The sequence below is a fragment of the Rhinolophus sinicus genome, chromosome 16 (assembly GCF_057876585.1).
Source record: "Rhinolophus sinicus isolate RSI-liver-muscle chromosome 16, RSI-T2T, whole genome shotgun sequence".
NCBI lineage: Eukaryota > Metazoa > Chordata > Mammalia > Chiroptera > Rhinolophidae > Rhinolophus > Rhinolophus sinicus.
In genome coordinates this window covers 116,106,415-116,231,584 of record NC_142516.1, presented here as the reverse complement: position 1 = coordinate 116,231,584, position 125,170 = coordinate 116,106,415, and the positions used below count along the sequence as shown (strand labels likewise).

The 125,170-nt window shown below is 38.0% G+C and overlaps 3 protein-coding genes and 1 long non-coding RNA gene across 13 annotated transcripts; 2 read left to right on the top strand and 2 right to left on the bottom strand.

Moving 5' to 3' along the window:
- Positions 1 to 5,512: 5,512 nt before the first annotated feature.
- On the top strand, positions 5,513 to 41,560 carry CENPU (centromere protein U). Its single transcript, XM_074329845.2, has 13 exons — positions 5,513 to 5,704; positions 8,808 to 8,856; positions 9,818 to 9,935; positions 12,731 to 12,836; positions 18,792 to 18,852; positions 19,462 to 19,548; positions 22,493 to 22,553; positions 23,707 to 23,815; positions 33,314 to 33,392; positions 34,307 to 34,354; positions 35,477 to 35,538; positions 37,750 to 37,906; positions 39,866 to 41,560. The coding sequence occupies exons 1-13, from the start codon at positions 5,664 to 5,666 to the stop codon at positions 39,977 to 39,979; spliced, it is 1,092 nt and encodes a 363-aa protein (XP_074185946.1). The 5' UTR covers positions 5,513 to 5,663; the 3' UTR covers positions 39,980 to 41,560.
- PRIMPOL (primase and DNA directed polymerase) lies at positions 40,388 to 71,805 on the bottom strand. Of its 6 annotated transcripts, none has more exons than XR_012495551.2 (14): positions 71,261 to 71,793; positions 66,499 to 66,737; positions 64,315 to 64,412; positions 63,268 to 63,397; positions 57,796 to 57,943; positions 53,670 to 53,957; positions 50,732 to 50,891; positions 48,642 to 48,730; positions 46,789 to 46,878; positions 46,601 to 46,709; positions 42,267 to 42,349; positions 42,136 to 42,182; positions 41,422 to 41,638; positions 40,388 to 40,724 (listed from the first exon to the last, which is right to left on the bottom strand). XR_012495551.2 is itself a non-coding variant. In XM_074329843.2 (14 exons), exons 1-14 carry the CDS (start codon positions 71,653 to 71,655, stop codon positions 40,479 to 40,481), a joined length of 1,842 nt encoding a protein of 613 aa, XP_074185944.2. In that variant the 5' UTR covers positions 71,656 to 71,805; the 3' UTR covers positions 40,388 to 40,478. The 6 variants fall into 6 exon arrangements, 5 of the variants coding, with proteins under 5 accessions (XP_074185944.2, XP_019591753.3, XP_074185945.2 ...); XM_074329843.2 differs by having other exon boundaries at positions 41,591 to 41,638; positions 46,789 to 46,875; positions 71,586 to 71,805; XM_019736194.3 differs by having other exon boundaries at positions 41,591 to 41,638; positions 71,586 to 71,804.
- A 114-nt stretch (positions 71,806 to 71,919) lies between these two features.
- On the top strand, positions 71,920 to 91,878 carry CASP3 (caspase 3). 5 transcript variants are annotated; one of them, XM_074329847.2, is made up of 7 exons: positions 71,920 to 72,021; positions 81,875 to 81,942; positions 84,072 to 84,196; positions 87,482 to 87,610; positions 88,262 to 88,437; positions 88,726 to 88,843; positions 90,021 to 91,878. In XM_074329847.2, exons 1-7 carry the CDS (start codon positions 72,001 to 72,003, stop codon positions 90,248 to 90,250), a joined length of 867 nt encoding a protein of 288 aa, XP_074185948.2. In that variant the 5' UTR covers positions 71,920 to 72,000; the 3' UTR covers positions 90,251 to 91,878. The 5 variants fall into 5 exon arrangements, with proteins under 5 accessions (XP_074185948.2, XP_074185949.2, XP_088649377.1 ...); XM_074329848.2 differs by having other exon boundaries at positions 71,962 to 72,021; positions 84,076 to 84,196; XM_074329846.2 differs by having other exon boundaries at positions 71,984 to 72,198.
- Positions 82,969 to 119,190, bottom strand: LOC148755097 (uncharacterized). The gene is made up of 3 exons (XR_016019369.1): positions 119,084 to 119,190; positions 117,248 to 117,360; positions 82,969 to 83,101 (listed from the first exon to the last, which is right to left on the bottom strand). It is a non-coding gene; the product is annotated as an uncharacterized LOC148755097 (long non-coding RNA).
- Between the last annotated feature and the right edge of the window lie 5,980 nt (positions 119,191 to 125,170).

The window sequence follows — 125,170 nt, the reverse complement described above, 5'->3', positions numbered from 1 at the left end:
GCCCAGCTGAGTCGTCAGCGGGCCCTACATTTGGGAGAAATCCCAGGGCTGCCCCAGGCAGCCTCAGCTGCCACATCTGGCCAGTGCTTTCTCCTGTCATCTATCAAATCTGTCCACTGCCCTCCGTCGCTTATTCCTACTGCCCTTTCAGGGCACTGGCTAGCTCTTGCTGGGACAGGTGCACCAGCCTCTTAATTGACCTCCTTGTCTCCTATATTGGTCTCTAGGAACTCACTCACTTTTCCTCAACTCTGCTGCAAGAATTGTTTTTTCTAAGTCACTAGTCTTATCACATGATTCCCCTACTTAATTATTTAGAGGTTTCCCGTTGCCGCCAAGTCTGAACTGCTTAATGTAATTAAGAGGAGGGCTTCTCAAACTCTATTGTGCATCGCATCTCCTGGGGATCTTAAAATTTGGGTTCTGATTCAATAATTCTGGAATCAGGCCTGAAATCTGCATTTCGAATAAACTCCCAGGTAATGCCAATGTTGCAAGGAGCTGGAAGATCCATGCTTGTCTCCCCAGCCTCATCCTGGGCCACCTCCCAACTCTGTTCCAGCCACACTGAACTTATTCTAGCTCCCAGAATGCTTCATGCTCTTGCTTACCACTGGGCCTTTGCACATGCTCTCTCCAGGAGCATTCTCTTACCCTGGCCTGGCTGGCTCCTACTTCTTTATTTCAGTTAGATCATAGATGTCACTTCCTCTAGGAAGCCTTCTCTGATTCTCCAAGCCCAAGCCCAGGAAACAAAGTGTTGAGCATGTTTATGGCCTGGCAGTGAGGTAGAGGGGTAGGGTGGTAATGATCTTTCTTTGCTATGTTACAAGGTCAAAGGTGGGTGAGTGGGCCTATGAGGTATAGGGCAGCAGCCACAGAATGAGGGGAGCTCCTTCCTCCCAGAGAAGGTTCTAGGAAGGTTTTTGTGTCTTCCCCTGGGGGGAAGTCTGTTTGACTTGAGCTTGTCTGAAGGGTCATTAGCTCATGGTACCTTGGCTCTCACACTACTCAATCCTCAGCTTAGCCGAAAGGGTCACTAGTTGCCCAGGACTCTGAACAAGGTCAGCCTCACAACTGTGTTCTCAGACCACCCAAAAGTACTGTCAGAGTGAGTAAGGTGATTCAAAGGATGAAAACTTTTTTCAGAATTGTCTTTTCAACCACAGCTTGAGCGAGAATCATGGAGACAAATCTCTACTTTAGAGATTTTATTCCAGGACTTTTTTTTCCTCCTTCCTTAAAAAAATACTGTTCTTTGGGGGTATCCTTTCCTTTTATAGTCTCTGCTCATTTGGCCCCTTTACAAGTTTGAGTTATAAAATTACTTCCTATGCAGGTTGGAAGTCAGTTCTTCTTTGGCTAGAGCCATGCTGGCTTTTGCTAGAATGATCCTGCCAGGATTCCTGCACCAGCCTCTCCTAACCCCGCAGGGAGCAGGGAATGGAATCTGAGACACGTGATGCTGCAAGCACTGATGTGGTGGTCAGACCCATTTAGCCCTGTGATCTCAGCTTGGGGCGGAGCAGTGCCAGTTAGGTCTGGAAAAAGTAGAACATTAGTTACAGAGCAAATAAGTTTGGTAGTCGCGTAGAGCCAGGGAAATGTTGGAAAGCAGGTGGCACACGAAGGGATATCATGTCACTGCCATTTGCTACAATGGAAAAAGCTTTCTGCCCTCCAACTTTAACAGACACTGATGAGTACTTCCTTTCTGAATTTTATTTCCTCTTTTCGTAAAGAGAACATCCAAGTGAAGGTCTCCTCCTTCCTTGCCCCACCCTTGCCGCCTGGGACTTTTCCAGGTTTGTTTTGCTGCGTCATAATTACAGATGTGGAGCTGTTGGTCTGTTTAAAACAGATAAGAACTTTAGTTTCTTCCTGACGAGAACTGCCAAGTGTAGTGGGTTATTCCCATGTACCCAATAATTCGTAAGTGCTATAGGAAGTTAAAAAAGAAGGTTAGAGAATCTGAGAAATAAATCATTTTCTTTTCCACAATAGAAAACCATACTCTTTGCCTTAAGGGAAACGTACAGGAATGGATTTGATAAAGTAGGGAAGAGAATAATGCACAAGAAGGGGACAAATGAGTTGAGCAAGGTCAGTTAAGGTCTCTAGTCTTACTAACCTTGAACTGACTTTGAACCAATATTTACAACGTCTGCAAATGAGTAGTAGCTCTGGTCTCCAATTACCTTTTCAAATCGCCAGCCCCTTTTTTTATGTGCCCTCTAGTGGACACATACTGAGCAGAAAATTCAACGGAAAAGTTCATTAGAAAAACAGCAAAGATACACTATAAGAAATGATAAGCCCTCATATAAATCTAGGAGCCTCCACATTCTTCACCTCTTATCTTCATGAAAATACTGTAAGATAAATATGAGTAATAATATTTTTGTTTATATTCTCACTTAAACATCAAACTTCTCATTCTGAAATACGGAACTAATTATACATCAACCCACTCCACAGGGAAGATATATTTCCACAGAGAAGTATCCACGTCCAACCAGTCAGTTTATCCAAGGATCTAAGATGGTTTGTAGTTCTTTATTATCTGTATTTGTACTATAAAAGCAGTCGAGGTTTTTCCATTTGCCAAACATGGAAGTTAAGCATTAAGTTATTACATAACTTAAGGACCCGCTACCTAGATGTCCTCCAGCCTCCTGCAGTCACCTGCTCTCCCGTATCTCCGAGCTTCTTCTGTGGTTGCTCACCTCGTTCCAGGTACCTCCAGGGCGCAGGACCCCACTGCCTCCACTCCTGTGTTTTCAACCCCCTTCCAACATCTATGCGCTTCACCCCATCCTGAACACTCTCCCTAATCTTCACAACCCTTCTCGATGTAACAACACAAAGTTGTTGAGTTTAGCATGGCGATTACTTTGGGGGGAAGCCATGGCCAACAGTTTCTGTTTTACGATGATGCTTGTGCTGTGCTGTACTCTTTCTGCCACTGTGAGTTAACCTTTTGTAAATGTGTACGTAGCAGATCCCTAAGTTATGTAGGCTATATACATATATCCTACATCTATGTATATTTATATATAAAATAAGCCCCTCTCCTGTATAATATTTATATGTATACATTAGGAAGAGATTTATTTTATATATGTGATATATATGTATCTCCTGTTGGTTCTGTTTCTCTGGAGAACCCTAACTAATACAGGTAGGTATGTCACCAAAGCTGGTCCAGTTAGAGTAAATCTTAGGTCTTCTCCTGGGAGTGTTGGGACATAGCTACTCTCTTTCTCTGAATGGTGGAATTTAGATGTGTGACTTGGAACAGTTGTCAGGTGCCAGCTCTGAACCAGAATCCTAAGATCTAATGCAGGCACCTTCACTTACTTCCTGTAGGACTGCTCCTTAGTTTCTTCATGTGTAAAGTGGGATTATAGTGCCAACCACACAGGGTTATTGGGAAGATTAAATGGTTTAATACTAAGCACTTAGAGCAATGCCTGATCATAGTAAATGCTCAATAAATCCAAGTGATGATGATGATGATGATAGAAACCAGCCGAGGAAAAAACCTTACTTCCAAGGAGGGCAAGAAAATGGATTCAGAGCCCTGATGGCTTCTCAAACCTCTAGATCAAACTGAGCTTGACAGGTAGCTTACCTCTGGACTTGGCAGTGACATCAGCTTTTAATAAATCCCTTTATTATTTAAACCTATTTGGGGTGAGTTTTTATTTCCATCCTGAGTGCTGAATCTCTTCCTGTCTTAGCAGTTGAGTGGTTTCTTTTTTCAGACCCACAAGCACAAAAGGTTTGACTACAACCCCTTTCCCAGAAATTGGAGCTACCTATCCACTCCCTTAAGGGTGACAACTTTCAGTGGCTCCAGGAACCCTATTTCTACCCATCAGTGGGCAACTAACTACCTTCAATACCTCAAAGGTGATTTACTCTTCTATTGCAATTGCCCAGATGATCCTGGGTGGGGTGAACAGGCATTTCACTGAAGAGGAATCAGGAAGGACCTATAAACAATGGAAAGATGACCAATTTAAGGGAAATGCAAATCAAAAACAATAGGATACCATTTCAACTCACTAGTTAGGTAAAAATTTGAAAGTCTTAAAAACTCTAAGTATCAAGAAGTATGTGGCGCCAAAGGGACTTCTATATACTGCTGATAGGGTGTAAATTGTACAGTCTACAAAACAATGTGTAAAAATTGCATTATCAGGTGAAGCTGAAAATATCTTTAAATGATGAGGCGATAATATTACTACTGAGTCTATCCATAGAGAAACTCTTAGACGTGTGCCCACAAGACAAACAAATGTTTAGCGTGGCATTGTGGTAATAAGCAAAAAAGACTGAAAACAACGGCTGTATCTATACCCAGGAGAATGGATGAATAAAATGTGGTATATTTACTCAATGCCTTCCAACGACAATGAAAATGAATGAACTACAGCTGCATGCATCAAGGTGGATAAATCTAAAACTCATAGCTTTGAGTGAGGAGCAGCACTTGCAGAATATGTACCAAACATCATTTATATAAAGTTTGGAAACATGAGAATGAATACGTTATTCAGGGATACATCAGGTAGAAAAGCATGGGAATGATAAACACAAAATCAAAAGAGTGATGCTCCTTGGAAGGAATGATAATGATTTATTTCCTACTCTAATAGCGAGCACATGGGTGCTCCTTTTTACTTTTACATTATTTTATATTATTTTTATGTATAAAATGTTAGTACTTTTTCTCACTGTGGTAAAATATACATGAAATGTAGCATTTTCACCACTTTTAACTGTACAATTTAGTGCCACTACTTAAGCACATTCAGTCTTATTGTTACACAACCATCCACCACTATCCATCTCCATCATCCCAAACTCCTTTGGCGTCGTCATATTCAATAAATTATTGCAAAGTCCAATGTCACAAAGCTTTTGCCCTATGGTTTCTTAAGCTTTACAGTTTCAGATCTTAGGATTACGTTTTTGATCCATTTTAAGTTCATTTTTATTTACGATGTGATATGGATCCAACATCATTCTTTTGCAGGGTAATACATTTTTGAACAGAAAAGAATCAGAGAATATTAGCTGCAGACGGGGCCCTCCCCACTGATGAAAAGAAGTAACTGGGGTAGAGTTACTCGGTGTGCCACGCTCGCACCGTTGGTTCAGGGCAGCGGCGGACTAGAAGTCCTGCCTCTTCGGCAGTGCATTAACTAGACAACCGCACAGTTGCCTAAGCAGCAGGCGCCCCCAACCTTGGGTTTGGATCCTCCCCTTATTGGCCAGGGCCCATCCAACTTTTTGACACTGGCCCCTCCCCGTCCCCGCCCCGGTGGGCGGGACCAGGCTGCTCCAGAGCTTTGGAGCCTTTGAAAACAGGCTCAGTGCACGGGTAGGAGGTAAAACCCGGCAAATCTTTCTTGCTTCAGGGGCCGTTAGCAAACGGTTGTAAGGCGAGGACTCCAGCTCCGCTTTCGTATTTAGCCAGGCCGCATTTTCCATCGAGCTCCAGAACGGGGCGGAGCCCTGGGCCCCGGCAGTTGGAGGCCCGAGTGCAAGCGTATAAAGTACGCGTCTGCTGAGCCCGGATTGGCGGTTCGGAGCGGCGCGGGGTTTGGCGGGAAGTTTGTGGGCTCCGCCGGCTGGCAGAGCGGTCGGCTCGGATGGCTTCTGGGCGGCGGGTGCGGACCCCCGGACGCGCGAGGTAAGTGCCGGGGACCCTGAGAGCGTGGGCTGGGGACCAGCTTTACTTTCTTCCTTCCTGCCGCGGTGTTTGCCTCTGCGAGCTGTGCTGCCGAGCGAGGCCCCAGGCTGTGCCACTGCGGAACTTGCGCCCAGTGACTCAGGGCCTCAGTTTCCACGTCGGGAAAAGAGGAATAATTATAGTCTCCCAACTGCATCCGAACACCGTGAGTCTTAAAGGAGTCACAGTTTAAAACTGTGCGGGGCGGCAGGAAAGGACGTTAACGAGTGTTAGCATGACTTTGTGTGAGTATAGTTTAACGTAGACTCAAAATTTTGAAAACAAAACATCCAACAGATACGTGCTGTGTGCTGCTTGCCAGACGTTACACTGTGCGGTGTTCACACCCTGCCTAGTAGTATTCTTGTTTTCAAGACCTTGCTGTTTTTGTAACACACACACAGTCTGTAAAGCTAAACCAAATCCCGACGGGGCGGCGTGGGGGACAACGAAGCTGGCGCTTGTTATAACTAAGAAGGGCACTCCCGAAGGGGTCAAGCAATTAAAATGTTTTTAAAAAAATTATAGTTGGCATCCAATAGTATTGTATTAGTTTAAGATGTACAACAAGGTGATTCGACATTTATATACTTGGGATGTGATCACCACCGTAAGTCTGGTGACTTTTTAATCAAAAAGGTCATGCATTTAAAAATTGGTTGCAGAATTGCTCTCTAAAATGTCATTCTTCGTGGATTCATTGGCAGTGTCCCGCTGGCGGTGACTGGAGCGCATTTAAAGGCCCCGTGTGGTCCTGGCTAGAGGTGTCTGGGCTTGCTGCGTTTGATACACAAGATCATACATTGAAGATCACACATGTCCCTGGGCTGTGTCTGGGAAAACTGCCTGGAGACGGTGGCGTCTGTAGATGTGGGTGAGGGTGGAGGGCGAGCCAAGCAGAGGCAGCGGGAAAGGCTGGAGCTGGACAGAGCCGGGAGGTGGAATAAACCAAGATTACATTTCTGTGGCCGGTGGGGAAGAACCAAAGAAAGACTCCCCCAATGAAGGAAGGAGTTGGGAAAAAATACAGGGACCTTGAACCACAGCTGACGAAAATTAAATTTGATTTTATAGGCCAGTGGTTTTTGATTCATCCCATTTCTCTCTGTCTCACAAAGATAATATATGTTACATATTATGTTATATGTTATATATTATCTTTGTTAGTTATATATTATATGTAAATGTTACATATTTTATATTTAAAAATGTTGTATTTTATTTATATACAATATATATTAAATATATGTAAAACATTTTTTCACCTTTGAGATTCATGAAACCTGTTCCTCCCTCTTCCCAAAACTCACTGGTGTGCATACACCAAAATTTTTACATACGGTATCACAGAGGTTTCCGTCTTTTGGAAGCCCTACCGTGCTCCTAGCCTAAGGTAAGGAGGAAACATGACCATTTTTTTTGATCACGGATAAGGCAAGAGACAGTGGAGTTTAAGAAGTTATGCACTCTGCCTTCTAGTCCTATTTCTATTACTTGGCTGTGTGACCACTGATAAGTCACTTTACTTTTGAACCCGGAACCATAAATGCCATAAAGTAAAGTGAATACCTGTTCTACCTTCTTCAGGTCTGAGAATCAAATAAAGTGGTTCTCAAAGTGTAATTCCTTGCCCAGCAGCATCAGCAGCTTGTGAGAAACGCAAACCCTCTGACTCAGCCCCAGACCTACTCAGTCAGCGACTCTGGGAGTGGAACCTGGAATCTTGTAACGAGCCCTCAGTGATTCGGGTGCCTGACATTGGAAAACCACAGCTCTAAACAGTTTTCCCACTTTTTGTTCACTACGATGAACAGTTACGATGTTTTACATCACAGTTGTGCACATACACATATATAACAAAAGGTTTATGAAAATACTGTGTCCAGTGCAATCTTACATTTTATGTTCTCGTGTTTCCTTTTTAAATGCTGAGGAGGAAAAAATCTTAAAGGACATTCTGGGGCGGTTGATGAAATTTGGATATAGATGTGGATTAGATAATCCTATCAGTATTAAATTTCTTGATTTGGAAATTGTGCTGTGACTAGGCCCTTTCTTTGGAAAGACACGTATTTTGGGCTAAAGGTGCACAGTGTGTCCAGGTTGCCATATGCATTCGTACACGGGAAGCAAATGAGACCGTGGAAGCACTTGGTGGACCTGGGCAACGGGTGTACAGAAGGGCCTTATACTGTTCTTGGCACTTTTCTGGAAGTTTGAAATTACATCAAATAAAAAGTTACTCAAAGCAATATTGGTTCAGACACACGAAACTGATTTCGCTATCCACCAAAGGGTGTCTGCATGGCTTGTTCTCAAGCTGGGGACGTGTAGGTATTGTACTGACACCCCAGGGCCCTGGTACCCAGCGGAGCTCAGTACATGCTCACTGACAATTTCCTGCCTCTTTTATTGACAGTTTTTATTCTAGTCACTATTGTTCCATCCGTTTACTTTCAGGTTGTTGAAAACAGATATTTTTATCCTATTGCCCGGTGGAAGGGGCAAGAAGGGGTGGAAAGAGGGCCACCTGTGGATTTGAACCGATGCAGATTTTAGTGCAGGCTTCTCTCCTGCTTGGCTGTGTAGCTTTGGGCAAAAACACGTCTGTAAATGGGGTTCACTTCTACCTCAGAGGACTGTTACGTGAGAAGATGTACGGCCAAGAGCCAGGGACAGGATGGAATGGGTGTCAGGTGTACCTCCCTTCTGCTCAAATCTGCAGAAACAGTCTTTCGTTGCTACTGATTGGGACCTCAGGGACAGGATAGCTGCAGGAGTAGGAGTTTTCCACGTCCCTGAGGGAGAGAGCGCTGTGCTCTGTTTTATATAGGTGACATGGTTTGACCTATAAAAATACAATTAAATTTGTGAAATCTGGGTTCTACTTTCTAGAACGATTTTGCCATAACCTGAATTTCATTGGGTGCACACTGTTAGTGCAAGTAATGGGGAATATAATTTGGAAAGAAAATGCTTGGAAAGGGTTGCAAGTTAATGGTGTTTTCCCTAGTTATTTAAAAAATATTTCCTAACTCTTTTGTGTGATTTTGCTGTTTAATAGTGTGAAATATTCAAAGAACACTGTAGGAAGAACACGTTCCACAGAAGATGTAAGTGATCTTTTATATTTTAATGTGATTTTCTTATAATTGACAATACAGAAGAACTGACATGTTGTGGGAACCTCAGAGTTTCATAGACTATACTGGGTAAACTCAATGGTTTATTGTAGTAACAAAGTATTTTCCTCTTCCTCCCACTTTTTCCAGTATAACGGAGAAAATGACCGTTGTTAACTTTTTGAATCTTTTTTCTTGGACCTAGCTTGATTTTATTTTTATTTGGATAATTGACATTACTTACAATTGTACAACTTTCTGTATTTTGCTATTTTCATTTATAGTCATTTCTTTGTTGTAAACAACTGTTTATGATTTTATAATGTTCCACTTTGTCCACATAGTTTTAATTTAAGGTGGAGTCTTAGAATAACAATGTTAAAGGCAGGTACATTTCTTTAGCACTCTTGATAGCTAATTTCAAATTATTTTCAAGGGCTTGACCAGTTGGCATTGGCAGTTCACGTCCAGACATGGGAAGGATGTCGGAGAGTACCTACTGCTTTCAGGGAGTTCTCTCTGCTCTGTCTTGCCCTAGCTTTCTATCTCGTGTGGTCTCTCCCCACCTGTTGCCCTAACCCTAGCCTTCAGAGGGCAGCTCTTCTACTCTTGTGACATGTGAGAATGAAACAAAATTCAAATTTCAGGGTCCGTAATTAAAGTTTTATTGCAACACAGCAATGCTTGTTCTTTCTGCACCATCGCTCTGTGCTTTCACACACTGATGGCCGAGTCAAGTCAGTGCGACACAGGCCCTGTGGTCTGCAGCGCCTAATATATTTATTCTCTGGTCCTTTATAAAGAATTTTGCCAGAGGAATCTGTTCCCCCACAGTGTTAAGGATCTTCTTTAGGCAGCAGTGCTAGCAGGAGTGCCCTTGCTTAGGAAGTCGATTTTGGATGTTCTTGTTCGTTAAAGCCAAGTGAATGACTTTGAATTTATTCGCTTGTAGGAAGCTGGCCAACAGCATAAGCCTGCAGATGTGTTTGATTTTCCTGACAATTCTGAGATGTCAAGCATGGGCAGGATGAGTGAAAATGAGAAAGATGAAGAACCTTATGAAAACTTTGGTTAGTATTTAAACCTTTATGCTAAAAACTTGAAACTAGTTTAAGCAACAACATTTAGGCTAGTTACTAATACAAATATAGAAATATCTTCAAATATAAAAATCAGTTGTCTGCATATTAATACAATGTTCTGGGGAGTGCTTGATAATTTGAATTAATTTTTCTCACTTCTAAGTACATTGGAACTAAGAACTCTTAAGCATGATCAAAGTAGAACACTTCTAGTAGCATTTGTTAATAACCTGGTCATATTAGGACAGCTATTATAATATTTGTAACAAGAAGAATGTAAAATATATTTCTCACTCCATACCACCAATAAAGTCATTCAGTAAGGGACTTTAATTTAGAGAGAAGAAGAGGGGTAGTTTTCCCTTTTCTTAAACACACTGAGGCAAAGGATGCTTCAGGAGAGCCAGTGGGAGAGTTTCTCCTGCGTTCCTTTGTGTACCTGGTTGACCAGGAGTGTGAGCTGTCCAAATGGAAATGCTTCTGTCTCTGTCACTGGCCACTTCAGAGTGAATGTGATACAGAAAGTGCCAACTGCCCCCACATCTAGATCAGACATTTTTGCTGGTATATGTTTTAAGGGAATTTTGAAAATATATACCCTCTCACATGTTTTTAATTTGGTATCTAATGTTTTTCAATCTAATTTTTGGTCAAAAGAAAATATTGTACATTTTATAAGATATAAAGTAATTATTACCAGAATATATTATGACTTGATAAAAATGTTTTAATTATTTAAAAGGAATCTGAGTGTAGACGATCTGACTCTAAAAGAAATCACATAGTTTAAAAATTAGGATGTAAGTCACTTACCTTAAAACTATATTAAAATTGTAATACTCAGTATATACTGATAACAAAAGGTGAATACAAGTCATGTGTATACATTTTTTTGGCACCCCTGGTATATGAATTCATCTGTCAGTTGACATTGGGTTGCTTCTACCTTTCGACAATTGTGAATAATGCTGCTTTGAACATGGGTGTACAAATATCTGGTCAAGTTCCTGCTTTTACTTCTTTTGGGTATATATCCGTAAGTGGAATTGCTGGATCTTATGGTAATTCTGTGTTCAATTTTTTGAGGAATCACCATGCCATTTTCCACAGTGGCTGCACCGTTTTACACATTTCCACTAGCAGTGCACAAGGGTTTCAGTTTCTCCACATCCTTACTTGTTTTCTGTTTTGTTTTGTTTTTGGTAATAGCCATCCTACTGCTACTGGACAGGGAATTGGTGTCTCATTGAGGTTTTGAGTTGTATTTCCTCATGACCACTGGATGTTCAGCATCTTTTCCTGTGCTTATTGGCCATTTGTTAATCTTCTTTGAAGACATGTTTATTCAAATCCTTTACCCATTTTTAAATTGGGTTGTTTATCTTTTGTTTTTAACCCTCCCCCCCACTCCAGTTCAAGTTGTTTCTCAGTCTAGTTGTGTAGGACGCAGCTTCCTGGCCCATGCTAGTATTATGAGCCTTGCGCTCCACCAGACGGAGGCACTTGGTCGCCAGGTCAGCAGCTCACGGCAACTCTTGCCGGCTGCGGGCCACTCACGCTGGCCACTGGCCACTCATGGTAGCATATGCTAGCTCAGGTTGCTCATGGCAGCCCAGCTCCTGTAAAGCTGTTGTTCACGATCTTAGCTGTAGAGGGCGCAGCTCACTGGCCCATGTGGGAATTGAACTGGCGACCTTGGAGTTAGGAGCGCAGCGCTAACGCTGAGCCACCAACCACCTGAGCCATCAGACGGCCCCTGGTTCTTTATCATTTTATTATTGAGTTCTGAGAGTGCAGTTTGTATGACTGGTTACATATGGAAATTCAGGATTGATCTATTTCTTTTTTCCTTGTTATTCACAGTAGTAGCGAAAATAAATCCCTTTGCCTAGTTGCGGGCAATACAAAGTATATTACTAATTTTGAAATTGTGTAATTGATAATGTTCATTATTTAAGCAGCTATTTATTTGAAAATAGTTGTTTAAATGTGCACTGTCATGCTAAAATTTGGGCATGAAGAAATGGTTGTTCGGCTCTTACCCGGCATCTCCCTACAGCAATTCATCGCCACCACGACTGGCCACCTACCTCCCTAGTCCTCTCCTAAGCCCAGCCCAGCGTGCTGAGGTCGCTCCTGTTACTCCTCTTTCCTGAGCAGGTAGGAGTGTAGTCCTTCTCTCAGCATCTCTTCTATGGCTTTCCACCAGGGTCGTTCGGTCTCCTTCTCTTTTATCTTCTTCTTTATTCAAGTTAACTTTTTATGCTAGCTAGAGGCTCTCGTAATGCAGAGTCAAGTAGAGAGGACAGGAAGTGAGAGAGGACTGGAATCCCTCCCACAGGGCCGTTCATTCACATGCAGGGAGGGCCTGCCCTGGGCTAGGCACTGAGGCACTGGCGAAGCGGGAGTGTGCCAAGCCCTCCAAGCCTTGGCATTGATAGTAAATGCCATGGTCTCCTACGCAGTGCCGTGCTCCATTGGTGAGGAAAGAGAATGCCAGAGTTCCTATTTACGTTGGTCTTTTATCTAATTAAAACCTTCTCATGTAAGTACAGTGATACAGGTTATAATTGATAAATATCCATATACTTATTAGTGACATCATTTAAATTTTTCCTTATTGCGATGTGAGATCAAAAACATTTGGAAAATAGGTTGTGTGATTGATTCTGATTTTGTCAGTCATTTAAACAAGATTGCTTTGTACTCCGTTATAAAGGAACAAACTTATACTTTTCCTGGCAAACTTTTAAAGTTGCACTTTTAAAAACAATCTTTTGTAGAGCCTCCTTTACATAGCACGGCTATATATGCTGATGAAGTGGAACTCTCCAAACACTGCAGATCATTTATCCCTTCAACTCCTCAAGGAAAAGAAGCAAAAAGAAGGTACGGTTATATTTCAAGCAATTATTTATTCATGCTTAATGGGGTTTCTGAGAAGCTCTTTAACATAGAAGTTTATAAAGCTAAAGCTTTTAAAAGATGTTTTGGGCCAACTTATGTTTTTCCTTAAGAGAATTGGTACATAAAAACTTAGTCTTTCAAAAATTGACATATAATAATTAATTACAGGTACAAATTTCCAGTTATTAAAAAGAATAAGTCCCTAAAAAGAATAGGGATGTAATAACATGGTGACTGTAATTAATAATACTGTGTTGTTTATTGTATATTTGAAAGTTGCTAAGAGAGTAATCTTAAAAGTTTTCATCACAAGAAAAAAAAATTTGGTAACTGTATGTGGTGACAGATATTAACTAGACTCATTATGCTGATCATTTTGCAGTATATACAAATATCAAGTCATTACATTGTACACCTGAAACTAACATACTGTTATGTCAGTTACACCTCAATAAAAATAAAGTCTAATTTAATAACCAAAATAATATAATCGACACCTGATTATTCTAGAAAACATTGCCTGTGAAGGTGGTTTAGCTTTGAGGTTAAACAAAAAAAAAAGGAGGAAACGGTTTTATGAGCATCAAATTTTAGGTGATTTTCAGAGGTCTCTTTAATTTACTAATTATCACAAAAGACACGTTCTCTAGTACAAGGTGAGAGTAGGGAAGACAGGCTGATAATTACAAATGTGTTGTATATTTTAAATGTATTGTCCGTAAAGAGCATTGGTTTGAGTTTTACAAATTTATATGAAGGTATGGTCAAGTAAATCGTGTAAAAATGACTCCATAGAGACAACTTGAGGACAAATTCTATAATGAAGAACTTTTCAATAACTATCATACTAATTATAAATTATTAGCTAGAGCAAATCTTAGACTTAAGGATCTCTATTAAGTAATAGGTCAGTTCTAGTTATTGAATATATTGTGACAGTAGCAAAACTGCATTTTTAGAACAAATATCCCACTTGGAAATCTAAATGAGAAAGTCTCTCTGAGGTTATCTGCATGAGGGATGTTTTACGGTACTTGCAGAGACTCCAGTTTTTCTGTTACTGAATATCAACAATAAAAGCCAAATATTTGGAAAAACACACACTTCATTTTAAATCGTGGTGGATGTAAGTTTAAAGAGGAATTTTTTTTGAATAGGCAACACATTCACATGGTTTAAAAATATAAGAAGGTTTTAATAAAAAGTCTTTCTCTCTATCATCACTCAGCTCCTGCACCCACTTCTTCCCTCTCTTCCACTATTAATTTCTTATATGTCCTTTCAGAATTCTTTGTATTCATACAAAACTAAGAATACACATTTTTAACCTTATATAGAAAAGGTAATATAGCTTGCTACCTACCATTTTCACTTAATATATTTTGGAAATTTTACGCATTGATACATATGGACCTTTCTCATTCTCTGTCATGTTGCAAGCATTCCAGCATATGCGTAGTTTATTCCATCCCATATTGACGGGCATTTGGGTTTTTTCCAGTCTTCTGCTGTCCCCAAGTGCTATAGTCAGTCACTAACCTGGTGCACGTGCCATTTCATACTCGTGCCTAGATAGCTATAGGATATATTCATTACAGGAAATCCTGGGTCAAATGAAATGGTGTTAATTTATACAGTTATTGTCACATTGCCACCATAGTGATATCAAACTTGGGTTTTTGCTAAGATGATAACACTTTTGATCTATCTCAGTCTAGTTCTGCTTTGTGTTTTTCTTAAGACTGTTGAGCAGCATTTCATCCTATGTTTAAAAGCTCCTGGATTTCTTTTTCTGTACTCTTTATATCCTTCTTAATTTTTCTATTAGATGTGGTCATTTTCTTCTTGATGTCTATGACTTCATTTAAACATTAGTGAAATTAACCCTATTTATTAACCTTATTAGATTTTTTTTTTTTTTTACTAGTTTGTCCACCTATCTTTTGACAAAACACCTAATGGTGTTTTTTACCACACAGAAATATTTTTCTTTTTGTATAGATACATTGATACATTTATTAATCTTTTTCTTTTAGGGTTTAGGGATTTTGATTCATAGTTAATCATTTTCTTTCATAGAACTTATGATTTATTTTTATATTGAAATCCTTGATCCTTTTTATCCTTTTGTAAGATATAAGGTATAGACCCAACTATTTTTCTTTAAATTTTTTCAATTTTTCAATTACAGTTGACATTCAATATTTTATTAGTTTCAGGTGTACAGCATAGTGGTTAGACATTTAACTTCTAGGTTCCTTCATCTGGAAAGTGGGATAATAATACAACCTACCTTATATGATTGTTTTAAGAAGAATTTATCCTCTTAGGCTCTTAAAACAGGTTGCATATAGTAAACTTCCAAATGGTGCTTATTATTAGTGGTATTTTTTTCAACAAGAATTTATAAAGCACTAACTTGGTACCGCCCTCTGGGTTTACAATAACTCAGAATGGACATAATCCTTGTCCTCATGGAGCTTATTAATGAGGAACCACTGACAAATCATATGGGTGGGCATGATACTATAAGTAGGATTTAGGGTGGTGAGAGGTGGGGTGAGGAACATTCCATATGAGGTAAATAGCGGTGTATAAAGGTGCTGTAGTGGGAAGAAGCACGGTGAGTCTGTGGGACTAATAATCTGAGATGCCCCAGAGTAAAAAAAATGAAGAGTGTGAACACCCTTCCAGATGGTAATTGCTTTGAATGTCATTGTTGATAGAGATTGCTAGTTCTACCCCAACGTCTTCTCCCCTCCCTTAGTGATAAAATGTGTGGTTTTAGCTGAATACAGGGCTGTCAGAGTAAAGAATATATTTCCTAGCTTCTCTTGCAGCTAAGGTTTCTGTATACTTAAATTTTAGCCAAAGAAGTATCTGCAACTTGTGGAAGTGTCTTTATAGGAAGGAGTGTGCCCGTCTTTGCTCCTTCTCCTTATGGTTGGAATGGAATGTGACAGCGGAAGCTTGAGTAACCATCTTGGGCCATGGGGCAGTGTACTGAGAAAAGGAAGCAGTAAGATAGAAGGAATCTGGGTCTCTGATAATGGTGGGCCTGCTATTCCAGCCCCGAATTGTCTCAAGTTTTGTTGAGAGGGAAATAAAGTACCTTGTTTAAGCCACTTTGGGGGTGTCTTTTCTACCACTTGTGGCCATACGTAATCCTATTTAATAAACTTGGTAAGGAGTTTTGTCATCATCTTACGCAGTTGAAGAACTTTAAGCAGGGGTGACACGGGTCTGCATTTATAAATGATCGCTCTGGCTGCAGGGTGGAGCATGGATTTGAGAGGGGCGAGAATGGAATGGAGAGACCAGTGAGAGACTACTATTTAGTAGTCGGGCAGGGAGGACGACGGCAATTGTGACAGAGATGGTGATAAGGGGATGGGTTTGAGAAATAGGAAGCAAGTCACCGGGGCTTAGTGATGGGCTGGATGTAGGAGGCTGGGGAAGGGTTGCTGTCAGAGACTCCTGGTTTTCTAGCTTGTAGGGACTGATGACCGTACCATTGATTAAGGGAGGGCTTACTAGGAGAGTGAGTACCCCTTATTATGAGTCGGCCATGAACTTGTGTGGAGATGTCAAAGAGCTGTTGTGTGCGTGGGTCTGGAGCCCTGAGGAGAGGGCTGAGCTGGAGTTCCAACTGCAGTTGTAAACACATAGGTGGTGTGGCGCTGTGGGCGTGCAGAGAGCGCACAAAGAGAGGTCACAGCCTGAGAGCGGGCGAGGACCTGGCACCAACCGCAAGGAAACCCGACATCTTCTGTCCAGGTAGAGAAGGAGCTTGCGAAGGAGAGAAGAAAAGTGGCTAGAGGGGAGAGAAGAAAACTAGGCGAGTGTGTGTGTGTGTGTGTGTGTGTGTGTGTGTGTGTGTGTGTGCGTGCGCGCGCGCGCACATGCATGTGTGTGCAGTCGGGAGGATCAAAGTAGTAGAGAAGCACGTAAGGTAAGGACTGAACACGCATTGCATGTAACAGTAGGGACATTTTCGGTAATCTTGGTTTTGATGGTGTGATAAGTCCAAACAAGCCGTTGTTTGGGTAAGTTACACAGGGTTTGTTATGGATACAAAGGGAAGTTAGGGCAGAAGGGATGCACTGGGAGAGAAGCCAGCAACATTTCCCAGGACTCATGGCGGCATCAGCATCTGGGCCCCAAATCCTCGCCAGGGGTGTAAGCTCTTTGTTCCTACCTTCTCCCTCCGTCTCCTCTTTATGTGTAGGTGACTCTGTCCCCGTATTTACTCTTAGGGTTTTAGCTCTCCATGTGCCACTGCTCCCAAGTCTGTCTCTCTTACCCAGCCTTTCTCCAGAGGCCCAAGATGTCTTGCATATCGGTCATATTTCCCTAGATGCCCACAGACAGCTCAGACTCAACAAAGACAAAACGCTCAGTCCTTTTCTTCCCCATCCAGTGTCAACAAGTTCCTTCGGTGTCTCTACGTTACTGGTCCTGCTGTCATCCAGTCACGCAAGACGCCAAACGGGACCATTCCTGATATCTTCTGTTGTGACCAATCCTATTCTGGCCTGGTGCCACCTCAGGAATCCACTTTTTCCCTCTCCATACCCTGCTGCCTCCCTGCAGCTGCCATAGTTTAGGCACTAGCTACTCTCCCCTGCAGTAGTTTCCTGCCTGTTCTCCTCTGTTTACCCTCCTGCCCGCACAGCTTCCAGCGGGATCTTTCTGAAATGCAAGTCTTGCAAGAGTGAGATACCACCTTTTAGGGGCTCACCATTGCCTGTATGTGTGACCTAAAAGGCCTCTGCCAGTTTGGATCCTCAGGTAAATCATACAGAGGCAGATTTAGAATCGAAGAGGCTTATTAGTAATATCTGTGAAAGTGAAAGGTGGAAGAGCCAGGACTGGGCACAGATGGCCTCAGACTGCAATGTAAGCTCTCCCAGTTCTAGCCAACCCCTTCGGGAGCTCTGGGGAGAAGTCCTGTTAGAGGAGTCCTGGACTGGGCAGAAATGAGCAGGTGCCACGCTCTCACCATGTTTAGTTACTGGTGGAGACTCTCCAGAGTGTAGAGTCTCTCTGCTCACACTGTGCTGCAGGCTGGTGGCCGCTGTGTGGAGATCTGAGCAGACGCTGCTGTGGCTGCCTTGCCGCCTCCCTGGTCATATCAGTTGATCTCTTCCCTCGTATTACCTTCTCTTGAACAATACATTCCATCTGTACTCTGTGTCAAGTTCCTTAAATGTGCCAGCTCTTCTACATTTTTCTTCCTACCTTAAATACCCTTCCCTTTATTTTTTTGCCTGGAAAAGTGTTTTCAAAAGTAAACTCAAGTGTCATAACCGTGATGTCTTTCCTAATCCTCCCAGCCATGCATCCATGTCTTCTCTGTCTGTTGCGCTGTCATCACTCTGCGTTATCTTTGTTCTTCCTGCAAGACAGTGAACTCCTTTAAAGGAAGGCTCTTCGTTTTTAAAGTGTATTCACTGCACTTTGTATTTTGAAGTTGGTTTTAAATGTTTGTTGTGTTGAATTGAATGAAATGAAGAACTCTCATCTCTCATCAGAAGTTTAGGGTTACTCTTTCCATTTCAAAGGACAGAAGAAGGTGTCCCTTTTTATATCACCTAACGATGGGCTTAGTGCCTGTGGATTAGCTTTTAGTACAAACGATAGTCCCTAAACCTGGGAATAGCCACTTGGAGGAAGTTGCTCTTCTCAGACAGGACCGCACAATGCTGCAGGAAGGACACACTTACCAGTACTTGCCTCCCAAGGATAAACTGCTGTGGCCTGGGTGTGGGAAGACGCGGGAGGTGACCGATAATCTGGGAAGGTGGCAGTCTGCCCATGACAAGTGGGAAATCTCATTATATTGAGCTTATTTTCCTGCTGAATGAACAACTTATAGAAGACGTGAATAGAAATGAAATGTATTACAAGATATTGATGGCTTGTTCTTTGGCACAGTTCGAACACTTCTGACATTGAAGAAAGTGAAAATGAATTTGTAAAAATTAGTGCAAAAAAGGTATGTAGGAGTGTTCTCTCTTCTACTTGATTTTGTAAGATATTTCATATCCTGCCTGTTTAGATTGGATGCAAATAGAAAAAAATGCTCTGTAGCAACATTTTTCATAGAAAAAGAGTATTATGTTTTAGAAGGTACTTTTTAAATAAAAAGTGAAATATTCTATATCTGAAGTGTTCCTCATTACAGAGGTCTCATATCCAAGTAACTTGTCAATTTTAGCAGTCATGTAATGTGTTTAGATTGTGATTTACAAAGGCAGGTTGATTTGTTGAGGGTATTTATTGGAGCTTTCGTTAATCTAGGTTTCCCATCCTATCCATTGATCATGCTGTCATCTCCCTGTTATGTTCAGTCTTGAAGTTTAGAAATGAGAAATGTGGACTTGATGGTTATCTACTACCGTGCTTCCCCGAAAATAAGACCTAACCGGAAAATAACCCTAGCATGATTTTTCAGGGTGACATCCCCTGAACATAAGCCCAAATGCGTCTTTTGGAGCAAAAATTAATATAAGACTAGGTCTTATTTTCGGGGAAACGCAGTATTATAATAAGAATGTTAAACATTTGTATTTTCTAAATCAGTAATGCTGTTTTCTTAACATAGCCAAGAAGAAAACTCAAGCCTATTAGTGATGACTCTGAAAGCAATAAGGAAAGTAATATAATAACAAAAGGTAAACCAGCAGAGAAAGTAAGTATACAACAACATGGAACTGTTCTAGCTGTAGCATCTTCAGAACTTTCAGAGAAACCAGCTGAATTGGGCACTCCTAAAACGATAGGACCTCTTAGTACCAAATCCTCTGTTGAAAAAGAGACCCTGGTAACACAAAGTCAACCAGTAAGAGTGTCTGCCATCCCCTTAGAGAGAAAAAAAAGTTGATTGAAAAATGTGTAGGAGGAAAATAAAGCATTTTCTCTTTCCTCCAGTTTTTTAAGAAAAGATGTTTTATGTTTATTTTAGAATATTTAGAAGGTATGGAAAGGAAGATAAAATCACCTATAATTCCATCACCAAAGATAACCACCATGTTTTTTGGTCTATACTCTTCAGTCTTTAACTGAGCTTTTCTCACCCTAAGTGGGACCATGTTCTTGTCCAATAGTATTCTACAATAATTTAATGAGTGCATGATATTTCATTCATGAAAGTGCCATAGCTTCGTTCATCTCTTACTAGTGAATGGTTGCAATTTAAACAATTTTAAGTACTTTGATGAATTTCTAGCTAAATTTTTGCACCTTTGATTATTTCTTTAGGAAGAAAAATTGCTACAATAAGATTTCTGGGTCATATGTGTTCTGTTTTAAGATTTTGACATATAATATCTTTTGATCAAGCTCTTAAAATGTTTTATTCCAGCACCTTGATTTTGGCCCATTGAAACTACAGATTTCTGACTCCAGAACTGTTGGAGAATGAATACATTTCTGTTGTTTTTTCAGCCACCAAGTTGTGGTAATATATTACAGCAGCCAGAAGAAACTAAACCACCACCTAATGACTTTTTCTTTATAGCTACATGCTTTTTTAGTTCTATAATTTCCTTTATTAATTTTGTGTTTATTTTAGTATAGTTTCTACTGAAATTCCCTATCTAATCACTGAGACCATCGCTTCCTTTACTGTTTTGGACATATTTATGATATCTGCTTTAAAGTCTTTGTTTCCTAAATCAGATATCTGAGCTATCTCAGGGTGTTTTGTTTGAGTACTTTTCTGTCTTGACTCCAGGTCACATTTTTTGTGTAACATTTTAAATCTGGTACTTCCTAATTCTTTCTAATTGTGTATTGGACGTTGTTGTTGATAGACTGAGAGTCAGAATTCTGGGAAACTTCTGAATAATGTTGACTTTTGTTCTAATAGGTAGCTTGATTATTGGCTGATCAGCTTGAACTTGGTTTTCTTCATTAGGGTCAATTTGTGAAAAGCCTAAGGTGTTTTCCAAGCCTCTCCAACTCAGTGGGACTCAACCTCTGTATTAGTTTTCAGTTGCTGCATAACAAATCACTACAAACTATGTGACTTAAAACAACATACATTTATATCTCATAGTTTCTGAAGGCCAGAAGTCCAGGCTAGATTTCCTTAGCTGGATTCTCTGCTCAGGGTCTCACAAGGCTGAAATCAAGGTGCTAGCCAGGACTGAAACTCACGTGAGACTCAGGGTCTTGGTCTCGTCTGAGCTCATTCAAGTTATTAGTAGAATTTGACTCTTTGCTGTTGTAGGTCTGCGGTTCTTGTTTTCTCTCTGGTTGATGCTGGGGGTTACTCTCAGCTCCTAGAGGCTGCCCTTAGGTCCTAGTCCCATGGCCCTTGTATCTTCCGACCAAGCCAGAGAATCTGTCATTTGGCTACATGGAGTTAGCTACGTGGATTGGTTATCTAATGTATCCTAATCAAGGGAGCGGCTACCCCATCTTACTCACAGGTGCCACCCACACTCAAGAGGAGGAAGTCATACAAGTCACTGGGGATCATCTTAGAATTTTGCTTAGCTAAACCTCCAGTCTCTGTGTCCCTGGTGAATCTGGTCAGAGATTGGTTTATTCTAGGGCAGTGTTTCTCAGTCCTTGGTCATGATTGTCTTCCTTAAGAATCCTTTTTAAATGTTGTTTTCTCTTAGTCACCCCACCACCCCACACACAATTAAATTTTGATGCCACAAGTATACTGCATTATGTTTATACACTTGGGTCCTTTGGGGGCTTACAACCATTGTAATATCTAAGATTTTTTTTATTTTTGCATTCCTCCTAAGAATCAGTTTTTGCCCCTTTGGGACCAGTATCGCCCCATTTGAGATTGCGTGCTCTAGAGTATGGTTCTCACCTCTAAGTTACAGTCTTTCTGCTAGCTCTACTAGTTTGAATGAAGTCTCTGCATTTTCTACATCTAATTTCCCCCAGCATTGCTTGTCTGTTACTTGTGATCTTCTTAACCCTATCATGGCTGCTTCTGGTAAACTTTATGTTGTCTCACTGCACGTGTGGAGAGCACTCACTCAGTCAAAGACTTTCAGAGCACCCCCACCTGGACTTCTGTGCTCTCCTCTGAGCAGTCGTTCCAGGTGCTTCAGCAGCTGTCCTCTGGTGTCTGCCTCCTCCGGGGGAGGATTACTGTGCTTGGCTGGAACTTAAGCTTGCTGTGCTGCTGTCTGGAAGTTGTTCCCAGGAGTGGGGGTGACAGTGAGAGACATTCACAGGGTTCACTTTCTGACTTTCCTAGTCTTGTTTTGCTTGTAGTCCAATTCCTAAATAAAATTGCCAGCCCCACCCCATTTTATGGTTGTTCATGGCAGGAGAGCTCATTCAGTTGTTTTTCCATCATAGCTTTGGAAATTGAGCTGATTCCACACATTATTTTAAATAATAAAGGTTCAAGGTCTTCCAAGGCAACCATTGTTAAAAGCCAACTGAAAGTTTTATTTACTTTTTCTTTTGAGACAATTTCATTTTTCTCAGTGTTTACTTACGTTAATTTAAGTAATTTATATAATATATTAACTTAGAAGTAAATAAGAATTATAGCTAAAATATTATATTTACTAACAGTGTTTGCTAATACTGTCTTAATCCTTTTAAGAGAAGAATACTTCTTAAGTAAAATTCTTTGCTGTGTTTTTTTGTAGAAAACTCAGAAAATGTTACGTACCAAAAGAAAGAAATCAAGAAGTGAAGACACAGAATCAGGTACAGAACAGTGTTTTATGCTTTGAAAATCATTCAAGAATTTCATGTAAAAAATGCTTAATTTGTTAAAGTAACAAATTCTAAGTATATAAAACTGCCACTTTAAAAAGTTAAAAATATATGACTTTGGAGTAACTGTTTCTTTCCAACATCTATCATGAAAACTTTCAGTATACAACAAAGGTGAAAGAATTTTACAATCTTTATATACACACCACCTAGATTTTACTGTTAAATTGTATTATATTTGCTTTGTCACCTATCCATTAATCCATTTTAATTTTTCATTATATAGAATAGACTCTTTTCATACATCATGTAGTTTGTACTCTTGTATAAGGTTTTTTCATTTAGCATAACTTTTTTCAGATTCATTTGTTATTTTGAATTATTTTTATTGACACAAAAAGTTTATTGAAAAATGTTTGAGAGGAAAATAAAGCATTTTCTCTTTCCTTCAATTCTTTTAGAATAGAAGTTATATTTTTTCTTGTTATAAAAATGTTTATTTTAGAAAATTTAGAAAGAATGGAAAGGAAGATAATCACCTATAATTCCATCACCCCAAAATAACCACCATGTTTTTTTGTCTGTACTCTTTAATCCTTTTACTGAGCTTTTCTTACCCTACTGGGATTATATACTTGTGTTATCATATCTTACCATATTCTAAGTATTATATAGTATCATGCTAATGAATGAATATTTCATTCATGAATATATTGTAATTTTGTTAATATCTTACTATATATTACGACAACTGTCTAATATAGTGAGAAATCTTTATGTGTTCTAGAAGTGGCCTATTAGGTAGATTAAAATTAAGAAAATATAGTTAACAAAGAAGAGCTCGATCACCAGCAGTGTTTGGATAGCAGCAGGCTATTAAATAAAGGCACAGCAAAGTAATTAAAAGGCAGCAGTGCTTCAGGCTGCTTCAGCAGAAATGGGAGAACCAAGGAGACAGCAGTACAGAGTGATGGTGTAGACAGGTTTGAGACACTGCACTGGGATAGAGAAGTGTGTCTCCGCCCATGTGCTGCTTCAGCGGTAGCTATTTTCAGCCATTTGGTGGGATGCTTTCTGTTGAAGCCTTTCAGAAGTCAAATTATTGATCATTGGTATATTAAATTGGCTTATCTTAATGTTCTAGATACTTCCGACGGTGTACGTATTTGGTGTCTAAAAGGAAAGAAAAGCAGTGATATCATGGAGTTAGATGTTATTTTGTCTGCATTTGAGAAAACCCTCCTAGAGTATAAGTAAGTTTTTTGATGTGCTATAGGTACCTAATAAAATCCCACAGCTTTTTTATACATAGTATTTTCATTATCATTCAGTTTTACATATTTTTAAATTTCCATTATAATTTTTTCTTTAATTTCCATTATAATTTTTTAGTAGTATGTTTTTGTATGTCCAAATACATGACTTTTTAATTTATATTTTTGTATTAACCTGTCTTAAATATGTTCTGGTCAAATTGCATGAACTGGTGATACCTATTTTTTGAAATTTTGAGGCTTTCTTTATGACCTACCACATAATCTCTGGGAATCTCTAATCAGTGGGTCTATGTAGAATCTCTAATTATTGGATCTATATAGAATCAGTATTATTAATATTTGTACAATTTTTCCTGATAGTTCCATCAATTTATGCTATATACATTTAAAGACTATTTTATTAGGATATGCTTAAAATTGCTCTGTCTTGATTGAACATTTTATCCTTATTGACCCTCTCTGTTTCTAAAAATGCTTTTTGTCTTAAAATCTATTTTATCTGATAATAATATAGTATCACTAGATTTCTTTTGCTAGCATTTGCCATATTTTATATATGTTCTTTCCAACCTTTGTCTGATTTTAGACTTTCTTATAAAATCTTTAAAATCCTATATGTCCACCTTTGAGTTTCAGCTGTTGACTTTAGTGCATTTACATTTATTATAATTATCAATATATTTGGAAGGATGGATTGATAGTTTTATTGCTTGAAATATTTTGTTCTAACTTTTGATGTTTTTAATCCTTTCTTGCTTTTTAAAAAAATAGAATTTATAACTCCCCACTAATAAGAACTTTGGCAAGGTCTCTTATCTTTTGGTCTTCTCTCCCTTTCCCCCATCCCAAACCCCATCAGTTTCTAATACCTAGAGACTTTTAATTCTGGCTTAAGATAGACAGTTGTCTTTTTTAGCTTCTAAAACAGCAACAATCTTTACTCAGGTATGTATTATATTTGACCACCTTTAATTCACATATTTTTTGTAACATGCCTCTTATTTAAATGTTTCATCCAACACTTCTTAGCATGGCTGTTTATGTTGTAAAATTTCTAAATCCTAATTATTTTGATCATGACTTTGAACATGAAAGTTTAGCTGAATATAATATTCTAGGTTCTAAATCATTTCCTTAAATACTTTGTAATCACTGTTTTTGTCTTTTGCATCTAGTGTTGATTTGGAAAATATGTCCATCTAAACCTTGTTTCTTTACATGTGGTCTGATCTTTCTCTAAGCTTTTACAATGTTTTGTCTTTGATATTCTTAAATTTCATTATTTTGGGTCTGACCTTTCCAATCTAAGATTCTTCTTTAATTTCAAAAATAAAAAATATTTTTGTCTTCTCTGATTTTCTTTATTTTCTATGTTATTGTCCTTTGTTTCATTCTTCTAGATTTCCTCAATCTAGAAATTAGAAAAGTGCTAATTTACTTCTCAGATATATCCATTCTGCCATTTACCCTATCTATTGAGTTCTTTATCTGTTTTAGGTTTTATATCTAATATTTCTGTTTGGTTCTTTTTTATCTCTTATATTCAGGTTTTATGTTGTTAATATCTTCTTTAGAATATTTATCAGGCTAATTTAAAATTACTGGATTGTCTATTGTGAAATACCTGCTTCTGATAGGATTTCTGATCTAATATACTGTTGTTTTCCTTTTGAAACAGTTGTGTTCTTCCAGTGTCTTATTGCTCTAGCCTATGAGCTTTCATATTTCCCTTGGGCTGTCAGCTTCTCTGTCAGACATGGTGTGTAACAGAAGGCCAGACCTCAATTTTTGTCAGTTCCCATGAATACAGGGATGGCAGTGGCTAGGAGGCCTCAGTCACTCATCCCACAAAGTGACTGTCAGATCAGCATTTCACCCTTTGACCCGCAGAGATAAGTAGCATTAAGAGGAGATATCCTCCTTAGATTACCATTCTTCAGCCCTGGGGGTTTGTCAGGGAAGGAGAGAAAACAACTGCCCAAAGTTAGTCAGTCTCTATCTGTTTTTCTCCAGACCTCTCAAACACAGCCTAGATTTTACTTTTGATGACACAGGGACAGAGAGAGGTCTGAGTTGCTGCAGCTGTCAGAAAAGCACAGTTTCTGAGAACCAGTGTCGGGGAAGAAGCAGGAGCCAACCTTAACAGTTCTCTTCCTGCCCTGGGCCATAGCCACCACTCCTCACACCAGTTCACCCAGCCTAACCCCTGTTCCCCTTACCTCAGGGCTTTCCACAGCTTTCTCCATTTGGGTGGACAGGGGAGGAGTCCCTCTCTAGTTCTTCTGGCGATGATCTTGGGGAAAGGAACCAGCTGTCATGCTAACTCACTTTATCATCGTGGGAAGTGTATGGTATGTTTCAGAGCCAGTTTGCCATTAAAACTGGTACAGAAGTTCTCTTAACATACCCAAGACCATCTTGACTGGTTATCCTTTTCTCACTCATAAATCTCTTTGAAGGAAGAAAAGACTTATTATAGAATTACAATATTCTAGTGAAAATGTCATCTTGCCTTTTATATTAAATTCTTGATATAAAAAATGATTTAGAAGAGGTAAAGTATTTTCATGAGACGTTTAAAATTATAAAATACACTTGTGTTTTTGTCATACCAAATAATTCTGGTAGAATCACTGATCTCATTTTATTTTCTTGACAAAGTGTTCTCAACCACACGAAAAGCTTTACTTTCAAAATCAAGTTAATTATTTGAAGGTCTGCCATTTTTAATACCCTGTACCTAGTACTCACACCTGAATAGTTGTTTTGATAACAGACTTACTGATTGTAAACAGTTTTTTGATGTGTATAAGTAGGGAAGTATACCATGAAATGCAAATATTAAAAACTTAGAATATTCTAAAACTCATTCAATTAGTTATCTGTAGGGAAGTGACCAGATTTTTAAGGCACTAGAATTTGGAAGAGCTGTTTCTAGGTACTGTATATAGACCACCACCATTAAGGTTGATAGAATCCACCAATTTATCATCATAAGCCATGCAGAAAGCCAAGCCAAAACATTTTTCTAATGTTTTTTAATCTTAAAATCGTGATTTCATATTGATGTTAGAAATTCTACTTTTTAAAAATAGGGCTGATACATTTTTTTAAATTGTGATAAAATACACATAACATATAATTTACCATCTTAAGACCCTTATTGAGTATGAATTCAGTAATGTTAAGTATATTCACATTGTTGTGCAGCAGATATCTCTTTTTCTCATTGTATAGCTTTGGCACCCTTGTTGAAGATGATTTGATCATATATGTGAGGGTTTATTTCCAGGTTCTCTGTTCTCTTTCATTGGTCGAGATGTCTGTCTTTATGTTAGTACTATACTCTTGATTACTGTAGTTTTGTCATGTTTTGTAATCAGGAAATGTGAGGCCTCATCTTTGGTGTGCTGTTTCAAGATTATTTTGGCTATTTGCGGTCCTTTGATATTCCATATGAAGTTTAGGATGGTTATTTTCTACAAAGGCAAAAAATGCCACTTGGAATTTGGTAGGGATTGCATTGAATCTGTAGATAGTTTGGGGTACTAAGGACATTTTAATAGTATTAACTCTTCCAATCAATGATCATGGGATGTTTCTCCATTTATAGTACCTTTAATTTCTTTCAGCAATGTCTTATAGTTTTCAGCATATAAATATCTCACTTTGGTTAAGTTTATTCCTAAGTATTTTATTCTTTTAGATGCTGTTGTAAATGGTATTGTTTTCTTAATTTCCGTTTTGGATTGTTCATTGTTAGCACGTAGAAATGCCACTGATTTTGTGTGTTGATTTTGTGTCCTTCAACTTTGCTGAATTCGTTTATTGGGTCTAACAGTTCTTTTGTGGAGTCTTTAGGGTTTTCTACATAGAAGATTAATGTCATCTGCAAACAGAGATTTTACTTCTTTCCAATTTGGATGCCCCCCTCCTTTTTTTTTTTACCCAATTGCTGTAGCTAGGCTTTCCATTACTATGCTGAAAAGAAATGGCAAGAGAGGGCATCCCTGCCATGTTCCTGATCTGAGAGCAAAAGCGTTCAGTTTTTCACTATTATGATGTTAGCTGGGGCTTTTCATACATGGCTTTACATTGTGTTAATGTAATTTCTTTCTATTCCTAGTTTGTGTAGAATTTTTATCATGAATGGGTGTTGAATTTTGTCAAATGCTTTTTCTGCATTGTGTGGCTTTTGTTCTTCATTTTGTTATTGTAATATATTAACATTGATTGCATTTCATATGTTGAACTATCCTTGCATTCCAGAAATAAATTCCATTTTGTCATGATGTATAATCCTTTTTTAAGCTGTTAAATTCTGTTTACTAATATTTTGTTGAGGGGCTTTGAATCAATAATCATCAAGGATATCGGTGTCTAGTTTTCTTTTAGTACCTTTGTCTGATTTTGGTATCAGTGTAATGCTGGCCTCATAAAGTTAGTTTAGAAGTGTTCCCTCCTCTTTAGTTTTTTGGAAGAATTTGAGAAGGACTGTTGTTCGTTCTTCTTTAAATGTTTGGTAGAATTCTCCATTGAAGCCATCTGGCCCTGGGACCTGTGATGGGAAGTTTCTGATTTCTGAGTCAATCTCCTCACTTAGCTATCAGTTTGTTCAGATTTTTTTTTTTGAACCAACACTCCAGTTCAAGCCGTTGTTTCTCAGTCTAGTTGTATAGGGCACAGATCCCTGACCCATGCTGGTATTATGAGCCTTGTGCTCGCTTTCTGCTCATGGCAGCACACGGTAGCCTACGGCAGCTCATGCTGACCTCTGGACCTCTGGATGCTCACAGCAGCCCAGCTCCAGGGAGAGCTGTTGTTCACAGTCTTAGCTGTAGAGGGCACAGCTTACTGGCCCATGTGAGAATCGAACCCTCGACCTCGGTGTTAGGAGCACGGCCCTCCAACTACCTGAGCCACCAGGCCAGCCCCAGATTTTTTTTTTATTCATGATTCATTCCTAGTAGTTCTAGGTTTCTAGATATTTATGCATTTCTTCTAGGTTACCCAATTTGTTGGCACGTAATTGTTGATAGTAGTCTCTTATGATACTTTTTATTTCTGTAGCATCAGTTATATTTCATTTCTGATTGAGTCTTCTATTTTTTGTCAATTTTGATTTTTTCAAAAAAACCAACTCTTAGTTTCAGTTTTTTTTCTGACTCTTCTATTCTCTATTTTGTTTATTTCTGCTCTAATCTGTATTGTTCCTTCTGCTAACTTTGGGTTTGGTTAGCTCTTCTTCTTATAGCTCCTTGAAATATAAAACTAGGTTGTTGATTTGAGATCTTTCTTAATGTAGGTATTTACTGCTATAAACTTCCCTCTTAGTACTAATTTTGCTGCATCCTATAAGTGTTGGTAAATTGTGTTTTTGTTTTCATTTGTCTTAAGATTTTTCCCTTGTTATTTCTTCTTTGACCCATTGTTTGTTCAAGTGTTGTTTAATTTCAACATACTTGTGAATTTTCCTGTTTTCCTTTTGCTAATGATTTCTTGTTTGAAATTGTTTAAACCAAGATTTCTTAGTTTAAGTTGGTTAGGTTACTTTGTCACATAACATGTGATATATCATGGATAATGTTCTGTGTGTGCTTCAGAAGAATGTATATTCTGCTATTATTGGGTGGGATATTTTCTATAGGTTTAATAGGTCCAAGTGGTTTATTCAAGTTCTGTCTCCTTATTGAGCGACTGTATGATCTCTCCATTATTAAAAGTGAGGTATTGAAATCTTATTACTGTTACTGTGTATTTCTCTCTTTAATTCTGTCAGTTCATATATTTGGGTGCTCCAGTTTTGGGTGCATATATGTTTATAACTTGTTATTTTTCTGATGAATTGACCCTTTTTTTCATTCCGTAATGTCCTTTGTCTTTTGTGACCATTTTTGGCTTAAAGTTTATTTTGTCTAAGTATGGTCACCTCTGTTTTTTTTTTTTTTTTTGGTTACCATTTCATGGAATATCTTTTTCTATCTTTTTACATTCAGTCTGTGTATTTTCCTTACACTTAACTAAAGTGAGTCTCTTGTAAACAGCATATAGTTGGATCTTGTTTTTTTTATGCAGTCAGCCACTCTGTTTCTTTCGATTAGGGAGTTTAATCTATTTACATTTAAAGGAATTACTGACAGTGACTTAGTATTTTGTTAGTTTTCTATAAGTCTTGTAGTTTTCTCTCTTCTCTTGCTATTTTCCTTTGTGTTTCATTGATTTTGTGTAGTGACATGCCTTGATTCCCTTCTCATTTTCTTATGTGCTTCTATAGATATTTTTTGTGAGGATGACATAAATCATCTTATAGTAATCTTCTTTAAACATACTTTCAGCATACTTGTGAATACTTGTGATAACCTCGATAACATACAAAAACTCCTTTACATCTCCTTCCCCCACTTTTTGGGGATCACATTATGTTATCGATGCCACAGATTACTACACCTTTTATATTTTTAACCATTGACATAGTTTTATAGTTATTTCAATGCTTTTGTCTTTTAAATTATATACTAGTATTAAAAGTGATTTATGCACCACCATTACAGTATTACAGGATGCAGTATTCACCTATATATTTACCTTTGCCAGAGAGCTTTGTATTTTCATATGCTTTTGTGCTGTTGTATAGTATCTTTTTGTTTTGACTTGAAGGACTCCCTTTAATCATTCTTATAAGGTGGTTCCAGTGGGGATGAACCACCTCAGCTTTTATTTATTTGGGAAAGTATTTCTTCATTTTTTGAAGGATAGTTTTACTAGGCATAGCATTCTTGAATGGTAGTTTTTTTTTCCTTTCAGCACTTTGAGTGTATCAATCCACATCCTTCTATCCAGTAATGTTTCTGCTAAGAAATCTACTGACAATGTTATGAGAGCTCCCTTGTACACAACAAGTTGCTTTTCTTCTTTCAAGATTTTCTGTCTTTGAATTTTGACGGTTTGAGTATAATGCATTTCAGTGTGGGCCACTTTGGGTTCTTCTTGGGGTCCCTTGAGCTTCCTGAATTTGGGTGTCTGTTTCCTTCTTCAAATTTGGGAAGTTTGGAGCCATTACTTCTTCAGATAAGCTCTCTGCCTCTATCTGTTCATCTTGGACTCCTATAATGCATATATTGGTCTACTTGGTGTCCCATGAGTCCCATAGGCCTTTTTTTCATTCTTTTTCTCCTTTTCTTCCTCTGACTTGATAATTTTAAATGATTCATCATCAGGTTTGCTGTTTCTTTCCTCTGCTTGATGAAATCTTTTGTGAATGCCTCTAATTTTTTAACTCTGTCATTGTATTATTCAGTTCCAGAATTTGTTTGGTTCTTTTTAATAGTTTGTTGATATTCTCATTTTGTTCATGCGTTGTTTTCCTTTTTTAATTTATCTGTTTTCCTGTAGCACACTGAGCTTCTTTAAGATGATTGCTTTTGAATTCTGTCAGATAATTTCTGTCAGGTCTCCATTTCTTTAGGGTCTATGTTTCTGGAGATTTTATTTTTCTCTCTTTGATTGGACCATGTTTTCTTGTTTCTTCCTGCAAAATATATATATACACTTTGTTTTTTTTACCGTGTTTTGTGCATTTTAAAACGCAGCCACTTCCCATAATCTTTACACACTGGCTTTATACAGGGGAAGACCATTACCAATCAGCCTGGGTAAAGTTTCTGGGGTGGGGGTCCCTAACCTTTTTCTGGGGATGTATCTTCTTTGATCTTCTGTGTGTAATTTCCCAACTAGAAAGGTTGCTTCTTTCTTTTTCAGGAGATTGTAATCTCTAAAGGTTAGAGCTCCCTCTTGTGTGTGTCTGTGGTATTTGAGTTCTCTGGTGCTGCAACGGGCTGCTGAGCTCTTTTGCTTTCCATGTACCCCAGGCATCCGTAGACTGCTGGTTCCTTGTTCGTACTCCAAGTCAGACAAGACAAGAATAAGTCCCTCATGCAGCCCTCTGAAAAGCCAGTATATTGGACATATGCTCCACTCTTCTCTTTTTCTTCCCAAGGGAGAAACCATGAACTAAGCTTCTCCTCTCAGGAGAACTGAGCTGTGCTGGCTTGGAAGAATGGCTATCTCAGTTGATATGAAATGGATTTTCTTAGATGTCTGAATGTGGGTGTTTTTGACTTTAAACTTGCCTGGCATAATGCAGCTTAATTGGTTTTGGGAATTCTCACAAAGGCTTTGTGGGCCGTGTATAGGTAAGTTGGTTTTCCTGGGGGGGAATGAGGTCTGGGGTTTCCTATTCCACCACCTTGCTGATGTCACTAGAAATATTTTTTTAACACCCATTTCATGATGAGAACTTATGCAAAGATGCATATGTAAAAATGCAGGCCTTCTTTTGTGTATGCTTAGCTTCTGACGAATTAGGCCATGAGTTTGGTCCCCTTCTCTTGGGTGACTCTTCTTCCTGATGGACTTGCTCCAAGAAAAAAATAACTTTGTAACTACTGGCACTTACACAAGAGATTTACTATTTTCAAATAAAAGGACACTTTAAATTACAGTCCACCCTGTGCCAATGCAGAGAGGGTGGACGTGTAGCTGCAGCCCGGGCAGTGTGTCCGCTGCTGCTGCACAGTCGTGGTGCGTCTACCGTTCAGCCGAGTGAGCCACACCGGGAGGCCGGATTCTCTTCTCCCTTCTGACAGGGACCTGACTCAGTTTCCTTTTGGGGTCAGCTTTATATTAGGTCAGTGCAAAAGTAATAGTGATTTTTGCAATTTTTAACCTTTTAAACCGCTATTACTTTTGCACCAACCTAATAGTTTTTGAAGAATTCAACAGCTGGCTTTTGACACTGACTGTTGGTTGGAACGAGCATACTTTAGATGCCTGGGGGTCATGGAGAACAAAGGAGCTCAGCAGCTTGTTGCAGCAAAAGAGAACTGGCAATACTGCACACGCGCTGGCACAGCTCAGCAGGATTAGGAAAAATGGCCCCGCGCACGCCTTCTTCCTTGGGAGAGGAAGAGATGAGTGGAACGTCACCCAGTGTTCCAGGTTTTTTGGGTGCTGCCTGAGGGAAGGGTTTCTGTGTCACCTGAATTGGAGCACTGGTGGGATCTGACAGTTTGGATGCCTGGGGTCAGAGACCAAACATGTTATACAATTATTCATTCCTCCAGTTGTTAGCAGGCAGGGAGGGAGGGGCTAAAGTCTGCTGGTTGTTGGATCGGGGGCAGGAAAAGGCTGGGATTGGTTGTAAGCATTTCCACATGACGTGTACCACCTGTGGCCGTGGCCGGTGTCAGAGAGTTAAGCTGACCACATACTTGAGGGTTTAGGAAAAAGTATTTCCTGTTCTTTTCCTTTTGTTGAGATATTTCCAGTATTTTTTTAAAGCCTGAGAAAGTGATGTAAGCTGACTATGCTATCTTAGATACTCAGAATGGTGTAAGCCAAATTGTGTGTTGCTATGCTAAGCAAATAAAACACACCTTTCAAGATACCTAGTTTGATTTTTCGTTTATTCTACAGAAAAAATATAGACTCTAAAATTTGCAAGAAAGCCATCAATACATTTCATTCTAATATAAAAGATGAACTCATCAAAATGGTAAGTTCACTGACATAAATTCATTGGTCTAAATCTTTACTAATCCTGAGGTAGCATATAGTTAGGAAGGTGTGGTCACACAGCAGCCTAGCCGTTTGCCCTCTCCAATCTTTCCTTAGGGAAAGAAGACTCTGTGGGACTGTCCCTCTTTGGGGTTGAGTTCATTTATCCTAAGTCTCCTTATTTGGTCCCTGTAAGCTGGGTCTGCAGTCAAAGACGAGTAACGATTCCTCGTGGGAGGAACGACTTAAGCCAGAAGGGACCCCATTGGGACCCCCATGAGTTAACATAATAAAAGTCAGGAGGTAGCCATACCCCTCCTCCTCACCATGATGGGAAGCTGCTAATGCATGCCCCAATTGTCCTGCACTTTGCTATGCAAAGGACTTAGAGTGATAAGATATCCTCTTCCTGCTTAGCTCATGGGATGGTTTTACCTTGTGAGACTTGCTCCCCCAGGGGGTTGAACACACCCACCTTAGTCGCCTGGGGACAATGAGCATCGGTTGCTTTGGGACAGATATCTGGGAATTGGAAGAATTTTAAGGTGTGGTATGAGAATTTCGTGGACCCTGCCTTTAATCTTGTGATGCTTATTGTAAGAAATCTATAAATACCCACGAGGACCCGATTCAGGGCTCCAGTCCCTTGAGGCTGCGAGTCCCTCGGTCCTCTGTGATTTAACTGTATTTGAGTCTCTGTCTCTTTATGATAGTTTAACCCTCGCCGCCTTCCCACGGCTTGTGTTGTGCAGGTCGCAACAGGAAGGACTGCATTTGCTGGCAATGTAGTAAAGAACTCATTAGAATTATCCATATTTCACATGTTGTTTTAAACTAAATGTCATGTATCATAAGCTAATAAGTGTTTAATTTTGGAAAATGCCATGCAAATATTTCTTTTGTTTTCCGTAGCTTAAAAAAATGCAGATGTTGAAAACTCTGAAAAGGAAGAATGCTAAGGTAAGTCACTTGTGACGAGAAGCAGACAGCCATATAGAACGCTATCATGGAGAAGAGCTATGTAGACTTGACTCTGAGTTTTATGACCGTTGGTTTGTATAAGATTTTTATCTTTTTAGTCAGGCTTTTATTTGATTGATTTTGTGTTTGAGTACTGTTAATGCACGCTAAGGAATGGGGATCCTGGTTAGCCTAAAAGTGGCAATGAAGCCCACGATGGCCACGTGTATGGATAAGTATTGTGTGATGTATACTTATTGCTTTTGTGGATATCAGAAAGCAAAGCCTTTTAGAATCAAGACTTGTCCCAGGTAAGAGGAAAGCCTGGGCGGAATACCGGTTTAAGGGTCAAGAGACCTCATTTGTTGTGCTGGTTCTGCTACTTCAATGTTGTACCACATTTTTGAGAGCTATACGCCACTAGGTGTGCAAGGGAAACAAGCCAGGAAGCACTAGGCCCTCCTTTCCCCGTCATCTCTTTATGGTCGGACCAAATGACCTGACATTCTAGCTCTCAACTTGCATGAATCCTGGAATGGAAGAGCAGCTCCCCCTCTACATTTATAATAGAAATGTATTGAAAATACACATTTCCCTTCCAGTCGTTACAAGCCTTTGTTGTTGTTTTCCTTCCATTTTAATCTCTTACTGGTCAACTCTGCATTGCTTATAAGCAAGTGGGAACAGTCTGAATGTCCAGCAATGGAATATTAGGTAGTCACTAAAAGTGATGGCAAAGATAATAAAATTGATTTTACTGAAATGTTCTTTTTAAAATACAAATGTATCATGACACTCCCCTTCTTCAACATTTTCCTAGTGTCCCTAGATAAAATTGAAACTCCTTACTTTATATCTCACAGGGTAAAAACCTGGCCCCCACTTTCAAATCTTGGAGTAAATAGCCCTACCGTTCTTTTTCAGAGTTCTTTCATAGCACATATCAGAAATTGTAATTACATACTGCTTATATGTAATATTTGTCTTCCCTATTAGACCAAAGTTCCATGATAGAAAGAATGGGGTCTGTCTTGTTTTGCACTATTTCCAGTACCTGGCACAGTGTGCATGGCAGTGCCCAAATATTTATGAAATTAACAAATAAATTATTATATTACTTAGATAATTTCAGCTATTGAAAAGAAAAGGCAGCGTTTGATTGAAGTCCAGGATGAACTGCTTCGGTAAGATAACATCAAAATCCTGTTGAGATCTTACTCAGAAAGATTGTGCTGTGTCATGTGGGGCTAGTAAAACTTGCTGCTGTGTTGCATTAAAATCGCAGGTTTTCTTTGAGAGTGGAAGCTCAGTGAAGGTAGATTATGCAGCAGAGTTGGAGAAGCTCTTAACAGAGGAGAATTCGGCAGTGATCTATTTGCCACCAGATCTCTCAACTGTGGCCTGAGAGGCAGCCTAATTAGAGAGTTAATGTATAGACTCTAGAACAAGACTGCCTGGGTTTGAATCCACGCTTGACCATTTACTGGCTGTGCAACTTTGGGCAGGTTATTTAACCTCCCAGGGCCTCAGATCCTTCATTTGTAAATGAGCATAATACTTCCACCTTGCAGAGTGTTGTGAGAATTAAATGAATAAATGTACAGAAAATGCCTCACAGTGACTGGCATACAGGAAGTGCTGTATAAATGTTAACAGTTTTTGTTAATATTGTTGGAACATGATTCAACAATAATTGAATTGGTATGACACTCATGCGAGTCCATTCCCGAGTATTGGACCAGTGAACTGTTCGGGCTGTCCCCGTGGTCCTGAAAGACGAGCACACTGCGTTGCTGTCAGACAGCTAGTGATGTGTGGTGCTCTTCAGTCCGGCCAGGGTGTGGTGTGAGCTGCTGGCCTGGTAGTAAAGCAGCGGAAGTATAAGCAGTATCAGATATGCTCTCTGCTCTTCGGGAGTTTTAAATAGAGCTTGAGAAAGTGGTATCAGAAAAGACAGCCTATAATTACTAAGTTTTAGAGAAGAGCTGCCACAGAAGTTAGAAGATGGAGGAACTGGATATCTAGTCCATTGGTTTCCATATCTAATCTATGGACAGGTGCGGCCCATGATAAAGCTCTCACCTGGCCCAGGCCAAAATAAGAAAATTAAAGACAGTATAATAATGATAGCTAACACTTAAAAAAAAAAACTTCCTGTGTATGCTGGGCACCACCCTAAATGCATTATGTTATACACTAACTCGTTAATCATAATCTGTGAGGCAGGTGATTATGGCTGTTAACAAGGCTATATAAGACCCAGGCATGTTTTAAAGACCAGCCTCTTGGTTCTTTGTCTAGATATAATTTTAAAAGTTGAGAAGTACAGGCATACCCAGAGATACTGTGGATTTGGGTCCAGACCACTGCAATAAAGCAAATATTTCAATAAAACGAGTCATAACTTTTGCTGGTGGAGGGCCTTGCCTTCAATTTGTAAACAGAAAAAGAGAAAGCAATATCTATGAAACACAATGAAATGAGGTATGCCTGGATATTTTGAAAAAGCATAAAAAGAAAAAAAATAATGTCATTGTTTTAACTTTACATGTGAAAGACCTAAGGCACAGGGAGGTTAGCTTAACCTACAGCCCCACTCGTAGGAAGCAGGGGAGCCAGGATCTGATGTCTACCACTGACTCCAAATCCTGCACTCCTGACCGCAGACCAGACAGCACACTAGTGAGTCGTCCAGAGTGTTGCATTTGTTCAATGTACAGAACTGGTAAAAGGACTTTTCTTTTATAAAATAAAATCATGATATTAGAGGATAGTTGCTTTTTATATCTTGTGAGAAGAAGAAATTTGCAGTCTTACCCCTTCCTTTTATGTACTAGTCCATAAAACCCAAGTGATCCCTTTTAATTTTATAGGTTAAGAAACTAAGCCACTGAAGAGAAAGCACTTTGCCCAAGATCATATATTTTTCATCCAGGCACTGTGATAGTTTTTTCCCCCAACTGGTTTTATCTGACCTTGGAAATGGACACGATTTTGACCAGAGGAAGGGGCAAAGGGAAGCCTTTTTGCCCGCGCTTTTGCTGTTAAACTGTAATGCCTGTCTATTCCTGCCTGAGGCTATACAATGTTATGTTCTAACTCAGTAGCTCCCAAGACCCTAAAAATGACTTGAAGAATTTCAGGATAGATAGGGTGTATTCTTCTGTGGGCTTCGTATTTCAGAGTTTTATCTACATTTTAAATTGAAATCTAGAATCTTTCCACACATTCATTATTTCAGAGCCACAGATATTTTAAACTATCTAGTCCACCTTCCCTGTTTTTTCTAACTTCACTCAATATATTTACACACTCAGTCTCATACACTGTAGGTTGTTATACTTCATTATACTGTCATTTATTTTTAGGAACTTTTTTTCTTTTCTTTTTTTTAGGTTAGAACCACAGCTGAAACAACTACAAATAAAATATGATGAACTTAAGGAGAGAAAATCTTCTTTTAGGAATGCAACATATTTCTTATCTAATTTTAAACAGCTTCATCAAGATTATTCAGATATTCGTGAGAGAAAACCAAATGTAAAGGAAACGGTAATAAGTTCAATTTTTACTTTTTACTGTGCTCCAGAAGCTATAGGGCTTTTCATGCTAGAGTATCAGAAGCTTTGAGCAAAGAGAAATGTAGATACAACATTACAGTCTACCCAAAGCAGCATCACTCTAAATTGGTGAAAACTTGTTACATCATCCCTTCTTTAGCTACTTAAGGCTAGAAGAGTAGAGAAAAATCCAGAAACACTTTTTTTTATGAAGATATTTATGCTACAGAAAACTGAATCTCACTAAGGGAAGTGTATCCTTTGTGTACAAATCTGAAGTGCTTTGCTTTATTATAATTATCATCAACGTAAGATTACTCAAACATGTTTTAAAGACTAACCTTTTGTTAACCCCATGTCTGTAGTATCTTATCTCTAAAAAACAAGTCATCAATAAAATGGTAGGTGTAATTTTAGAAGCTGAGAAACAAAAAAATATAGGAGAAAGTACATATTGTTTTAATTTTGTACTGGCTTCTGGATTTTTGCTGCAGACTTTGCTACTGTTGTGAAAACCAGAAATGTTTAAGGTACAGAAAAAAAATATATACATATAGATTATGATCACATCTTGTATTCTTCAATTCTAAATTCAATTGTAAGGTTTTGACACTAATCTAAAGGTTAATTTTCCTGAGCCTAAGGTTTGTTTATAGATTATAGAGATCTGGAAATAGAATGTTTTAAAATTATTTGTTTCCTGCGACAGTACCCAGCGAGTCTAAAGCTTGTTATTTGGAGAAATTAATAGCACTAATTTAATTTGAACGTAATAACTTGGGTGAAAACTGAGATTCAGAGACTGTACCTTGTGTGGAACACACTACTCTTACTGATAGCTTGTTCTCTGCATGCCCTTGGTGCCTTTTGTACTTCTATTGTAGTGCATGTTCTTTTTGCTTTATATATATATTTAAGTATGTCTTACCTCTTTTCCTAAACTGAAAATCTAGCACCAAATGTTGGTTCTTCCCGTTACCCCTCCCTGACAGCACGTGCCCCATCGTAGCTCGAACACATCGTAATGTGATACATTATCTTCTATCTTGTGGTGGTAAAGTCTGACAGCTTTTCTGTTTAATTTTCGTTTCTATGAAAACCACCTTGAAAACATGATAACAAACTATCATAATTATAAAATTCTAGAAAGGAAACTTAGTCACTCACCCTTCAATAACAATTTGCAACGCGAAGTTTGGCTTTGTTACCATGTTTCCCCGAAAATAAGATCTAGCCAGACCATGAGCTGTAATGCGTCTTTTGGAGCAAAAATTAATATTTTATTTAATTATTTTAAACATAAGACTGGGTCTTATATAAATTTTTGCTCCAAAAGATGCATTAGAGCTGATAGTCCGGCTAGGTCTTATTTTTGGGGAAACACAGTAATTATTTCAGTCATAAGGTAGGTTTGAATTCTAATTTTGTCTTTAATCATTAAGAACATTTGAACTGGCAATTTTTAAGACATTTAATTGATTTTCCCAGTAAATAATTTTTCTAGATGATGGATTTTTTTTTTCTCTTGAACTTTTATAGGCCTGGTGTTCTCATTCCTTCAGTTCTTGCAGTAAAAGTAAATCTGCCTTACAGTTTTCTGTTTAAAAAAGGCATGAGGTCAAGCAGACTTGCCCAAACCCAATCTATATCTGTTCCAGGAATGATTTTCTCTTTTAAATAATTCACATGCCACTGTTCTTTGAACCAACTAGTCTTCTGGGGTGAGGTCAGCTCAAGCCTTGCAGGGAGCAGTTCCTTTGCAACCTTATTTCTCAATTATGTCCTAAGGAAATGGGTTAAAACCAAGTTTCTTACTGATACTAGTTTTAAAAAGAAAATGAGTAGTTAATGGAAAGCTCTATTAAAATTGGCATTTGGTCATAACATTGAGCTATGTAAAACAAAAGTTTTTAGTATTTGTTAATCTAAATAAATTACTTTCTTCCAACAGTATGACTCATCCAGCCTTCCAGCTCTGTTATTCAAAGTAAGAACGCTTTTGGGAGCTGAAAGTCATCTGCAAAATATCAACCATCAGTTAGAAAAGCTCGTTGACCAGAAATGAGACCAATCTACTAAAATGTAAAGATCAGTCTCATGCTACTGCCCGTTGCCTTCTTAGACTACTTTTTATTGTTAAAGAAACAGTCTCCGATACATTTAGTAAACCTGACTAATTGTTCAGGCTGGCTGTATGGCCTTGTTACCAGTTTGATTGTTTAGTAGTTTTAGAGATCATAAGTAACTTTCCTGGTTAGTGTCTTGAGTAATAAGTTTTAAAATGTTGACACCTAATTCTAATCAGCCATAGACATATAAAAGACTTTTTGCCTATAAATAAACACAAAATTAAGCTAATGTGAACACAGCCTAACTTTGGTTAATAAGATTTCTACTGAATTTAAGTACACTGAAGCTAATTTTCAATAACTGTTTCATGTCAGTAAAAAACAAGAATTGGAACACAGAGATATAACTTAGTTGATATAATAAATTACTAAAATTTAATAATCTGTCTTCAGGCAAATAACAGTTTGGTTATGTGAGTGTCCATAGTTAATTAGCTACTCTTGTAATACTTCTATAATTAGTTCATCAGGAATTTCATCCACTCCACTATTATAACTGAGCAGACTGTTTGCTGCAGCTTCTGCTAATTCAGCATCTTCAGTAGCTTCCAGAAAATAAGTATCATCAATGCCACTATCCCAGTCAGGATCAGAAAATACACCTTTTGATGAGGTACTAGATAGCTTATGAGGATTCTTGGTTTCATTGTTCCTTGTTTCGTCTGTTGTAAACTCTTCTTCCTTTGGTTCCAAAAGGGAGGGTAAAGGAGAATGGGATAGGAAGAAAATACAGGTTATTCAGTCAGAATGTGATGATTTCACTGTATTAATCTATGTTGAATTAAGGTATTAAGACCAGTTCAACAGATATTAAAATGAATATGCGGCATCATATTGTCCCTGAGATAGTTGCCATGGGAATGAATTCATTAATTCAAATATTGCCGCCACGGTAGCTCAGACACTCTTGAAACTCCAAATCTGGAGTCTGAAAGATACCATGACAAAAGAACTTAATAAAAACTTCTTGTAAAATATTAAGGCCACATAGAAAAGTGGACATAATACAGTTACAGGCAATCTATAATAGAAATAGAAATAGTAATTCTGAAAAAAGTTCAACTTCAATTAATAAATTAAGAAAGGTAAATTAAAACTGAAATACTGCTTTTTGCCTACCAGGAGGGTAAAAATTAAAAGGTAAAAATAAGTAATGTTGGCAAAAACGTAGGGTCGTAGGTGCTCTCATAAACTGTGAAGTTTAATTTCCTATCATTTTTATGGAGAGCAATTTAGTAATATGTATTCCTGAAGATATTTGTGATGGTTTAAGTAGGAAAAAAAACCTACAAAGTAGTATGTATACTATGACTAACATGTATATGCACATACACATATATATTAATCAGCATACATACAAATTCTTGAATATACATACCATTTATATCAATTTTCTTTGAATGGTCAAAACATGAGTGAGGATGATTTTTCCCCCTTTTGATTTTTTATGTATTTTCTAATTTCTTTTCTACAATGAATGTGAATTATTTTGGCAAATAAAAGTTTTTAAAGGAAAACTGTTGGCTTAGCAATCTGGTAATATCTACCAAAATTAAAAATGGATATATCTCTTGACATTCTTCTAGAAATTCTTCCTATAGATATAAAGAAACACAAAGATGAGTATTTTGTATACTTTTTGTAAAGCAAAACATAAGTGTCTAGAGCTGGTTAACTAGGTATCTATACAATTTCTTATGGAGCAGTGAAAAAGAGTGCGGTGCATATTAGATATGTGCTGAGATGTGACAATCACTAAAATATATGCCTAAGTGAAAACAAGGTACCGAACAGTGTGTTTAAAAGCTATCAGGACACATTTGGACACTACTCATGGCTCATTTATACAGTTGTACCAAGAACTAATTAGTGTGGGTGGGAGATGAGGGTAAAGGGGATCAACTATGGTGATGGAAAGAGAGCTGACTGGGTGGTGAACACACAATGTGATATACAGATGATGTAATACAGAACTGTACACTTGAAACCTATGTAACTGCTAACAATTGTCACCCCAATAAACTTTAATTTTTAAAAAAAAGGAAAGAAAGGAAAAAGAACTAATTAGTAAGGAGAAACACTAAGCACTTACCTCTTTGAGAAGAAACAGGAAACACACTTCAGCAGGTAATGGAAAACCTGAATGAGAAAGATAGTAAAACTATTTTATATAGATACCTAATTTTTACTTTGTGGTGGTAAATGTAAAAATTAATTACTCACGGTCAGATTTGAAGTTTTGTGCTTTACATACAGGGTCATGACATTTCTGATACCAAACTTCGTTTTTCAGATCAACTAAAATCCTTTATGTTAAAAAAAAAAAAAGAAAAACAAAAATGTTGACTGGATAGAAAGCAAAATTCAGCAACATACTGTTTACAAGAGATATGCCTAAGACTTAAAAAGTAAAAGAATGGAAATAGATGTACACCAACCAAAAGAAAACTATGGTGACCAAAAATATACAAAATGGACTTTAGGGCAAAAAAGTACATTTTTAAAAAGTTCCTCCCAGGAAGATAGAATAATTCCCAGTCTGTACCCACCAAATAAGATCGCTTCAAAATACGTGAGCAAAATCAACAACTTCAAGGATAAACATTCTACCAAAAATGAATATATTTTTAAAAGATTCTTTTGATAAGTGATACAACAAATAACCACAAAAAATTCAGCGAGGATATAGAAAATCTGATGACATAATTAAAAAGCAATTAATAAATTTGACATAATAGGCATATATGACTTCAAATAATTAAAAAATAATTAAAGCTCTTTACAGTCACATACAAAACATTTATAAAATGACTATTCAAGTACATTGTGAAGCTCATCAAATTTAAAAGCATTCACACAGCACATTCTAACAAAGCAGATTATTTAGAAATAAAAAGATAGCTAATAGAAACCCGTAACTTGGAAATTAAAAACATTTCTAAATCAATGACTCAAGGAAAAATCATGGTTGAAATTAGAAAATGGCCAGAACTGAATGGAATTGAAAATACATGTTAAAATATGTGAAATAGGGCCAATCGTTAGAGGGAAATTTCAAATCTTAAAAGCTTATTTACAACAAAAAAAGAATGGCTAAAGGTAAATGAGTAACTAACTTCAGCAGAAAATAATCAAGAGCAAAAATTTTTTTAAAAACCAACAAGGCCAAAATGTGAAAATGAAATTCTTTTGAGACTGATCAAAAAATAGGTAAAGACACATTAGAAATCAAGTGCAGCTGTAACTACAAATGCAGAATATTCTAAAAATAGGATATTATACACTTGTGTCAGTAACATTGAAAATTTTGGTAAAATAGACAAAGTACTAGAAGTATAAAAATATACCAAACTAAGCAAACTTAAAAAGTTACAGAAAACCTAAACAATCCTCTACCGCTAAAAATAAAATTTAAGTAGTTTAAAATCTTCTCAAATTTCATAGAAAAAGAAACATAAAATGACTAATGTTCTACATGGTAGTGGGACATGTACTGGGGAGAGAAAAATGCAGGCGACGCAGTCTAACTGCCTCACACACATTCCAGTAATAGGCGTCCTACTCAACCGACTAATGCTGCAGCCCCCAAACCGTACACCAAAGTGCCCCACAGCAATGGGGTTTTACAGCTTTCTAGGGAAACACAGTGGCACCTGACATCTGTCAAGCACTCTGCAAGCTACCCTACAGTTCACGGCTTCATTACATCACCCTTCGTTCCTTGCAGTGATGTCCTATCTTTGTAGAGCTGAGTTTTTGGGTGGCGGCTGTGATAAAAAGTATTATAAACATCAATGTGGAATGAGACATAATGGGGGGGGGGGAGCAGTGTCCAATCTGATTATAACGTTTAAGAGGTTATGCAATGCTCAAAAGGACATGTGTTCCCTTAACAAGTAATTGTATTTAAGGAGGTGAAAAGGTACAGACTTCTAGTTATAAATAGTTATGGGGATGTAACGTACAGCATGGTGACCTTAGTGAAAACTGTACTGCATATTTGAAAGTTGCTGAGAGAGTAAATCTTAAAAAAATCTCATCGTAAGAAAACAATTTGTAACTGTATGGTGACAGGTGTTCACCAGACTTACTCATTTTGCTATGTATACATAGATAGCAAATCAGGTACACCTGAAGCCAATACTTATATGTCAGTTGTAGCTTGATAAAAAAAAGAATGAAATAAAAATATTTTCTTTCAAATGATCAATATTGTTTTTTCAAGGAGCTACTAAATTGTTAGGACATGAATACTTGAAGCTATTTAAAACTGTTTTATACACAGAACTGTTAGGTATTTCTTTTGGCCTCAGAGCATGTGAAAAATTCCTAAGAGTCTAAGGGGACCATAAACTGAGAACATTGGGAACCTCTGGACCAATGGTATTTGCGAGGCAGAGAGCCCTTATCTTCAGAATGCTCTCTGCAAGATGTTTCTGATTTCTGCTTATGGTAAATAAACCTAGAGTCTGTGGACATACGAGGCATGGTTACACATGCGGTGTCAGGAGAATGCATGAGTACAAAATGCAGAAGCTTCCTAACCTCAGTGCTCCCTGCTGTGTACAGTGACTGCTCATTTCTGCCTCCCTTTCAACCGGAGTCAGAGAGCATCCAGTGCAGGAAGCATCTGGGGAGCAGGGCCAGCTGTCCCAGGCCTCAGTCTGCTTCCCCTGTGCTTTTCATTCCTTGTATCTTTCAAGCAAAGCTTGACACTGGGTTAGAATGTCGGATTCATGAGGGTGGTTTGACAATCCAATCCTCAAATTCATTAATGATCAGGGACATTCAGATGAAACTACAATTTCATTTTATATCCACCAGATTAGCAAACCAAATTTTTTAAACCTAATAGTACTAAAGTGTTGGTGAGAATATGGAGCAGTAGAAAAATCTGAAAACACTGCTGGTGGGAGTATAAATTAGCATGACCATTTGGAGAATTACCTAGTAAAATTAAATACATACTTTGAGAAACTCTTATATATGTGCTCTAGGCAATATGTACAAGCATATTTGTAGCTTCATTGTTCATATAGCAATCCAAAAGTCCGTAGTAGGATAAATAAACTGGCATATTTATATTAATATGGCAAACTACACAATAATGAAAAAATAAGCAACTGCAACATGCTGCAATATGGATGAACAAAAATACAATATTGACTAAAAAGCAAGTCAAGATTCAATTTACATAAGATTAAAAAAATGTAAAGTGAAATAATATATTGTTTGGGGATATAAATATATAGGGACAATAACATTTAAAAGAGTAAGGGAATGATTAACACAAAATCCGGAATAACTGTTATCTCTGAGGTCCAGGAAGAGGAAGGACCACAGGCACTTCTGAGGTCAAGTTCTGTTCCTCCCAGTGGGTGGCAGATACGACAAACAGTCGTTTAGTATTAGTCTTTCAAACGAACATGTACATGATATATACACTTATATGTTTGATATATTTAGCACACATAAGAAAAAGAATAGATTATGGATACATAACACAGCTTGGTAATTCTTCAGAAAGAAATATATAGCAACCTGACAATTTCAAAAAGTTAAAGGATGGTCATCATATGATAAGGATTTTCTGGTAAACTTGTATGCATAGAAAAAAAGACTGGAAAGATACACCAAAATCTTAACCATAGTTACCACTGGTTCTGGGACAATGGGTAATTTTTTATTTGTTTTTCTATGTTACACTGTGTGTATTGAGCATGTAGTTTTTGGAGCTTTTTTTTTTTTTTTTTAGCTGAATTAATCTACATATATAAGCATAGCACTGAATCGTGCTACCCAACATGTTTTCTATTTTTCCAGCAAAAGCTTCATGATCATTTTCTCATGTCTGGCACACACGCTGTATAAACTTCATATACAGAAGTCTCAGCTTTGACATTAAATATGAAACAACAAAATTTCTCATATAACTGTTAACTACTGGGTTTCTATTTTATCCCTAGTCTGACCACATCCTTATATTATTTAAAATTCTGTTTCTGGTTTTTCTTCATCCTTTACTTCCTCTCCTTTTGCCAGGAGCATTTTAAAGAAAACTAAAACAGGACCTGGAATACACAAGAAGCATTCAATAAATATTGGTTCCCTTCTCTACCATTCTTAGTCTTGAGCATGTTAACATAATCTTAACTCCAACTCAACACTGACTAGATTCCTTCTTGCCCAAATTTGCTCAGTTTCAATTCAGACTCAATGAAGTGTCAAGGACCAATGGCAACAGACAAAAGAGAGACAGACTTCCATTGTTTGTTCATCAGTCTGTCTACTGTCTCTTATTTCGTTTAGCCCCACTGCATTCTACCTTAGTTGTCTCAAGATTATACTAAGGAATCATTTTTTCAATAAAATAGAAGAAAGATATATGTGCTAGAAAAAAGATAATAATTAAGATACTGAAATTAAACTAAATACAAATTAAATTATAACTAAATTATAAAAAGTTAGTTTTATGTTCTCAACTTTGAAAATTATAAACATTTAAAATATAATGTTGGTTAAATACATAAAACTCATTAATAAACAATATTACTTACATGATATTGTTACTTTTATGGGCTCTTCCAATGTTTCTACACCAGCGATATTTACAAATGTCATAAACCAATAATTCTTCTGGAAAAAAGTAATTCCAACGCCGAATTCCTAAAATGTAAATAATGTTTCTAAAGCTATTATTACTCTATCAGATAACAGTTAATAAAGAATATGATTTTATCTTTACCTCCTTTAATGCCATTTTTATTCACCAAAGATAGGACAAATTTATCAATTTCAGGGTAGGGTGAATCCTGAAAACCTTCAATGTTTTCTACTGCAACAAAGAGAAAAATTAATTATAAATAATAATGGCTAGAAGTTGAGTTAAATTTTGATTTAAATTGTTGTTTAGTACAATTAGGGGTTTTGCACGCCCCGCTACGGTTTTTCCCCCTTTTTTTGCAATTTGCCTTCTAAGCCAGTCACAGATTCTTGTTACCCTACAAGGAAGCAGGTAAAATTCAGACTTCTCAAGTCAAATATTAATTGTCCTAAAAAGCATTTATAATCATTTTAATTGCTTTTTTCATTCTGATGAAGAGAAATGCAGCCCCTTACATCCAGGAGCTGACCTAGGACTATAAGCGAGGCCCTTGGTGTTGCTACAAGCAGGCCAGGCACTCACAGCTCATCCTGTGTGCCCCTGCTAATCATAAACTATTGCACAGAACTTCAACATCAGATAAGGCCACTCTGTGCCCATGATGATTCAACACAAAAATAACACCACTCTGTAATCATGTCTGAACACCAACAAAACGAACATTTTCCAAGCCAGAAAAATTACCATCACTCCCCTTATCTAAGTATCTCCTGCTTCTGCTTTACCAATTATAGCCTTTAGTCTGCCTTCCTTCTAGATAAGATTTATCAAGTTATTCAATCATACAACTGTCCGTCATAGCACCCAATTCAAAACAAAGCCACACTTCCTTGGACCCTCCTTAAAGCACCTAACTCAAGCCTGAATCCTATGGTAAGTCCTTTCTAACACCCTTTTACTGAGACATCCCATGGTTCCTCTGGGTGGCTCTCCATCACTGCAACCAGAAATACATGGCTTGCTCAATACACGTGTGTTCTCCTGTGGTCTTTAGCTGCAGGGCACTGACATTCAGTTATATTTTGTATCTAAGAATCTATTGGAATAATTTGGAATTATTTAAAATCTCATTTAATCTTTAAAGACAGAATAATCTGCTTTTCTTAAAATAAAGCCTATATTTCACTTATAAAAGTAACAGACATAATTGGAGAAAATTTGGAAATTAAAGCAGAAATGAAAGACAGACTCCAAATCAATGTCTAGATCGGGAGAAAATATACATGTAAGAAAATACGTTATCCATATTTTTTAATAAACTTGTGATCATATCCCACATATAATTTGAATCTAGTTTTTCTCTTAATCATAAATGGACATTTTCCACATTATATAGGCTTTATAAATTTAATTAAATGACTAAAGTATTTTACAGTGTGTAACCAATCCCATTTTGTTGTATACTTAAATTTTGTTTTTCACTATTATAAATAATGATAGCCCAAAATATGTGTATAAAAATGTGTACTGGAAAGCTTATGTATGAAATCTTAGGAAAAAAACCCTATGTGTTCTTCAGTATAAGCATGAAGAACATACAGATTTCATGAAAAACTATGCGGTCATTAAAAGAATGAGGAATCTCTCCATATTATTGGAAGTGTAGGAAAAACTCTTCTGATTAAAAAAGAAACTATTAACCGGGGTTACCCATATTTGATTGTGGACAGAGCAATGAAGACAACTTTTAGTTTTTTTATTTTAATATGTGTTTATTTTATACAATCTATATTATTTTTGTATTTTTTTCAAAAAACACCATAAAATAAAAATTAGGAATAAGCTTTAAAAAACATCTTTTTTTACACATTTTACATTCTGGATAGAAACCTAGTCATTTTAAAAGATCAGTAGTTATAAATACTTAAGATTTTAAAGGCAAAATAGATTTAGTATCCTTAAATTTTCATAGAAAATTAATTTCTTAAAATTACCTGAAGTGCTGGTACTATTAAAATATTCAACTTGTTTTTGTTCATTCTGGGATGTGTCAGATGTAAGAATTCGTAAAGTATCTGAGAATCTGAAGAAGAAAATATGTTCAAGAAACACATTAATATTATACTAGAATTAAAGAGACAAGGCTACAGAAAGGAAATAATTTCAGCTAGTTCCATATTAAAATCCTTTGTTCAACAGCTAATTGTTCTAAGACATTTATGCCACATTTGCCTATAAAAGTACCAATCCTATCCATATAAAAAGAGTAGTTTGGTGATTATTTAAAATACTGTCCTCAACTACAGAGTGAATCAAAGGACTTTAGGATTGCTGAAGCTATAGAATGAAGTATAGTTCTAGTCTCCAAACATATAGAGCCTTTGAAAATTTTGTTACAATTTTAAAAGTGTTACTAATAGGAAGAAAAGAGAAGGAAAGAGGAATGAGAGAAAAGGGGAAACTGGATTAAATTGAAAAAAAAAAAAAAGATTCCTTCATAACCGTAAAGAATTGTGCCTTTATTTAAGCAAGAGAACTACCTGATATTTACTTGGGTATAAAAAGACAATTAAAGTAACCCTATTCAGAAGAACTCTATTTCACTGAAATTGATATTGAAACTATTAATACAAAAGAAATGAGATTTGGTGATCAGGAGATAACCTGTACTTCAGGCTGTATTATAGGCTAATTGCATTGCTTTTCCCCATACCTGATAGAATGTGATCTTTTTCTGGTACCAACAACAGTGGGCAGCAACAGTCATTATTTTTACACTACTACCCTACTACTTCTAGAATCTCAGAAACTACTACTACTAACAACTAATATTAACTGAGCAGATACTAGGTGCCAGGCACTACTGTAAATATTTTACACGTAATAGTTTTAACTTATTTAATCCTCATAAGAACTCCCTGAGATAGATGTTAATGTTATTTCCATTTTGAAGGTAAGGAAATTAAAACTTTGACATTACTTCTGAGTTACGGTATGAAATAAACAGTCCAAAAATATATGAAGAAAAGCAACCCATCTTCCCAACCTGCTAGGTAACCGCGGTCAAGTAACATCCAGACACAATTTTCCCTGCAGTAATGTATTCTAAATATTTCGTTTTTTATTTCTATGGAATTTCTCTTTAAGATTATATCTAGGGAAGGCAAAGGAAGAGCAAGTTAATTTAGCAAGGCAATTTGGTCTGATCCTTATGTTTTGGACTAACAAAAATTGCTAGCCCAGAATCAAGGGGAATGAAGGCAAATATTTCTGTTGAAAGATCTTTTACACTTTTTTAAAATGATCAAAACATGTAAACCCATATGGTCAACAATAGAACTGAAAACATATTAGAATATATCAGTACAACATAAAATTACACAGGCATTAAAAGTTTTATTTATAACTAACTACCTGTTAGCAAATTATTAACTTGGCAAATATTCGTGATATAATGTTGACTGGATAAAACAGGTGACATACCATATAACCTCAAAAAAATTTTTTTTGAATAAAGGAGTTACATACATGTATGTGCATATACCGGGGGTGCCAAAAACATGTATATACATTTTAAGAGATGTTATCTATGTATTACTTTTCAAAGTTGAACTGAATTACGGTAGCAATGTGTAATTGCAGAAGTCAAATGTGACTTGTATTCATCTTTTGTTATTGGTTACATATTACAATCTTAATCCAGTTTTTTTCTTTTTTTAAAAGGTGTATACATTTTTTTGGCACCTACTGTATATGAAAAAAATGAAATGTTAACAGTAATTATATTTCCAAATGCAGTAAAACTAATTTTTATTTTCTTCTTTATAGAAATATTAATCATTTTAGAAAAATTGAAAAATATAAACTATAATTGTAAAAGAATATAAAGAGAATATAAGTAGTTGAAAATAACTTTTACTACTATGTTTCAGTTAATAAACAAAACAGTAATCTAAAATTCTAAGAATTTTCTTTTTCTTAAGGTAGAATGAATTTACACAATTCACATTTTAGTACTATACAATGCCATTCACTGCTTAATAAATTTTCATGAGTACACAGTGGTTTAATTCTGGTACTATACCTGACATTGCTGATCAAAGAAGAGAGGAAATACTGATTTTCCTTCGAAGTATTTGACTGCGTAAGAGAAAATTTGTTATCTTCAGCGACCTCCAAAGCCACGATCTTTCCTATTTTTGATGATTTATATAGCCGAAAGTTTCTATTTCTTGTATAAACTCCTGTATCAAAAAATTAATAAAACAATGAGTGCATATTTTCAGTGATTCGTTTTTATAGTCAGCAAATATTAATTTTGTACAGCATTAGTAGAAGAAACAATTGGTTCTGATTCAACATGGCAACATACTTGAAAAAGATCCCGAACTCACCTTTTCCATAGATATACCAAACCTACAGCTATATATGGAAGAATTTCCTCTGGGAAAAAAATCTAAAAACTGGCAGTGTCCCCTTCACAGAAAGAAAATGAAAGGGAAACCACATCAAAGCAGGCAGGAAAGGCTGAAACACAATCTCACCATAAACCCCACTGCTGGCATGGCAACTCACAATCAGGAGGAAATGGGAACCCAGAGCTTCTCCCTGAGGGTTCATACCCCATTTTAGGAACCCCAATTTTTAAGACCAGCACCTAAGAGACGAGTCCCCCGAACACCTGGCCTTGAAGATCAGCTGGGCTTGCATCCATGAAACCCACGAGGCTGTGGCAAACTGAGGAATGGTTCTTAAAGAGCTCACATGCAGACTCACCCACCCCAGTCCCCAGCACAGAAGCAGACCTTTGAAAAGTGCCCAGACTTTATGTGAGAGAAACCCATTTGTTAATTTTGAAGTGTTGGTCTGTGGGGTGGGGGCCTGCTGAAATATTCTTTGGGAACGACACTGGTCGGTGCCATCTTCCTGCTAACCTCCGCCTTGCTAAAACCAATGGGCCCCCTTTTTTTTCTTTTCAACATGTGCCATCTTCCATGCTTTCATCTTGTCTTGCTAAAGGTGGTGGGCACCATCTTTTCTTTTTCCTGTTTTCCTTCTTTCCTTCTTTACCACTGCCATCTGTGTACTCCCTCTCTGCTTTCTCTCTCTGTTATATTCCAGTATCTCCCAGAGGGGAGCATCTACACACATCTGGTGCCCCAGTTTCCCACTCAGGGGATACCCCTTGATCACCTTGCATTCCTGGGTGCTACAGGGCTGTAACAAGTGGAGAGACAGTTCTTGGCAAGCTACCACCCACAGGACACAGCACAGAGAGCAAAGTGAAACACACCCCCAGCCTTTCTGTGGAAGAGGCTTAACTGCTTGTCTTCGAGCTTTGCCCTTTGTGACCGGCTTCGGGTTTGGCACACACTTAGCGGCTACAAAGCTACCCTCAGGGAACGTAGGCCAGGGGACGCTAGCTTTGCACTCTCCCTCTACCTCACTACAGCTCACCAGTATGTCCTGGAAAGCAGCTTACACCCTCGCCCCAATTTTTGCTACTGCTGCTCAGGAAACACCTCCAGATTGCCTGGCTCTGGTGGCCACTGGGGCTTACACTTCCAGTCCCACAGGACTGTGTATATTTGCACTCTTTAAAAGCTGCAGCCTAAGGGGCTGGATTCTAATTGGCGTGAATCTAGGTGCTAACTGAGATGCCCACCTTTGTGACACTGATTATTCTTGGCACACCTGAAAATACTGGGAACTATTAAAAATAGCCTGCTTGGACAATCACAAAGGTTTGTGAGACTATCAGAAGCTAGGGCAGAGTTGAATAATAAGGTTTCTCCTTATACAAAGCGGACCCTTCAAGATTGGGAGATGTGGCTGTTTCATATAACGCATAAACCAACAGAGAGTCAAGTCAATGAGGAGACAAAAGAATACATTCCAAACAAAAGAACAAGATGAAACTTAAGAAAAAAACCTTCCTGAAATGGAATTAAGTAATTTACCTGACAAACAGTTCAAAGTTATGGTCATAAAGATGCTCACTGAACTCCTGAGAAGAATGGATGAACACAGTAAGAACTTTAACAAAGAGATAGAAAATATAAGAAATTACCAAACAGAAGTCATAGGGCTAAAGAATACAGTAAGTTAATGACACACTAAGAGGATTCAACAGCAAACTAGATGGAGAAGAGAGAATTGGTGAACTCGAAAGGCAGAGAAAATCACCCAGAACAGCAAAAAGGGAAAAGAATGAAAAAAGTGAAGATAGCCTAAGGGACTTATGGGAGGACATCACGGACTAACATTTGCATGATAGGAGTCCCAGAAGAAGGAGCAAGGAAGGGGAGAAAACTTATTTGATGAAATAATGACTGAAAACTTCCCTAACCCGGAGAAGAAAATAGACATACTGATGTAGGAAGCCCAGACATTTCCAAAAAAGCTGAACCCAAAGCTGGTTGGATTCAAGCGTCCTGATTGGCCTGCGTATTACCTAACCAGTACTTTTTGCCCAGTACTTTTCCAGGGACCAGAAGCAAACAAAGCAGAAGACAGCATGGCTGAAGAAGCCACCAGTTTGATTGCAGTAGGAAAGCTGGGAAATGGCCCCTGCCACTACCGCAAAGCTCGTCAGTGTAGAAAACTCCAGCCTTATTTTGCCATGTAAAAATGCCATTTATACTGTCTGTTTTTAAAATCTATGTCATCTGATTAAACTGCTCAGCAGTGTTGGAGAGTGCTGGTCCTCTGTCAAAACTTCCTTGATTCGAATCCTTGCGAAATGTCAGAGCAGAAGCCAGCCACAACCAGTGCCTTCTGGCCCTCAGCCAGCCTGGTGCTTACTTATGTCCCACGGGGTCTTCCCTGTGAGCCCTGAGCAGAAACCTGGTAGATTTTCAGTACCTGAGCTCACTGACCACATCCAGTGGTGACTGCGCTGGTGACCATATCCTGTGCAGCAGCGGTGGTAGCAAGAATCCTAAGATGACAAGTGGGCACTGACTAGTCTCTCACAGAAGTACACAGGACAGTCTGACAGAGAACTGTTTCATGTTACTTACCTAGATCGACAAAAAGATGCTTTTCCCCTGTGGTGTTCTTCACAACTAAAAATGAAAGATCACGACTGCTTTGCTCAGCTGATCCCAGCCTCTCCGGCTTCTTTGAATTCAATGTCCAGCTCTCTCCTATAGCCTTATCTGTGGACATTTTACTGAAGGAAATTCCTTGTTTAATTGCTGTTTCAGAAAAATGGGAAAATCCATGCCCTGTTGTCTCTGGAATCCCATCATCATCTTCACTGGCAATTAATTGAAAAGCAGGCTGCAAAATTTTTCTCACAAAATTTCCTAAGGGAAAAAAAAAAAAATGATTTATCTAATTCTTTTTTTTCCATAAACTATAACTTAAGATCTAGGCACAAATCTACACATGACAATTTTACATTGTAAGGCTTCTTGTTTTTGATTTCCGGTTTTAAAACTGTGTTGTTACATGCCTCTGCTGTTACTTCCTTCCTCTTATGCAAACTTTTACTTTAATTCCCATTGACACAGGAGTTTGGTGTCACTTGTAAACAAACCATCTTAGAAGGGACATTTAATTTGAGAAGATGTGTCAATGTTGCTAGTATGAGCCTGACCCCAATGTACTGTCACCAAAAAACAAACCCACTACTTCTATTAATACAAATTGAGTAAAATTTATCTTCACAATCAATGATTAAAGAATGAAATGCTTATATGAGTAAACAGTGCTGCACAGAAACACTGAGAGAATCTCTGCCATATTCTCCTTCAATCAGAATGTCAGCAAATTTCTCAAGAGCTTTTTTTCTCTACTTTACCCTAAGAATGCGGACATTCACAGCCACCAGTTTCAAAGCTGATGCTCCTGTTGCCTGTCCCTACAGCTGGCCCCGAGATGGGCTGTGGCCTTATAACCAAAGTCCAGAAGTAAAGCAATTAAATACATTTGTTGTGTTTCAACATTTCTTCTAAGAGCTCTAAATAGCAGTGGTCTTATCTTTACCAAGAAAACACCATGACAAGCTGGAACTTCTTTAAACTCTCATATATTATTTATACCATAAAATCAAGTAATGATTTTGTTAAGTTGCTTCATGTACGACGAAAGTTTAATTTTAATCTTTAACACTGGGATGGTCTGGGTTTCTCACTTTATTTACTAGGTAGCATGAACCCTTAAGTCATAAGATATATGTGTTCTACATTTAAAAATCTTTCTCTAAATGAGACTTAATTACTTCCTTACTCAAAGAAACAAATCCACTATCTTACAAGACACCAAATATCAAAATGAAAGCAAAAGCATTTGATCCTTGCAATGATATATACACATGGTTATTTCTGGAATGAGAAATAACTGGAATGGTAAACACTGAGTGAAAAGAAATCATGATATATCAAAGGACAACAAAGCAATACAAATATAAATTGATAAAGTTCATTTTTCCTGGAAATGTAAAATTACTCCTACTAGGTGATAAGGGAAGTGAAGCGATGGTTGTAGAACCAGCTGCACAGGCAGCTGCAGACCTTTGATCTTTGGCAGGGAGCTAACATGGCCAGGATGGGACAGTATAACGCATCAGTACTAACACAGGCTCTCACCAACCTCTGCTTTCTGTGTCCCTTTCCCAATCTCATCACTCTCACCTCATCGTTAATACGGGGACAACTTTATTGGCTGGGAATAACTCAAAAGAATGTATCAATCATAGAAGTTTCAGGTCCTATCGCAGGTTGGCAGACGAGTATTTTAGGCAGATCAAATGTATACATTTTGCTAACATTCTATGATCTCATGCCCTTACCCTAATTCCCCTTTCTGAAAGGCTAACAACTAGAAATGTCACCAAGAGATACACTGAAGGAGAGGAACTGATGGGGAAAATTTGGACTATTTCACAATCCCTGCATCTCTAGCCCTAGCAGTTCATAATTTCGGAGACAAGAGCCCTCATAGCATCTCATTCATCAGGTCTGATTATGTCTCCTCCGCTAGCCATACGACGCCGCCAGTGCGCCCCAGATTACTCATACACCCCGTCTCTATACCTGCGCTTATGCTGTCCTCACAGTAAAGCCTTTCTTCACTTTGTCTACATGATGGAATTTTATTTCAAGCCCAGCGTGAATGCCTCTGCTTTCAGAAGATCTATGTAGCAGAAATTGCTAATTATCTGACAAATTTCTATTCTCCCCTTCTTCCCCAGCAACAAATCCCAATTTTCAGCCTTGTGGTAGGAGTCACAGAGCAAACTATGAGGCGTGAATAGGAATCAAAGAACTATCTCGCTTAGGACTCTTCTTCCACGCCCTGCCAGCAGAGCCCACTTAATATTCATTCAATCATTCATTCAACAAATATTTATTAAATGTCTACTTGTGCTCATTACTGCTGTTCCTGCTACTGTTACATTATTAATATTATTGATAAAGATATTATTGTGTGATACGCTCTGGAAGTACAACAGTGAATAAGAAACAGTCCCTGCCCGAAAGAAACATTAAGTGGAATAAACAAACAAAATGGGAAATAACCTCAGGAAGTGGTGAATGCTGACACAATAAACATGGATGACTCTGTGCAATCAAGAGCAAATACCTAAGTTTTAGGGTTTGACAGAAATGGCTTCTACACTGAGTCTTAACAGACCAGGTGAATTGGAGGCATGTCCATTCAGACAGGAGCATCAAAAAGTGCAAAGACTCAGGGACTAGAGCAAATGTGGCCCCAGTGGGAGCTAAGTAAAGGGTAGAGTGAGAAGAGCAGAGAGGTGAGAGACGAGGTTAGAGCACAGTGGGCCTCACTGTGCAAACTAAGACATCTGGATTCTGTCCTGAAGGCAATGAGTAATCTTTAAGGGTTTGAGGCACTCAAGTGATATAATCAGATCACTAGCTAGCTCATTACATAAGTAAACTGAGAGACTTCCACAGCGGTGAAAGATGACACCTACACTTGGGTAATTGAGTGGATGGTGGTACCACTCACTGATATATGTATCACAGGAAAAACAGCTAGTTTTAGGGAAAAGATGAGTCTTGTCTAGGACATGAGTGTCTGTGTGGGGAGGCAGTTGGCTGAATGGGTCTGGTGTCGAGAACAATCTTGGCTGAAGATAAAGATTTGAGTCTTCAACACATAGATGGTAATCAAAGCCATGACAGTAGATGACCATCAAGGTTACAGATAGAATGAACGGAGGGACAAGGGTGGATCCTACAAATACTAATATCTAACAGATAAAATAAAGAGACCAGAGGGAAAATGTCCAACTAGGCTAACAGAAAACAGGGAGATAATAAGGAGCCCTACCTAGGTACATAGCACACTAGGTGCCTGACTTTTATGCCAGTGCGTTAGTGACTATATGATGTCTTTTACCCTAGGTACCCTTAAAATTGTCAGGCGCCTGTAGTTCTGAAATGGATTACCTGTTACTTGAACTTCAGTCAATGATCTGCTGTTTGAACTTAGAAATACTGATCTACCCATGCTTTGATAAACACTCAGGATTCTGACCTCTATTTAGATCTTGGTTGGTTTTTGGTGTTCCCGTTCTGCGTATTTGTTCCCCTTTAGATTGACTTCCTTTTATACTTGAGACTCTTATCTCTAAATTTCTAGTCTGGGAACACAAATACTCTGGTTTCATTTTCAGGCATACACGTCTAGACTCCTTCTGAACCCTAAGGTTTGGTCTTTAACAGTAAATAAGCCTTCCTGGATGTGGCCTGGAAACCAAGCCCCGGTCTCATGTACAAAAAGCTAAGGCTGAGTGAGAAAGTCAGAAATCCAGCTCTGAGGTATCAGAGATAAGACGTGAATTAAGCCTCTCACGTGTTAACCAGGAAACTTCAGCAATGACTCCTACTGGAGCAGAAACCAGAGCCAAAGCACGCATGGCCATCACAGTAGCTACAGCAAGAGGCACTAATACCAAGAAGGCCCTGTGTCGGCTGATGTGTTTAAGATGTGCCTAGAACAGGAACACAGGTCTAGAACTAAAGGCAAATCCTGAAAATGTGAAAAATCATGTTTACTTTTTTAGGATAGGTTAACAACCATAAAACCTGACAAACACTTATAAAACTTAAGAAAAAAAAGGAAAATATGAGCTTTTAATATAACTCCATGACTTTTTAAAAAACAACTTACCAACATGAATGTTATCTTTAAATGCCACATCATGGAGTTGAAATATTAAATGGCGGCTAAATTTTTCATCAGTGCTAGAATCCAAGTTGAGAACATCTTCAGCTGAACAATTAACTCCATATAACTCTTGAAGTGATTTACAAACATGCTAAAAACACAAGTAAAACGAAATAAATAATTAATATTTTTAAATTTGTTTTTGTTTTAAAATTTTTCCCTAAGCACAATTCAAATATCTTGGTATAATTAAGTATAACTCGTTTTTTATTTTGACTTAGTATCAGAATATTTATTATATAATTTTACCAACTTACTTATGTATTGAAACATACATATTTAAATTATTTTACAAGTTTATGTTAAAAAATTCTTAGGCTCTGAGGATTAAAGTCCTCTTAGAAGTTGAACGATTTACCTGATACATTAATCTCCTCTAAAATCAAAATAAAAATATTTCTTGTAAGCATCTATTTAAGTATCATGTATGAGTTAAAAGTCATTAATCCTATTGTTTATAATTTCCGTTTTCAGAAAGTTCCTTAAGCGTATCGAACCCAAATCTACCTCCAAGAATACGGCCTTTGGGGGTAGAGGATGCTGATATTGAAGGCAGGTACGCATTATTGGAAGGCAGCAAGCTTGGGTTAGGAGCACAAGATTTGGAGTCAGAAAAATATAGGTTTGAGTTCTGGCTTTGCCATTTACTAGCTCTGTGACTTTGGTCAAGTCCAAACCTTACCTTCCTCAACTGCAAAATGGGATATTAGGACCTAACTTTTGGGATGTTGTGAGAGTAAAATTGAAAATGAGAAAGAGTTAGCACAGTGCTTGGCACATATAACCGCTCAAAAGCTGTACAGCCATAGGAAAGTCACTTCTCTTGAAGTTTCAGTCTTCTCATTTGCAAAACAAACTTACTAAGAACTACAATGCAGGGTAACCTTGAGATTAGCAAAAATGTTTGTAAACTGCCAAGCACTTAGAAACCTGTTAGTTATGGTATAAATTATATTTATTAATGTTGTTTGGCATTATTATAGCACACTCGCCTACCACCACCCCTCCCCATGCTCTCTGATCTTACTCTTCTTCAGTATATTCTCTTTCTCAGAAAAGGCTTCCTCAATTTCCCTATCTACGTCAAATTCCCCCTATAAACTCTCTATTTGTAGTACTCACACAGCGACAATTTTACGTTAGTTTGTGTGATTATTTTGACAACTGTCTCCCCTATATTACAGAGGCTATACCTCACTATCCGTTCTCTCCTGCTTCTGTGGAAATGGAACCCTGATGATTACCTAGGTACAAGCCCGTCCAGAATAAAGGCCACATTTCCCATACTCCCTTGCAGTAAAGTGTGGCCATGTGACTAAGTTCTGGCCAAAGGGATGTGGAGCAAAAGGAAAAGTAACTATGCCACTTCTAAGTTATACTCTTAAAGACAAGGGACATGCCCCTCCCCCACTTTCTACTAACTAGAAGGTGGACATAGGGATGGTCAGCCATCTCAGACAATGTAAATAAGAGCAACATGTTAGGAACAGCAAAGCAACAAGCCTAGTCCCTACTATAATGGAGCCATATCCAGATAGTACATGACGGAGAAATAAATTTCTATCTTGTTTAAGCCACTTTAATTTTAGTTCTTTATTACAGCAGCTAAATCTATCCTCATTTATTTTCCTCCATTAGACTACAAATTCTATGAAGGCAGAAATCATGTCTCTTTGGTCTAACCATTATATTCCTAGTGCCTAGACAGTTACACTTCGTAGAGGCTGAAAAACTTTTTATAAATGAATAAAGTCTAGTTTTAGACTTTTTGGAGGTATACAGAATAAGTGTAATAAGTCAGGAAATTATGATTACTTTTATTACCTACAATGTTTTCCTGCCCAAGTTAAACTTTAAATAAAATATTAAGTTATTTAAATATTTAAGTTGTAAAATCCAGAAGTTAAAAGTGTATGACTATTTGAGCAATGTTACCTGTCAACTTAGTTTTATAAAAGGCTTTAGCACCAGGATTCATTCCATTTGGTGGAAGTGGCAATCTGAACTTTGTCAGTGAAGTCACTGAATCAAAGGGCAATATATATTATCACTAGTAATTATTAGCCAGTTATTTATTAACCATCTGTTAAATTAATGTAAGAGCTAACCTAATTGATACCTCCTCACACAGAGACTAAGGAAATACAGTTGCTGGATTATGTACCTGCTACCAACAAAGTAACAAATGAAAATTAACTTCAATATAATCATTTATGAAGGTTATAGTAAATAAAAGTCATCCTAATGACTCTTCTACCAACATGGCAAACATGTTAAATCAAAATCTTAGCTGTATAATTTTAAACTCATATTTCTACAACTCTCTCCAACTTTTACTGATGTAGATTGGTTGTTCAAGACTAATCTGGATAAGACTGTACAAAGAATCAGGAGGAAAAAGCTTTTAAAATCTGTGATCGTCATCACACCTGTGCTTATTAATCCATGTTACAAATGGGATTTGCATTGGTGTTGATTCCATTAGGGACATTTCTCGTTTCTAATACAATGTGGTACTTCTTCATTAAAGGTATTACCATATTAAAGTGCCAGTGAAAATCTATGAATCTCACAGAATGTAGGTCACATAGAGTCTACACAATAAATCTTACCTTTGACTATAGAAGTGTATCATACACCAGAAAAAAGTCAATATCTATGAATTATTAAATACATAATTAAGGTTAAAAATTAAACACAATTTACTAATTATAATGAAATAAAATATTTAAATTTATTTTTAAGGGCCCAATGGCTATTTTAAGAAAAATATAACTTTTTGCTGTTATTGCTTTTTGGGGGATAGGAAGACTTATGTATGTTTCTTCTGCTTCAAAGCCAGGAGAAAGCTAACATTTTCTAAAAATAGTATTTGCATACATTTTTCAAATGAATTTAAAATAAAACACATAAAGATCCAACATAATCAGATATTCTTTACCAAAACATTTGAATTTGGACATACTTTTAAAGTTATAAAATGAGGCTACAGTTAACATCTAAAAGAAAGAATAATCAATAAATGTTAATACCTACTCTGAGGCCAAAAAATAATCGATATAATTTTAATACAACTTAATGCATTAAGTTGTACAATCTTAAAAGATTTTATAAACAAACTGAACAGAGCTTAGTTGCATCATCCCATACTATTCCTTTTGTTCGCAACTTCCTGGTCGACGCTGCTAAATCAAATCTATACAATAGAACTACACTCTTTTCTCTTTGTTAACAACAGTGATGATTCTGTTTCTAGATCAAGGTTTGCCATTAACTAGGTATAGTACCTTGCGTAAAAATTAAGTGTCTCTACTCCTTAGTTACCTAGTTTATGAGAGTGTGAAAGGGGTTCCTGGACCCAATTCCCGTGTGCATGTGTGTGGAGGCTTCACCACACCAATACACAATTCTAAAACACCAGCAGAATGTCCGAGAACTCAAGTCTGACAGTATTTACCCAGAGGTAGAATCATATTCCACAGGTAAAGAAGAACTCAGTCCTACAAGACCACCCTCCACTAGAGGTGCTAGTCCCAGGCTCAGGTTGTCACCTGTGCTTCTGACCAACCAGCTACAAACTGGAGGTTCCAATGACCCCCTCCAACTCAGGACGCCAATCACAAACCCAGGTTGTTGCCTGTGCTTCTGACCCACTGGCTATAAATCAGAGGTTCCCACAATCCCCTTCTTGGGTGTGATTAGTCATGCACCACAGAACAATGATTCTGTCGACAACAGACCACAAATATGACAGTGGTCCCATAAGATGATAATGGAGCCAAAAAATTCCTTTTACCTGGTGACATCACAGCCGCAGTGCAACCCATTGCTCATGTCAATGAGGTGATGCTGGTGTAAGCAAACCCACTATGCAGCCAGTCATATAAAAGTATGGCACATAGAATTCCATGCGGTGCATAATACACGATGTGATACACAACTGTTACTGGTGTATGTATTTACTGTACTATGCTTTTTAATTGTCATTTTAGAATGTACTCTTTCTACTTATGAAAAAAAAAAAGGTTCCTGTAAAATAGCAAGCCATGTTACATCAGCAGCAGCCGCATACATCTCTTGTTTACTGCATCTCTCCATTGCATCATTTTCCTTGTGGTTGACTTAAGCTCGTGTTGTTTTGTACAGCACCACGCTGCACAGGCTTGTATTCTCGGAGCCACAGACTACACCATCTAGCCCATGTGTGTAGTAGGATATACCCTCTAGGTTTGTGTAGGCACACTCTATAAATGTTCACATAACAAAATCGCCTATCAATGCATTTCTCAGAACATATCCCCATCATTAAGCAGTGCATGACTGTAATTTGCTAGAAAAGCTCAGAGAACTCTGGAAAACCCATTTATTTCCTAGATAAACGATTTATTATAAAATGATGTAACTCAGGAACAGCCGTATGGAAGAGATACCTGGGGCAAGGTATGTTGGAAGGACATGAAGCTTCCATGCCCTGTTCTGGCATGCCACTCTCCCAGCTCCCCCATGTGTTCACTAACCGGGAAGCTCTCTGAATCGGGGCCTTTTGAGTTTTTAAGGAGGCCCCACTACATAGAAATAATTGACTAAATAATTAGTCACTGGCAATTGAACTCACTCTCCAACCCCTTTCCTCTCCCCAGAGGGTGCGGGTGGGGTGAGGGGACACAAAGACTGAAAGTTCCAAACCTCTAACCTAGATCAACAGCTGGTTCTCTGAGCAACCAGCTCCCAACCTTTGGCATTTCCAAAAGTCACTTCATTCACGTAACAGAAAACATCTTTATCACTCTCAACACTTAAGAAATTCCAAGGGTTTGGGGAGTTGTGAGCCAAGAACAGGAGAACCAAATATACATGAGAAGGACCAAATGGAGGAGGACCAAATATATATGAAAAATATTTTGGTCACCTAAACGATCAAATTTATATTTCTTATGAATCACAATATCAAACGGTGCAAGATAAAATAATTTCCAAAATTCCTGCCAGCTCAAAAATTCAGAGACTATTATTTTATCAGTTTTCTTAAAAGTTCATCTCAATACCCAATTTTCACAGTAGAAATTACTTTGCCTAATCTTTATCAGAGGCAGCTACTTGTAGCGTAAGTCAGAGAATTAATATACGAGTGTAATTAAGAAAGAAAATTCCCCACCTTCTAGCTTTCTCAAAGCTTTTTTTATGAGCTACAGTAATATTACAAAATATATTAACATAAATAAACATTTCTCCTTTTTAGAAGTTTACTCAAAGATGTGCTATTAAGAAATAAAAGTCAAAAAGAGTAACAAGAAACAGGAGGAGAAACACAGGACCTATATATTACATAGGCTGGATTCACTTGAATGAATGAGTGAATAAAGAGACATACAGATCAGTATCAGGAAAAAAAAAACACCTGAGTTTGTAATTTACCTCAATGAGTAATGCAACCATCATTTTTCCATCAGCTTTTGGATTGGCAACTTTATTAAATTCCAAATCAAAATAGAGCTTGCACACAGCATTTTCAGGAATGACTTCATAGCAGTGTAAGAGATTTTTTCTGAATTGAAAAATTCATGATTGTTAGGTTTATATCTTATACCTTTTAAGTCACAGAACTTAATCTTATATTTCAAGATACTGTATTAACTGTGATTTAACAACATAACTATGACATAGTGAAGACATGATAACACGAATAAGTGCCCTAGGTTTATGTGTCTTAGTATGTGACATTATGTAACATAGTATCAAACAAGATGTAACAATCATATTCTGTAATGTTATTTAACTGAAAAACGTGGTCAACTTCATACTGTTGTTTATTCACAACTGATTTTGATATTATATAACACTTCTACATTTGTTTTTGGTGTCACCATGAAGCAAATTTTGAGAAACGAACTTTCTCAAACTGGGATCCCAGAATCACATATTCTTGGGATTCCATGAATGTTTTTACGAAAATTTTTCATTTTCATAATTTCATTTGGTAATATATTTTAAAAATTAGTTAAAAACGTATTCAGAATAACCTGACTTCAGTGAGCTTTCAATGCTCACACTGCAGTTACATTCTTGCTGGCATCAAAAGTTATGACTTTAACACAGTATAATTTAGAACAGATGCTACTGACTTAATAATAAGCTGTGCTAATATAATTTGGATGGCATTCTACACAAATACAAGGCTTGTAGTCATTTGAACAAGGAAAAGTGGTGGGGGAATTGTGTCATGATGTGGCACAGGTAGTATAGGAACTCAAAACACACACACAATTTTTTTCTCCCAACACCTGGGGAGATAATTCAATGTTGCTATGTCAAGGAAGCTCCAGAATTCTAGTCTCATAATAAAGGAGTAACTAATTATGTGATTGGAAACTATCAAAGCCAATTCAGCCTGAATTAACTTCACAAATACTACTAGAAGAAGGAAATGTAACGTTAATGTGTTGTCCTTTACAAACTACTTACCGGGATTTATAATAAAACCAAAGTTGAACATACGTTGTTACAAGGTAAATACGTTGTCCACTGCCCACTTTGCATTCCAAAGCAAATACATGAACATCCTTTATAAGATCAAAAATAATATTTAAAAATTAATAAAATGAAAATCTAAAATCAACTATAGTTATTAAATATTCAGAGAATTTTACTATTCTAATTTTTAAAAACTAGAATTGAATATTTGTATTATTAAAAACAAAAATAATAATCACTAGATCTATGACAATCAAAATTTAGTTATTTTGTACTTACTTATTTTTAGTCACTCAAGTAATACATGTCCAAGGCAGAAATAATTAGAATATCCAAATTAGAAACAGAAAAAAAGGAGAAAAATCACTTTTCAATCATAGTTTGACTTCCTAATATATTTACTAGTTTATGAAATTAACCTTATTTTTTAAAACTCCTTAAACATTATTACAAATGATTTGGGCTAAAATTAATAAACTCACTAGTACGCATAAAAATATGTGGGAACCAATTTTTAAATGGAATATTTGTAAGTTAATCTTAAAAGTTTAAAGAAAGTTTTAAAATGCTTACCTTTAACAAGTAACTATAAATTGTCTTTTCTATGAGAAACGAATCTTCTTAAGATTAATTGCTGTAGCACTTGCTATAACTGTTTCTGTCTGCTGCCATAAAGAGTTTCTTCCAATAAAAGACACAGGTTCTTTTGTTTCCACTTAGCTAAAGATAGCTATTGAGCCTATACAAGAACTAAACTTCCATTTTCATGAAATTTAATTCAAGATCAAATTACTCTATCAGTATTTTAATTTCTGATACCTGAATTTGGTTTACACAAAATGAGCATGAAAGGGATTTCTCATATTTCCTACACTATGAGATCTGAGTAAGCTCATCCTTACTAGGAAAAGAAGGGCCTTCCAAAAAACTGTTAGCACCTGGAGTTTTTATATAGCAACAATGATCAGAATCACAATATATTTATGCTAGATATCATATACGCATCTTTCCATTATACAGTTGACGTTTGAATGCAGGAGGTAGGGACACTGACCCTCACACAGTCAAAAATCCGTGTATAACTTTTGACTGCCCCCAAATTTTACCAATAGCCTACTGTTGACTAGAAGTCTTATCAACAACATAAACAGTCAATTGACACATATTTTGTATATGTACAGGCATACCTCGTTTTATTGCACTTTACTTTGAGCTTCACAGATGTGTGTTTTACAGATTGAAGGAAAGCCCCTCCATCAGCAAAAAGATTATAATTAGTTTTACTGAGATACCTTATTGTGGTCTTGAACCAAACCCACAATATCTGTAACATATGCCTATATTATGTACTGTATTCTTACAATAAAGTAAGCTAGAGAAAACGTTATTAAGAAAAATCATAAAGATAAGAAAATACATTTACAGTATATACTGAAAAAAAATCCAGGAACCTGCACAATTCAAACCCATGTTGTTCAAGGATCAGCTGTACTTCTTTATATTTCCCACAGTGCCCCAAAACAAATGATGTGAATTACACAGGCTTTTTTATTTTTGAGCACCACACTCTTTGTGAGGCTAGCATGTAGCAAGCACTTCTTCCCACTTGCTGAATGTGTTGGAAATTATGATAAATCCACTCTACTACTTCAAAGCACAAAAAGAGACAGTAGAATGATAAATACATATGTGCTTTTCACTGTGATTTAAGTTTTAGAGCTTATTAAATCTTAACTATAATATTTGAGATATTCTCACTTCCTATTTACATTCAATTCTCCTTTGCCTAATTTTGTCCTTAAAAATCTCCTACTCCACTCATTCATGTCCTCATATTTCTGTATTGTTTTAGTTCTACTCTTAAAACCTTAGTTATTCTATTATTTTTCAGTCCATGAATATGGTTACTTTTCCTTTAAGTATTGCTTCATTTAACTGTAGTTTTTAAAAACTAATTGGCACACTAGATATGCCAAGCTTTTTTCATTACTAATATAAAATAAATGGCTAATGATTCATAGGGATATTTGTTTCCTAAATAGTGTGATATTAAGAATGGAATTAAATTCTTTTGGTAGGGTATGTGGCCTGAAATAAAGACAAACAATTGGTTTTGGTTTTTCTAAGAAATCTTAAGTTATAGTAGCTCTAAAAAAAAATAGATGAGAATATTACCTCTTTACAGTTTTTAACAAAATTAAAAGCTTGAGTTTGCCGAGGAAATAGTTTCCAAATGGAGGGTGGTTCTTCTGGCTGGGACAGCCTGGGTCTGTACACTGAGCACAGTGGTTTCCTCTCGTAGTGAGATGCTCGTTCTTCAATTCGCTTCAGTTTTGCTTCCCATTTTCTCTTCATTGGTTCAGAAGTGTGGGGGGGCTGAATCTTATCCCATGTAAGATTTCTATCAATTAATACTAAAACAAACAAAGGACATCAGTGTCTTTGTTTAGAATATATTTTGTTTAGTAAAATTTCAGATGAAAGAGAATTACAGTATTAGCTAGTTTTAGTTCGGGGTGTCGATGGTAACCATGAGTATGAATTAAAAAAGGAATAAATAAATCTTAACTATGTCTGTTAATTTAATGACTGTATTTTTATAGTAAGTTGATGTGAATGATTGTATTTTAACACTTGTTTATTGATGACATGTTTTTGTTTGCATACAATGCTTTCATGTTAGCCACGTAAGGTAAGGGGCCAGGTAACACTTTTCCAATTTGGGATTATGGTTTACTTACAAAGGAAAAGGATAGGTTTTCAGAAGAAGGGGGAAAAGCTTTCCAAGGGAAAAAGGATTGGTTTTTAGAAGAATGGGGGGGAAATTTCTGAGATTTTAGAAGGGGGAAGGCTTTTATTGTAGATTAAAAAAAATGGCCATAAGTTCTTAGCCATTCCTCTCATCAGGAGATGCCATTAAACCCACTCCCATACTGAGTCTGGGTTTGCCCAGGTGACTTGCTTGGACCATGTCACACTGACAAATGGGAAACAAGGAGACATTTAATAAGTGCTTTTGCATTGGATTTGGCTATCTTGGACACCTTCCCTGAGATTGTCATGCTATAACTGGGCCCCATAGAGGATAAAAGCCATCTGGAGAAGAACCAAGGTACGTCAGCTAACAGCCAGCACCAACTATTTCAGATTTGTGAGTTAAGCCATTTTGGATCATCCAACCATCATCTGAATTCAATAGAGTAAGCCTGAGTTAGTTCAGGTGAGATCTGCCAAAGAACTGCTCAGCCAACCCACAAAACTATAAGAAAAAGAATTGGTGGTTTTGTTTGTTTTTTTAAGCCAGTAAGTTTTGGCCTGGTTTTTACACAGAAATAACCAATAACTGAGTTTCCCTCTTCATTAATATCTTCTATGTCATAATATATCTACGTAGAAAACAGATACGTTAGTTTTTTTAAGTGAAATAATAATACATACTAAAGCATTTGAGGGTAAAATTCCTATTTACCTTTGGCAATGTCTTTCCAGTACTTGCACTTATCAAGTTGATAAATATTCTCTGGAATTTTAGCAGAAAACTCTGTGACAACACAAACTCACTGGCAAATGATATATACTCCCTGAACGGAAAAATATCCTTAAAAGATTGAGAGGATAGGAATGCCATGACATGGCTAGAAATAAAGGCATATTATCCATAGATCTCAACTATAACAGACTTAAGCTTCTTCTCTGTTACACCTAATCCACATGAAAATTATAAATTACAAACCAAGAAACAAATATGATTCTAAAGGTGTCAACATAAATTTCCTAACAGATACACTTACGAAAGGAATGTAATTTCATTCGACTGAAGAGATGGGGCAACTTTTAATACAACTGCTTTAATTTTTCAGTACAAAGTGATACAGCCCTTTATTGCTAGATTCTGAGTCTTCAATTCACTTTAATCTGCTTCACATAAAGATAAAAATTCCCTACATCTAGACAATCTAATTGGGAGAAACTGACTTTTTTTCCTATGAAATTTATTAACTTTTAATAAAGCCCACTGATTACTTAATGAAGAAAATAAACACAGAATGCAATCAGATGTGAATTTTAGCTCCAGTATCTAATAACTGACTAGGACTAACTATGTGGATCTTCACTTAGTGACAATGACATCAGGAAATTTTTTTTAGATTTTGTAAAAATATTGTTATGACCATGGAAGTGAGTCATACGTGACAGTCATGGAGTCACAGTGGATCTGAGAAAACCATGAATGTCAAGAGAGAGAAAAAGTTCAATATCTATTATGCTCTCATGGTCTTTACACAGTTTGAAATTTTTAACAGCTGGATTGAGGGTTAGAGGACAACTGGTGCTTGGAGTGTTCCAGCGGGAGGGCTGAATGACAAAAGCAAAGGAAATGGAGAACAGGAATTCATCTGTATTCCTCAGCCCTTATCCTCCAGAAATGCTTTCAATTCCTGGTGGGGAAAGAGTTCTTTCTTCTATATAACCGTACATCAAAAACCCCTTTCCACATAGGGAAACTACCGATTTTTGGTAACAGTTTCCAAGTTCCAAAGAAAAATATGTATTGTAATTTTAAAATAGTAGGCCTATTGTTTATTTCTAAACATTGCACCAGAATCTTTATTTAACCTTGTTTGATACTGATTTTACAAGTAAAAGGGGTCAGGCTAGAAAAAAGGCTGGCTTAGTCCTTTCAGAGAGGGGGAGGTGGGGATGGACGTGGAGAGATGACTCAGAAAGCCAACTTAAGTAGCTCTGGTTTCCCTAGGTTTATGCCTAGACTTGCCCAGCTCTGACACCTGATAGCCTGAGTCCCAGGAGCAGCTGGACTAGGGGGCACATGCTTCCTGATTACTGGCTTCTAGGGAGATCTGAAACCTGCCTTGCCATGGCTCGCCCGAGCCCCGTTCTCTTGGTTTCTTTCTTATCACAAGTCAATTCTTATTCCCCAACTCCAGCTTCTCCCTTTGCCCTGAGAATGGATTCATCAGTATTTTGTGTTTTCTTGCATATGTGTTCTAGTTCTAGTATTTAGTACTGTTCCGTTATTTGGCAAGGTTTTCTTAATCCCTTTTATGGCCTCTTGAAATACAGTTATACTATTTCTTCCACTGCTAAAGTATACATAATAAAGTATGTGATTAAAATTCATTTACAGTAATATTATTATATAAATTTACATTCCAGATGAATGACACCTTAAAGAATTAAATAAAACGAATTGACTGAATTTTCTTTTTTTCCCCACTTCCGTTCACTTTGCCTGTCTATGCTTGAACAGAAGTAACTCATATTTAAATTTTCCAAAAGTCTCCTGTAAGGACAAGACATACTGTTCTTTTCCAGTTGCCCCTTTCTACTATCTCCACAGGATCTCCTATCCAAAAAGCCTAACTTTGCCAAACCAATCACCCCTAAGTCCATTTTAATAACTTTTCTAGGGGCACTCATTAATGATTCAGAGTATCACTCAATTCACACTACAGTTTACCTCAAGAAATCCAAACTCTCTCCAGAATCTAGCCCTAAACCACTTATGCAGTTTATGTCTTACTGTTCAGCCCTCTCACCAAATGAATGATAATGACCAGTCCCCGCACCTGGCCACTCCAAGTGCCCTCTTTTCTGTTTCTCTCACCTGTAATACCCCACTTCCCTTCCCCAATTTCTTCCCCTTCAAGAGCAAGATCAAGTTCTGACCCATGAGACCCTTTGTAAAAAGAAATTACTAGATTAAGAAGACAGTGCCTTCAGCCAACTATTTGATATAATCAAAGTCTCTCTAGACCAGGGGTGTCCAAACTTTTTTCAACGGTTTTCACCAAGGGCCATATGCGGTAAAATACACAAACAGCCGGGCCACTCACTTGAGGTGAAGTACATATTGCCTCACCTGGTTCATGTTAGTAAACTAAATATATTTTTGGAATTTGCTGCGGGCCAATTAACAATGGATTGCAAATGGCAGTTGGCCTTCGGCAGCAGTTTTAACACCCCTGCTCTGGACTAAGTAAATTTGTATAATTTACACAGAAAAAGAAAACTGTTGCTGTTGCTTTAACTGAAGTATCATTTTGGTAAGAAAGTTTAGCACAGGAAGGGGTTTGGGTATCACAGTGTGATAACAGGACTTGTTTAACGACACCAGCGCCTTCCTTATAACTGCCTTCCTTATAACTGCACGTTGAACCACTGTTTGGGTTTGGGAGTAAGTCCCATTCTTCAGTTTTACTGCAGCAAAAAAAAAGGGACTGCCAAACATCGGTCCTCTTTCAATTTGGGAGGGGCTAAGAAAGGCCTAAATTTTATTCCTGGGGTCCAAGTTTAATTCCTGTAACTTTTTTTTAAAAATTTTTTATTGGGGAATATTGGGGGACAGTCGCCTTTCCAGGGCCCATGAGCTCCAAGTCACTGTCCCTCAATCTAGTTGTGGAGGGCGCAGCCCAGCCCCAAGTCCAGTCCCCATTTTCAATCCTAGTTGCACCCATGCGGGAATTGAACCAGCAACGCTGCCATTGAGAGCTCGCACTCTAACCAACCCTGTAACTCTCCTTTTAAAAAGAGTAAACTACTTAACCTTTTTAAGCTCGGGTGGGGATTGGAATTCCCACCTCCAGGGGTTGTTGGAAGAATAAAATAAGAAAACAGTGTGAAAATGTAAGAGCACAGAATAAACAGTCAACAAATGGGAGCCACATACAGAGGGTGCCAAAAAAATGCATACACATCTTAAGACAGGGAAAAAAACTGTATTAAAATTATAATACTATATACCCGTAACAAAAGATGACCACAAGTCATGTGTATACATTTTTTTGGCACTCCTGGTATATAACGAGGTATATTTGTGTGTAAATTATAGCCCCTGATTTATGCCCCAATAGGCAAAAGTGTTGGGGGCAGTCTTGTTCTTATCATGGGGTCCCTGACTTGTCAGAATGTTACCAACCTCTTGAAATTTGACGCAGAACTTCGTTGTCAATAGCGTTGGTATATCCAGCGAAAACAATTCATAGGTCTCATCAGGGTCTGAAAGGAGTTCGTGACCCAAAATAGGCAGGAACCAGTGGGGCAGTTAAGTCTTTTGATTTAGGGACAGGGAACTGGGGTGACCTAAGGAAAGGCCTCCGGGCGCCCGAGGGGAAGCAGATTACCAGTGCGGATCGCAGCCCGCTTCCCTTCATCCCGGAGGTCACTGGGCATCAGGCCCGACCTTGGCTCCCTCTGCTCTGCCCCCGGGGCCCGGGGCGGCCTTCAGGTCCCCGTCCGTTTACCTCCAGAAACCCGCGCAGTAGGTGGAAACCCCTCGGTCTTCAGCAGCTGGCAGAACCCAGACTTGCCCATGGAGACCGGAATTCAGTCTTCAAATTGCGCGCGGGGCGGGCGTCCCGGGCGGGAGGGCGGGGAGCACGCGCGCCTATGAGAAAGCGGCTGGGGCGACGATCTCGGGCGCGCAGGGGAGGGAAGGCGGGGAGCCCGGGAGACAGCGGCGGGTCGCAGTCCTGAAAAGACGGGGGCGGGGGCGGGGCGCGCCGGGGCCGCGGGGACGTGTCTGCGCGGAGCGCCCTGCCCGGGACCGAGGGGCGGGGCCGGGGGCGGGGCCGGCGGGGGCGGGGCCTGCTCCCGAGCTTATTGCTACCCTCGGCGGGCGGCGGAAACCGAGCTTCGCAGAGAAGGGAGCGCTGTTCGATGTTGTGTGGGGGCTGTTCGGTGAGTGCTGCCCTCGCCCCTTCTCGCCGCGGGGCCGTTAGCCCTGGGCCAGCTCCCTCCATCCTTCCAAGCCCAGCACCCTTCCCAGGGACCTGTCCGGGCCTGCAGCTGCTCGGGGATGACGGAGGAGGTGGGCACGGTCCGGGCGGAGGATCCTTTGTTCTGCCACGACGACGGGTGCGAGCACGAGCACTGAAGCCGTCGAGCTAGAGACCCGGCCGGGGGGAGTGGGCGGCCGGGCGGGGGGTGTGGAGGCCCGACAGCTGCCGGCCGGGGAGCGGAGACCCGGCTGGAGACCCGGCTGGAGCTGCGGAGCTCGGAGGACGGGAGGCGGGTCCAAGGCGGAGAGGCCAAGCCGGGAGCGTCGAGGCGGGAGGCGGGAGGCGGGAGACTGAGCTGGGGATGTGGCGGCCGAGTAGTGGAGACCTGCTGGAGAGCCAAGCCGGGGGGGCAGGAGGCAGGAGGCTGGACCCGGATCGCGGAGCCTGGTGGGGAGGGGCGCGGCGCTGAGCCCGGGTGCGGAGGCCGGGTAGTAAGAGGTCCGACCCGGGAGCAGGAGGCCACGGATGCTTGGAAAGTGAGGGCGGGCTGAGATTTGAATCGGGAAGGGAGGAGCTGAGGATCGGCGACGAGAAACGCTGTCTCCAGGGCAGGAGGCGAGTTTGGTGCTCACCGGCAGGCGCTGTTTCTCGGGGCTGATCCTCCCACTATTGGGCAAGGGTTTGGTCTCTGCTGCCTTCCCTGTCTCGAGCTTGGATTTTCTCGGGTTGACTGTGTGACTCAGTTTTCAGCATTAAATTCCAATTCCTTTTCAGACCTGAAGCCCTCGGTGAATCCTTCCAGCTCCTTCCTTTAGCCTATAACTAGGTATCCAAGGCCAGTCACCTGGGAGCTGCTTTGAAATCCCCCCAGGCCATGGTGAATAAGAGTGCCTTTCTCACGCTTGTCACTCTTGTTTTCAGTGCGTCTGCCCTCAAGGCAGCTGCCTCTTTCCTCGTTCTCAATAAATGGCACCAAACCAAGAAACCGGAAACGAACCTTCTCACCTACCTCTCCCAGCTCCTTCCTTGGGTAGCCACCAAGCCCCGTTGACCTCCTAAATGTCCACTGCATCTGTTCACTTCTCTCCATAACCGATTTAAATCACCCTAGGCGCTCACCTGGCTACACCAGCCTCCTCATTGGTCTCCATACTTCCAGACCCTCTGCCCCTCTTCAATCTATTCTTTATAGCACAGTCTTTACAAAATAAAAATCTGGAAAACTGTTCCTTTGCCCATATGCTATACCCACACCCTTAACATGGTTAACAAAGCCAAGCACAGATTGGCTCTTTGGTCCCCTCCCTGCCTTATCTTTTATGATAGCACCCTTTCACTTTCTGCATAGCCATGCTGATCTTAATACCTGGTCTCTGCCTGAAACACTCTTACATGCCCTCTCTCCCCCATCACGTCACATTTGCTTGAGGAATGTCTCCTTATGTTTCTGTTCTCATTAAACACTCAAGGTTAAGTTTTCCTATTATGTTCCTTTTCCATGTCATTTCCAAAGAAGGGAAAGTCATATCCTTTGCAGATATCCTTTGCGGCATATCCTTTACAAAGTCATATTCTTTGTGTACTATCTTCCCTACTTGCTTCCCTAAGCAAATTCCATGAGGGACTCTGTTTATCTTGTTCCTTATTGTCTTTTCCCCATACCCAGAACCTGGCACAAGTGAATGCCCACACTACACAATTATCTTTTAATTATTCCCTATCCAGAAAAAATAAACCTGTTTGGGGATTACTTAGCAAATTATAATTAAAAGATGTGACTTAGAAAGGAACGGTAGAGGTGAATTATGGAATTGCTGTAAAAATGCAGATGTGCAGGATAGTAATAGGAGGGGCTGAGCAAGATGGTTAGACCAGACTGTATCAAAATGTGCTCCGCCAGTTTGAATATGTTACAGGCACATGCCCTCTAAGAACCAAATGTAAAGCTTAAATCATTCCTATTATACCCTGATGATGGGGCTTCGGTATTGGTTTACTCTTGCAAAAAAATATTTTTCAAAGTAATGATGTGTTTTAATGAACGACTGAACAATTTATTGGAGTTTGGCAATAAGACCTGTTCACAGTAAAAAAGCGATGAAGCATTGTACCCAATTAAATCAGATTTGCTTTTGCTGTCCTGAAAAATGGTCTTGCCTCTTGCCCTTTTTTTTAAAAAAGACTAACGTCTTATCTGATATAAGCATTGACAATGTTTCTTTGCTGTTTTGCTTTCAAACTTAATTTAACATAATCTCCTGCTTCATCCTCCTTCTAGTGCTAGAAAGCAGTCTTTATTTTCGTGGATGTCATTAAATAGATTCTGGTGCCTCATATTAGGTAGTTGTTTAAGCTCTGCCTCAAAGAAGGGAAGCACTGGTGTTTGGTTCTCGAAAAAGAGGTGGGAATTCTTAGACTGTTAGTTATTTTGTACACATTTAACAAATGCAAATGTAATGGGAGGGAAATAGATCCTCTGTAGGCAGACAACCTGAGGCCAAGTCCCAAGGGCTGTCTATACTAACTAGCTCATCCATAAATTAGGCATAAGTAATTTACATATCTGTTGGGCTTGTGAGTATAAAATGACATAACGTCTGTGACAATGCTTTGTAAATCTCTATGCAATGTTTTTCTCTGCCTATTTTGTTACTGCCTTCAAATTGCTACTAGAGCTTCTGAGTTAGGGTAGAGTAAGATATGTTATCTGATACAAAGTAACCCTGTCCAGCCTCTGCCTTAGTTGAGCCACTTTTGAATACCAGTGAGCCTTGGTGAAAGTTCCACTTAGGGAAAGTGGTCTTTGTCTCTTCCCTTACTTGGTGGACTCGGGATGTACTCCAGTACTCTGCGCACAGTTGGTGTTCAGTAAATGACTGGCGCAAATAACAAATAGCACTGACTTCTCAGTTTCAAACCTCTAGCAAGCAAGATTTCTTTAATGGGTGGTTGTAAACCTGAATCTGGTTCTACAAAGGAGTGGTTCTCACTGGGAGGAAGGAGGTCTTATAGGTTATTGGTATTTTTGTAAAAGTTATCCAAGATCCTTGACTCCACATGTATTTCAGACAAAATATCTAGGTGAGCAAGGACTTTCCCATTTCTCCTTTTGTCCCTCCAGAGATACCATCTTAGGAGCTCAGGTGAGGGGAAGACAGACCCCTCCCTCACACATAGTATAATAAGTACTGCATTCTTTCTGGCTTATGGCTTTGAATAGTGGGGAGCACCCCATTATGTCTTCCTGGTTTTTGTTTGTATGGCACAACTGAACTTAATTTTGTTGTATTTAATTTTACTTGCAGGTAGTGTGTTTTCACCTTAATTACAAAACAGATGTTAAAAGATCAACTTTGCCAGGCCCAATGACAATATCCAGTTTTGGTGATTCTTATAAATCCCCAAAGAAATTCAGAGACTAGATGGGAAATGATTTCAATAAAACCTCTAGCACATTACAGCTGAAATCTTTTCTTATCCAAACTACTGTGAAAACTATAATACATTCTTTCTGTTTCACTTACTAAATCTGGAAATGTGACTACTCTTGAGACTTTGTCCTCTCTAATAAGTTATAAATATAATCCTGATGTTTCTGAAGTACTTTGGCAGAGGAGGTATAATTTACCCAGAAACCATAATGTAAAGGCTTTACTTTTCCTGCAGAGGCAAATAGAGATATAGAAAACTCGTATGTCTTAGTGACTTATACTGAATACTTAGCATAAAACCAGTTATTTTACTTTTAGAAGTAAATTACCCAGTGGCATTGGAAACACCATAACCACCATTTCTGTTTTCTTGATTAATTAGAGTAACCACACTTTATACTATTTCCGTGTCTCTGCAGTCAGTTTCTAATGTTATTTATACTCTTTGTCTCATCTTAATTAGAACTTTTAGGTTATGGATTTTGTTTTCTTCCTTGAAATTATCGATAGTATTGCCCCTTCTATATGGTACCGGGTTTCCCCGAAAATAAGACCGGGTCTTATATTACGGTTTGTTCCAAAAGATGCATTAGGGCTTATGTTTAGGGGATGTCATCTTGAAAAATCTGCTAGGGCTGATTTTCCGGTTAGGTCTTATTTTCGGGGAAACGGTAAGTTGTATAGAAGGGTGGGAGTCTGCCCTCTCAAGGCAGGCAGATCCTGGTTTGAATCCCCGCTCTGCCACTTAAAATTTACATAACTGCTCTAAGCCTCAGTCAACTGAACTATTAAGTGGGGATCATTATGCCTCACAGCATGGTTGGAAGGACTAACCAGAAATACATAAATCATACATACATACATATAAATACCTTTTAGCTGAGTCTTGCCCGTATGAACCAGCAGCAAAGGGAACTGTTACTACACAACATTTTATATGCCACATCCAAGTCACATGGCGTTATGATTCTTTGGCCTTTTCTTTGGCCACCCGTTTTGGTAAATCTTTACTTACAAATTTTTTTTTTAAGATTCTCCTATTCATGGAGATGATTCAAAAGTGAGCAGTATTGGTTCTTATGTCTCATTTTGAGATTTAAAGCCTGTTAGGGCAGAGAGCAGGCATGAAGAACAACTGAACCGATGGATGACAGATTATCTGAGTAGGAGTCACTCAAACTGGTTATGCTGATTTAATGTCTCATTTTGAAATCTCTACTATCAGCACATTTTCAAACTTCATTTTTTAAGAACCGCCTTTTTAAAAAATTTTAATACTTTATAATTTCATATTGAAATTTCAGTTAGTTAGAAATGAATTTTTATTCTTCTGCTTTAACTCTGTAGATAATTCATTCTGCTTTACTCATTGTTGTATTAACTTTGGAAGATCTGCCTGTTGTAGTTTTAGTGGTAAATATTAAAGAGATCTAGGAACTAGAGAAGATTCTAAGACCTGAGCTCCAGGTGGATGTCTAATTTCATTTAGTCCACATAGAACTTCTTCGGGACCTAATATGTGTTCAGAAATTTAATTTATTATCATCAACGTCCTGAATTGATGGAAATAATTATATAAGTACAGTAAGAAACAAATAGTGTTAAGGCCATTGCTGTGCCAGGATATAGTTTTTAAACCCCTATTATATATTTTCCCATTTATGTTTTGTCAAATAATAATGTTCTAAGAACTTAAACTCCTGTTATCATTTAGGGCATTACACATTTCCCTTGGGGGATAATTTTTTATCCTTGTAAGATGAGATCATCATCCCCCAAACAACTTGCATGCAGCCAGGCATTAGCTAATGGGAGTGAGGTAATGCTAAGTCTTAACACTTTAAGTTCTGCAAAAAACACAGCTCTGCTCCCCAGAGTGAGGGGGAGGTGGTGCTTTCATGTGGGAGAGCAGATGGTGACAGTTCGATAGCAAATGTGCACATGTCTGGTGCAATGAGGATTTTATATACCATTATATAAATTTTTAATAGTATATGAAGGTCACCTGATACTGTTGTAATATATGTTGATCAGATACTAATAATGAAGAGAACAAAACACATTATAGTATTTGTTCCTGAAACATCCTTATCAAAATAATAACACTTTTAAGTCCTATTCTAAAAGAATTCATGTTTTTTTTTAGATTTCAGCCACCAACTACCTTACTGAAACAAAACTATCTCGTGTCTAATATCAGAAATGATTAAGCACAATTACTTGTATTAAAACTAATCTATCTGAGACTTTTTAACTTTTAAGGATTATTTGGTTCAAGGAAGTTGATTAAATGTATGAAAAGGAAATGACTACTTAAAAGTCAACTGATATTTAGATGGAAACATTGGCATGATCCGAGAAGCCAAGTGTTTTTAAAAGTTCTGGAAAGCTGGTGGTCACTGTTTAAATCTAAACCTTCCATTACCAGTCATAAGGATAGAATTTTAACCCACAAGCTTATTGTTGGTACAAGGTAAAAGGTTGTCAGAAGTTCGTGTTTCAGTCTAAGAATCGCTGCACTGTTTGCAAAAAAACTGATAAGCGATCTTTAGGGCCTTGATCGTGGGTGGGAACCTATTCACGTGGGTGGTAACCTAGTCACAGTTCTTGAGCACATAGTGTGTACCCTACATTTGGCAAACAATTTGAGGCAAACCCTGGGGCCAGAAAGGACATTGAAATTACCTTTATTTAGTGTTCTTTTCTACTGTGTTTTCACTCCTGATTTTCTACAGCTCGGCCATAAAGTCATAAAACATAGATATTATTATTTTCTTATGGACTGTAATATATAATCAGTAAACCACTTATTAGGTATTTGCCTATGTTTCCAGAATCGTTAGCCACCCTGTACTATCTTCTCAACTCATCAAATTAACCACAAGTTTGTTTTCAACCATGGATGGATAATTATTTGGACTTATGGTCTGCTCACTTAGAGCTGTCATGCAGAGGGGCAAGTTGGTCTCTGTGATAGTTATAGTTCAAGGACATTTGAGATTTCCCTGTACCTAATACATGTTTGTTATACACATGGAAGAAAAAAAAAGCAAATAGGCTGGAACATGGCACAGAGCAGTCAAGGAACGGTTGCTTCTTTCACAACAGTGGAGTATCCCTATTTTTGTCACTCTTGGAACAGGGCTGGGAGGTGAAATTCGCTAGCACAATCCTGGTTGATGCTGTCTGCCACTATTGATTTTATAAAATAATCTTTGTTACTATTTTTTAACTTTAAAAACAATGTAGATGTTATAGTAAAATTAGAAAATATAGAAAAATATTAAGGAGTATGTTTTCAGTAATCTCCACTCAGTGATAGCCACTATTATTAAATAGGTTAATATGTAAAGATGTAGTATAATTATTTTTGGTCTTTTCTTGTGTTTATTTTAATTGAGATGATATTGTTTTATAGCCTGTTTTTATTTACCCTTATATAACATTTCCCATGTTATTGATAAATCCTTTTAAAAAGTTTTATAGTTGTATTAACCAGTTTATGAATAGACCGTAACTGTTTCTCTGTTCGAATTCTCAATATTTTGAGGAATAATGCATATCCTTTTCTTTCCCTTCTCTCCACAACCCTTGGGATGGATGATTTCCTTAGACTGCACTTTTAGAAGTATAATTTCACTAGATGAAAATTCAAGACTTTTATTGAGGGTTGGGGGGATATACTGTTAAAATGTTCTCAAGAGATGATACCAATTTATGTCTCTTCCAGTAGTTTATGACAATGCCTATTTCATACACCTTTGCTAATATCGTATATGATTAGTTTTCAGTATTAATTGGTAAAAAGACATGGGTAAGTACACACAAAAGTAGAGATAGGACATTTGGGGATTCTTGTCTCATCATTTATCTTCCAAATATAGAGAAAATAAGTGCAATTCTGAGAAGTATCCTCCTTCCATAAGATTCACCAGCTTTTGTACCATATTTTGCCGTGCATACTGTGCTCCTATGTATAATGCGCACCCACATTTTTAGCCCAAACTTTCAGGGGGAAAAAATCTTTTAATTTTTTAATTCAAATTTTTATTTGTTTACATTTAGGTACTTGGTTTTTGTATTATAAAGGAATTTTGGCATTTATTTTTTAACATATTATGGTACAAGAAATTTCATGTAACAAATAATTACAAAATAAGAACAGATACAAGGTACAAGAAATTTTATGTACCGGTAACAAATTTACACATCATAGAAGGTCAAGAACTCTTTGTTGTTGCAAGTTCATCCTAAGTTCAAAACCGATTATCGTATTCTGTATTTGCATACAGATATCTTTATTGATTTCTAGAGTTACACTTTTAACTCATAAGCATAAATAAAAGAATTAAAAACATTGATATAGACACGGAATTAGTACTACCCATGGATAATGCACATCCTTATTTTTCCCCTCACAAATTTGGGCAAAAATGTGTGCAGTATACACGGCAAAATACCGTATGTTGTACCCAAATAGTTTGTCTTCCTTCCCGTTACAGTGGGTGAACCCTCACTTGTTCTTTTCTGAGACTAATGCCCCTCCATATGTGAACTAGGTTCACAAACCCTTTCGTCTCTTCAAGAACTTTGCTCTGTTCTCTCCTTGCCTTATTAAGTTTTTGCTTTCCACAGATCATACTCATTAGCATAAAAACATGCCTTCTATGGCCCATCCTTAAAAGCAAACAAAACAAGAAATCTTCACTCCTTGTCCCTTCCAGCTACTACTATATTTCTCCTTTCCGCTTCACAGCAAAACTGTTTACTCACTTTTGTTGTCTTTTCTCATTTTCTCCCATTCTTTCAACCCACTGCAGCAACATTGATCCTTTTAAAGTATAATTTTCAAAAAATGGAAAACTTGGTTGTTATGTGACTATGAAAATAAATAAATGCCAAATATTTTATTCAATTAATAATAGAACCAGTAAGATATTAAGACCAATTCAAAGGAGAATTTGAAGAACAAATAGATGTAGACTATTATAATAAAATGAATTTGCTAATATAAGCAAAACTGGTTAGTATTCTGTAGGTCAATAAAATGTAATTTGGGAGGGTCATCTTTTTTTACAGGTTGGAAATAAATGGCAACACAACAAGACAAAATTCATTTTCATTGCTATAGACAGACAAGAATCATTTGCGTGGCTGTTTTCTATAGCTTCATTTCCTACAGTGTTGTAAAATAGCCTAGTCAGTATAAGGTCAGTCAAAAGAGGACACCCTATAAAGTCAGATAATCCCTGAAATTCCTCTAGACAATGCCCAGCACCACACTGAATTACATCCAGTCATTTCTTTCGCTCATTTTCAAGTCTTGGACAATTTTCCCTAACAATCTCTACTATAACCATAACCTTAAGCCAGTGGTCTTCTGTCCTCATCTGAATTGACTTCTTAGCAAAATTTGAAAACAGTGAAACAAACACTTCTTGAAAGACCTGCGTGCTTTGGTACACCACTTTCACCTGATTTTCCCTCCCTTTGATATTACCTCTGTTTAGTCTCTTGCTGGCCCTGCTTCCTCTAGTAACCCTCTAAGTATCACAGGGCCCCAGTATATCTCCAGTTCTGATCTCTCCCAGAGTTCCAGCCTCTTACCTACCTATATTCACTGTTCTACTCTAGTTCAAACTATCATCATTACTTTCCAGAACTATTCCAGAAGGTTTTTCGTTGGCCTATGTGCTTTTACTCCAACCTTCTGCAGTTGATTCTCTACTCAGCAGCCAGAGTGCTCTTTTTAAAGTATGCTGTCTCTCCTCTGCTTCAAACATTCCAATGGCTTCTCCTTGCCATTCGGATACAATTGAAGCTCCTCCTGGCTGCTGAGGCAATCACGCCTTTTCTACTTAATCTCCCTTCACACCTTCCCTTCCTTTACTGTGCACTGGCCAAACTGGTTGTCTTTCTGCCACATGAGTACAGCAGACTTGCTTGTCCTCCCAGCAAGGACAGTCCCTATTGGTAGCCTTCTTGTTATTTAGAGCTCAGCGTAAATGGGACCTTAAAGGGTTTCCAGGCCACCATAGCTAAAGTAGCTCAAACTCCCAGTCTCTCTTTTACTTTACTGTATTTGATTTTTTTCATAGCCCTATCATCTTATTATCAATCTGTAATTATTCTTTCTCAGTTAAAAAGGAGATTAAGAGAGAAATGGGCTTCATTGCACATACCTTTACAAAGGATTGTTCTCAGGTTTGACTCACAGAAACCTCTAACAGTAGAGGTGAAGCTGGGGGAGGAGTAGTACACTAATGCGGAAATGTCCATATAATGTATTAATTTGGAGAAATAATCTTTGGAATAATTAATAGATAATGCAGTGATTTTATAATGACTGATTTTGATTAACTTCTATTGTCTATATTCTAGTTAACAAAAGTATCCATGGAGAACACTGAAAACTCGGTGGATTCAAAATCCATTAAAAATTCAGAAACGTGAGTATTTAAATGGAATCCTATGTAATCAGAGAAGGACAGGTGTGATACAGAAAACTCTGAGGAACAGGGAAGCAGAAAGAATATGGGCTCTCAAGCCAGAGGGACGCAGTTGACTTCCTACCACAACAGCTGTGTGGCTTTTTAACACATGTTAACCTAACCTCTGAATTTCGTTGTTAAAACTTTCATTGACCAGTGGGTAAGATTGAGGGAAAGTCCACGTACAATGCTTGGCCTATAGTTGGAAGTCCCATCCTGGAAGCAGGACGCCCTAGGAGAGGCAGAACTCTGGGTGGTTCTCTACCTTCCCAAGTCATTCTGCAGGATGAAAAACTTGTGTTTGGGGGAGTTTTTAGGCCTCCTGTTTATGAGTCTTAAGACTAAAATGAAGTGCCGTTCTTAATCTGGAAAAGAATTGTCTGGCTATAGATTATTTTTTACTCTTTATTTTTCTCAGTCTTCCTTTTTTGGAATATTCAGCTTAATAATGCTTCCAATAACCAGCAGATGGAGAAAAGAAAAAGATAAAACTCAAACACTCTTAATTCATGTCTGTTATTATCCATTTGGGATCTCTTGTGATATTTTTATTTCTGAACATCTATTTCTGAGACCTAGTATTATTCTGGACCATCCAAGGAGTTACAAACTAATTCTAGAACTAAACAATAATTTTTGTTTAGTAATAATATTTATTACAGCGATACTATGAATAGGTTACCAATAAGGATTTAGCTATGTTTGTTTAGCAAAGGAATTTTCCTAGAAATTAAGCTTTTGAAATGCGATCTCATTTTAGAGGTTTTTAGTTTGTTTGTTTTTTAACCCATTTAAAGTGATTTACACATTTTCCTACCTTTTCATATCATACAGAACATAATTTAATAGGAAATTGCATGGGAGCCCAAAACAGGTTTCGGTCTGTTTGATCCTATGATGTTATCATCATGTTCCTAAGCTTTCTGAGTCTCTGCTGTTTCCCACGTGTGGCCCCTCCCAGTCTGTCTCCTTATTGCTGGTAGAGGAGCCCCTGCCTCCTCGGCAGCAGCAGGACTTGGTGGGGAATCGCAGTTCCATGGCCCAGTGTATGTGTGACCGTCCACAAATCACTCAGCTTTCAGCATTTTTTTCATCTGTAAAATGTGGGCATCTTCACCTGTAGAGAAATATAGTAGTTTGTTTCTGACTTTAACTGCTTTAATTTATAATTTACTTATTTTGATCTTTTTCCAACAATTTTTTTAGAATTGTGTATAATGGGAAATACTGTCAGGCACAGTATTACATGGACTTTAGGTATCTATGTTTGTCTGCTCCTAGCTAGACCTGTTGTTTCCTGGTTCTTGATAGATCAGGGGTCAGGCTTGCAGCCTGTTTTGGTCAAGTTTTATTAGAACAGAGCCACACCCATTCGTTTAAATATTGTCCTGCACCACTTACACCAGCAGAAGGGAGGATGCAACAGATACTGTACAGCCTGCAAGCCTACAGTACTTAATATTTGGCCCTTTGAGAAAAAGTTTACTGACCCTAGTCTAAATAACAAAGGTTTCCCAGTAAGTGACTGTTAGACCAGTATTTTCAATTATTTACAATCGTGATTTTATGTATGTATAAATTATTTGTTCAGCTCATAGTTTTTAAGGAACAGTTTAGCAGTTGTGGTAAACATTGTGCTTTGAGTCATATTTGCTCATTGGTTTCCTTTCATTTTAGGGTAATTTTTAAGATCTTACTCTTACTTTGAAGGATAAAATATTTCACAAAGTTGCAAGAAATTTTTAAAGTATACAATGTATTTGATTACAGTTTTATAAAATTTAGAGGAAAATGTAAAATAATAGAAATTAAAAACCTGAACTGAAGTCCAAACAGATGCTTTTAACCATGGCTCTGACACAGTATTTACATGACCATCAGCACATTACTTAGCGTCATGGTGGTTATTTCCTCACCTGTGAAATGGATTTTGGTGAAACTGAAGTGAGATTAAGCCTGTTGCACACAGCCTGGCACATTACATTCAACAAATATTAACTGTTCTTATGTGTGACAAAGTTGTATCAATGAGGACAGCAGCATTGATCATTTCCACGTTTGTAAACTATTGTTTGATTTCCAAACAGAAAGATTTTACATGGAAGCAAATCAATGAACTCTGGAATATCCTTGGACAATAGTTACAAAATGGATTATCCCGAAATGGGTTTATGTATAATAATCAATAATAAGAATTTTCATAAAAGTACTGGTATGTATCATTAACATCGTTTTTAAGTCTTTTCAAATATTTGTACCATTTATATTTGATATAACAGAAAAAATAGTATTGATGTTATTAAACTATGACGCAGGATAGTTATGCAGTAGAGATAGAGCAGGACCCTGTAGGTTCTACAATACAGCGTGAACTCCTAATATTCTACTCTACCATCAAAATCTCTCCCTCTTCCAACAGTTAGCCTATCTGTACGTGGGCCTCTTCTGCCCTGATTCCTCTATGACCCTTGTTTCGCTATCCTCCTGCTCCCTCCTTTATGCTGATGAAAGGATCTCAACGGGATCGAATATATGGTGATGGAAGGAGAACTGACTCTGGGTGGTGAACACACAATGGGATTTATAGATGATGTAATACAGAATTGTACACCTGAAATCTATGTAATTTTACTAACAATTGTCACCCCAATAAATTTAATAAAAAATAAAAAAAAAAGGATCTCAACAAATAATAAGTACTAGTTTTCCTTTCCAGTAACTACAAGGCACCTCACAGGTATTGTCTCATTTCAATTTTACAACAACCCTGAAAGGAACCATTCTTCGATGCTGAAACGTTCAACTCCTTGCACAGAGTCTCACAGAGAGTTTGGTAGCAGAGCTGGCCTCCGCCTTTGTGTGCCTGATGTGCAACCAAGCACTGCGTTCACATCTGTGCTGCTCCACTTCCTGTGTCCTCGGGTGCACTACTGACTTTTCCTCTTCCCTGAAAAGATGATAGACTCCCCGTCTTATAGAGACCTTTCTTTTACACTGTTTCCTCTTAAGCTTTGGTCTAATTTTTGTCTCCTTCCCTAAATTTTGAAAAGTTTGCCATCTTCACTTCCTTCCATCCCTCTTGAATCTGATTTCCACTTCTACCACTCCATTGAAACTGCTTTCTGGCGTTCACCATGGCCTGATCACCAAATCCCCTACTCATTCTCCCTACTGTGTATGGTTTGAATCTAATAATAAATACATTTCAGATCTTTTTTAGAGAATATAACAAATAAAATCCCTTAGGATCCAAAAAAGTGAATTAATATCTTGATGTATTGCTTGGTATTTTTTCCTTGACAGTTTCTTTCAAAGGTTAATTTTATCCATAATATATAAGCAACTTGTGTCCTGCTTAGTCCACTTAATGTAACATAAGCATTTTTTTCATGTTGCTGTATAATTTTTGTGTTATTTTAATAATTATATAATATTCAATTCCCTAAATATACCATGCACTTAATTTGCATACTTTACCATAAGAATGAACATTTTGGCTATTTCTCCATTTTTTCATCTTTAAATTCACTGAATTGGCATATTAATCATATTAGATTTAATTTTTAATTAAAGAAACTAGAAAATCCAGTTTAGGAGGCCCATCTACCACAGTGGTGGTGAAAATGGAAAGAAGCCAAATTACACAGGAAAGATAAGCAGGATTTGGTGTTAAATTAGTTGTAGGAGTGAGGAAAGAATAGTTGAAAATGGGTATCTAAATCTGAATGGCCCCATTTTTACTGCTTTTATTGGCTATAAATTGAGATACCACCTTCAGCCATTCAGCATGTCATTCCACTACTCGCCCCAAAAATACTTAGACCAGTAATCTGACTTCAGCGTTAGAATGAGCTCCTTTTCTGCTTTGAAATTTGAATGTCAGGTTCTCCCAACGATCTCTGACAGTCGGATGTTTCTGTTCTATTACTAAGTGCTAACACACCGGGACCAGAATTCGGTCACCTTGTCACACCGCTACATGGTGTCCTCAGCCTTCCCAATGGGAAAACCTTGATGAGCTTATTTTAATTTTATGAAAATAACATATGCCCATAATAAAATTTCAGAAATTACATATTAGCCAAAGAAAAACCATTAAAATCACTCATAATCATACTACTCAGAAATACCTAATGTTTTAGAGATAGAGACATTTATTCTTTTCTCTATTCATCCTATATTTACTCAATTCTAATGTGTGTACCCCGCAACACTCTAGCCTTTTTCAGTCTGAGTGCCTCATACAATCAATCTGTACATTTATGTAGAAGGTTCTGTAAAGGAGAGATGAAAGCTCAGGACCCCTGGAGAGAGGTCTAACACTAGCTTGGTTACTTTGGACAAGTTCTGGAACTCCGGTGTCCTCCACGTCCTACGTCTGTGCAAACGAAGCCAGTCATACCTGCCTCGTGTGGTTGGAAGGACAAAAGGAGGTTAGCTGTAGCAGAACGCCTGATGAACAGTGTTCATGTGGTAGTGCTTTGTGTTTTCGTTCCTGAAAAGGTCTTATGAAAGTAGTAATGCATCTTAAAATTGTTGTACGCTTAAAATCAAAGAAATAACATTTCTTCTGAGTGTGAGATGTATGTCTTGTTTTATATATACAGTTTATATATACAGTTTTTTTAAAACAAAAATAGGATCCTATTGTTTTCTAGCTTTTTGGAAAAAATGACCATTTCCCATGGCAAAATTTTGTCCACAAAAATTTTAACAGCAACATAGTATTCCGTCATATAAATGAATCATAATTTATTTAACTAAACCCCTCTTTAGGCATTTAAATTGTTTCTGTTTTTTACTATGTAAGCAGCTGTGAAAGCTGTTCTTGTAATGGTAACACATTGACATCTGCTTACATTGTGATACAGTGATAGAACCTACGTTATAAAGTGTCATATGCAAAGAAATTAAAAAGACTTTGTGTCTCCATGATAAGAATAATTGAATTTTCTTAGTATTTGAAAGGAAGGATTTATTGTGGATTGTGTGAATCACTGAATAGTTCATTTCAGAGCAGTTAATTTTTTTTTAATGCAATTAAAAGTAATTCTTGGGTGGGGAGGAGGAAAAAGGTGAGGGGATTAGAAAGCACAAATTGGTAGCTACAATACTGCCATGGGGATATGAAAGGCAGTTTAGGGAATATAATCAATAATGTTGTAAAGATTTTGTAGGGTGTCAGATGGGCACTTGTCTTATTAGGGAGACCACTTCATGGACGGTGTAGATGGCTGACCACGCTATACACCTAAAAGTGAAGCTGAACAATAATGAATGTCAACTATAAATAATACATATATAAAGTCATGGATTATGGAGTACAGCATAGGGAATAGAGTCAATGGAATTGTAACAGCTATATACGATGTCAGAGGAGTAATAGATTGGAGGAGGGGGGTTATCACTTTGTAAGGGGTATAAAAAAATCTCTAACTATTATATTGTTTTGTACACCTGAAGCAAAGAAAAAAAAAGTAATTCTTTCTGTTCCAAGGAATGGCAGCTCGGTCTGGTACAGATGTAGATGCAGCAAACCTCAGGGAAACATTCATGAAATTGAAATACGAAGTCAGGAATAAAAATGATCTCACATGCGAAGAAATTGTAGATTTGATGCACAATGGTAAGAAATAATTTTTTAAATGACCTTCATTGTCCAGTTTTATCCAAGGACAGTTTTATTGCCTGAGGTCTAGTTGTAATTACACACATAATAATAAAGCGTACAAATTTTGGAACTATACTGTACATAATTTCTCTCTTTCTCTCTCTCTCTCTACATATATGTATACACACACACACACACACACACACACACACACATATAGTTTGTTTGTTTGTTTAAATTTTATATTGGGGAACAGTATGTTTCTCCAGGGCCCATCAGCTCCAAGTCATTGTCCTTCAATCTAGTTGTGGAGGGCACAGCTCAGCTCCAAGTCCAGTCATCATTTTCAATCTTTAGTTGCAGGGGGCGCAGCCCACCATCCCATGTGGGAATCCAACCGGCAACCCTATTGTTAAGAGCTCGCGCTCTAACCAACTGAGCCATCCGGCCACCCCCTACTCTATATATTTTATATAAGTAAAATAAAAGTTATTCATGTCAACTCCCTAAAATGATTTGAAGTATGTTGTTCTGCCCCAAGTTGAGTTCAGATGGTCTTAGTTCTGTTCTCAAGTTTCTTCATCTTATTCCCATACAGTATATATGAGATTGTTGAATAAAGTTGCATTGATTTTTGTTTGTGTCTTATTTGTAAACTTTTTCCAGTTTCTAAAGAAGATCATAGCAAAAGGAGCAGTTTTATTTGTGTGCTTCTAAGCCATGGTGATGAAGGAAGAATTTTTGGAACAAATGGACCTGTTGACCTGAGAATATTAGCAAGTTTTTTCAGAGGGGATTGTTGTAGAAGTCTAACTGGAAAACCCAAACTTTTCATTATTCAGGTAAAATATAATTGAGCAACTTGGTTATTGAGGGCATATTGGGGACTCATTTGCTCAATTGCAGATTATGCAAAGGACTGATTTTTCCCTCCAGCGACTGAACTATACTGTTACTTTTTTATTCATTTAAACCACCACTAGGAGATATAGAATAGATTTTACTTTTAGACATATCAAAAAGATGCTGGATTACTACATCAGTTTTTACATAGCCTCTACATTGCTTAAAAATCAATTACGTGTCTGCACACATTTTTTAAAAATAAAGGTTTATTTTCTAACCCCTAGGCCTGCCGAGGTACAGAATTAGACTGTGGTATTGAGACGGACAGTGTTGAGGAAGACATGGCATGTCAGAAAATACCAGTGGAGGCAGACTTCTTGTATGCGTACTCTACAGCACCTGGTAAGGAAGTTACAAATAATGAATGTTGTGTGTAGATTTTAAACAATGGAGACTATGCTCCAAAGGCTATCAAGCTTTTGCTGTTCATAGCAAATAGCTCACCTGTCTGTATTTTAGGCTACCTTAACCACACAGATGTCTCAAAATGTTGTTTTTAGCCAAGTTTGGCTAGAAAATACACATGTGCATATAAGAAAGCAGACTTACACAGTGTCATTCATGAACTTAATACCAGATAGGATACTAAATTGTAATATAGACCAACTCAGAGCTTCACCCACTTCTTGCATAGGGGAGAGATTTGTTTTCCAGGAATTCTTTGAAAAATAGAAAATAAAAAAGATAAATATGAATACTACATGAGAAGGTATGCGTGGAGTGAAGGAAAGGAAATAAAGTAAAACATGAAGAATGAATAGATTATTAGCCTCCACCATTTTGTGGTTGTGTTACACATAATACAACATATAAATTACTCTTTATTGATCATACAATTACTTATTGTACAACTAACTCAGGATGTCACAAAGTATGGAAATATAGGATAAATGTATGTGTAAATGCTGTTATTTTCAGATATGCTCAATATAATTTCTGTTTAACCTTCAGGCATCTTTCCTGGTAACGTACTTCTAAATTAAAAGCAATGGGTCCAATAATTAATCTGAAGAAAGTACAATAAGTACAGTATATATCCCTTTTTGGGCTTTTTAAAATACTCTGCAATGTGTTTATTATGCTTTATTCAGATGCCCTGTAGACAAATTTAGGACACTTAAATATGTGTGCGTATGCGAACAGTTTATTTCTCAGATAAGCCAATAATCTGATTGTAACACCATGCTACTTATAATGAGCCTTTTTATATCTGCTTTTGCTTCTTCTTCTGCGTGTTTATCCATTCTCCCCCCTTGGAAGGGAAGCCCAGGAAGTAGAACTCTGAATAAATCAGTGGTGAAGTTAGTCCACAATTCTTTTTCCTTGCCGAAAACACTCGTTTTTGTTTCTGTTTTCCTCTCTGACATCATTTGCCCTGAAACCAAAGGTGTTGTTTTTTTTTATTTTTTATTTTTATGGCTAATAATACCTGTGGAAGTCTATGTTTGTTTTCTTTATGGTTCTATAATAATTTATAAAATCAGATATCCATGGTATCTTGGTTATATTTTCTTTGTAGGTTACTATTCGTGGCGAAATTCAAAGGATGGATCCTGGTTCATCCAGTCGCTCTGTGCTATGCTGAAAGAGCACGCTCCAAAGCTTGAGCTTATGCACATTCTTACTCGGGTTAACAGAATGGTAGCAACAGAGTTTGAGTCCTTTTCCTTTGACTCTACTTTTCATGCAAAGAAACAGATTCCTTGTATTGTGTCTATGCTCACAAAAGAACTGTATTTTTATCACTGAAGAAATGGATGATTTTTTTTTCAATTTGTGTGTCTAGTGAGGAATTAGTGTAACTGATCGCTGTATTTTCCCCTCATCTAAATTTAATCCAATACTGCAGGTAGAACTTTGAAACATGCCACTTTCATAGCAATAGAATTACTATGAAACTACCTCAAACTCAGAATCAGGCAGTTGAAATTGAATTTAGTTAGGAATAAATAAATGGATAGTAGTACAATCATGAGAGGAAGTGATTGTAAATTAACAGCTCTCATAATTAGCAAGTTTTAGTGATGCTATGCTATGAATTTTCAAGTAATTACGGAAAAAATTAAGCATTGTAGTAACGAATTTCAGTGATATTGATACGTCATCATTGAAGAATATGTATTCTAGTTTTCGTGAGCCTATGGAAATAATGATATGGAATAATGTATCCTAGACTTTAGGGATCCATGTGCATGATGAAGGGTTTGAAGACTTTGATTTTAGAATTTGGAGATAAATCAACTGTATTTTTAGATCATTTATCTGAGTGTGTGGTTTTGTGTATGAGTCCTGAGCATGTCTTTGTTGTAAAAAATCATGTTTAATACTGAAAAAAGAAAGTAAATATTGTCCTTGAAAATGTGAGCAAACTCAGTTGACTCCTTTAAGGCAAAGTGGAAGATGAACACAGGGAGACGGAGTTAGAACTCTGAGGTGCTGAAAGGCAGTTTCACCCACCAGCAGATGACATCCTGTTGTTTGTCCCTATGCGAGCTGCTGAGCCTCACACACCAGCAACATACCTGAGGTTTTGTGAGGTAAAAACCTCAAACTGTCAAATTGATAGCATTGTGAATTTAAAAACTTCTGTAGGGACATACTGAAATACAACTTACAGATAAACGGTGAAATGGAAGGAAGAAATAGTAAATCAGCTAACTGGGCACGCCGTGTTAGACGGGGGTTGGAGCTTGAGCAGGTGCACAGCACAGCCTACGTGATGAAGGCACCACCCTGGACCACAGCTTCCGGAAAAGGACTGCTAAGTTCTTCCTATCTTCTGGTGTGCATGGAGAATGTCCCCAAGGCAGGAATCTCCAAGAAAGTGAACCAAATTAGAAACTTCTGAAATGGAAACGTTCCAAAGATGGTGAGAGCCACAATAAAGACCATCGTACCCTTTGTAGTGAAATTTTGGAACATGTTACTTTCTCTTGAAGTTTATGAGCAAAGAAAAATGATACTGTTATAATAATACACGGTTCTCTGCAATGAAACGACCGTGACAGACAGGACTTTAGAAATCATCCAGTCTTCCCTTGGTGCACAGGGAAAGTGAAGACCAGAGAGGAGAAGCACCGCAGCACCCAGCGTGTGAGGCCAGGCGCCATGCCTCATCCCTCAGGGAGGTGGTGAGCCATCACTGTGGTGGTTTCTCACTGGTGTTCAGTCTCACATTTTACATGAGCTTTCTTTTGCTCAGAGAAAGAAACTCACGTTTATAAAAGAAACTCACTATTTGTTTTGACTATATCTAACCTTTCCTAAGTAAATGAGGCATGTAAACGTTATCTTAAGGTGTATACCTGTGTGACAATTTTGTTAAGAATTGTTATTATGAATTTTTATTTCAAAATATAAATTCTAACCTAAAATTACCAACATGTTCAAGTGTTTTTTGTTGTTTCTGTTGTTCTGCTACTAATTGAAGTTAAAATATTTTTTAGCCAAGAGCTTAATTTAGAAAGGCCAAAGAGGATGTAACAGGTCCCTATAAACAAATATTTTGAGATGATGGCAAATTACTGAATAGAACAAGCAGACCTCTGTTCTTCCCAGCCCCTCTCAGAGGGTCCTGTTCCTAAAATAACTATGATATCAGGAAAGATGCTAGGTTTGCATAGATCACAATCCTTAAATAGGACCATGTTTTTGTGGGGGGTTTTGATTTGTGGAAAGGCAACAGTATACAAGATAGTACTGAAATGAAACATTTTTCACCACATAATTATAAATGTGGCTATTAGAAAGGGGAAAAAGAACTAGGGGTACATGCAATGAACCCTTGATGTTCTCTGATGGCCACCTCTGGGAGATGGTGTTCTGATAGGAAGATGGTCCCTTTTTATTTTAGGTTCATACTTAGAAAAGGACAATATAAGAAAGGGTGATCTTGGGTGGTTTTAAATTTCTTCCAGTATTTCTATGATGAATATATATTATTGTCAAGTCAAAACTAAATAAAATCCTCCTGATTGGGAATAGGAGATTCCTGTTTCCAAGGAGTAGAGGGTGGTATGAATAACTTCTTTAAGACTCTTGAAGCTATAGTTCTGTAATGTGTTGAGAAAATCGAGCCCATTCTAACCTCTCTACTATATAAGGAAGTCTTGGATGTTAAAAAAAAACACCAAGAACCCAGTAGAGAAATGGACCAGGACATGAACAGACCATTCACAGAAAAAAAGACCAAATGTCTCTTAGACTCAGGCAAAGAGCTTAATCTCCATCATAATAAGAGAAATGCAAATTACACTAAGGTATTATCTGTCATCTATCAGATTGACAAAAATCCTCAAGTTTGATAACATTCTGTTGGCATGTCTATGAGGAAATGTATTTTCCCATTCGTGGGAGTGCAAAATGATGTAATTCCCTATGGAGGAGAATCTGGCAATGCCTATCGAATTATTTACTCATTGAAGTAGCAGTCTCATTTCTTGGAATCCAAACTACACATATGCCTGTACATGTACAAAATTATGTACATGATTATTCATCACAACATTGTTTTAATGGTGAGGAAAAAAAAATGGCAGCAACCCAATTGTAAAGAAGACCGGTTAAACACACTATGCATCTACACACTGGAACACCATTTGCTGTAAAACAGATTGAGGAGGATCCTGCTCAACTGATAGGTAGAGATCTACAGCATGTATGGTTACATGGGAAAGGATGAACACAGAACACTGTAGATGCTGTCTTTTGTGTAAAAAGAAACACCAGAGGGCCGGCCTGGTGGCTCAGGTGGTTCGAGCGTCGTGCTCCTAACACCGAGGTCGCCGGTTCGATTCCCACATGGACCAGTGAGTTGTGCCCTCCACAGCTAAGACGGTGAACAACGGCTCTCCCTGGAGCTGGGCTGCCGTGAGCAGCCTGAGGTCAGTGTGGGCTATTGTGTGCCGCCATGAGCGGCCAGTGGCCAGTGTGAGTGGTCGGCAGCCGGCGAGAGTTGCTGTGAATGGGCAACCGACTGCCACAGCCAGGAAGCGTGCAAGGCTCATAATACCACCAGCATGGGCCAGGGAGCTGTGTCCTACACAACTATACTGAGAAACAATGGCTTGATCCGGAGTTGGGAAGGGGAGGTGGAAGAAGGGGGGCGCGGGGGGGAAGACACCAAAAGAATAATAGAAACTGAAAGTGGAAATGGGTAGGGACAGGGATGCAAGTGAGATTTCTCATGCTTACTTTTCTATATCATTTTGACTTTAAAACCATGTCAGTGTGTTTACCTGGCTTCAAAAACAGAATTAAAGAGAGAGGGATGGCACAAAACTATCTCAGTAATGAGAACAGGGGTCAGTACAGGGGTAGGCATGGAGAGAGTGCCATAGCTTTCCAACAGTCATGTTATGGTATTTTATTTTCTGCTTTGCATTAACCTCTAGGTATTAGTTGAAAAAATCATAACTTGCTTAGTATTACAACTTGAGTTTAAAGTAATTCTCAATATCAACTCTTCAGGAGCGAACTAGACTATTCACATTAGTTTCTTAATTCATTCTTTATTCTATCCTTATCCTTTGCAAGATAATTATAATAAGTTATCACGTGATGAGCAAATATCCACAAAGGACTCCTGATGCTCACAATCTCCACTGCCTCCTACCGTACATTGGGAATGAAAAGAACTGAGGAACTGACGTGTTGAGGAATGTTCAAAAAAAGCAAGCAGCTCCCTTTCAAGAAAATGTTTTTGCCAGATTTAAACTTGATACAAAAGCTATTAAGTAGCATGTCTGCGTTGAAAGAGTCCCTAATCTAATCTACCCTTTATGTTTTGTTTTTAGGTGACTTAAATGTAAGCTCAGGGATCTAATAGTCCCACACACAGTTCCTTTAGAAAGAAGCATTCTTGGCCAATGTGTTGAAAGCTATTATAGTTCACAGATTCTACCAAAATAATTCACCCAAACTCAGTTCTGCTTGGCAGGTTTAAGGAGCATGGAGGAGGCCATTGTGGCTGTAGGAGAGTCAACAAGAGGGAGAGTAGATGAGGCCGAGCGGGGAGGCCCGTGCGGGCCGTGTAGATGCCGTACCTGGAGGATCCACCTAAGGAGAGAGTACACATGAAAGGGAGGAGGCTCCAACTGAAAGACCCAAGAAAGGAGACTGAAAAGGATTGCCGTAGTCAAGGGTGGGAAGACAGGAAGGTATAAAATGAGAGAGCGAAGGAAAGAAACTGTTTAGAAGCTATGGCCCATCATAACAAGCTACTGAAAATTCAGAGAAAATGAACATTTTAAATATGCATTGGATTTGTGACAGGAGGTGACAAGTGACCCTGAAAAGGAGTTTCTGTGCAAATATTAAGGGAGAAGCCAACTTACAGGGAATTGATATTTTAGTGGAAAGTGAAGCAACGGGAATAACAAGTATAGAAAACTTGACAAATTGTCTTTAAAGGACAAGGGAGACAGCGCGAAGGAAGTAGTTGAGGGGGGAAGTAAGTTGAAATATTTGTGGATTTTTTTTTTTTTTTTTTAAGAGAAAGATTTGAGGTTGTTTTAAATGCTGATGGCAAGGATCTGGTTAAGAGAAAGACTGAAAATACTGGAGGGAAAAGTAACTGACAGTATAAGTTTCCTAATATGAGAGCAGGGCAAATCTGAGCATAATTGTGGGTAAGAAGAGAGGAGACACCTTTTTTTTTTTTTTTCAAATGGGAGAAAGTATGAGGCTGGGTGCGAATGAAGCTAGGTTTGTACTTCTTGTGGCAAAAAGTTCCCCTATAACAGTTTCTGTATTTTCTGTTAAGTAGAAGACTAGGACTCTGCTCAGAAAGTTAGGGAGGTGAGAGTGTTGAACGAACTCAGAGTCTGAAGGTTTGCTAGAAATCAATGACCGAGATGTATTCAAGGGTCTTAGAGGTTGGAGGTTTCAATCTGGGAACTCAGATAGGCAAAAAACAAAACAAAACAAGAAAAACAACCCAGAAGTGTCCCAAAGGAAGAAAAGTTGGGAAGTTCTTGGAGTAAAAAGTACATTCTTGAGGATTATCAGTCCTGCATCCTTAGTCCTAGGATTGGACCCAACGGTTGGTAGTTAGACGTCAGATAGGATGTTGGATGCCAGGTGAGGCCTCCATAAAAAAGCAAGACTAGGTTCAGAGCTTCTGGGTTGATGAACTTGGAAATGGGTGCCAGGAGGTCTGGTCATGTCCTGATGGTCTGGATGATGGATGTCGGGTGTATATGTGAGTCCTTCATGTGGTAGTCATGGGGTAATAAGAGGGTCACCTAGAGGTCCAGATGTATATCCAGGCAGTGACATAAGACTGGAGAGCAAAAAAGTTTTAAGTTCTCAGGGTAGTCAGAACAAGAATGGAATCTTTCCTCATGCCTCAGTCTTCATAAAGTTACTATTTTAGCAGCTTGGTTAAAATAACTCCCTATATAATAATTTTGTATATTCCCTATCATCACTGTTTCCTCAAGGGTTGGAAGACTAAGGAAGATCTGAAACAATCATTGTCAAAAGTGGGGGAGTGAGTGGACCAGAGAAGTTTAGTAAGATCGCTGGGCAGTGTTTGGGGCCCAGCTGAAACCAGCGATTATGAATCCACAGTGGTACCAAGCTGCCCTGTTGTGTGATTTTTATCTAGTAACAGCCGCTTGGGTATTGGCTTTATCCAACTTTGGACTTTTGCCCACATTATAAAACAAAGACAGAGGAGCCACAGGTTAGAGGATACTGAAGAATGAGTTACTGAATTGATGAACCATGGAATCTAAGCTGGATAGAGAGGGACATGAAAACAGAAGGCGGCTAATGACAGGGAATAAGAAGAGTGATCCACGGCCTGGTGTTCCTGATAAGTTTGAATATCCACTGAAGTGCAAGAAGACTAAAATGATGGGAGACTGTGGTCAGAGAGTGGACTGGAGGTGGAGCAAATTTGATCATGAAAAAAATGTGACTGATTGAGTAGAAGGATGAAATAGCATGAAAGAGTTCTTTTTGGAAAGAGGTCATGGAACAAAGGGGTGAGAATGTTGAATGTGTCCTCATCCATATGGGCATTGATTTGCTGAAATGAGATTCAGTATAGGAGTATAGGAACAAGATAGTATAATCAAATTTAGTTGTGTTTACAAACTTGATTTTATGGAATTAAAAAAAAAATCCATCTTTTGTTTTTGCCAAATAAGAGCATTTTAAAAAAACATACCACCTATTATCACCATTACTTATAAAAACAAAAGACGTTTTAACTCTCTACCTTCTCATTTTCCCCTCAACCCCAAAATAAGGAGGGACATAATCTCAGATTAAAGGATAATACTCCCCAAGGAAAGGTGTTATGCTTATTTCTCTCTCTCTCTCGTTTCATATGAACTTCTAATATAGGTACAAAATTGTAAAAATTAGAACCTGATTTATCCCTGTTCTCTCCCCATCTTATATTATCCCCTCATACACCCTCAATAGAACAGAATTGAAAGGTTGAAATAACTGAATCAAAACAATGGTTTGGTTTATCCTATGAGAACACCTAAAAGAAATATAGTCTAGACTCAGAGCCACTATATTACATTCAGATTTTTAAAAATCAACCACTAAAAATTTTAAATGATTTTTTTGTGGGTTCTTTTCACAAATTGCTCTTTGAAACTCATCAAGTCACTGATGGAAGCTTATTTTGAAAACTTATCTAAAAGCCTTAGGCCATCTACTTTGTGTTCAAACACTGATGTAAATGTCCCTTCAAATCACTATACTGACACCAATTACCTAAGCTGGAAAGGGGCATAATTTCAAATTGCATCAAGGAAATTCCAGGAAATTCTGAGTTGATATCGGCACTATATTGGGAAGTGTTATAGTTGTTGGGCACCCCTTTTCACCATGTGATACATACAGGCAACCTATGTTAACCTAAAATTAAAAAGCCAAAATGAGAGGCAATAAGTGTTTATTTGGGATCAAAGAATTGAAATTTGGGGACACAGATTCAGGCAGAAACCCAAATAGTGTCTCAATAATAGTTCTCATAATTTTTTTTCACAAAACATAATCACAGTTCATTTCAACCCCCCCCCCCACACACACACACACACACACACTCCACTTCCTACATCTATACTTCTGTTGGGTTTCATGTAGTTTGGGTAGTATCAGCTCGGGTGTTGGCTTACTAGCTACCTCTTCCCCAGTATGAACTCCAGTTTCTCCTTCTCTAAAATGGGGGCAATAATATTTTCCATCCAGTAGGAGTGATGTGAGAATATTCAGGCCAAGCTAAGTCAGAATTCCTCGGCTTTTTAGGGATATGCTTAGTACATTCTTGTTCTGGAGGGAATGCCTCCCACCCAACCAACCATATATCCTTTTCTACAGCTACCATGACCGAGAGGGTACTGTGGGAGATTCTCTTTCAGGGTTCCAAGCAGGAAACAGGGCCCCAGTCCCTTCTAACTTGCAGAACCCCAAATCCAAGGGGCTGAAGAGTAGGGCCCCTTTTCTGAGGCCCACACCAGTGACTCTGGCACTCTCCTCACTAGGTCTCCCCGCCTTCCCCAAATCAGAGGACTTTGACTAGTGGCAGGGAGAGGAAAGGGGGAAAGAAGCAGATCAGCCTTCTCTTTCTGTGTCACACCAAACATCAAAATGAGGGCTTAATCCTAACATGAGGTGAGTAATATTTGGTAGACGCCTTGTGAGTCAGCTCTTGATTCATTTGGAAATTGACCAGGTGGTTTTTTATCTTGCTTGATTAACATATTCTACAGAATTATTGCAAAAATGATAGATACCACACCCTAAAAGAATATTGTCCTGGAGTAAGCATCTCTTACCGTCTCAGGACCCTTTTCCCTCTGTCTGTCCTACAGACATCTTAACATTGTAATGTGCATCCAGAGGAATACAGGTCACGTGTGGCCTGAGATCTAATTTTAGAAATACTCTTAATCTAAATATGGGGAAACTGAGGCTTAGAATCAAACTCATCTGGCCCCCTACTCTGGGCCTCTTGCAGTGAACCAGAGTTTGTGTTGACCAAAATTTTCATGGTCTGGTTGGGCCTGGCTGTCAAAGGAGAGAAGTATTAATTGAGTAGGATTCCTAACAGGTGGTCTAATGAGTAGCTGACAACTAGAAAATGGAAAAAATACTACCCAGTGTTAAATGGGTCGAGGTATTTTCCAGATAAAATTTAATTTCCTACATGACTGTAAAGAGAAAGAGATTAGTAAAAATTATTTTCAAATTAACTGAAATTGAATTAACGGATTTAATTGAAGAATACTTCTTTTGCATAAAGCCTTTTCCTCATTTGCAATGAAAAAAAATTGTATTAATATTAATAAGCTCCATGAGACAAACCACATTGTGAAAGTAAATAATTTACAAGTCTTTCAAAGTCTATTAGGATTAAAACAGCTACAAAATTCTCTTGTTTGTTACCCCCTGCCCAGGTTACTGATACCTGACTGGTCTACTGGTCTCTACAACCCTCACCCCTCCAAATAATGTTTACTTCTCTTTCAGGCTAAACTTCTTAATGACACCCGGCAGTGTTAGTTTTTTCCCTTAAAGAAGGATCCCCTATGCTGACAAAGACAGGTTAGGCTTGAAACAGAATTGTTGGATTCAAAATCCAGAATTCAAAAATCAAATGGGAAGAGTGGTTCTGGGTGTGTGCGAGGGAAGATCCCAGAGTCTCTCCTGACCCTGCCCTCCAGTGCAAGGGGATTGAAAAGAGCGGAAATGGGCTGGTTTTCCTAAGAAGTGCTATTGGCTCAGCCCAGCACTGAAACCAGCCCAGCTTGGGAGGGATCCGCACCAGTGCCCGGGGCAGGGACCAGAGCCAGAGCCCAAGCCTATGAAGTCATCAGAATCCTCGTGCATTGCTGCTGGGAATGCACAATTAGACAGCTATTTGCAAAATCAGCTTGTCAGTTTCTTATCAAGTTAAATATACACTTACTGTATGAACTGGTCATTCTACCCCTAAGGGTTTATTGAAGAGGAATGAAAATATATGTCCACCAGAAGACTTGGACATGAATGTTTACAGCACCTTTATTCATAATGAATTAAACTGGGAACAACACAATGTCCATCAAGAGGAGAATGCATGCACAAATTGAGGTACAATCATACAATGGAATAGCAGTCACCAATAAGAAGGAACAAGCTACTGATACACACAACATGGATGAAACATATAAGCATCTTGTGAAGTGAAAGAAGCCAGGCACAAGAGTACATACTATAGAGGGGCGGGGGGGTGGGGATAAGGGGAAGGTGAGAGGTTTTGGGAACGTACAGAGGGATAGTGGATGGGGGGAGGGGGGGTCACACAGTGTGAGGGATATAAATGATAAATGTCTAAGTTTTGCTTTGTCTTGTGCACCTGAAACTAATTAAAAAAAAAAAAAAAAAAAAAAAAAAAAAAAAGAGTACATACTATATGATTGCATTTAGATAGAGGATTAGAACATACTTCTAAGCCACAGTGAGAGAAATAATATCGGTACTTGCATGAAGTGGGGATCAGGGCTCTGTCAACTGAAAAGGGGCACAAGGAAGATTTGGAGGGTAGTGAAAATATTTGCTATCGTGATGGTGATGGTGGCTACACAGGTGTATACATTTGTCAAAACTCATCAAACTAGTTTTGAAATGAATGCATTCAATTGTATGTAAAATATTTGTGATTGTGTGACTGTTAAACCAAATAAAGTTTAATTTTTTAAAAATGATCCAGGCGCAGGGCTTCCTCTGGAGAAAACTTTGATCTAGATCACTCTGTATGTCTCTGGAGACATCTGAAATTTATTCTGTGTTTCTCAATTCCAATGGAGTTCCTATTTAATTGATATAAAAATACTATACAGACCAAGATGGAGTAGATGTACTTCTCCCTATTCCTCCTACCAAGAATAGCTAAAAAGCCTGGACATTATAAAGCAAATACTTGAAGACCCTGAAAGTGGGTAGAGGAAGGAAGACTGGGGAGTGAACTCAGAACCCAGGAGTGACATGGCAGTGGGTTCCCTGGGTTTTCTTTTTGTCTCATATATCCTGGATCGAATACTGGAGAGGCCAGCAATCCAGAAACTCCAATGGGTGCAGACCAACAAAATAAACAGAGCCACCCAAGAAGCCTGCTCTCTAGCCAGACGACCAGGAAAGGGGCAGCCTAGGAAGACAGAGAACTTTTAGACAATAACCACCCCACTGAAGCCAAACACCATGAGGAAAACCGAGGCCCCACCTCCACCGGCACCCCACGCAGCAGGATTTGTTCTTCCTCAAGTGACTATGGTTTCTTCTTTTAAATAATAATAATATTAACAATAATAATAGTAAACTGTTAACACTTTCAGTGGCGCTGACTATGCTTTAGGGTAATTCATGTCTAATGATGATTATAAAATCAGCAGGTGCCTCACTGTCTTCTGTGACTATTATGTTGCTAGGTTTCTAATACAGATCTCTGCCATTCCTCAGTCTCAGAGTGGACTCTTGATTTTTGAAAAATAATCTTTTCTGACAACCCGAAATTCAGGGGTGGAGGGAAATACTTAGCAAACAGTCAGGATGACTTAGTACCCAAATTATCTTTGGCACGCCCTAGATGGTCCCTTGGTATTTCCAAAGGATTTATTTCCATTTCCTACTAACTTCACTCATGGCCTGATCCACAGGAACAAAGAAGGAATTCTGGACTAATTGGACGTCAGTGACATGCTCCACAATTTTGCCAGTGTAGATCAACAGGACTGTAAGCGTTGCCCTATTTTTCAGGCCCATAAAATGAGAAAAACTAAAGACAAAGAAGGCAGCTCATCCTTCTCTTTGAAGGATATTTGTGATAACTTAGACTTAGTCTATTCAAAATAAAATGTTATTCCTGTAGATTTATGCCTTAGTAACTGTACCTTTTCAGAACGGGTAGAAGTAACTCATATGTAAATATCAGCCAGCAAATGTTGTAAAAGACGTTATTCCAATGTTTCAAATATCCTGCCCTTGAAGAATGAGTGGACTCTTTTTAAGGCAGTGTAATACCAACAATGCCTGCACGACCCACATCATCCAGACCCAACAGGAGTAGTGAAATATCAAAATGGCATTTTGAAAAATAACCTGGCCACAATATGTGTTAAAACTGGCTCTTATGAACATGAAATCTATAGTATAAAAGTTGGGCACTCTCGCCATGTGACTCTGCCAATTGATCTGAGCGGTCATGAAATCACATTGGGTTCCTCAGTTTTCACACTGCTGAAACCTCACTGGAAGGGGTTTCATCAAGCCCCACTAACTAATATGGCAGTCAAGTACTAAGTTCTTATTTCTTAACCCCCCCCATCTCCCACAACGAGTAGTCCCTCTCATTTTATAACTTTTTGCTATTCGTGTCTCTTTTTCTCCCTCGACAAGGGACTAGCAACCCATCTCGACCAAGTTCCAAATCAGTAGTGACATCAGGATGGGTCCCAAGCATGATCTAAGGACCTAGCTACTCTAGCTTAGGCCTGCCAAGGAGCAAAATCCAATCTGTGTTCCTATGTTGTCCAACAATCTTCCTGAACCTTAAGTATGTTCATCCTGATACATTTGGAAAGACTCAAGAAAATCTACAAGGAGACACATTTCAATGGACCTGTTGTCAACAAGAAGACAGTTCTAGTCACCATGGCCTTTATCCACGTACGGACGGTGATCACACACCATGATATTTGCTATTTTGCTGAACTTCTCCACCTGAACTTTCTGGTCTGGTCAAGGAGTCATGACAGGAAGGTAAAGGCCATGCCTTGGCCTAGTTACTGTCACTCTGGGCTTATCTTCAGGAACTAAAAGATGCCAATTTCTTCCTTTGTCTGTCACACTGATACACCTCTAAATCAGGGGTGTCCAAACTTTTTTCTGTGTTTTTTACCAAGGGCCATATGCAGTAAAATACACACACAGCCGGGCCACTCACTCGAGGTGAAGTACGTATTGCCTCACCTGGTTTATTTAAGTAAACAATATATTTTTGGAATTTGCTGCGGGCCAATTAACAATGGATTGCAGACGCAAGTTGGCCCCCAGGCCGCAGTGTTGACACCCCTGTTCTAAATACTTCTAAATGGTGGGTCTGCGCTCATGTGCTACAAGGTACTAAGGGAAAGTCCTCATACTAGAGCCTTTCACCTGAGATGCGATGTGTGACAGTTAAGCAGCGAAACGTTAAAAAAACAAAGCTCCCCAAATGTTACGGGTAACACACGAGTCTAACTTCACAGAGTCATACTATCCCTTTCCAACTCAGTGGAAAAATACAGAGATAAGTGAAACTGAGAGTCCTTATGACTTTGATTAAATGTAGCTTTATATCCTAGCTCTAGAAATCACACACACACACACACACACACACACACACACACACACACACACAGACCTGGCCTTTCCCCCTGGATAATCAGCAACCTCGGAAGGAGCAGAAGACAGTAGCCTGGCCCTGACTAATGGTCACGAGGTCCGGACCTCTGGCAGGCTGAGGATGACATCTTGACCTAAGTTATGTTTCTGCTCCTGAGTCCTCAGGTGGAACGACCTTCTAGCTGCTTGCCCATAAAACCAGCCAGAGGGACACCAGAACAGACCTCAGAACTGTCCTCAAGACCTGAAGAAATGATTATTCTTACCTCACCTCAGACCAATCAGCTCCCAGCACAACCCAGATCCCCGAACCCACGGGGTCTTGTGATTTTTGCCCTATATAACCTGTAATCTACACACCATCAGGAAGTTCAGGCTTTTGAGCATCAGCTTCCCGTTCTGGGTAGCGCCATTCATCAAAACAGCCAATATTTACTGCAGTTCTCGATGTTCAGTGTTTGTCTCTGTTAGCTCTGGCTGTTGGGTAACATAACTAGCAAATGAGAGATTACTGTGTTAGCCAATGATGAATCTGTGTTGTTAGACAGCAGGATTTAATCCTAGCCTAGGCTACATTAAAAAATCAACCCCAACACTTGTAGAGTATCATGCCACCTTGTTTCTAGAGGACAGTTACAACTGGAAAGGACACAACAGTTTACATGAAACATGAATACTTATAACATGCTGCAGAAACTCAGTTCTTAAATGAATGTATTCTGAACTTTCTCACCTGGATTCTAACAAACAGTGAACACTATATATTAAGAATAGACTTGGAAGCGAAATCTAAAGAACCAAAGGTAAGAAATGTTATGAAGAATCAAATTTACAATAAAACATCGCTAAAGAGGCTACAAAGAGAATTGGAAAATTACAAGACGCCCTATATTCCACTTGTGAAAAATTCTCTTCTGTTGTTTCACTTTTCTCCCTTTTTAAAATGATTTGAAGTACACAAAAGGATCAATCATAATCCTTGGTTTATAGCACCCCTTGTTTCGTAGTTCATCCTATGTAATATGTTTGAATATATTTGAGTAATATAGTATCACCTGTGAACCCGCCACGCAACCCAAGGATTACAACACCTCCTGAGCCTGGGGGTAACTACTATCCTGAATTTATGTGTATAGTTCCCTTTTTAAAGGTGTTTTATCACATATACATGACTGCCTAAGCAACATATTGTTTAGTGTTTTTTTTTTTAATTTATTTATCCATTTTCCTGTTAATTTACCCATTCTCATATCAATGAATATTTGGTTTATTTCTAGATTTTTGCTATTATGAATGGTACTGAGCTTTTTTGTTTGTTTTTTGGCTTCTGTTGCACATGGGCAAGAGTTTTACTACCGCTTATAGTAATCACTCTGCCATAAATACGAGAATGCTCAATTTCATGAGATAATCCAGATTGTGATTCTAATTTAAACTCTCACCAAATAATAAATAGGTGATGTTTTTGATCCACAATCTCTCCATATTTGGTGTTGTAAAACTACTTAATATTTGCCAATAGAATAGATGCAAAACGTCTCATTATCCTTTTTCCTGATTACTAAGGTTTAACAAATTTTTATGTTTATTGGCCATATATTTTCTCTCCAGTGAAATCTCTCTTAATGTCTTTGGCCAATTTTCTATTGGGTTGTCATTTTTTGTAAATTCATAGGAGCTCCTTATACTGTTGTGGTGTGATATTAACTCTTTGTAGGTTTTATAGTTGCAAATATCTTTTTCCAGTTTATAGTTTGTCTTTTCACTTTTTAAGGAAAGAAGTTCTTAATTTGCTATAATTAAAAATTTTAATACTTACAAGAAGCGGAGTACAGCATTAGGAATAGAGACAATGGAAATGTAATGGCTGTGTGCGATGTCAGAGGGATAGTGGATGGGGGAGGGCGGTTGACACAGTGTGAGGGATATAAATGATAAACATCTAAGTATTACTTTGTTTTGTGCACCTGAAACTAATAAAAAAAACTAATTTCTTGTTATGGTTAAATGTCTTTTTATGTCTCATTCACCTGCTATTTTCTACTAAACATTTTAAACTTTTGCTTCTGACATTTAAATCCTTGATCAATCTGGAATTAATTTTTGGTTATAGAGTGAGGTAGGGATACAATTTTGTTTTTCCCTATACCAATAACCTTTTTATTTTCTAGTTCTATTTATTGACAAGTCCCTTCTTTCCTTGCTGATCTGCCATGCCATCTATATCACGTCTCAAAAATTAACTATGTGGAGGTCTGTTTGGGGCCTTCATGGGCCAGTTTCATTGGTTGGTTTGTTTATCTTTGTGGCAATACCACACTGTCTTAATCACTCATAAAATAGCTTCATAAAAGTTCTAATCTTTGGTAGGGTGAATCTCCCCTCCTTCTTCTTTAATAGTGTCTTGAATGTTCTTGGCTCTTCTCCTTTTCCATATTTTAATATCTAATCTTCTCAAGCCTGCTTTTTCTCTTGGTGCTATCTGAAACTACCATACTTATTCCTTGAGAATAATGCCAGTGAAAAATAATCTTAGACATATAAAAATAAAATAGTTTCCCTTATCTTTCTATTGCACAAAAGCAGAAACTCTGCTGAATGAATCATAAAGCTAGTTCTGATAAATTGGTAAATTGAAAGTATTCACAATGGTATTAATTAATCTTGTTTTAACTTATGCTTAACTATGGAGTCTCTTAAGTCACATAGATGTAAAAGATTATTGCTATGTTCTATGAACTGTAACCTATAGCCCCTATGATTCTGCAATTCTAATTGGTGGTTTTACTTAATAATCTGTTGCCCTGTTTAAATAATAATAATCTGTTGCCCAATTTAAATAATATTTAAATTCGCATAAGTATTAGTGAAATTTCTTAATTAATCCAGAAGAAATTCCATCTTCCTTTATCAACATGACTTACACATAAGGGTGTAACAAATCTCCCAGCTCCTTAAAAAAAAAATTTTGCTTCACAGCATGCACAGAAAATAATATTTCTATAGCAGATGGAGGTAAATGGACAACAGTGCTTGTGGCCAGAGCTGAGTGGGTCGGGAGCTCCAGCACTCCAGGCCCCAATGAACCTTCCTCCCGATGGCTGAGAGCATCAGTCAACTCCACATATCTATAGTACGTGGTACCCCAGAACTCAGATCAAAATGTTGTGCTTTATTCAGATGAGGAGTTGACTCTATCTCATTGTAATTAAATCAGCAAATAAGCATTTATATACTGCTGGTGCCAAAAAAATGTATACATTTTAAGAGATGTTATCTATGTATTACTTTTCGAAGTTGAATTAAATTATGGTAGCAATGTGTAGTATGACATTCGCTCAAAACATGGCATTAATCAAAAGAATGCTAGCGTCAATCATTGCATTACAATTTGAATACAGTTTTTTCCTTCCTTAAAATGTGTACACATTTTTTTGGCACCCTCTGTATACTTAAAATCTGGTTGGATTTATTTCCCTTTACATAGCGAATTACTTAAACTAAACCACAGGCAAATGCAGAGTTAATATAAGTTGAGCACATCTGCTTTCTGTGACATACTATTCCAAAATCTAATTTGAATCTAAATTGGAATGCCAATTACTCATTAATTTATACATTATTTTAATTTACTTATTTTTATGACTGTACTGTTATAAGAAACGCTCATCTAAAAAAGTCAGCCAATAAAGCAAAGACAAAGAAAATGGTGAAAAACCATTCCCAACCCCATAACCTAGAAACCATCATTAATATAGGAAAATACCTGCCGTTCACCCCTCTGGGCACATATACAGATAAATAGAAAGGTGAAAAGATATATAACGGACAGAGGAATAGACTGAAATAATTCTGAATAAATGGGATCACTATAATGCTAATTTTGATGAAAAGTTTTACATTTGCAGTTATTTGAATTTTGAAGCTCTATTGTTTCATGCATACATATTTGGTCTCTCTATATCTTCTTGGTGGTTTTTAAAAAATCATTATATAATGTGCCTCTTATCCTTTTTAATTTTTTTTCTCTGAAATCTACTCTATCTGTTATTGTTAATGTTAACATGATATATCTTTTCTCATTGTCTTACTTTCAACCTACCTATGTGGTTGTGTTTGAAGTGAGTTTCTTATAGATAACATGTAGTTGGATCATGTTTCCTTTTCTTCTTTTTAAAATCTTGGGGATTGTCTGTAATGAAAACTTACTTCCATTTAGGTCCTTTTACTTTCCTACTTTAAAACTGTAGTTGTTTCAAGTATTTCCTCTACATATATTGAACATCAAACAGATGCTGTTAGAATTTTTGCTTCAACCATCAAATCAAATATGATTTCAGAAACTCATGAAAGAAGGATAGTTTAGTATACAGAAGGTGCTAAAAAATGTATACACATTTTAAGAGATGGTCAATGTTGCTCAAGCAGTAGTTCTCCATAATCAGAAGTGTGTGGACGCTGATGGTAACCACTCTGAGCACCTCTTGTAATTGCAGAAGTCAAACATGACTTGTATTCATCTTTTGTAATCTGTTTATATTGAGTATTACAATTTTAATATTTTTTTCCTTTCTTGAAATGTGTATACTTTTTTTGGCACCCCTCATATTTATCTCGTTACTCACCCCATTATTCTTTTCTTTTTAAACTTCCGAGCCCTCTTTTATTATCATTTCATTTATATTTAGAGGCTTCTTTTTGCCATTCTTTAAGGATAGGTATGCTAGTGACAAATTCTCTTAGTTTTATTTCTAATCTGAGGATAGTTTCTCTGGACACAGAATTCACTATTGCCTATTCTTCTCTTTCAGGACTTGAAAAATGTTGTGTCATTTCCATGGTTTCAGATGAGTAATCTGTTATTTGAATTGGTATTCCCCTATAGACAATGAGTTTCTCTGATTGTTTTTAAGATGTTTTTCATTGCCTTCAGTTTTCAGAAGTCTAACTATAGTGTTTCTTGGCACGGTTTTCTTTGACTTGGCATTCATTTATAGGTTTATATCTTTAAGCAAATTTGGTTGAGTTTTCAGTCATTATTTCTTCAGATGCTTTTTCAGTTGCCCATCTTTCTTCTTTCCTGGGGCTCCAATGATACAAATATTATAATTTTTGTTATTGTCTCACAGGTCCCTGAAGTGCTAATCTATTTTTCTAATCTATTTTTTCTCTGCTGTTCAAGATGAGTAATTTCAATTCACTGTTCTTAAGTTCACTGCTTTATCTTCTGTCATTTCCATTCTATTGTTGAGCCCATCCATTAAATTTTTAATTTTTAACATTAAAAAATAACTGAAGTGAAACTGAAATCAGTGCTGACCTTTAGAGGAATTATGTTTTCACTCCATGACAACATAAAGCTATTTCCTCAGTCCCCTTCTCTTCAATATGGGGCTTATTAGCAGTCATTTAGAAATTATGGTAGATCATAAACACTCATTTTTGGAGACACTCTTGTTCTTTATCATATCAAACATATTAAAGTGACCACATATTTCACATTAAATGTAATTCTTCTGTAAAAATAAATTTGAAGGAATTTTAGTAATACAGCATTGAAATTTTTATTTTATTTTATTTTTTCATTTTGAAAGAAATCGCAAATATTTTTGGAGTTCCTTATGGTTTTGTGGTTTTAGATTCTGCACTTGCACTTGTACTGCCCAATGGCTCTGGACTAATTTTGTTGGTAAGACTGGGTTTGACACCTGGCAGAGCCTTGTCAAAACTTTTTCTTTCACTAGCTGTCATCTCCTTCTCAAGTTTATACCCTGACATTATATGCTTTTCTATGTTTTGTTACTCCAGGGGAATTATGCCTTTCTCTTCAGGTAGTTTATGTTATTAGATATTGAGGGAGGTATGTACTGTGTTTCCCCCAAAATAAGACCTAGCCAAACCATCAGTTCTAATGCGTCTTTTATATTATATAAGATCCGGTCTTTTTATATTATATAAGACCCGGTCTTATAATAAAATAAGTAAAATATAGTAAAATAAGTACTTATTTATAGTAAAATAAGACCAGGTCTTACATAATTTTTGCTCCAAAAGATGCATTAGAGCTGATGGTCCAGCTAGGTCTTATTTTCGGGGAAACACGGTAGATCCTATGATCCAACTTCAGTCATCTTTACCCGAAAATCTAACATTTTCTTTCCAAGTGAAAACTATCATTTTTGGTCCTTTCTTAGTTTCAATTATTTTTTAATGGCTCAAAATTGCTTACATCCTTTTAACCAAAGTTGCCCAAATATAAAGCATTATTCCTTTTGTTTACCTATTAAGGATGAATGTATTTCAGTTCACCTTCTGCTGAAATTTGTTAACATATTCAGATCAATGGCTAGTGCCTCTGTTCCATCTTATGTGACGAAAACATCCAAAGCTCGGGTCACTACATTTATTTTCTTTTCACAATACTGTTTGCTAATTTTTTGTTGTTGTTGTTTGCTTTACTACCATACTTCCAACCATTTTCTATTTAAGTAGTAATTTGGCATGTTTTAGAAGTTTGCCTTTTCTATTATTTTGTTCTGACAATCTTATAGTTACCAAATTATTTTTTTTCTTCTCTGGTATCTCTGATGTTTGATGTTGTTAATAATATTGGTGTAAAAAGCCAATTTGTAGTTTCTACACCAATATTGACAAAACAAAGTGATGAGGTTAATAGGTATTTCTTAAAATGTGAATAATAGGGAAGTGTTTTGTTGTTGTTTGTTCTGTTTTGTCTTCAAAGGCTTTCACAAACTCAATTTAAAGGTTTATGGAAGATGAGCAAAATTATCTGGTGAAAATTGCATCCTGCGACCTCAGGTTGACCTCAGGCAAGGGAGAGTAGATTTGATAAACACATCATACTTCTTGGAGTGTTTGCGTCTTAAGAGAAGAGACTGGAGGAGGTATGAAAGGTTTGTGTTGGATGTTAGGGAAGAGGAGACAGTATCCCTATATTCCTCCATTTACATTTTGTTGAATTACTGTTGTCGAGAGGAAAATACGAAAAAAGAATAGATCATTATACCATTTATTATAGTGCACATCGTAATGAATGCGGTGATTTGTTGATTGTTCATTCCAGAGCAAGAACTGTGAGTTCCTCCAGCCAAAGGCTCTGTATTATAGATCTATCTATCCCACGGGCCTAGAACAGTGCCTGGATCGTGGTTCATTTCAATAAATGTTTGCTAAATAATACTTGGAATATTTAAAACATTTTCCACATCCTTGTATCTGGAGGTGAATATTTGATTTTGCAGTGCTTGTGTATAAAAGATATTTATTCATAACTATAGGGATGACATTCTAATTTCTGAAGAGAAGGCCCAAACTTACAAGGTATTATAGAATTGATTTGAAAAAGGGTTAATTGTCTACTCTGCTGTCTGTAAATGACTGTTTCCTGGATGCACTAACGCATTCCCCTGGCATGTGCCTCTTACCCCCACCACTGGGGGTCAGCACAGATGATGAAATGCACTCCAGCCGTTTGCACCTAGGAGGAGCCCTCCACACCAGTTTACAGCATGAAATAACCCCCTTGCTTGTAGAAAACATTATTAAATAGCAACCAGTTGGGGTTTTAGGATCAATTTTCCCAAATCTATAGAAAAACCCCCCATGCATTATCTTAGGCTGTAATCCTACAGCAGAGTCTCATCTGTTAAGTGGGGGATCGGTCAAAAGTTCCTTCCCGCTCTAAAATGAATGCTCCCAGGCTGATCCTCTCTCTCTGCCACCCATCACAATTTTGGTTTTCCAAGCACGGAGACAAATAGAAGATGGCCAGGTTCACCTTCAGGTCAGAGCGGCGGAAGCCTCAGGGCGGAATCAGGATGTGAGGGAGGCGAGCCCCGTGGCCCTCATCAGGCCTCTTATTGCAAGGTGACCCTCTTTGCTTCCTTTCTTCCTCCCCTCCTCCTTTCCTTTCTTCCTTCCTTCCTTCCTTTCTTTAAAAAATTTCCTTTCTCTTTTAATCTTCTGCCTCCTTCAACTCTCAAAAAATTCCTCAGAAATTAAACACAAGGAAGCTCAAAGAGCCAAGTTAGGCCGCCCAGGAATAGCAGGCTCCCTCCCACAGGGGCCAAAGTCTGGCACTGGGGTCTCCACTCAGCCTGGTAGTAAAAGCTGGTGCAGAGTAAGGTGGCTCCAAGGCTAGTAGCAAGTCAGCCCGGAGGATCTTCCTGCAGTGGGGTGCCCTGACACAGCCAGGCTGCGTAAGAAGTGGTGTTTGTTGGCCTTGCCAAACAGCTTCTTCCCACAGGCATCCAGGACCAGGCAGCCATGAGGCCTGCAGGAGGCCTGGTTCTGGACAAGGTGCCCAGAGGACAGAAAGTGGCCCTGGCTTGGCCATGGCTACGGACGGTCTGTGATCCTGTTTTCTGAAGCTTAAATCTGGAAAACGGTCTGACCAAAGGGATCTGTTATGAATTTCATGTCAAAAATTTGAAATGGGGATCATCTAGGAAAATCTGGCATTCGCAGTTCTCAGCCAATGGTCAGTTATGAAAAGAGTCTATTTGCACTTTCTCTTGTTCACTATAATCTTTGATTTCAAAATCAGTAACAGTCTTTTGCTTCTGGGCTACTTCCCTTCCTTGTTCATTTTCCATGAGCAGTTTTCTCTACCCTTCTTCACAACAGGCCACAATCAGTTCAGGAAATTTTAACCAGGAAAGGGGGGTTTCATAAAAATTATTTAGACATTAAAATAGAGGACAGAGCAAAGGAACCACCCCCTCAAAGTAAAGCAAACAAAGAAACCAAATTTCTTTAATAAGAATTTAGGTTATAATACAAATGTGCGGAGAATACTTTCACCTCAGGAAAAGTCTTTGTATGACTTGATGAAAGAAACCAGTGAGATTGTGCTGATAATATGGTTGTACTTGGAAGGGGCTTATTTCCCGTATTTGTCCTTTTATTCTTTTGTCCCTTTATTCTTTGGAGCACCCCTAAACACAGTGCCTGAGGTCAAGACTTGGGGATGGGTGGTTTATTTGGGAAGTGATTCCAGGAAGCAAGAGTGAGAGAGCAGGGAGAATGAGACAGGGAAGGAGGAAAGCCAAGGTAAAGGTGTGTTACTGAGGTTGCTGTTATGAGCAGTGGGCTTGTTTCTACCAGGATCTCAAAAGAAGCTCATAGGAAGCTTTCCAGAATTATGTACATGAAACAATGGGAGGCTTGAGCATTTGCCCACCTGCTCCTGTCCTGTATAGGTTGAGGCTTCCTCTGAGGCTATTAACTTTCAGGTATTTCTGGGCTGCATTTGTATGCAGGAAAACTACAGTGTTGGAGATACTCTGGGCAGAAAATTGAGCTTGAGCTTGAGGTAGGATGCTGGCAGCACAAGGAAAGTCTACACTTCAATGGAACTGTCCACTGTGGCCGAGAATGAAATGAAAGGTGGACTGAGAGGACGCGAATGCACGTTGAGTTGAGCAGTTGACTTGGGCCAGAGGACCCTTGCCTGGATCCTGTGCTTTGGCCTTCCCCGGATTATGCCCTTTCCTACCCCGAGCTTGCACCCTCTCTTCTAGACCACACTCTGGGTACTCAGGATCCCTGCCCAAATGGCTTCAAGCCAGCATGGCTTCTTCCTTGGGTCCATTTTCAAAGGGCAGACTCTGCTTACTCAAATGGTACACAAGGTGCTGCTGTCTGAAGCAGGCAAAGATGTATGGATAGAGTTTGGATGGGACTTCAGGAATCCATACCACGGGATGTAAGGCTATTCAAGTCCAGAACAGAGCCAGGGTAAAAGTGGGGAGGGTTGGCCCAGGGTCAGGGCCAGCTTTCTTTCTGTCACCACATTCCTGTACCAAGGAATCTGAGAATTCTACATTCAACCACAGCCTTTGTAAAGTTAGAATAGAACGCATTTAAATTAACAATTTGTTAGCTTGATTTAGAACTCATAATTATTTAGACATAAGGCAGATGTAGGCTACATGTCATGTTTCACCATGTTCCAATTTTTGTGACCTCGAACTAAGAAAAAAGAACCTTGGAAAACAGACTTTATATGCTTAGAGGATTTCATAGAATTCCCAAGTTCATTAGCTTCTGTAATGATTTATGGTTGTTACTAAAATAAACTTTATATTATCTTTGAAAATCTAGGGATATTGTCTAGGTCAGCAATTAGAAGACACTTGACTAAACATTTCTCTGAACCAAACAGTATGAATGACTAAAAGCAGGAGAATTAGTACCCAAGGGTTGAATGTCAGAATGTTACTTGCGGCACTTTCCCTGTTGACTCATGCTGGCTGAAGACGGGGCAGGAGAGCACCAGAAACAATGCATATCTGGGACAGTAAGGAATGTGGGAAGCAAAGCAGAGCGAAATGGGACTTGTTTTCACCAAAGATGAATCTTAGGAGAAGAAATTTTAGAAGAAAAGAAAAAGGGGGGACTCGTAGGGTTGAAGTGGAGACCACAGAAATTGAATGGCAAAGAGAAAGAATCAGCTTAGCAATGTAAAAATACACATCGTAGATTGGACCCATATCTTGCACCATATACAAAAATCAACTCAAAGTGGATTAAAGACTTAAATGTAAAAACTGAAATTGTAAAACTCCTATAAAAAAACAGGGGAAAATCTTTATGACATTGGTCTTGGCAATGATTTCTTGAAAATGACACCAAAAGCATAGGCAACAAAAGCAAAAATAGACAAATGGGACTAAATCAAACTAAAAAGTTTCTGCACAGCAAAGAAAACAGTAACAGAGTGAAAAGCCAACCTGCTTAATGGGAGAAAATATTTGCTAACCATATATAAGCAAAGGGGTTAATTTTCAAAATACATAAGGAACTCATATAACTCAACTGCAAAAAAAAAAAAAAGAAAAGAAGAAAAGAATAACCTGATTTTAAAAATTGGCTCAAGACTTGAGTAGACATTTCTCCAAAAATGACATACAAATGGCCCACCAGTATATTAAAAAAATGCTCAAGGTCACTAATTATAAGGAAAATGCAAATTGGAACCACAATGAGACACAGGTACTACCTCATACATGTTCAGATGGCTAGTATTAAAAAAATTAATTAATTTTAAAAAAAGAAAAGACAGCAAGTTTTGGTGAGGATGTGGAGAAATTGGAGCCCTTGTACACTGTTGGTATGAATGCAAAATGATGCATCTATGAAAAACAGTATGGAGTTCCTCAAAAAAAAAATAGACTACCATATGAGCCAGAAATCCCACTTCTGAGTATTCATCCAAAAGAATTGAAATCAGGATCTTGAAGACATATTAGCACTCCCATGTTCCTTGCAGCGATTTTCACAATAGCCAAGATGTGGAAACAATGTAAATACCCATCGGCAGATGAATAGATAAAGAAAATGTGGTGTGTCCATCAATGGAACATTATTCCACCTTTAAAAGAAGGAAATCCTGTAATATGCAACAACATAAATGAACCTTGAAGACATTATGCCAAGTGAAATAAGGCAGTCACAAAAGGAGAAATACTTCTTGATTCCATTTATAAGAGTTACCAAAATTGTCATAGAAGCAGAGAGTAGAATAGCGGTTGCCAAGGACTGGAGGGAGAAGGAAATGAGGAGTTGCAAATCAACAGGCAGGAAGTTTGAATTATGCAAGATAAATAAACTCTAGAACTCTGTCATACAACATAGTGCAACATAGATAACAATACGATATTGTACACTTCAAAATCTGTGAAGAAGGCAGAGCTTATGTTAAGTGTTCTTACCAAAAATTGGTTCTTACCTATTTTTATAAAATCATATCAATATTATTTCCTTTCACATCTTCAATGTCTGTATTCTTTTGAGAAGCTGGATAAGAAGTAGGAATCTTATTGTGAGTTCTTAGTATTATTATTGTTATTATTCTTAAATAGATGACAATTATTGAGTGCTCACTATGTGACAGGCTCTCTTCAAAGACCTTTACATATATTGTCTTCAACTGTAAATGCTAGGCATTAATATTATCCCTACTTTATAGATGAAGGAACTCAGCCACAGAGAGGCTAAGTAACTTGACCATGGTCCAGCAACAAATACGGAACTCAGATTCAAAACCAGGTAGTATCCTTCCATTATATAACATTCAGTGTTTTCCTATATTCATTCTATTATGAATATGCCTATTTCCAAAAGGATTTTGAAGTTACTTTAAAACTTTTTTTTCACTTTAAGATTTCAGAGCTTAGCTATTCAATAAGGGGTGAATTTCAGAAGCATTTGGTGAGCACCCACTGTCTGTGAGACACTTAAGAATGACACAACAATGAATAAGCAGGAGTTAGTAATTTATAGCTAAGTCACTGAACAAATTATAACATAAGGCAGAAAGTGGCAAATGTTCAAAAAGAAGAGGTACAAAGTGCTATGAGAACGCAAACGTGAGGAAGATTATCTGTGGGGGTTGTGAAAGGATCAGGGGAGTATCTGGGAAGAAGTCACTTTGCTCCTGGGCTGAGCCTTGACAAAGGGTAATAATGATGGGTAAGATTTTAACAGTTGGGGGTTGAATTTTGAGGTCCTGGCCATGTTAATAGACAGTACTCATACATAGCTTTATGTCTGCCAAGATTTATTCTTAGTACATTTTTTAAAGTATTTATTGAGCACCTACTGTGTACTCTGTGCTTAGATAGGCACCAGGAGCACAGGGAACATATGCCACAATCACTTCCCTCAAATAATTTACACTCTAAACCAGGAAACAAATATGTATATAAATATAACATAGTTTGATGGACACATGCAACAAGTAATCCTTTTCTATTGTATCTTTCAAGATTTTAAAGTATTTTGTCCTTCTTCCCTTCAAAAAACCCATTACACAATCTTAGAGAAATTTTGAGTTTGTAATCTGCATGTGAACTTCAGTAGCATCTGCTAGTGAAACACTGTTTTGTAACTATTAGGATAGTCAGACAATAGAAAGAGTTTAAGAGCTATAAAAGGAACTGTCCACAAATATAAAGAAAGGAAATTCTATGGCAGAGGCCAAACTGTCCTCATACAGCCATTAAAGTTCTACAAACATCTTTAGGTACAAAGCTCCAAGTATATGCCAACAAATCCTCAAACCACAAAATTAACACCCTTCCAATCCTGTTTTTTCATAACAAAAATTTCCAATTCAGTCTCTTTCAAGGCTACTTTTTATAGCTGCGTATTTCCAATTTCGTAGTATAAGCAAAGAAAAGGTGGGAAGGGGACTGACATTTGTTGAATGACACCCTCTCTAAGGACCAAACACTGTCCATGGCATTTGTGTTGGTTCTCTTTTATCCTTACATCAACCATAACACATGATGTCGGACAATTAATGAACTTATCATAGAAAAAGTGCTACATACCTCATTGCTGAATATCACTATGTTACCTTGGAAGTACTCCTCTTGGGAAGCTACCGTGTTCCCCCGAAAATAAGACCTAGCTGGACAATCAACTCTAATGCGTCTTCTGGAGCGAAAATTAATATAAGACCCGGTCTTATTTTACTATAATATAAGACCGTGTCTTCTGTTATTTTTCGCTCCAAAAGACGCATTACAGCTGTTTGTCCAGCTAGGTCTTATTTTTGGGGAAACACGGTATGCACCGACGCTAGTGCCTAGTCCACCCTTCAAAGTAATTTTGGAACTCTTTTTCTGGAATGGCCATCAGAGCTGTCGTCATATTACCCTTGATGTCCTGAAAGTCATCAAAATGTGTTCCTTTCAATATTTCCTTTATCTTCAGGTAAAGAAAGAAGTCATGGGGGGCCAGATCAGGTGAGTAGGGAGGGTGTTCCAATTCAGTTATTTGTTTACTGGCTAAAAACTCCCTTGCAGACAGTGCTGTGTGAGCTGGTGCATTGTTGTGATGCAAGAGCCATGAATTGTTGACAAAAAGTTCAGCTCGTTTTCATCTAACTTTTTCACACAGCCTTTGCAGCACTTCTGAATAGTAAACTTGGTTAACTGTTTGTCCAGTTGGTACAAATCCATAATGAATAACCCCTCTGATATCATTGCAACAAGTTCGCAAACTTAATTGTGAGACCTCATACTCGTTACACTGACTCCTAGTGCAGTTGAAAATCTGCATATAACTTTTGATTCTTCCAAACAGTATTTTTGATCAGCAGTTGGGAAACCGTGGTTGAGGATGTGAAAATACTGTTTTCGATCCATGGTTGATTGAATCTGCAGATTTGAAACTGCAGATCCAAGGGGTAACTGTATTTATTGAAAAAAAAATACATGTGTAAATGAACCCATGCAGTTCAAAACCATGTTCAAGGGTCAACTGTACCATAATAAAAAGTCATGTGAATGTGGTCTCTCTCAAAATATCTTATTGTACTGTACTCACCCTTGTTCTTGTAATGATACGATGAACTTGCACCATTTCACTTCATGGCAGCACTTGACAACTTCTCTTTGGCATATTCGAATGGCCAAAATCAGTACTCTTGAATGTTGGGGCTATTATTAAATAAAATAAGGGTGACTTGAACACAAGCTCTGAGATAATGTGAGAGTTGATCTGATCATCAAGGCAGTTACTATTAGGTTGGTGCAAAAGTAATTGTGGTGTTTGCAATTATATGTAACATTTTAAACTGCAATTCCTTTTGCACCAACCTAATAATATAATAGCGTCTACAGCATGGAGACACTGGACAAGGGATGATCACGTCCCCGGTGTGGCAACATAAGATTTTATCATGCATTTTCAGAATGGCACACAATTTAAAAACTTATGAGTTGTTTATTTCTGGAATTTTCCATTTAATATTTACAGATTGCAGTTGACTACAGGCAACTGAAACCGAAAGAAGTGAAACCAAGAAGGGGGTGGGGGGTGACCACTAGACAAATAATACGTTTTTTTGTAGAAAATTACCATATATAAATGAACAAAAGGAGAAAATGAATAAAAGTACTATTTTGAAATTTTAAATATCTGACAAAATCAAGTAAATGTAAGTTAAAATACTAATCAGATACTATTTTAAGTCTATCAGGCTAGATACTGAAGAAGTTACAACATTCAGTGTTGGCAAGAATAGTGATTATAGAGAATTCACAATCAATTTTGGTAGAGTTTCAACCACTTTTGAGCAATTGGCAGCATCTGGTGAAGTGGAAAATATGTATACTGGCTATTTCACTTGAAGGTGCCCTAGAGAAACTCTTGCACATGTGTTTAAGAATGGCACAACAATATTCTCTGTAAAACAGTTGTTAACAGGGTAAATATCATTTATCAGATTAAATAATTAAATTGTGTCATTGTCATACAATGCAATAGTATATAGGAATTAAAATAAATGAATTAGAACAACATGTATTGTGTTTCTGATAAGTCTCAAAAGCAGAATGCAGAACAGTGAGGAACATTTGACACCATTATTTGAAAAACTCAATACACACATATGTATATATATACACAGACATATACATAAATACTCCACAGAAAGTGTTTGTATACATATATATTATATAATGTATATATAATATAATATATATTATATAACATATATATAATATTATATATATATATATATTACAGAACAGAAAGACTAAAAAGAAGGAAAGAAAGAGAGAAAGAGGGAGAGAAGGGAGGGAAGGGAAATAAGGAAGGAAAGAAGAAAGGAAGAAATGGAGGGAGGAAGGAAGGGCCTAAAGTACATATGAGTAAGCTTTGTGGTAGATTCCAGGGTGTTAAATTGTTCTATATAGTTTTCTTCAAACTTGAAGAATTTTATCCCAAAAAGTTATGGTTACCTCTTGTAAACACTTCAGAAAACACATAAACGTGTAAGAAAAAGTCATCCGTCATTCAAAGAAAATTAATCTTAACATTTTACTGCATAGTCTTCCAGACTGTGTGCTATACTTTCATTAGCCCACATGTCATATACATAATTTTTTTGGTACCCTTTCTGAAGAGGCCAAAATTTTTCAAAAATGTTCTTCTGATTCATGAGGTGAATGATACGAAGTCGGGTTTTTTTCTGAGTCTTTGGGACGGCTACCTTTCCTTAATTCTACAGTACTTTCTCATAGTTCAATAGGCCTGTTTGCAAAATAGACTGTGTGGCTTGTCCTTCGCCCACTCTCCACTTGGGGGCTATCTCAACCATCTCAGATCTACAGTTGAATGGAGGACGAAATACAACGTTCCCAAAGCAAGCTTCCTTACCCGACAGCCATTCATTGAGAGCAATGAATGTCCGAAATGAGAAGTCTCCTAACTGTACCATCTGACTTCTGACACCCTTAATACAGTATATCCAATTCATGAGAAACTACAATCCCCGTGGGGCTCTTGGGTTCGGCGCCCGCCTTTACCGCTGCGCCTGCGCATTCTGAGCGCGGACTACAAGTCCCAGGATGCATCGTGCTTCCGCCATCTCAGCCGTACTTCCTGCCGTGATGTTTCCTGGGTAACAGTGTATCCGCGCGTCCTGCCCAGAAGTTTAAGGTGGGAGGGGTTTATAGGCCCGCTTGGGAAACTGTTGGGAGCGAGTAGCTTATTTTTTTCTGTCACAAAAAAGTAACAGGTCTACAGCAGATATGCAGCTGCTTAGGTTTTGGTGTGCACAAATGTTGCTTTTCTGAACCGGGCCTCACTTCAGGCCTCACTTCGCCTCCCTTCAGGCTGGCCCAGCGCCGGTGGTTCAGGGCTTGCTCTTGTCCTTGCAGTGGGCTTGTCCTTGAAGTTGTCAGAAACCCCTCCCAGGGTTTGAGATAGGCTAACATCCCGGGTTTTATTGGAGTGGTGGATTTTTCTTTTTTCTTTATTTTTTTCACGGGCACTTAGTGGGAAATTAGAAGACTGGAGGAGGCTACAAGTCAGATGTCTTACCCTGGAAACCCACGCGTGCTTCTTTGAACGATTGTACCTAGTTACAGTTCTGTAACTTTGTTTTCGTTGGGCCTGGAATCCCTATTTTATGACCCAGCTCATGATTGCTCATGTGTTCTCAGGACAACACTGGAGGAATGCCTATATTGCAAGGGAAATGAGAAGTCGCCTAATGCACTGCTTGATTACACCCTTAATACATGTAATTAATACATTTGTAATATGTCATTCATAGGAGACTATAACCCCCACCTGTTTCAGTTCAGAAGTGGAGAATGTCAGGGTAAAATGGGTTGACGTATGCGTGCTGGATGGGAGGTTGAGCAATTAGAGGTGACCATAAATTACTTTTTTTTAAATGTATTGTTGAGAAAGATGGAATGGTGGCTTGAAACATAGCTCTGCTATTTATTAAGTAATCTCATACAGATTAGTTTATCTCTTTGAGTTTCAGTTTCCTCATCTGTAAAATAAGGATGATTTTACTCTGCCTCCCCACATGACAGTTTTTGTAAAGGCAATTCAAAGTATGTGAAGGTGTCCTTAAACTCCACAATCACCCAAAAGTGAGTTGGTAATGACAGTAACCATGCGACCTGTGTAGTGAAAGGCCAGGGCAACTAGGAATGTCAGTTAAAAGAACTGGCCGTAGGAGCAAAGGCTGTGAGGTAAAGCAAGGGAGCAGGTGAAGGGCCTGAGAATCTGGGAGAAGGCAGACGGGGTAACAGGCCAGTGTCTCTGACTTGTCTCTAAACTTGAGTGCGGGAGGAGCCACATCTATCTTGTTCGCAGTTGTTTGCCTGACGTCTAGCACTCTGTCCAGCACATGGTGCCTTTGCTCTTATGGCCCCTCTGCCTGGAACACTCTTAGCCATGTATCAGTCAGGGCTCCCCAGAGAAACAGCCAGTAGGGGCGTGTGTGTGTGTGTGTGTGTGTGTGTGTACACATATGTATATGTTAGTGTCTATACACACATGTACATGGGTATACATACATGCACACCATACATAGGTATCAGTGTATATATATGTATATGTATGTGCATATACTCTCTATATATGTGTATGTGTACTATATGTGTATACACCCCCGTATATACATATAGTAGCACACACACATATATGATATACTAAGATTTATTTCAAGGAATGCAGTTGTGGGGCTAGCGAGTCTGAAATCTGTAGGTCAGGCTGTAAACTCTTGGGTAGGAGCTGATGTGGCAGTCTCGAGGCAGAATTTCTTCGTTCTGAGAGAAACCTACCTCAGTTTTGTTTTTAAGGACTTCCAGTTGATTGGATGAGGCACACCCACATTATCCAGGGTGGTCTCCTTTACAGATTGTAAGTGTTAACCACTGCTATAAAATACCTTCATAGTAAACACCTAGATTAGCATTTGAGTAAATAATTGTCTACTATAGCCTGGCCAAGTTGACACATAAAACTGACCATCACATCCTAAAAAGTCTGCTCAAATATTATGTTTCCACAGCATTTAAAATTGCAATCCTCCACTCATACGGCTTTACATCCCCTATCCTCCTCTTTTCTTATTTTTCCATTAGCACTTATTATCTTTGAACCATCGCTCTGTTTCTTATTTCTTATGTTTATTGTTTTTCTGCCTCTTGTAGAACGTGAGCTCCACAAGCCAGGGATTTTTGTTGTGTTGTTTACTGAAGTATCCACAGCACCTAGAACAGTACCTAACACACAGTAGGCTCTCAGTAAATCCTTGTGAACGACTGAAGTATTAAGGTGGGCATTTAGTAAATGTTAAGTGGATGGAGGGCTTTGTCTTGAGACATTTCTGAACAGCTTTAATAGGAGACAGGAGAAGGTAGACGGATAGCGGGTGTTAGGAAAAAAGGGAGGCATTTCAGAGTTTGATATCTAGGTGATGGAAGAAGTAATGGAAAAGCAACATAGACAGGCTTACCTTTACCTTCTTACTTAGCTATGCGACTTTGAATAGATTATCTAATCTCTCTGGGACTCAGTTTCGTCATCTGTAAACTGGGAAGAATAATACTTAGTCCATAGGGTCATTCCAATAATGAAAAATTGATGTAATAATAGGATTAGCATAGGGCTTGCCACATAGTGAGCATGTATTGAAAAGTAGCTGTTGTCATTATCACCATCATCATTATTCAATATTAAAGTAAGGGCATAATAAGAATCATTAGACTAATAGTAAGATTATTGGAATTTGAAAGGTGAAAGGCCTGTAAGATTAGGATACTAAAGTTGGAAGTGATGTTAATATAGTGGTCTTCCTTATCTGCAGTTTCGCTTTACCCAGTTTCAGTTCCCTGCGGTCAACAGCAGTCCAAAAATATTAAAAGGAAAATTCCAGAAATAAACAATTCCTAAGTTTTACATTACCCACCGATCTGAGTAGCATGATGAAATCTTGCGCGGTCCTGCTCTGTGCCTCCCGGGATGCGATTCCTCTCCTTTGTCCAGCGTCTGTGCGCTGTAATGTTGCCTACACATTAGTGAGTAGCTGTTTTGGTTATCAGATCAACTGCCGGGGTATCTCAGAGCTTGTGTTCAAGTCACCCTTATTTTACTTAGTAATGGCTCCAAAACGTAAGAGAAGTGACGCTGGCCATTCAGAGGTGCCAAAGACAAGCCGGACAGTGCTTCCTGGAAGTGAAAAGGTGAAAGTTCTTGACTTAATAAGGCATTGTATCATCTCACATCATTACAAGGGTGAGTACAGTACAATAAGATACTGAGAGAGAGAGAGAGAGAGACCACATTCACATAACTTTTGTTATAATATATTGTTACAATTGTTCTATTATTATTAATCTCTTACTGTGCCTAATTTATAAATTAAATGATCATAGGTGTGTATGTATAGAAAAAACACAGTATATGTGGGATTTGGTACTATCCTTGGTTTCAGGCATCCACTGGGGGTCTTGGAACGTATGCCCTGCAGATAAGGGGGGGACTACTGTACAGAAGTTTAGGCTCTATGGAGAAGGACATAGCTCACATTAGGTCAGGGTCCTTTAATTTTGCTTCAAAAAAGAATGAAAATCTCAGCCTACACTGCTCAGAAAACAGATTAGCTGACACCAAACCCTTCAGTTTGCCCCAAGCTGCCATTTTTAAGTGCAGGGCTAGTTGGTTCCAGGTCAGACGTCCCATTCGTTTGCTTCCTACTGATACATGACAGAAAATGTACACTATGCTGCTGACATTCTGCTCACCAGAATTCTTTTGTTTTATCCTTAGATGTTGCTTTGGACAACAAGAGAGATGTTAGATTCCAAAAATCTTTATAAATACCCTGACTCAACTATACCATAATTATTAGCATAAATACCTAGCAGGCATTTTTAAAAAAAGATCCAAAAGAATGTACACTCACATTGAACCTTATACATACACGTCTTCTTGCTTGTATATTGACACAAACAGAATTTCTAGTTTTGGTCTCCTCTGATAAAACATTAAATAATTTTTCTGATATGTGGGTTATGTGTTTATCAGAAAAATACTAATTTTAAAAAGATAGTGTGGACCTGGTTGTTATATGAATCATATCTGATTTTAACTTCTTGTGAGGAAACATTTATAGTCACGAAACAAAGTAGATTTCATATAGAAGAAAGATGAAGGCCGGATGTTTGAGGTTTTTCTTCTGGTCTTTCTGCTTCCTGTAGTATCTGACTCCAGCTAGTTGTAATGTTTTGTGTTTATTTAAGGTGTGGGCAGATTGTTTAAAAAAATAGACACTTGGCTGCTGCATTCTGAGCTCTGTTTTTGCTTCTTGATTTCTGGTTTGCTCTGTTGTTATGAGAAATAAAGGGGAGGGAGAGCCATGTTTAAGAATGATAGATTCTTTCAGCAGTTCTTTTTTTGGCCCAAGGCCATTTCTTCACCTAGAAAGGCCTGTGGAATTTAGAGTAACATTTTTTGTGTGTCATCTGATTCAGGATGGCTAGACTTTGGTAGGAAACAGTAGTCACCTCGGCCTTCTTTCAAGATTACAGATAATTTATTGTCTAAATGTTAGGGATAGGTCATAAAAGCATCACTGTTCTGTGCTCTGTTTCCCAAGTGGAAAAATACTGATTTAGACTGAATTACTCCTTGCTCTCCTGTGTATTTTGTTTTAGACATGTTTATAATAAAGAATTAAAACAGTACTTTCAAATTTATCATTTTCAAATTTAGGATAATTGATGTCGGTATAATTCGATGTCAAATTGAGACTAATTGATGTCCTGTCCAAAGCATTAGAATATCTTGATAAATCCTTTCTTAATAGGAATAGCCTAGGATGAAATTGAATAAGACTCCACACTTTGTTTTGTTTTAGTGATGGACTATCCAGGTCTGTATTCTTTCTGATGAATAAAGTCTGGCAGAGAAGGAGCCTCACACTCTGTTATTAACCTTGTTTCACAGCCTCAGACCTTTTACTGCAGAGCCCCAGGAGGTGCCATTCACATCAAATTCTGATTTTTTTCAAGGAGGAGGGAGACCTTGATTATCTATTCCCATCTGTTTCTTAAAAGGTGGAAAGGAGGATAATTGAGATTCTATTTATACATTGCTCTTTTTATGCCTGAGATGACAGTTCTGGTCACTTTTTGAGTAAAATTGGGATTGAGTTTCCAAGAGTCGTGCCATAGTCCAGGGACGCTCGGGCTCTGAGTTCTTGTTCTCCCCAAACTCAACTATCATCTCAGTCTCCGGGGAGGAACCCTGTGCTTTATTTTGCCAGATTCTTACCAGACATATTTTTCTCCAGCTGTTGTCTCTTCCCTTGTTTTGTGGTTCCCCTTATCTTTCCAACTCATGTAGAGCTCCAGTTTTTATTTCTTGGACCTCTTTTCCTTCAGACTCCATAAGGAGATTAAATTTTTACTCTAGCATACAGAGCTGTTTAGCTTTGCACACCCACTCGGTTATGGACTTTGCCTGTCCAAAATTGTATCCATGTGCCCTGCTCGCCAACGGTCTTACATAAGGTCAGCCACCCCTTAGCACTGACACAGGGTTTGAAATTTTGAAGGGTTTCAGACCCTTCTTTCGCATCCATTTCCAGTGGATGTGAGCCTTATTTTCTAACTGGTATGAATTATGCCGTGCTCCCTTACAAAGTAGAAGCAATTAAACTCACTTTTTATTTAAAGTATTTTTACCTCACTATGCATAGTCTCCCCTTCATTGTTCAACTTAATAAATAAATACTGCACATCTTTTAGGTCCCAGGCACAGGAAATAGGTATGAGACTAGAACAGTGAACAAAACACAAGAAAAGTGCCTTCCCTCATAAAGTTTACATTCTAGTGAGAGACAGACAATAGACAAATGGACAAGTTATATAATGACAGGCAGTGGTAAGTGCTAGAGAGAAAAATATTGTCAGGAAAAGGGCTAGAAGGTACTGT

Excerpts from the sequence above, each read along its gene's own strand:
- CENPU (XM_074329845.2), top strand. The coding sequence starts at position 5,664 with ATGGCTTCTGGGCGGCGGGTGCGGACCCCCGGACGCGCGAG. Across the intron at positions 8,857-9,817 it reads GAACACGTTCCACAGAAGAT|GAAGCTGGCCAACAGCATAA; the intron begins GTAAGTGATCTT and ends ATTCGCTTGTAG. Across the intron at positions 18,853-19,461 it reads TAAAAATTAGTGCAAAAAAG|CCAAGAAGAAAACTCAAGCC; the intron begins GTATGTAGGAGT and ends TTCTTAACATAG.
- PRIMPOL (XM_019736194.3), bottom strand. The coding sequence starts at position 71,655 with ATGGGCAAGTCTGGGTTCTGCCAGCTGCTGAAGACCGAGGGGTTTCCA. Across the intron at positions 64,413-66,498 it reads TTGTTAAAAACTGTAAAGAG|GATGTTCATGTATTTGCTTT; the intron begins GTAATATTCTCA and ends GATCTTATAAAG. Across the intron at positions 50,892-53,669 it reads GCATCTTTTTGTCGATCTAG|GAGTTTATACAAGAAATAGA; the intron begins GTAAGTAACATG and ends TTTTTGATACAG.
- CASP3 (XM_074329846.2), top strand. The coding sequence starts at position 72,001 with ATGTTGTGTGGGGGCTGTTCGGTGAGTGCTGCCCTCGCCCCTTCTCGC. Across the intron at positions 81,943-84,071 it reads TCCATTAAAAATTCAGAAAC|AAAGATTTTACATGGAAGCA; the intron begins GTGAGTATTTAA and ends ATTTCCAAACAG. Across the intron at positions 84,197-87,481 it reads GAATTTTCATAAAAGTACTG|GAATGGCAGCTCGGTCTGGT; the intron begins GTATGTATCATT and ends TTCTGTTCCAAG.